Source organism: Ambystoma mexicanum, chromosome 1p (genome assembly GCF_040938575.1).
Source record: "Ambystoma mexicanum isolate Mex_15411 chromosome 1p, UKY_AmexF1_1, whole genome shotgun sequence".
Taxonomy (NCBI): Eukaryota; Metazoa; Chordata; class Amphibia; order Caudata; family Ambystomatidae; genus Ambystoma; species Ambystoma mexicanum.
In genome coordinates this window covers 802846202-802985338 of record NC_090921.1, presented here as the reverse complement: position 1 = coordinate 802985338, position 139137 = coordinate 802846202, and the positions used below count along the sequence as shown (strand labels likewise).

Sequence of the window (139137 nt, the reverse complement as noted above, 5' to 3'; positions counted from 1 at the left end):
GGGAGCAATCAGACATTGATCGGAGGGCGACTATTAGATGGGGCGTGTGTCCCTGAAGAAATATGAATGGGCGTGATGAGAAATGGGAAGGGTGCATAATGCAGCGTGCTGTGTGAAATAAGACTATGCTTTGAAACCTCAAGTGAGATTGTTTTGGCTCACATTACTTTGCCTGGCGCTATTGTGCAGGAGGGGACAATAAAGCTAGAGCCATACTCATTTTGCTCAACGTTTTTCTATGACAATTTATAAAGTGTAAGGTTAGTTTATTATGAAATGCTAGTTTATTATGTTGTATGTGTTTTTGTCAAGGCATTTCTAGAAACAAAGCCTCAATAAATATATGAAATACACCTGGGAAAATATTTGGTTAACTGCGTAAATTGTCCACATCCAGTTTTCACCCCTAACCAAAGTGTGTGATCTTGGGCAGATCATTTAATCTCGCTGTGTATAATCTGGAGTTCTCAACCATGGTTTAATGACTGTAGAGTTGCTTCATATAGAATAATAATAGTGCCATTTATGTATTGCACACCACAACATAATGTGCCACTCAACTCACTCATGGCAACTTATTGTAATGCCACTTCCCATGGTGCCTCCAAGTATCAAAGACTAGTGATGCTTTTTGCAGTGTCCCTTCTGTAAAGTCACTTATGCTGGTGTCAACGCATATGCACATTGAGATGTTTGCATATATTTTGCGCCACAAGGCCTGGACATAGCTCTAACAGATGAGTGGCCTGCATCTATAATGGTCCTACTTCTATTGTACGTGTGGTGTATGTGCTAAAATTCCATCCGTCAGCAATGTTACCAGAAAAGTGGATGGAGGTCCGCAAATGACACCATAATGAACAGCAGACTTCAGATGCGCTACCACGTCTATAGTGTCCTTTAAAACCATTTTGTAAAGTTGGCCACCACAAAGTTTTCATTGCTTGCACCCACACACTGTGTGCGTGCTCCCTGTAATCAGGTTCATATCTGACGTAACCAATTTTTGAGAAATAAGAGGAAAAAAACAGTATGAATTATTTGTGTAACAAATAATAATTCTTAAAGCGGGAGGAATTTGGTTCTGGTATGAAACGCAGTGCGATGTCATACACAAAGTACATTATTCCTCCCGGGAACGGTGTGCCGCCAATGATCTCTGCCTTAATGCCAGTAAGATTGAGATCCTATTTCCTTTCCTCACTCTCTCTGGCCGCCCACTCTGGGTCTTCTTCTTGCTCCTTCCTGTGAGTGCAAGAACCTTGGTGTCATCTTCGACTCCACTCTCTCCTTCTCTCATCACATCTCTGACGTCTCTAAAAAGTCAAACTATCAGCTGAACCTCCTCAGAGGTATTATTCCTTTACTCACTTTCCCCCAGAAGCTCACTGTCTCCAGAGCTCTGTTACTCTCTATGCTGGACTATTGCAACAGCCTCTTTCTAAATCTTCCTACCTCTACTCTTCGACTTTTACAATTTATCCAGAACAGGACTGCGAGACTTGTCCTTGGCCTCAAGCCCAGGGATCATATCTCTCCAGCTCTGAAATCTCTTCTTTGGCTCCCTGTGGTGGCAAGGATCAAGTTCAAAGCCCTCTGCATTGTCCACAAGGCTTTCTGGGATCTGGGAGCGCTCTCCCTCCAACTTTCTCTTCCAAAACATCTTTCTTCTCGAGCTCTTCGCTCATCCACCTTCAACTCTCTCAGGGTCAGACGCTTCTCCAAGCAGAGAGTTTGGGGCAGATCTATCTCCTTGGCTGGAGCCTCCCTCTGGAACGGTTCCATGTAATAATGTTGCCACAAAAATATCGCCATGCAAAAATATCGCCAAAAAACTGTTGTTTTTGTGGCGACATTATTGCATGGAACATGCGGGGGACACCCCCGCAACCCCCAATTATTATTTTTTTTAAAAAAAAAGGTTTTTTTTGCCCCTATCGCCACATATATGGTCACCCAAATAATATCGCCACGACATTTTCCCGGCGATATTATTTACGGCGACCATATATGTGGCGATATTAATACCTGATACCTCTGGAACAGCCTCCCTGCCTCTCTACAAACCTGAGCAGAACCATCTCCGGTTCTAGAAGCAACTCAAGACCTTCCTTTTTGCTTCTGCTTTCTCTCTTCCTCTCCCCTGCTGATGCACCTGACTGCCCCGCGCACTGGTTACCTGGTCACCCTCTGAACTCCGGCCCAGGCTCATGCATGTCCAGTTGCCCTCGCACTGCCTCCAGGCTCCCCAGCACTTAAGGGTATGTATATGTAGCCCTACAGTCCCTTCCCTCTGCACTTAATAGTCACCCACTGGCTGCACTTGTGAGTTAACTGCACTTCCCCATACCCCTCCCCCCTAGCACTTCTCCCCTTCCCTCTTCCCCACCCGCACTTGCCCGATCTGCATGACACAATGCTTGGTAAGACCATTATTTTGTCCTCCCTCATTTCCCCTTCCTTGTCTTGTTGCGCCTAGTAAAACTTGTGTACCGGCACACTATAAATGCCACATCATATCATATCAATCATTGCAGCCTCTTCAAGGAGTCTCTCTTCCTCAACACCTAGTCCACCACATTGGCCCCTGTGCCACCCGACCTGCTAGATGGCGTTCACCCTTCTACTCCCCGCCACCATATACAGCTGTACCCCTCCTCTGTGCTCCTCTGTATCCTACTCCCCCCCCAATGTATATCTGTTCTGTTGTTACCTCTGAAAAGTGCTCTGTTATGCATCTCTGCTGTTGTATACCTCTGTAAAGCGCTCCATTGCTTCTCGGAGCTAGGTCTGCGCTCAATAAATACAATAATAATAATAAGCATTGCAGCCCTTAAGTAAGAAGGGCCCAGCAGGAAGCCTATTTCTGCCACTGCTGAGAGTGGAGGTACACTCTTCTCCTAGATGGTGGCCCAACGGAGGCTGCAAGGCACACTGCTCCTTGTGTCGTGGAGACTCTTCCATCTCTTGGAAGTGCCACAGAAAGGGCTGGCGCTACAATACGGCAAATACAAGCAGATTCGGGGGTCACTGGGACATCATTTTGACTCCAGAAACATTGACACTTTTTTCCCCTGTAGTTGCCTTGCAACAAAAAAAAACATAATGTCATTGCGGAATTCAAATTTTTATATACATTTTTAAATCAGTGGAAAAGCAAATACAGTTTATAAAGATCATTCATAGTGCACAGGCAGTTTAATAACAACATAGTCACAGCTCATATATCAGTTCCTTTTTCATTACATAATTCAGGTCCCCAGGCTGAAAATGATCTGCTGGACTGTTCATAAATAAGAGATAATGAGGGCCAACTACATCAGCATGATACAAACAGGTATCAAGCGAAGGAAACCGCCTCTCAAACTCAACTAAACAAACCAGCGCAGCTAATGTTGCTATTGTGTGCAGCCCACCTGCTGAGGTCAGCCCCCATTCTGGCTAAAGAGGGAGCCTGTGGGTAGTTCCATTGTCATATGGTGGGGGTCAGAGGGGTGCTCAAGTCCGACCACCCCACCCCCACAGTATGCTATCAGTTCTGTGTAAGTCGCCAGAATAGACCCCGTGTCATCAGGAGGAACACCTCTCTATCCAATGCCCTACAGAGAGGGGTGTCACAGTATTGGTTCTATGGCGGTATAATAACCTTCTTGCCAAATGACGGTATAGCATGGTTATCGCGGTATAGCAGGTGGGGTTAACTAATCTTAACAAATATTTTCTTAAAGGTCATAAATTGTCAGCATTTTAAAACTTGCCTCTGCACATTTTTAGCTGATCCTCCAGGAATCTAAGGCGGCTGCAGATTTGGTCTTTCATGGCGCTTACTTGTTGATCACCTTGAATGAAAGAGTGACTAGTGGAAGTGTTAAAATGGACATTTTGAGCAATGAGCTTGCTGCTCAGTCACAGGTCATCAGTTTGAAAATCAGCCTCAACCTGCATTATTTTGGAAACACATGGCATGGGCATCATGACCCCTTGCTGCTATCAGTCCTAAAAGTTTGTTTTGATAACGCTTTATCCCATTTAAGGGAGAAAAGTCACTCATGTGAGGTCTGAAAGCCCATGTCATAGTGTTTCCTTTGTCAAAATGTCATAGCCAACCCAGACTCACCGAAAGGTTGCATATTGATCAAATCCCCCCTTTAAGCCTCTTGGCACGCCAGTCTATGCAAGGATTGCGTGATTCCAACCATGGCATACCGAGAATTATCTGAAATTGTGGGGCCTTGATTATATCAAACACTATGGTTTCACGATGTCCGTCTTGGCACAAAAGAGTCATCTCAGTCGTAGAGTGTGTTACCGGACCCGAAGCTATTTCAGTTCCGTCGACTGTGGTGACTAAGTCTGTTGTTGCCTTTTCGCAGAGGGAAAGAATCATCCTTGAAGCCAATTCTTGATCCATATAATTTCCAATGGCTCCACTGTCGATGTATGCTCTGACTGCATGCATTCGAGATGGTTGCTGGTGGTTTATAAGGACCATAGGCAAAACTAGGTTCTAGGTCTGGGAGTCCTTCTTTTTGCACGGCAAGCGAACCTCTACGCCTGCCGGGCGGAGAAGTTTTTCGGCTCAGACTCTGTTTCAACCTTACCAGCGACTCCTACTGCCTTTTTGGGTGGCTTCATTGGGCATTCTCTGAGGAAATGGCTGGCTGAACCACAATATAAACACAACTGTTGTTGTCTTCTCCTATCCCTTTCGGCCTTGGCTAACGGCCCTCATACTCCCCCGATTTGCATGGGTTCTGACACATCGGTGGTCCTGGAGGCATTTTCCTTGGGGCGCACAAATACTCTAGAGTCAATTCTAGCATGATCTGCCTTACGGTTCTGCAGTCTGTGATCTAGCTGGACTACCAAGTCTATGTACTCGGCACAGTCCCTGGGCGGGTTAACAACCTGAGCTAAAACGTCCTTTAACTCCCCTCTCAGACCACAGTAAAAAAGTGTTGTTCTCTTGTCATCCGACCAATCAATTTCCACAACCAGTCTGTTGAAGGTTGCGATGTATGTTTACAAATCCTGATTGCCCTGACGCAAAGACAAGAGCTCATTATCTAATGTCTGGCCTTGACAACGCCGGGCAAACAGCTTCTCCATATCCAATTGGAATCTTTGGAAGTCTCGCAAAATGGGATCATCCCGACTGACCAGCGGTACAGACCAGTCAGCAGCACTGCCACTAAGATATGAAAGTACATAAGCCACTGGTCGTTTGGAAAGGTTCCTGGCCTGCATAGAAAATGTAGACGCCACTGGTTCATAAACACTGCATACCTTTTCGGATCCCCAGCGAATCGTTCTGGAGGTGCCAAGGGTACAGCTCCTGGGAGGACCACCTGAACTGGATTGCTTGATGCGGGGGTACCGTTGACCCCACCCCAGGTAGCGGCATCTGCCCTGCCTGTGACTGGAGCAGCTTTCTGGCGAGATCGTCGGTGCGGTCCTTGGCTACAATCAGTTTTCTTCATAAGGCATTGGTTTCCTGTCTAGCCGAATGGACCTCGGCCCTGAGTTCCCCCAAAAGCTGAGCTAGCTGATCAGTTTCCGAGGTTTCCATGACGCCCAGGACGAGAATTTTGTGTAAGGCTTTGCGTTCTGTCACACTCACCTGGTCCCCACAGGGGCGTGCTCGTGTGCGTAGGGTGATGTCTGTCCTGATGCTGCTCTGCTTGGCTGGAGATGCTAGCTTGTGCCTCTCCTTAGTCTTTGCTTCAGGAGATGTTCGCCTGCAAGTCGAAACAAGATATTAGCTACCAAAGGGAGCTGGTCAGTGGTTTCACCTCCTTCCGATCTTTCCTTCTCTTCTTCTGGCTCACCTCGGTTTTTTAATGGGCGAGCTCTCCGTCCTGCACACTCTGGCAGGGGTGCGGTTCACAGTCTTTCCTGGATCGAGTTACGTCACTGATCCGAAGGAGGTTGCTGAAGTAGAAGGCCCGGGAGTAAGCAGGTAAATCTCTATTCCAATAACTCCTTGGAATGATTGACTTTAAGTCTTTCTGTTCAAGATAAATAATGTCCATTATTGTCTTACAGGTGCGGCGTTTAAGCGACATTCGGATGATGGATGACCCTCCTGACAATGATGCTCAGGATTCCTGCCGGTAAGTCTAGCGCTGTGCTGGGCGCGCAAATGTTCACCTCTTTAGCTTTTCTTTGCTACGAGTGACTAACCTGCTTGTCTTTTTCTGTTCAGCAGGTACGCGCGATTCCAGGAAGAAGAATCGAAGATACGTGTGGCGGTGTCGAGCTGTGGCGTGCTGCTAAGTGAAGAACTGCCCGATGAAGTTCTTGGAGCGGGCCGATCAGGTGAGTAGCTACCCAAGAGGGTACTTTTCGTTCTGTTATGCAGATGCGGCGGTCCGTGGAAAAGCAGGAGATGAGATCTGGATGTACTGCAGGTAAGGCCTTCGATCCTTAAATAACTCCTGTTATTCTCTGTTCGCAGGTGCCGATGGATGGAAGACTCTGGACGGGCGTGGCAGAAGGAAGCAAGAGCTGATCTGACACGGTGAGCGTTACGCTGCAGGAAGCGTGTTCGGATTGTTGGGTGCGGTTTAAATAGCTTTGCAAGTAGTTCCAAGAAAATAGTCCTCTTCTCCATATCCCGTCTCTCAGGTAAAGTAGTTCCAGGCCATACCCTGGACTGAATGGCTCAGCCTCTCAGAGCCAAGTTAATGGACCATGTAGCTAACACCTCCATGAGCCTGGCGCCAGGACTGATCCAGGTGAGCCTGGCTGGAGCCTGATAAGCCCCCAAGGAGGCCAAAGTCTGGGATGGCCCCACCAGTTTCAGGGTTTTGGGTGCTTGCACCATAACAAAATCCTCTTGTATCTTGTCCCAGATCCTTCCCAAATTGTCCCTAACCACTTCACCCAAAACTCCATACAATGAAATCCCAAGGTATTTGAGCCGAGCATCTACCCATTTCATCTGTCCCCCACTGATGCAATATTTATAGATTCTAGTATTCAGAGACAAGACCTTTGACTTGTCCCAATTTACTTTATAGCCTGAGAAAGCTGAGAAGTCTCATATGTGCTGGGATGGAAATGTCTGATGCGGCCAAAGTCACCATGATATCATCTGCATACAAGAATGCCTTTAGTTCCCCAACCGGCGTGCCAATGGCCTTAATCGCACTGTTCCTTCTTCTGGCCAAGGAGAGGGGTACCAGTGCTAGGATGAGGAGCAATGGGGAAAGGAGGCAGCACTGGCTAGTTCCCCTGCCAATGCCGAAAGTGTCAGATACATGGCCACCGCTGCTCACTCTGGCATGCAGGCTCTCCTAAAGAAGCCTATCTTAACCTAAGAATCCCTCGAATAATCTGAGTCTGTCCAAGGTGCGAAACATGGATCCCCACTCCACACAATGAAATGCTTTCTCAGCGTCTAACCAAAGCACAATCGCAAGATCCAGCCTATCCCTTTCCTGACAAATCACATGCAATAGCTGGCACATGTTATCCCTCGCAGATATTCCTGGAATGAAACCCACGTGCATATCATGCACTAACTTTATGATCACTTTACCTGGAGGTCAATACTTTGGCTAATATTTTATTGTCAGTATTAAAATCGGTCTATAACTATCGCACTTTTGGATGACCGTGATAATGGCTGCATTTAGCTCAGCTCGCAAAGCTTCCCTTTTCTGCTGCCTCGTTAAACATTTTAGAAAGAATTTCCACTTCCACCGTACCCCCAGCCTTGTAAAATTGAATCAGGAGGCCATCTCCACCTGGGGCTTCCCGCTATTCATGCTCGCTATGCTGTCTTGCACTTCCTGCACCGATATGGCTCTACTCAACATTTGCTGGTCCTCCCGATCCAACTTTGGCTCGGTAGATCCATCATAAAGGCTTCCTCAACTGAGATCTCTGCTGTGGGATCTGCTGTAAAGAGCTTTTCATCGAAGGTGCAGAATTCTTCGAAAATGTCAGCAGGGTCCGTAAAACACCTGCCCGAGGACTGGCATCTGATCACGGCGATCCCATTCTCTTCCTCCCTCTGCTTCAGCTGAGCGGCCAGAAGTCAACCTGCCTTTTCCCCTTGCTCATAATGAGCCATTTTCAGCCTAAATAAACCATACTCAACTTTTTCAGTGTATTAAGCATTAAGCTCAGATATCGCCCTCCGTAGCTCTAGTAGCGTGTCGTTAGTGGGCATTCGCTCATATTGCTGGGTCAGTGTGCTAACCCTCCTTTCTATAGACACCATTCTCCCCCTGTCCTTTTTCTTTTTGAGAGCACTCTTCTGAATCAATCTGCCGCTGATATATGCTTTCACCGCCAACCAAACCGTGGCTGTAGAGCTCACTGAGCCAGTATTAGTAGGGAGACAGTCATTAATCATGTCTAATAATTCCACTTTCTCACTTTGGTTCTTTAGGAGGCCTTTATTTATCCTCCATCTAGTAGCTCCTTGTCTCACCAATGCCAAATCAAGGACTATGGCGCAATGGTCGATATCCCTCCAGGCATAATATCGCAGTGGGCTACCTTAAAGAGCAACCGACGTGACACTACGAAGTAATCAATTTGGGTTTGTGTTCCATGGACGCAGGATGTCAATGCATATTCTTGTGCCATTGGGTTGGCAAGTCTCCAGGGATCTTCCAAGCCATAGTCTGCCTGGACCTGCTTAAGTATTACCCTGTCTCTTTTGTTCCTGTCTATATGCCTGTCCAATATATCGATGTAAGAGTTAATCAGAAGGTTCCAGCCCCTCCCCCAACACCACCATATGGCTGCTCATCTCTGCCATCACTCTGTGCATGTATGAGAGGAAGGCCTGCCCCACCGTGGTTGGGGCATAGCACAAGCCCACCACCAGCACGCTTTCCCCAAGATGTATCTACTACCACAAACCTCCCGTCACTATCCGACCAAATATTGGAGACTCAAACAGGGAGAAGCCTGCATGTCAGAATGGCCACCCCATTTCTTTTCCCTCCCTTCCTACAGCTATGATACACATTCCCCACCCATCCCTTCTTTACCTTGTCCGCTTCAGGTTTCTTAAGGTGAGTCTCCTGTATTAGGGCAATATCTGCCTTTTGCATTTTCAAAATTATGTAAAATCTTTTTCCGCTTGATATAGCTATTGAGGCCATTTACATTGGCCATATGAAATACCGGAACAAACAGAAGCCTGTACTTATAAGGTAGCCCAACCTGACAGGAAACAGAAGGTCCATCTATATCATGTAAATCTCTTAAAAGAGTGGAAGGAAAACCCGTCTGCCACCAATGCCACGATACTATCCTGTTTGGTGCCAGAAGAGGTAGACAACTTTGAATTAATTCCTTAAGAGCTATCTAATCAACAACAAGAAGATTTATGAGATTTAATTACATTGTTTCCCGATGTATTCTCGGAGAAACCAGAAAGAGTGTAAGGCACCTATCACTACATTGGAAGACCTAAGAGAAAAGTGGTTCATCTGAAACCATATATTCACCCGGAAGCCGGTAAACAGATAGTGGTTGAGTAAGTGAATAAAATGTGAAGAGCAAATATTTTCGAACCCTCTTCAAGCCCATGACCCTCCCCTATTGTATTGGTCACCAAACCTGACCATTCCTGGAGGTTTTGCATAGATTTGTTAATGCCTTTTCTGACTTCAATGCATGTCCCATGCCATGCATCGATGACCTAAGTGATAAACTTGGAAACACCAATTTGCTTCAAACCGTAGACTTAACAAAAGGTTACTGCAGGTCCCAATGTATTGGCCTGATAAGGAAAAGGCCGCTTTCTCGACGCCCCTAGGACTGTTTCAGTTCAAAGTCCTCCCTTTTGGCTTACACATGGCTCCAGCCACTTTGCAACGACTTATGGATAAAATATTAGAGCCCTACTCTGATTTCAGTGGAGTTTATATAGTCATTCATAGTGAAACTTGGGAAGACCACCTTTTCCATCTCTTTAATAGTATGAGAGCCCTCAGGGAAGCTGGCCTAACTGCCAATTCATCCAAATGCAGACTGGCCCAATCAGCCATTCCCTCAAAGAAGCCGAGGTATTTCAACCTCGGCTTCTTTGAGGGAATGGTAGTGTGCAAACTCAACGCAAGAAAGTGAAGGCCGTCCTAGATACCCCTACACCTAAAACTAAAAGAGATCTCAGATCATTCCTAGAGTTGATTGGTTATTACCGTAGGTTATCCCAAACTTCTTCGACAGACAGCTAGGCTGACAGACAAACTAAAAAACGCTGAATTCATTGGACTGACGAGGATGACATATGTTACAAGAACCTAAAACAAACCCTATGCCAGAACCCAATCCTAAAGGTAGTGGATTTCTCAAGGGAATTTCTATTGCAAACAGATGCCTCCCTTACAGGGCTAGGAGCAGTTTTATCACAAATTTGCAACGGATTTGAACAACCCATCTGGTTTACGAGTTGCAAACCTTTCCCACGTGAACACAATTTATCTGTGCTGGAATTTGAAGCCCTTGCCATCAAGCGGGCCATTATCCACCTTAGACACTACCTCCTACGAAGAAAGTTTACTCTTGTCATGGACCATTCTCCACTAGTTTGGATAAGCCAGCGTAAATCCTCCAACTCTCGAGTCATGTGATGGTTCCTAGACCTGCAGCCCTACTGTTTCACTCTGTAGTATGTGATACCTGAAGGTGTCTCACCCGCTATTCCCCAGGGATCTGTCATCCAGGTGGCCAGGACAAGACCATCGCTTTTGGATCCAGTACCTGGGGGTGGACCAGTGCGGGAGGATCACCTGGATGAGGGGTCTTTGGGGAGTGGAAGTGGGGCACCGGATGGTGAGATGCGGTATCTCCTTCCCTGTAACACCTTTTCCCCAGGTCAGATACCTAGGAACTCAACCCAGCCCCTTTCCCAACACAAACACTTACTCACAGACAGTTCACCATGAGCGACAACGGACTAACACCAGAGCCATATACTTGACATGTCCAAATACAATGGTCAGGCAAGGTCTGGTAATTACTGATCATTACACACATCTGACTTCCATCACACTTACCCACACGGATAAAAGGTGCAGCATGAAAGCACACTCTGAGCAAGGAAAAGCACAAGAGGAAACAGCAATTCCGAGATGGAAGTTTGACATAAGGAGAAAGACGGTGAGACCAGAGAGGGTTTCAAGGAGAGAAGGTGCCCTTGACCTTTAAAGACTGTTACTTTTGCGAACCTTGGAAAGTAAAAAGCCTAAGACCGGGAACTAAAGCTGAACAAACCTACACTGTGCATCGAAGGTGCCTTGGGCTCTCCCATGTCGATAACCAAGGCGAGGAGGAACGATTGCTACTGTGGTACTGTCGTTGGCTCCTACAACAAAGCAGCCCCAGTAAAGACAGCACAACCAATGAGTCAGAGAGATTGATATCGAACCAGCTTGTGTTTGAACCAGGGTTGCAAGCAGCAACATTGTATGAAGGAATCCAAAGAGGACAGTGTACGAAACACATGTAATGAGCAACGTGGATATAATTGAAAACCAAAGGAGTGAATGAACTTTGGGAGGCCAAGTGAGATACCATATACAGAGTGGTCTGGTGCCACGTGCGTGCTCATTGGAATGTCTCTGTTAGGTATCCAACTGAATGGTAACTGTATTGTAAAATGGAAGTTTGTATCAAAATGGTCCTGCAAAGGGTCAAGCTAAATCCTGTTGACATTCTAAAGTCTCTGATAAACCAAGGTGAACTACAATTGGTCAGAGCTCAGCTGAGGGAGACTAATTGAAAAGGGGAAGGATCTGAGCCCTCCTGAGGGGGGTCCAGGGTGAACCGTGAGTCATCCGAGAAAACAAATATTCTCTGAACTTTGTGAAAAGTAGGATCTGAGCCCAGCTGAGGGGGATCTGCAGTAACAATCATACAATAACAGGGATCTGAGCCCAGCTAAGGGGGACCCAGGGTAAAGCACCTCTTTTGAATACTTGTAAGAAGAAAAGAACTGTGTATCTTATTTCTGTACAACACGCCCTCTGAAGAAAGAGACTTTGATGAGAAAAGAGACTTGGGCACAGAAGGCCCTGTTGCTGGAAATAGAACTGTATCCTCTTGTCGAAGAAGTCAGAGTGTGTGCTTTGCTCAAGTGAACCACCTTGCCCCATGCTGAAAAACATGGGGAAGGGATGCCAACGGCCCGATCATCCTACCTATTAGTTTGTGAACACTTCTTTCTTTTTCATGAACTTTAGCCTGCACTATTTGTAAATTAGCAGTAAGGATTGGCAATAGTTTTTTTTTAGTATAGGCCCTTTTATTTTGACAAGACTCCACTAGGACTGCATTATTATTATTTGATGGTCATTGCGTGCTCCCATTTGTAGATTTAGGTTTAGTTAGGTGTTTATCACACCATTGTGAACGTTCAATAAACACCCTTGAACTGTGGTCACTTGTGTCTGTCTTACTGTTGATGCCATGCCTTCCTTACATAACACAAAAAATGCTGTTTGCTGTGCGTGGGCCTAACTTCTAAGATGACAGCCACTTGCTGAGATGGCGCTCACACCTACATCTACCATATAGCTTGTAATGCATGCACTATAATGATTGCGCACCCCCCTCTATGTGCACCTTCTTCTACCTGGACGTGCCCATAGTGTTTATTTCTCATTCGGTATCGCCTAGGGGGGTGGGAATACCCTCTCTCGTTGCCAACAACTGACAAAGGCACGCACCACCCCCCATATGCACTGGCTCATCTACATGAACTGCCTCCTTCATAGCATATTCTCTGATCTTTTGAACAGCCGCTTTTAAAGTATACAATTTCTTCTCTTCAGTGGGCCAATCAGTGGTAATATGATATTTCCTATTACACCCTTGTGCTGGTAGGTGCAACAGAGATACTTGAGAGGCCTGCCCATTTGCATCTGGCAGTGGCCCAGCTCACAACACCTCCTGAATATTAGTATCAGTGGACAAGGGCAAAAAGCGTGGGCAGCCAGTAGAATCAACTAATAAGCCTCCAGCTCTGCCATCATGCATACAAACCACCCAAGTCAGCAAGGGCTCTCCTGACTTCTGCCTCAATCGAGTAATAATTTCCCCCACTTCCTGTTGAGTGTAATGCTCCAGTGTGGTTAAATACACAACAACCCCTGCGGATGCAGGCCCCCCTATGCCTAGTAACTGGCTTAGCAGTAACAGTCTCATCTTGTTTCAGTGTAGATTCTGCTTCCACTTCAAGGCTAGAATCGGAACCAATGGAAGCGGAACACCAAACATCAGCACTTCATCGATCTGGATTTCAATTTGTATCAGCAGTGGCGATGACAGCAGCCAACTTGCGTTTGTCAACACGGTCTCTGCATTTCCTATATTTATATTTGGCCACCCTAATAGCTGCCGTCTCTGCAATTTCTTGATACCTAGAGGCCTTGTCACTTCAAATCTTTAATTGAAGCTGTTGAATTAAAGAAACCTGTCTTTCTGCTGCTAACGCCCTTTCCAAACGTCTGCCTCTAACTGTACATTTCTTGGGTTGAATCCTTTGGTAAGCATGGAGAATGATCCAGCCCCTCCTCCCTAGAGTTCCCTTTCCCTTTCAACACTTGGACTGTATGTAAAGAAGACACCACATCCGCAGGCCCTGCATTGAGCAATGAATCAATCCATGGCTCACAGAGACCTGACGAACATGCAAATTCCTCTGCTAATATGGAGCTGCAGTCCAACCAGGAATAACTACCTCACAAGATTCTCCACCAAAGGAAGAAATCTTATCTCTTTTTAAACAAGGAATGCATATAAATTGCTGTCTCTTCAAAAAGCTAACTCAAAGCAATTGCACACAAGGCGCTTTCAACACAGTGAAGCTTGCACTTGCAAAGAAAGAAAAAAAGAATGTAAAATGAAAACACATATAAATGAAATCCTGTGTTACAAAGTACAAGCACAGATGATGGGCTGCTTGGCATTTAAACAGCAATATAGCAAAAAATGGACCAATAGATAAAAGATGACAGAGTGTTCTTCCTTTTATATTTCACAGTGAATGATTTTAATTCATCATATATACAAATATCACAAAACCTGATAACTAAAGCAAAGGCTCATACTCTTTATCCCATCATTTAAACTCATACACATTCAGCCACACAGGCTTTCTAATATTATATACAAAAGAAATGGTGTCACAAAATTGCCATATCAAAATACACAGTACAATTGTAGACTTAAACCCCTTCTGATTAACAAGTGTATCCCTCTGTATCTGTTACAGGAGATCTAACAGTCGACACGTGTTTCGGTTGTTGGTCAGAAGGGTATCAAATATCTTGCCCTTTCATTTCTACCAACCTTCATCAGGATAAAAGACAACACCCAGCTGTGTGTTGCCTCGCAGGAGGATGGGTTTGAGCAGCGTAATCTATAAAACAATAATAAACTAATTACTCTCTTGGTAAATCTCTGTCATCTAAGGCTAACTACTAAACTCAATAAATGTAAGGAAAGTAACTTCTTGCGTTGTTACTCTTCTACTCACCTACTGTACCAAAATGGATAATGTTAACTTGTTCTTGTTTTCCGATGAACATTACAAAAAGTTATTAGAGACACCAGCCCTCCTCACAAATACTCAAACAACAGAAACAGGGGCGGCGGGGAGACAACATTGAAAAAATTCTGCAAAAAAAGAAAAAACAAACACAAACTGAATTTCATGTCAAGTTCATGTTGGAATACTTAAAACCGGGATTTTATCCCAGGTGGCCTCCAAGTGAGAAATATACCGTGTATCTTTGTAGATAACCCAAAATTCCTAAAAAACCTTAGTGGGGTCAGGAACAGATGTTCCGGTGATTGGATCATTCTCATTATTGAGACGGCCGAGGAGGAAACTAAGAAACAAGGGGAAGAACTAGAAGCCCTAGAAAAATAATTGAAAGATAACAAAAATATAAAAGATGTGAAATAACTACTTGAGAATGTAGAGGAAGAAATAAATAAATTCAGACAGCTCAACCTTGACGGCAAGTTATATAAATTGCAAAAGGATATAACAAATTACAAAGAGGAGAAAACCTATCCTTACCTTAAGGAGGGTTTCTTCACAGCCCTAGCGGCTGGTCAAAATTACAGGAGAGGGAATCGGATAGTTACTTTTTTGAACACCTCAGGATCATCTAGCGATTCAGATCCTTGCACAAGTGGGACAACAGGTCCACCACCAAGAGGGAGAGGCCAATATCAACAGCAAGGTTTTTTTTCAGGAAGCCAACGGGGACACCCATGACAGAGACCACCCCAATTTCAGGGCGTAAGGGCACGACAATGGTTTTCAAACCAGTAAGGAGCAACTGTATACCCATTATCAACTTGTCAATGTATATATTGAGTGCCATTGAATTACAATTGCTCTCAAAGGGCCTTTCATATGTGCCTGTTGCTAAAGCGAATCCGTTCAACACTGAACTGGAGCTACATCGCTTTTTTAGCAATATCCGCTTAAAGCATTTTTTTAAAATCCATTTGCCGAGCCTGGGTAGAGAAACAGGAAATGAATTATCGCAGAACACTGCGATAGAAAATACCACAGGATTGAAAGTTAAATCTAATTTCAATACTCCTCCACATGTCTGCCCTCTGGAAATTGCCACCATCGAGAATATTGTTACCAAACAAATACTCAAAGCTATAAAAAAGAAAAACTACTGGCCAGACAACCTGAGCAAGGTCGAGAGAATGTGTCTTAAAAACCTAAGTGAAATCGAGGAAATAACTATAAAGCCCGCAGACAAGGGTGGGGGTATAGTTATCATGGAAACATCGAAGTCTGACATGGAATGTCTAAGACTTTTGAATAATACTAACTCATACAAAAAACTGGATCAGGATCCTACCAAAAGTCTCCAGTAGAAAATTAAGAGTCTTACTGACCATGCTATAAATGAAAAATTGATCAGTGTAGAAGAAGGACGGTTCCTGAATAAATTACATCCCAAAAAGGCTGCCTTCTACATACTCCCTAAAACCCATAAGGACAAAGATAACCCACCCGGTCGACCTATTGTCTCTACCATTGAGTCATTGCTCGAACCATTATCTGTGTACAGTGAATTCTTTCTCAAGCCTTTTGTTCTTTCCATGCCTTCATAGAGCAAGGACACCACTGATACGATCAGGAATATACAAGCACTCAGTATTGAGGCTGATGATCTATTAGTGACAATGGATGTTGAGTCTCTGTATACCTCTATCCCACAGATGGAATGTCTGGGGGTACTAGGTGACTTCCTTGACCAGCGGAATCAGCCACATAAACCAACTACTGGATTCATACTTGAATGTTCCCGTCTAGCCATGACAGAAAACTTTTTTCTATTTAAGAAACAGCTATTAAACAACAAAAAGGAGTTAGCATGGGGGCAACTTTTGCCCCCAATGTGGCTAATATTTATATGGCTGATTTCGAGTCCAAGTACATTTCTGGATTTAACAACGCATTGGCACAAAACATCGAACATCCAGAATATATGTGACACCTGAGAATATGGAGGTGCTACATAGACGACGTGTTTGTCATCTGAAGGGGGTCAAGTACTTCTCTACTTGACTTTCACAATTGGTTCAACACACGCGATGTGAATATTAAATTCACTGTAGAATGGAGTACGAATCAGCTACGCTTTCTCGATTTCATGATGAAAAAAACAGGGAACAAGTTAGATACCACGCTGTACAGAAAGCCAACCGATAGAAACACCATGCTCCATTACTCCAGCTTCCACCCTGCAGGACTGAGGCAATATTTGTCTTACGGCCAATTCCTTAGAATCTTCCACAATTGTACGGAGAAGGAAGACTTTAACATACACGCAGGACAATTGAGAGAGAGACTGAAAGAATGTGGGTATCCCAAAAAATTGGTGAAGGATAACCTCAAAAGAGCAGCCAACACAAATAGGGAAATAACTCTGACCCCTCTCGGAAAACAGACAAATGACAGATTGGTATGTGTCACAACATGCAACCCCGTCAGCAATGACATTAAAAAAACCATCAACCGTAACTGGAACCTGGTTAAATATCCAGGGAGCCTGCAAAAAAATGATGTTTGCATTTAAATGCAACAGTAATTTTTGACAAAGACTGGTGCATACATACAGAGAAAAAGTAAAGGAACAAACAGTACTTAATCAATGGGGACTGCCACCCGTAATAGGGCACCACAAATCTGGGAACTGTGTGGTATGCCCCATGACTGAAACTAAATATGTGTTCAAACATGGCCACGTGAAATGGGATCTAAGGAGCTACACAAATTGCCTGACAAAAAATGTTATATACATCATCTCTTGTCCATGTAACCTGCTATATGTGGATAAAACCACCAGACAAATAAAACAGAGAATATGCAAGCACAGATTGTGCATTCATAACAAAGTGGCAGACAAGCCCCTGGTGGATCATTTTACAAAGAAGGACTGCAAAGATACAGAATTAAAATGGTTTGTGTTACAAACCATAAAACCAAAAAGCAGCAGAGGTGAAATGGCAACGGCACTCCACAAACTAGAACAGCAATGGATTTATTCCCTGGACACTGTGCGGCATGGTTTGAACATTTCCGTTGAATGGAATACTCTAATCAGCAGGTGATCGTTTTCTACTGATGCCTTATCTTATCCACTAATAAGTGGGTTGGGAGTTGCACCCACCTTTCCATATGCTCCTGAGGGCTACACTAATACCCATAGACAGAGACCTTTTGCCTGTCTTTTTCCACCTGGGCGTGTGAGCTGGGAATCTATGACTCCCTCATGTAAACTACATTTGCCATGAGTTCATGTAACACGATTTGTCTCAGTCTCCATCAGCCCAATATTTGTCGAAAAATGCCTCTTGACATTATAGGGGGCTTTACTATAACACGTTTACTATATAATGTGATGTTTATATGCAAGAGCCTCTTTTGTGGTTTTACCTATGTTAGCTTCAACTACTTCACTAAGAGGCAACATGTTTGTCCTCTTTCTATGATTAGCTTTTTCCTGCTACATCAGGTGCGGAAAAGACGAGCGTTCACCTTTCCGCCCTCATTGTTTTTGCAGCAATCAGAGCCGCGGATGCGACATGAGTGAAATCGGATTTCTATTCAACTTAAGGTTAGTTTAACATGCCCGCATGGTTGTTTAATGAGGACTAGTGTCATGCACGCCAGGAGTTGCATTTTCCATGCTCCCTGATCTCGCTACGATGTATGTGTTAACTAATAAGCATTGGCCGCAGCCCTGCCGAATGCTAACACTGGTCTGCTTTTTCATATAGCCCGAACTGTGAAAAGAATGTGCGAATCCAGCGCTGGGGCTATATATATTTATGTGCACATCAAAAGCACCGGCACCAGCCTCTTCACATGCCGGTCTGTTTTTACACAATTTCTTTACTGCGCAAGAATATACGATTTAAGCCTGGGCCAGCAATGATACAGAAATGCACTTTGAATGTGATGATCAGACTCCCGGTTCTGATATACAGGAGGTTAGCCGCCATTTAACATAATGGCCAGTCCACTCTGACATTATATGCTTTGTGGGGCGGTATGTTTAACTGTGCTATAACATGTACCCACTATCAGCAATTAACAGCAATGAGAAGTCTAGACAGATAGGAATTATAGACATAGATTTTACCATGTACCTTTCGTATTAGACATTGGAAACACAAGTCTTCTCTTTTGTTTCAGACACTGCAATATGTATGCAGACAGGATTTGAATATACTTACGAGTTCGTGGGCCACTTCTCAGACTAATAGGATCATCCACAATGTATACACTGATGCCAGGTAAGGTATAGATGAGAATTGCACCCACCCTACCTGCAGTAGCATCTGTCATGCAGATGCCACTTAGATACACTTGGGCACTACCTAATGGGGTACTCTGTGTCTCTTACTAGGAGATTTATCATCAAGACGCTGATTCTCCATTAAAAAAAACCAGGAGCCTTGTTGGTGATTTGTCCATACTTACCTGAAATGTGAGTACAAAAATCTGCTGCTGCTATTTATCTATGCGGTCAGGGTTAAGTTACCTGAATTGGTTCGACGGAGATTTACATATCGGATCTCTGTTCTATTCTTTTCCAGCTCTGTAGGAATGTCTAATTATGATGCATTTCCAGACAGGTATTAGATGGGATTCTTCCAGGTTCTTCCACACTCACCTCCAGCATTTCGGTAGAGTAGGTGAGTAGAAGAGTAACAACGCAAGAAGTTACTTTCCTTACATTTATTGAGTTTAGTAGTTAGTCTTAGATGACATAGACTTACCAAGAGAGTAATTAGCTTATTATTGTTTGATGGATCACGCCTCTCAAACTCATCCTCCTGCGAGGCAACACACAGCTGGGTGTTGTCTTTTGTCCTGATGAAGGTTGGCAGAAATTAAAGGGCAAGAGATTTGATGCTTGTTAATCAGAAGGGGTTGGAGTCTACAGTTGTACTATGTATTTTGATATGGCAATTTTGTGACACCATTTCTTTTGTACATAATATTAGAAAGCCTGTGTGAATTAAAGTGTCTGAGTTTGAATAATGGGATAAAGATTATGAGCCTTTGCTTTAGTTATCAAGTTTTGTGATGTTTTTATATATGATGAATTAAATTCGCTGTGAGTTATAAAAGCAAGAGCACTCAGTCATCTTTTATCTATTGGTCAATTTTTTGCTATATTGATATTTCTCACCTGGGGGACCATAGATTGATATCGGGTACCCTTTATTTTTTTTGAAATTGTTGGCATTTAAACAGGCACAGAGCAGCTGCTTTGTGACACCAATTTGTTTTACTCTCCCAAATATCAGTGCACGGAAGTCTATATATATTATTTTCCTCAACACACTGAATGGAAAGGCAATGTACTCAAAAATTCGCTCAGTCTCAGTGATTATAAAACTGGTGCTTACATGGCCGTTTATTAACTCAAATAGGCATTACAAAATAAAATGCAGTATTACAAAAAAGGTTACATCACGATTGGCATAGCTGTGCACCACTTCATCTCTGCCAAGAACTTCACTGGACAACTTCCCAGACCAGGGATATGTCTACCTTCTCCAGCCCAGCAGAATGTTTGTGTGTGTCTCTCTCCCTGCCATCCTAACCCGGTGCCCCCCGATTTGACAGTACTTTTCCAGAAGGTTCATTTGCTGACTGCACTCAACTAGCATCCAGCCGGAATGCATGCAGAATTCCATAATAAGTAAACACATTCTGTTTCACATGGGAGCTTTCTGCTCCTGTAACTTTACCAGATAGAAAATCAAAACAATCCTTGAACATGGCTTCTTTTTCTAGTGAATGCAGACAGTATTCGGAACTCCCGTTAAAATGAAGCCTTCACTGAGGCTTGGAGAAAATGACCAATGCTGTACCCAGAAACCATTTCAAACAGACTCCATGTTTTAATCACAGATATTAAATGTTTTAAATGCACTACAATTACATTCTCACTTCATAAGGACTGGGAGAAGGAAGATGGAGGAAGGGGAAATGGCCTAATTACCTACCAGTAATCTTCATTATACCTAGCCCATTTTCTTTGTCACAGTCCTATTTATCTCCCACCCTCCCTGGAGTTGAGGAGATGTCAATCATGAATGCAGCTTGCAGACTTCAAAAGATGATCGAGGGGCATGATGGTTTCTTATACCACCCCCCCCCCCTAAGTGTGAGGCAAAGTCTGACCTTGTACGCCTGATTTTTTAAATTTTATTATTAAAATGTTGTTTGGTTAATGGTTCAGAGTGTGAATCTTTTCTGGGATGCCCCTCACATGATGAGGACCGTTACCAGGATGATGGACTAGGAGTAAGTAGTCTGATCAATGCAGCTGGACATACACCATTAACTAAAACCTGACAACCACGTACCACATCGCAACCACAGCATTACCATTCTGGCAGGTATCATTAAAAATGTTCATTTTATCTTTAAATCCTATCATGTTTTTTGGGCAATGTCCCTGACCCAATGCACTTTCAACTGCACCATTTGTTGCTAATTTGACCCACATCCCACAAACATTCCCTAGGGAGAATGGCAAGTGGTCCCACTACAAGTACATTTTCCCCACCCACATAAAGTACCTGAAGAGTTCCCTGCCTTTTGATTAATTAGCCCCCTATCCCCAAAAGGGTCGGTCTAGCTGCACCCCTGAGGGTAAGGTATGCTCTTGTGTTTCATGAGATCGTTGGGGTTTTTCCACAGATACGCTCTTCTCTTGCTTCTTTTGCAAAGGTAATCATGTATCCTGAGGTGTGCCTAAGATTAAAGGACAATACCAAACACGAAATACAGGCCTTAATGGTACTCATGTTACTGACCTCTGAAGAAGAGAAGGCGGAGTCTGGCCTGCTGGGATTTGTAGTTGTACATTTGTAGCCCATGGCCCAAAAAGGGCTGACCAGATACGGTTAGATGTGTGCCCCGTAAGGAAAACCTAGAATTAAAGACAAAGACAAAAGGGTTTGTAAATACAATATTTTATGTGTTTTGCATTGTTGAGGGTATGTGGATTGAGCGATTGATCCCTCCAGCCCACCATGCCAGATGCAGCAAAGAGAGGGGGCAGGCCTGCATGTGCGCCACAGTAGCCGCGGTTGACACCGGCAGCATCCCCATGGAAATGGGGATGCCGCCTGAAGATAAGATGGCACTGTGGGGCGCTGTGGTGACATAGGGGGCCCACCAGGCTACAGAGCCACCCAGAAGAGTAAGAGTGGCGCCAGTTGTGGCTGTGATGCCGGGTGCCCCTCCAGGCCATGGGGGCTGCCAAAAGGCACTGTTTGTGCCATGGGGTGCGGCAATGACCACATGCCACACCCCAGGGCCTGGGGCTGCCATGATGAGAAAACCTTGCCACAGGGTTGAAGCAGTGAGTATGGTTTCCCTGGGGACTGCCCCTGGCCTGGGAAAGGGATGTGCACACCCTTGCCCAGGCCAGAGAGGGAAACAGGGGCTACACATTGTCCTCTGCAGCAGATACATTAGCCCGCTGTACTGTTTCATTTCTTTTATCACGGGCATGCCAAGCTTCATAGTCTATCCAATAAAGGTAATAACCTTCTCTCTCTGCTGTAAACAATCACGTTGTGGAATACCACACTAGCTGGGTCGTGCATGCGCACAAAGCCCTGGATTATGAGATCAAGACATGCACAGTTACATAACTTACCACTTTGTTGATGTCTGTCTCTTGTGATTGGCCAGCCTAGTCAAAGGAGGTGGAAAGGGGAAAGGAAAGTAAACACCACAGTCCTAGCAGGCATTGGTGGGAACACGCCTGTGGGAGGTGTCAGCCATGTTGTCAACATGAGCTCAGCCTACACGTGGTCTCTAGGGACTTATGAATCCCTGGCACCAACATATGAATGCTGCAGCTTGCCCCCTCTCCAGCACAGTCTCGCAAATGTTTTAGATTGTTATGTTTCTATCTGTTTCTTTAATTAGGTTTGTGCCCAGACTTCGGCTTTTGCAAGGTTGTAATCCCTGGATATGCCCATGTCTCAAATATCCACCAGTGTTAAAACCAGCTTCTCACAGTTTTATTTACAGCAGAAATGTTTTTATTTTATTTTTTGTAACCAAGACAAACAAGCTTGGTCTCAGGCAGCCCCTGATTTAGAAATGTTGTTTTCTTGGGTCTCTCCCACACTATGCTATTGTAGCAGGTAAATGCAGCAGAAATAAAGAGGTTATTATTTAGTTAGGAGGCTTTATATAACATGAACACAGACAAGGGGGTGTTAGAGCCCTATACAGAGCAATAGGTGAACTTGTAGAACCTAATACTGTTAATGGAGCATCGCCGAAGAAAGGAACAGTGGCACAATCACGTGTTCTAGGAGGCGTGAAGGAAATGAGGGAATCATTACAGGCCCTTACGATGGGGCATCAGCTTCCGGTGCAACTTCATATACAAATGCAGTTTAAAGAGCATCATAGAACACCGGAAAAGCAGCAAGGTAAAGTTAGTGTTTTTCAGGAGGAATCGGTGGAGGCACAAGAAGGATTTCAACTCGGTAAACCTTGGACTCGAGGCGCAAAAAATGGTACAATAGATGGGGATGAATTGTTTACCAACTGCCACCATCTGCTATTTTATTATCCTGACAACGGATTTGCATCTTGTGCCAGCACAACATGAACCTGGAAGGAGATTCAATTTGTCTCTGGTAGTAACAACTGCTGATGTTCAATCATGGCCTTAGTATCGCTGGAGATAATTTGCGACATGGCAGGGAGGAACTCACGATCATGGTGGGAGTTCGGACTATGGCATTGATCTGTTCTTAAGATTTCTACCCAAACTGGCTCAGCGTCAGCCTGCCCAGGTCCCATACCCATTCAACGCACTGTCCAATTGGCACTCAAAAGAGAGCTTTAGTCAGGCTCTCGCTGCCGATCAAACTTCCTTTACTGCCACACCACCTGTGCGAAATATTTCTGGCCTAGATAGCAACATCCCTGAATCTACCCGAGGAAACCGTTGTGTTTCCAGAATTGGCTCATATTTCTGATCTGATGCAGTATTGTTTCTCTATCTTATATTTAAGAAGATGAGCCCAGAAAATGCTGAGAACAGTCTGGTGGTACGGAAATAGGTCAGTAACCAAGTCAGCGGTAAGGGCTTGAGTAAGAGATGGCAATTATAGCGAGGCAATTGACATATCACAGGGTTTCCACCAGGTGGCACTGTTAGGCAGGTGCAGAATGGAAGAACAGGAAACTGATGTGGAAAAGGATTTCAATGCTGTTGGTGAATTGTTTTCTCATAACTATTTTGAGTTTTAGGAACAACACAGACGTAACAAAGGTATGCTCCAGCTTTAATGTCAGTATCTCTGCCATAATGCCAGTAAGACTGAGATTCTCCTCATCTGAAACTCATCCAGAACAGGACTGCAAGACTTGTCCTTGGCCTAAAGCCCAGGGATCGTATCTCTCCAGGATTGAAATCTCTGCAATGGCTCCCAGTGCCTGCGAAGATTAAGTTCAAAACCCTCTGCATTGTCCACAAGGCCTGCTGGGGCCTGGGGCCTCAATACCGTCAACTCTCTTCCTAAATATCTTCCTTCTCGAGCTCTTCGTTCATCCGTCTCCAACTCCCTCAGGGTCAGCCGTTTCTCCAAGCAATGAGTTGGTGGTAGATCTCTTTCTTCGGCTGGGACAAAGCAGAGGGTTTTGAACTTAATCATCGCAGCCATTGGGAGACAGTGCAGAGATTTCAGTCCTGGAGAGATACGATCCCTGGGCTTGAGGCCAAGGACAAGTCTTGCAGTCCTGTTCTGGATAAATTGCAGAGGGCAGAGAGTACAGGCAGGAAGATTTAGAAAGAGGTTGTTGCAGCAGTTCAGAGAGCTCTGGAGACAGTGAACTTCTGGGGGGAGTAGAGGAAAGGAAGAATACCTCTGAGGAGGTGCAGCTGGTAGTGTGACTTCTTAGAGACATCAGATATGTGAGGAGAGAAGGAGAGAGTGGAGCCAAAGATGACCCAAGGTTTTTAGCCTTACAGGTGCGAGAAGGAAGAGGGCCAAGAGAGGCCGGCCAGAGAGCTGCAGGGAAGGAGGGAGTGGGTGTGCCGATGAGGAGCATCTCAGTCTTACTGGCATTAAGGCAGAGATCTTTGCCAGCACACCACTCCTGGATAGCAGCCAGACAGTCAGAGATGAGAGAGGGAAAAGAGGTGGCGGAAGGGAGCCTGAAAATGAGCCGAGTGTTGTCTGCATAGCACTGAAAGTTGGGGCAGAGAGCGGCAATGCGGTGGACAAGAAGTGCCAGGTACTGGTTGAAAAACCAGAGAGAGAGATTAGACCCCTGGGGAACACCACAGGTAGAGTTAGAGATAGAGGAGAGGAAGGACCCAACTTGGACCTGGGAGGGTTGATCGGAGAGGAATGAGGTCAGCCAAGCCAGGGCCTGATCGGTGATACCCAGGTCATCATGGAGACGGTTGAGCAGGGTGGCATGGTTGACCATGGGCACCATATGTAATTGTATACTAAAATAAAATGTGTCAATTGGGCTAATAAACTGTAGTTAGATTTGGGCATTCACGCAATATGTCCTGAAACAAATGTATCCAGGGGTGACACAGGATAAATAAGGAATGGCTGTATACCCATAGGTTCAAGCTGGTTGTAGGGCTGAAAAGAAATGCACACAAGTTGTTGCCTGTGGGACATTGGGTTTATTTGGCTAGCATGCTGGCTACGGTGATCAAAAGGATGTTCCAAGTGCATTAGTTACCATGATTATGCAGGCAGCTGCATCAAAAGCAGAGTTACCTGCTTGATTGAGATGGGGTAAAGTTAAAAAGATTAAGGTAGATGGAGTGGATAGACACAGGTGCAGGAAACACCACTTATGGGGCCTCATTACGAGTTTGGAGGTAGCCATGCCGTTTTAGCAGCATGGCTACCCCCAAACTTGGGTCCGGGTTCCGAAAAATGGGAATTACCGGGCCATTCCGACCTTTGCGGGTGCCGTAATTCCCATTTGCGGGATCCAGACCCGGTACATCCCCATTCCCATTTGAGCCCCCAGAGGGCTCAATGGGAATGAGGAGGATGCTAACAACTGTCCCGTTAATTATGGGACCGTTGTTAGCATCCTGTTCTGCTAGCGGATGCCACACTGCACGTCTGGTCTGACCAGGCGTACAGGGCGGCCAAGTGAGCAGAACTCGTAATGAGGCGGTGAGGCAACAACGGCGCCGGTAGCACTACTAGCGCCGTTGTTGCCTTACCGCCAGGGTCGTAATGAGGCCCATGGTGTTATTTGAGTGGGGACGTGAATCAATCAGCATAATGGCTTGACGAAAAAAGAAGAATCTTATTATTGAGTGGGCACAAAGCAATCTGATAAATGCTGAGTACTCAAGGGCCTGGAGGGTGTCCGACTCCTGAAGCACAATGCATGGTGGGTGATGTGTGGAAATGAAACGTAGATACTTACCTTACGAATGGGAAATGTCAGCCTTCAAGAGCTGTAGAAGAGGAGACCAACATTCACACTTACTTAAGCCCAGTAGCCCACGTGACGTCAGTTCACGTCACTCATATATCCTGGCACTGCTCACTTTGTGACACTGGTCTAATGGCTCCAACGAGCTGGACAACATAACATGGCAAATGTCTCAATGTGGTGCAAACACGTGTTTAGTACAAATACAATACTAGACAAACCTTTGGGAACCATGCCAGCATATCTAAAAACATTCCAGAATGCCTACTGGCAGAATCAAGTCCTTCGGTATATATTGAATTTATTACTGATGGGGGAAATACGTCAGATTAGGTCAAGGCTACAAAATAAGGATGAGGGGGGATATGTGACATCTGTAAAGTGGAGGGCTTGATTTAAAAGAGAGCATATTTTAATGGACTGTATTTCGTTACAGACTTACAGAATTATTTTGCTGGAAAAATATGTTCATGATTGCCTTTTTTTAACTACTATTGAATTTTATAACAGACTTTCGAGTGGTGAAGAGACAGTTGATGTAGTGAAACTACTCTGTTATGGTGGTTTGGTGAAAATTGAGGACAACTCTTAGTTATGATCACGAGTATCAATTACACATGTTTTAGGTAGATCGACTCTAATTATAATCTTAATGTTTTATTTATTTTCCTTGATTGTTCATTGTTTTGTATATATTTGTTTCATATCTATTTAGACCGTTTAATATTGATGTATTGCGTTTTAACAATTCTGTGGATTTTATATATGTATTTTTGTGGATTCTGTGTAAGATTGTCTGAGTACAACCAGTAACACAATAAAATAAATCAAAAAAGCTGTCACTTCACAGCAGCAACGCAAAAGTAAAAGCAAAAGGAAAAAAAAACAGTATCCCCCGTCCAGTCAGATAAGTAACCATTAAAAATATACATACAAATGGGGCAAATGGAACAAGGGAAATGGAAATTTAAAATAGGTCAGTCGTGCAGAAGCCCCTGTTGCACCTCTCCTAAAAAAGTACTTTAATAATCTCTGCCTGGACTAGCTGGTTTTGGAGTTCCTGGAACTTCACTATTAGACTAGATTTAAGGTTTCTACTCGCTACGCCTTGGCAGACATACCATCAGATGGACGACAAAAAGAATTTTGAATTTGTGGGACTGGAAATGATCTCCTGTGGAGTTTGAGGCAGAGATCGAAAACTTAAATTACGCCTGCTTAAATCCAGGTATATTTGTACATTTTGGACAGTTTTGCACGGTCTGATTACTGAACATGAACATAATGTTTTATTGTGAAATACCTACTATACATAAAACTTGTAGGAACAATTGAATCATTAGTGCTTCCTACTTCTTTACAATATACAGACCACAATCTCTTTTTACATCATCAAATGGGTATCTGTAATAGCGATCAGATCGCTTGAAATTAAATAACATCAAATGTTTTTTTAATTAATTTACACATTACATACAGAATCGGAATTTGGACCTCTCTTTTCAGCGTGTCAACTGATATGTGTGCACAGGAACATTTCAGTCACTGACACAGGTGGCGTTCATCTCCACTATATATAATCATCATTGGTCCACTTTGCCATTATACAAGTGGCAAATGTGAATTCTATTTGTATGACTCATACGAATATGTACCGTAACCTATGGATTTTCTCATCCAATGGCAGAGGTTAATGCCTTCATATCGTGCTATTGACTAATTTTTCTTGTGATTGGTCTTTTCTGACCTAGTGTTTTATTTGCACCACTGAGTGCCATAAGATATCCATATGGATTAATTGATGCATGGACTCCAACGGTTCATTCTATTGGAACGTTCATTTTACATTAGTGAGTGCACTGATGTCACATGTGACCTCACACATGACGTTGATGAGCGTTTACCCATGATGCCAATTATTAGTTACTCATGCTCATTCCTACTTCATTGTCATGCATGATATCCGCCTAAATCAATATACATAAATTTGCATCCTCACCAGCAAATATTAGATTACCTAAGGGCTACTTTAGAGTTATTTCGCAGACCTTACCCTTTAACGTCAAACGTGGTGCATATGACGTTTGAACAGAAATAAAAGTTGATGGCTTCAAATCAGAACTTGATGTTTATAAGTGTAAGATGTAATATGAAATGTATAATGTAATTTGTTGAAATTTAGTTTTAGGCTTTTAAATTAAATGGATTTTAAACATTCAATTTTATACCTATTTTTAACAAAAGTTGTTGCTGTCATTTAAGTAATAGTGTTATATTTTTTTTTTTATTTGTTTGGCTGATTTAGTCAACCTTTCAAATTATTTAATACATAAAAGTAAAAGTAAAAAAACTTACATTCATTTAATTTTTCACATAACTACATTCAATACATATATAGATTTCTTATGACATCATATTTGTCTTTAACAGTTCATAAAATTAAGTTCATCAGATATCACCTAAGGGACTAGTCTATCGCACCATCAAACTAGGTATGGAACATTATATTTCACTCGTGGATATCTTTGCACACCAGTTACTTTCATCAAGAGGTTTAGCCTTCATTTTTGTTCATCTTGTTACAGAATTGGATATTTTGGAATTCCATATAATTTACCTGTGTTCTCGCTTATTGGCAAAAACAGGGGAGTCAAACCATTACACAGGTATTCTGTACACACTCTGACACTAGTAGTACTATAGAATATTGACGTGCAGTGATTCTACTTATGAGCTCCAGTTTCATGATCTTCATGACAGAACTTTAAGACTGATGAATTGTCCTAGTGCATCTTGAGCATGGTCGTTGTAGCTGAAATGTTTTGCCCTCAGCATTACGCTTTCTTCTAATCTATTGAGTTTGGTATAAGACTAACTCTTGATTTAATGCATTCCTTTTATTTGTTTGAACTTGGTTACGCTGCAGAATATTGTTATTTTATAATTCTGTCAACATCTGAAATTTCAAAATTGGAAGTTGCTTTACATAATACTATGATTCAGTTATTAATATGATTTTTAGACTGTGTTAAAAGATACTCTCCCAGGGGCCATCCACCCAAGAACAAGTCAATGGGCTGTGTTCGTGCTGGTAGAGAGTTTCCCAGACCCCCCTCTGTTTTGCATATCAAGTAACTTTGGGTCTCACCCTAAATTACCAGGGGAATCCAGATGTGGACCCCTTGCTCACTGCTCTTAGAGAGGCACAGCTTCACCTCGCTGATGATGCCCAACTAGACTGAAACACGTGTATGGGGTTGCTATGGTACTCTTGTTCAGAGGATAATTGCCTAGTATTTCGGTGCAGGACTCCCCTGGGCAGGACAAAGACTGATATGCAGGGACATTTCTTCTCTGTGAAAAGAACAGTGAGCTAATGGCTTGGTTGAGACTCTCCCAGGGGCCATCCACCCAAGAACAAGTCAATGGGCTGTGTTCGTGCTGGTAGAGGGTTTACCAGACCCCCCCTCTGTTTTAAAAGATACTCAAGCTGTATTTGGATCACTTGCATTATTGACTAAACATTTTTTTCATATATTCTCTTAATGTGTATCTTTTCTCCCTCCCCTTCCTTCTTGGTCTATGGTTTTACTTTCATGTGCATTTGATCTTATATAATGGTGTTAAATTTTATATTACTGGTTTGTCAGCATGCCTCATCCGCAATCTTGACACTGAAAGCCTGCGAGGGAACAAGGGCACGGGCTGTTACGCTCCCGCATTTGGCCCAGGAGAGCCACCATCCCTCACAGTGCTGGAGCACTTGGCCAAAACCCCGCCACCATATCCTGAGCTGCAGTCCCCACCAGGGCCGAAGCCTGCGAGGGAACAAGGGCGCAGGGTGTTCCGCTCCTGCAGGGGTGTTCCACAACAGAATGGGTGTGTGGCAAGGACAGCTTGGTGAGCAGAAAGCTTTGGACTGTACCTGAGGCCCACTAGGAGCAGCGCATGAGGTGAGAGGTGAACAGGATGGGTTGTGGCTTGTAGAGGGTGCCCGCTCACAGCTCTTTTTTCTTTCTGTGAGAACCACATTGAAAATCCACCATGGAAGCATTGGAACACTCTCCCTTCTATGTGCTGTCACACCTCCTGCACCCTCACTGCGCACAGCTGTCCCCTGAGCCAACTATGGATACTCTGGAATCCTGTGTGGAACCCAAACCAAAGTGTAAAATATTAACAGTAAGGCGCAAACAGGGGAAACCAGGGAGACAATTACCCCATAACACTGGAGAGTCTGACATTAACATTACACCATTGCTGACTCTGCAGACAAGGTTAGTGGCCCCAGGCAGCTCACAAGTGAGGCACACTCTGTGATACATTAAATTAAACAGTCTCTTGGCTCTAATCATAACGCTGGGGGGGGGGGCAGTCCAAAACTCAGGAGTCATATAAGGAGGAGAGCTAGGGGAAAGCCTGAAAGACCCAGATCGTGTCTGCACTGAAGTAAATTCTACATTCAATATTCAATCTGACGCTGATCTTAAGGATGGTCCGTTGATATTCCTGGGATCCCCTGCCTGCTTTGTCAGTGATGCGGCCAAAGTTAATGCCAGTGACTGGTCCACAAGTAGGACGGAGCACCGCACAGGACCAGTAGGAGAAAAAGTCAGATTAACATCCAGCCTGTTCCTCCATCTTTTGGCCATATCTATGCTTGGTTTAGCACAGCTAGCCCCTTGGCCCCATTGGCCCCACTGGCCCGAGCAGATGTGGTGCTTGCTGATGCGTCTGAATAAAGTCCTCCCTAACCTCTGCACCGAGCAGTGCCTGGAGGGAGAACATGTGCCCAGGGAACACCTCCTTCCTTCGTTTAAGCCCACTCAGGTTCACTAAGACACCTAGCTAGCCCACTCGACCTAACTCTGATTCAGCAGACAAGGAAGTCTGTTTTGCCCATGCATGCAGCTGTTAACATGTTCTGTCCGAACTACCGGTTATTAAAAACCTGCTATTTGCATTACTGGAGGGATGCAGGAGGGGAGGAGGGGTGCCACAGGGGAGTTCCGTACTGATCCCCCGGATACTAAGGGGTCCCATAACACCCCTCCGGAATGCCTTCAAAAGCTAGCCAGACCTGGTTTATGGACCTTCGAAAAGACGGTTGCTATCCAAAAAGCTAACATGTCCCAGAACCCCACACCAAGCAAGCTATTCAGCTACCTAGCCAACTGAACACACTCAGGGAAGACATTAAGGCTCCTGCTGTTAATTCATCGTACACCGAACGGGAGAACAGGGTTCCAAGCTTGGTGGGATTTCGAGGCTGCCCCAGGATGGATAAAAAAGAACATGTAGTTCCGGACAGAGAGTAAGCATGACCAACCACCCAGCTAAGGGGCGTAGGTTTTCTTCATGGGGTACCCAAATTGTCTCGTAACCAGCAGGAACCAAGAAACGCACTCTCTAATAAATGTCTGCACTGGCTTCGAACTGTAAAGGGATGGGCGTTTGTAACAATGGAAGCCATAGCTAGCTGCCAAAGAGTAACCAATGAGGGGGATACCCTTCGTGCTTCTGTGAAGATAGAATCTTGGGACCAAAGGATGGCCAGGAGCATCTTGCGTAGAGCCACGAATCTCGGTTGGCCTGTCAGCAGCAGGATTACAACCAGACACTATCTCCATCCTGGATCCATTGCCCCATTGGAAACCAATCCATGAGACTCTGTCCTATCGAGGGCGCAAACGTAATACCATTGGGTAAAAGGCCATCTGGCTACTATGGTGGCATCAGAACTAAGGAACCCTGATTTGTGTCTATAACTCAGCCCTATATGATACCGTGGCTAGTGGGTCCTGTGGGCCCCAATCTGGTGTTGTTTCGATTCACTTTTCCTATACATTTTTTTCTTGCTTTCTTCTTTGGTTAACATTTTTTATGCCAAAAATGATAAACTGTTTATTGTGTTAGGATGCACTTTGATGATCTTGTGGCCGAATAAAGTTATTTTGACTGGTATATTGGTAACTTCTGACCTACTTTGCATACATGCAGAATTAATGCTTTTTTTCTTAAAAAGTGAATGTCTATAGTTTAGCTGGGCCAATTTTCAAAATGAAGACATCATGCACCAGTTCACTCTTAGGGTCAGGTGTGTGAGATAAGCCCACAAAATAAAGCAGACCATTTTCAGGTGGTCAATTCGAAAGGGTCTTTTATGAGGTTCCAAGAAAAACCCAGTGCAATAAACACTTTTTTCAACTACACTTTTCTACATGAAAATGTACATAAAAACGACAAGATCTTTAATAGTGAGCCCAAAGGTTACAGAGCAAAACAATTTCTTTAGTCCCCTGACCCGCTCTCCCACAGAGCCTAGCTCGCAATTAACAGTGCTTTAATTAAGCAATGTAACCTGAGGAGGGGGGCATTACCAGTGAGGTAATTCCCCAGGGCAGCAGATAGAAGCATGAGTGAAGCGAGGGCTTTAACTTGAGTCCTGGGGCATTACCTCACTGTAATGCCCCACCTCCAAGAGTTATATTGCTATTAGTACCCTGGCACATTGTACTATTTTGTTTCATTTATTGGACATTTGTATGACGCCTATACAGAAGTGTTTCCAGGTGCCACAAGGCAATAAAAGGGGTTGGGGGGCACACAGGATGATAAATAAAACAACAGTAACGGTCGTACTAGGCCTTGTGACATTCTTACCATGCAAGTACAGAGACAAAGAAGTGCTGTGGGGAGGGGGGGTTAAAGTAGGGGGAAGTGCTGGGATGGAGAGGGGGTTAAGTGCAGGAGTGGGAGGTCAAGGGGCTAATCAAGTGCAGGGGGAGCCACAGAGGGCAAGTGTGGGAGGATAAGTGGGAGAGGGAAAACAAAGTGCATTGGACGTAGACCAGATTTAGGCTGGTCCGGGAAGGGTGCCCGGAGGCCAGTGCTGGTTAGGGATGCGGGGGTAGACTGGTCAAGGAGGGCCTGGCCCCTGAAGAGACATAAGGGACCAGGCAACAGTCTCGACTGCAGAGGGACATTAGCAAGGGAGGGGGAGAGGGAAGGAGGAGGAGAAAAGAGAAGTCTTGAGAAGTTTACGGGAACTTAAGCAGATCCGGTTCAAGTCTGAGGGGGCATGGAGGCCATTCCAGAGTGAGGCTCCTGCCGAGGAGAGGTATCTAGGGAGAGAAAGCTGGATGTAGCATACATGCCAACCCTCTCGATTTAGACTCCCGATTTTTAGGTGAAAAATATTGCTATTTTTCACGGTATCCCGTCTAGAAAAGCCGTAGCCCCAATGCATCCCTATGGGGAAATATGCATCTCCTGATTTTCCTGTGAAAAGCTCCCTCCCAGGTGCTTCTGCATGTTGGCATGTATGATGTAGAGATATCCCAGGCCCCATACAGCCCTCTGGATGATACAAAGGGTCTTGGATTTGATCCTTGCGGTCGCTGGGAGCCTGTGGAGAGATTTTAGGGCTGGAGAGATGTGGTCCCTGGGCTTGAGGCAAAAAACACTAATAGTGTTTTTATCACAAGCTGAGAAATGGCACGTTTGCTGTTTCTCAGGTTACGATAAAACTACAAAAAAATATTGCTGCCATGGTTCAGCGATAAGGGAACTACTCATAGTCCCTTCTCACTTTCCATGGCGGGCATTTAGGAGTCAGAGATGCACCGGGACAAAGCAGCACAAGGTAAGTGGGAAGGGCTTAAACATGTGGAAAAAGGGGATTGGGGGATGAGGGCCCGGGGTGCAGGGAGCGCACTTACCTGATTCCCGGCGAGGCAAGATGGCAGCCTCCGCTCAGAGGAGGCTCAGAGCGGGGTCTTTACCGGTGTGGTAAAGACCCCGTTCTGAGCCTCCTCATTGGCTGGGAGGCTGCCACCCCTTCCCCATCGCTGGGTACTAATTGCTGTTGTTACCAGAAATGCTAGCTGTTGTTCTCCCCTTTTTCACTTGAGCCTCATGAGTCCGCGGCTTCTACTTTTGAACAGAGGTGATGAGCCCTGCCCTTGGCTGCCTGTTATCAAGCCTCGTTCCTGTGCTCTGATGGAGTTACCACTATTAGAATTTCTTAGCTTTGCAATTCTGCCTAGTTGTTCCTGCTTCCGACTATCACTGTGCTGGGGACCAGCCTTGTTGTGCCGGATTTGGATTGTTTGACCGAAGTAAAAAATGATTCGGCCAAACAAACCAAATCTTACCTTACAACAACCGCCCCCCCTTCCCCTACTTACCTGTTTGCTCGCTGCTACTGCTTCTCCTGCACCCCTGCAGCGTAAGATTTGCACCTCTAACGCGGGTCAGAGCTGAGTCCCTTTTTCTTTTTTACATTTTTTTTTGGTTTTGGCAAGGAAGCAGGGGACACCCCTGCAACCCCTTCTCCACATGTTCGGTATTTTTAAAAATCGATCTAATGGTACTGGCCAAAATCGGTCAAATGTTCCATTCATTTTTTTGATCAAATTGGGTAATTCGGTCCTTCCCAGGTGATCGCTGAACAGAACTGCGTGTGTTGTGCTTTGCTGTATGTCAGCCTGCCTTACAACCATCCCCCATGTAGGCGCCCTGTAGTGTGGGCCGTGCCTGTACTTGATAATCTGCCTTGTGTCCTTGAACTGAGCTATCGCCAAAAGTGGACCACCTGGCCATGCAGCGGGAGATGTCAGTATAGCTTAAAGTGCCATGCTGCGTGATGCCTGAAGACTTTGGATGAAGTTGCCGAATCATATTAGTATGTGGTCCAGGCACAGCAGGTCACTGAAAGTGTCAGCTGGTGGAGAAAAGCAAATACCGGGAACTGTTTGCACACTGAAGTCTGTTTTGGGACTGCAGGGTTACGATGAATGGATCTGTGACAAGTCAGTGTGTGGTGACTCACATCTCTCACCTAACGCCTCCCCCCGCTTTCAGTGGTGGGCCCGTAACTTTGTATGGGGGCCCACCCCCATTACCCCTATTGCCCTGGTCCCTGCCACAACCCCTGAATCACGATTTACCAGACGCCTGTCCACAGGCTGCCTTTGCTGGCATGGTGAGCCAGCATACAGTGGCCCAACTGTAGGTCCGACTCAGTACATTTTCACCGTAATATCAAAACTTTTTTGAGGATGGCTCTGCATTGGTCACCTGTTATGAGTTTCATGAAGTTGTGTGGGAGGTCGAGAATGTGCATAACAGCGGATTGCTTTGTTTAGTCCAACGTACTGCTTTCTAACACCTGGCCAGGTACTTATGGGCCACATAGTACAACTCTAATGTTTCAATAACTGCACGCAGCCTGTAATCTCTTCTGTGCAGTGTTAGGGACGCATTTAATTTAAAAGCACCTTGCAAAGTTATTGTAAATAATGTGTTGATTTGGGACAGAATGTTTTTGTACTCATTTGCATGTTTATATTTTTGCTCTCCCAGCACTATTAGTTTTTTTTAGAAATGTCTTTACCTCCAAATGATATTATGTGCACAGTGTTAAGCTTCCTCTTCTGTAAAGAAAATGTTTCAAAGCTTAATTGTTAGGGGTTTACCGAATAGTAGATTTAGTATTTGGCCGAATACCAAATAGTTGGCCAAAGTATTCGGCCGAGCCATATACGGAGCCTAATAGTTCCTTCCCACCTATGGCATGAAGCATAGGCTGTCATTGCTTATGTATTGCTTGAAAGTTGAAACTTATGTAGTGTGTGCAATTACTATCCCTGGGGTGTGGGCCATCACTGTTAAAAGCAACCTTTCTACATGCTGGCCACACTAGTGCCGCTTTCTGACTGCATTTCTTTAAATTATTGTTCTGCTTTGTTTCATGACAGGGGCCTCTTCAGCTCACCTGTCATGAAACCAGTTTCACTTTATTTACAGCAATTTGCTGGTCTAATTACTGTGCGGGTGAATAGCCTGGAGGAATTAAGTTACAAGTCATTGCCCCTGTGGACAGACATTTTACAACATAATAGAAGGGTCTTCAAGAACGCCCCAGTAGTGGGGACCTTGTGTTCTTATTAAATCATAGCTCCTGCCCGCACATCTTTTGGTGTTGTACTGCAACCGCCATGGGGAAGAGGCCATTTAGAAGGCGCCGCACGGAGCCCACCATAGGCTGATGGCTTTCTTTCAGAGTTGAAGGGATTGTCTTTCAGGGAGGGGCAGCCGAGTGGCAGTGGAAGGAGGGAGTTGGCCGCTATGTGCCCTCCAAAGACAAGAACAGGTTAATGAATCTGACCAGAGGTGGGAGGGGGCAGCGGGAGCACCCCCTCCCCAAAGGAAGATAATTATTGACCATCAGTTCCTGAAAATGCAAAACCAACAGTTTGCCATAACTGTTTTCCCTCTCACCCAAAATAAAGGCTGTATTCAATTGTGGGCCCCCATCCACCCAAAGAAAACCCACATTCATTTCTTTCCAGTGCAAAGCTGGCCACGCCATACAAATATTTAGTGTTTTCGTTTTGTGCACTGAAACATAATATGCAGCGTTCAGTGATGGGAAATAAGAGGCAGCACGCATGCTGAGTTTGTGTGTTTTCAGAGGATCATTGTAAAGAAAATGCACCAGAAGAAGAAGTATTTGTGCCTTTCCTAAATGCATGCACCCTGCCTGGATGTAGACAGCGTGCCACACATACACACTTTATGCAAGCAGAGGTCTGGCAGGCACCGTGACACTGCTTCAGACCCAGAGGATCTACAGAGGCGACCTGTGTCTTATTGTGGGCCCCTGACAGGCTATCAGACAGGGTGGCCTACCATATGAGACAAAGACACAATTTGCTTGATGACACACAAACACACACACACACAGACATCAACCCTGCAGCACCCATGACATAACAAACTGCTCCTAGGTGTTGGCTCCTTCACCCCCAGTTAAAAACTCAGCTGCATTTTGTGTACACTGATTCTTGGTTAATCATCATGTGCATTGGTGCTAACTTATGTGCATTCAGGAGTAAAATACGGTAGCCACAATGTGCACTCACTCAACAGAAACTTTGTGAATCGGGCGCAGCCACTTAAAATCAATCACCACTCCTTACTTTCAAAGCAATGCACATTGTCACCTGCCTGGTGTGTCAGAGACCACTTAGCCTGGACAGGGCTGCCTTTGAAGCTTCTTAAAGCACATTGTGCCTACAACATTGGGTAAAAGTACCAGCTGCACAGTGCCGTGGCAGTAGCTTTGCACTCATCAGCAGGCTTTAAAATGCAGCATTTCCCACTCATTTTCCATTAGCACCCGGGTGGGGGGAGCCAGCCAATCAGGTGGCTATGAACGCAAGTATGAACCACCTGTGTAAGCCCACATTCCTAGCTGCCTGACGGCCAGCTCCTCCCCCATCCTATCCCCCTTTTTTATTTTTAATCCCCCCGCACCAACTTACCTTATCGCACCTTCCTCGCTGTGCAGAACTGCCACCATACGGAGCCCCTCTTTGCTTTCCATGGTGGCCATGTTGCTTAAAGGATTTTCATTCGTACAACGCTGCACGCGTCCCTTTGTAGGAAGGAAATTCCTTTTTTTTTCAGGACCCCGGGTTGCCGCTCTGGTTACCCGGGGTGCTAATGGCATTAACATCCGATCTGCCCACCGGATCAGGTGTTAACGCCACAATATATAAACTTCCAAGTATTACGAAAAAGCCTATCATGAAAAGTCACTCATTTGTAATATGGGCCTCTCAAAGATAAAGACAGTGACATGCCTGAATGATTCCAGGCATGCAGTCAAAGAGGAAACTAATCAGGAAACTAATCAGCTTCGAGTGATAATTATGTATTCGGACGAATGATGAATTGCTCCTTTTCAGCCAGAATTCGTCTGAATACTTACCTGAAGCCGAATTTCGGTACACCCCTACTAACTGTATTCCTCTTGCTCACAGCTACATCTTCATCTAACTCTATCTTACATCATCCCTGCACTGCTATTCTGAATATAGATCATGTCTCAATGTTACAGCGCGGGGTATGGTAACTAAGCATCAGTTATGAACCGTTTTCGGCTATAGCAGTGTCTCAGTGTTAGTGAAGTTAAGTTCCTCTCCCTCCAAAAGAGATTCCATCTTATTTTATGCAAATAAATAAATTACTCACCCCAGGTTTTGGAAGTTTCTGGATCAATGGGCGAGATGACATCACTAAGCACTAAGACCTAAGCACCAAGCCGGCTCCAAAGGCGATACAGACTCTCTGTCCACACTAAGAAGAGAGCCCACATCTAAGCCCGTGTCTCTGCGGCATCTAAAAACTTGGCTGAACTATTTTGATCAACCCTCCCAGGTCCAACTTGGGTCCTTACTTTCATCTATCTCCCTTTCTACTTGCGGTGTTCCCCAGCGGTCTAACCTCTCACCCTGGCTTTTCAACCAATACCTGACAACTCTCACCCACCACATTGCCATTTTCTGCTCCAATTGTCAGTGCTATGCTAACGACACTCAACTCATTTTCAGGCTTCCCTCGGCCACCTCTTCTCCTACTCTCATCTCTGATTGCCTATCTGCCATTCAGGATTGGTGTGCCGCCAACGATCTCTGCCTGAATGCCAGCAAGACGGAGATCCTCCTCATCGGCACACCTTCACCCTCTCCCTGTCACTCTTTGGCCACCCTCCCTTGGCCCTCCTCCTACCCCCACCTGTGAGGCTAAGAACCTCAGGGTCATCTTTGACTCAACACTTTCCTTCTCTGCCCACATCTCTGATGTCTCTAAAAAGTAAAACTTCCTACTGCACTTCCTCAGAGATATTCTGCCTTTCCTCTCCTTCCCCCAGAAGCTCACTGTCTCTCGAGCCCTAGTTCTCTCTAGGTTGGATTATTGCAACAGCCTCTTTCTAAATCTACCTGCTTCTACTCTCCGCCCTTTGCAACTTATCCAGAACAGGACTGCAAGACTTGTCCTTGGCCTCAAGCCCTGGGATTGTACCTCTCCAGCCCTGAAATCACTCCACTGGCTCTCAGTGGCTGCAAGGATTCAATTCAAGACCCTTTGCATTGTCCACAAGGCGTTCTGGGGCCTTGGTCCAAAATACCTTCAGCTGTCCCTCCGTAAATACCTTCCCTCCTGAGCTCTTCGCTCCTCCACCTCTAACTCCCTCAGGGTCAGTCGTTTATCAAAGGAACAAGCTGGGGGTAGATCTCTGTCTTGAGGCTGGGGCCTCCGTCTGGAACAGCCTTGCTGCCATTCTAAAACTTGAGGAGAACCATCTCCGGTTCCGGAAGCACCTCAAGACCTTCCTCTCTGCTTCTGCCTTCTCACCTCCTCTCCCCTGCTGATCTGTTCTGTCTCGGCATCGTGCACCTGGTCACCCTCTGACTTTTGGGCCCAGGTACCTGCTCACCCTGCCACCCACCCGCACTGCCTCCTGGCAATCCCTTGCACTGGGGTCTGTATCTGTAACCCTACAGTCCCTCCCTCCTGTTTTCAGCACTTATCAGACACACCCTGCCTGTTGCCTTTAACCTAGCACTTGTCACTTGCTGGCTGCACTACCACTCTTTGTTGCTCATTATGTATTTATTCATGTTTTATTTATTTTTATTCCTTTTGCTCAGCACTTTGCACCTCTTCCCCCGCTCTCCTCCCATGCACTTGTGTATTCTCAATGTCACTGGGCCTAGTAAGATCGTAGTTTTGTTCTCCCGTGTTCCCCTCCCTTGCCTCGTCGCGCTCTGAAACACTAGTGTACGAGCGCAATACAAATAAAATAACAATATCAAAAGAAATTCCCAGAGGATGACAGATTTAATTTAGACAGTCGTCCATTTATGGGGAGCACTAAAGTTCTGTGGCTCGAAATGTCACCGCTACAGTGGGATACATATTTTGATTCTATACCAAAGCTAACAAGAGATGAACCAAGTCCTAAGCCAGAGCTTTCAAGAGGCCCAATGGAAGTTGCATAAACAGCTGAACGAATTAGGAGGCTACAAAGCACACTTGGGTATCCCCAGAAATACAGAAATAAGAAAGGTTATGGTTGACTTTATCCAATACTCCAAGGGGTTTCCTCAGCTAAAGAATCTAGCAAAGACATTCTTGATTGTTACAATGAGGCCATACTGAACCCGGCACTTGATCAGCCACCATATCAGTCACAACTGCAATCATCTGAACCACCACATCAGCCAGATGGACAGGTTAAGTTATGCAGTTATGTAGTCCAGCTTCTTCCCAGAGTGAACTTCCAGCATACCACCAATCCATCCTTATACAATCACTGAGTTGGTCTGTATCACAATCACTTTTTCGCCCTTGACTCATTCTGTGAAAGATGGCCAATCGCTAATCTTTTTGGCACCTCCCCCATTGTTCCCTAATACCCCATCTCAAGAGAACCTTGCAGCATAGGCGAACCGGGAGCTTGGAATGCATTAGTGACTGTCCATGCTCTGTTGAGATCCAGTGAGATTTTTAACATTGTCCAAAGATTCCCTAAAATACAAGAAGTTCCTGACGTATTCCAAGAAGAACTCCAGGTAGTTACAGGCTCATATAACCTGATTTGTTCTGGTCTTAACCAGTTGCTTTGAGCTGCTATTCCCTAGACACATTTACTCTGCTTTGACAAAGGTGCATTTGGACACTAAAGAAGCCACTGGGGCAAAGCTGAAAGAGTTCACAGACAGTCTTCTCCCCACAATTGTAGAACTCTGCCCCGAGAAACTGAGTGGGTCAAGGTCAACACGTGTAAACAGTGTAGGAATCGAAACCCGGAAGATTACTTAGAACGGCATAAGTATTCTTTGAATCAACGTCTGGGGTTCCTCAATGCAGTTGAGACACAGCAAGCTTTCATTGCTGCATTTGTAATATGACTGCAGCGCTATGATTGCTCCCACCATGCCTTGCACGATGGACACATTCAGTAGCCCACAGTGGTAGGACGGGATGATTGCTCTTATTAATCATGATTGGTTTGCACCTTATTTCCCTACCATAGCTCACCAGTACCTGTCCTTTCTGTTTCATCATGTGGGCCAGGCAGTGAAGATGTTGCCTTCTGCACACCCTTTCCCCAAATGTCCTTTCTTGAATGTGCAAATTGATTTTATTGAGATCCCAAAATGTTTGAACTAGGAATTTCACCTAGTTGCTTATTTGTTTTCCAGGTTGGTTGAAGCCTACCCATGTAGAAAGGCTGGAACTATCACTGTGACCAAAACAGTTGTCAAGTGCCTGGGGCGCTCATCATGGCTTCATGCTGCCACATGCAGAAAGTTTCGGCCTCCATCTGAATCTCCAAAGCAGCCAATGCCATCTTCAGAGACCTCTATGTTGACCATCCCTTCTAGAGAGGCTGGTTCACCCGAGTCCTCACCGCAAACTTATAAAAGTTAGTTGATCTGAAGGGAACAGGGCTAACTCTTTTGCTGCACAGGGATCTCTCAGTTGGTCGTCTGCCTCCTGCAGTTCTCTGAAATAAAGATTTTGAAGAACTTCCCATCCCCTAAATCTATCTCGGCATTTGATATACCCGACAGCAGATTGTTGTACGCTGCCACCATTGACTTTCAATTGTTGAATCCATACAAACCTTTTCTCCAGATGTGATAGATGCTTTTTCATGGCATCAGCTGAGATCTCTGACTGCCCTTTTTAGTACCACTTTCACTTGAACTTAGAACGTCAATGATCTATTAAAGTCACAAGAACATCATCTGATTGTTAGTGGTGACACAACTGATAGAACTCTCTGCATGACTGGGTTGAGATTTGATGCCTGCTGTGGGCTTTATCAGTTAGTTATTTAAAATATTATGGTGATCTGCCTTGTTTTTGTTTTTCCCCTTGGTTGTGGACCTCCGGCTGAAGTGGGGTTTGGAGCCACAGGACTGTTTATGAACACATGCATAGAGGTACCTGGAGTTAATTAGAACTCCCATGCCACCTTATGGGTCTTTGCGCCAGTTTAATGTTATTGTGCAGGACATATTGCATTTAACTGACTATAGATATTCCTGGGATTCTTGGCCCAGCAACCCAGGAAACTCAGGGTGGGGAGGCACTGTGGTACAGTTTAATTGTTATGGGCAGATGTGCAATACTACTGTGATGCTGATGTTTGCGTGAACTTGAGCTGCTCATACTGTCTCCTTTTAATTGCTCAGTGTTTCCTTTATTGCACTGTTTTGCTTCTTCCAGCCTGTGTGGAGGTGGAGCAGTTCCTGCATGACTAGGTGACATTTGATGCATGTACCTGTCTTACCTCAATGCCTTTTGTGGACATGTGTGCACTCTGTGGTTTGTTTTGCGGTGTCCCCACTGGAGGTAAATTTAACGGTAAGGGGATTTCCTGTCCACTCCATTTGCTGCAGGCAAGGCACTCTGGATGTGAAGCCCAAAGGGCCCTTTATACAACAACTTGGATTGAAACCCCTACAATAGGCATCCTTTGTAAACATTCACTGTGAACATTTTCCTTTAAAAGATGAGGGTACTCCCTCACTCTTCGAATCATTTTTGAACCATCACAGGAAGAGGGAGGGTACACTGGACCTCTGTAAGGAGTTCTGTTCATTCAAAGGTCCTCCATCAGTGATGTGAGGACAGAACCCATCCAAAGCAGAGTACAACTCCGACCCCTAACCACCCTCAGGGAACAGTGGGGGTGAATTGCCATGGACCAAGGCCTTCCTCTATGCTGGGCTTCACTGGAACAAGGCTTCTGTTCACTGGAAGTGAAGGATTGCCTGTAGATGCCAGCCAAACTCTATGGAGTGGGACTGCAGAGCTGAAGGACTCACCGTGTGCCTGGAGATCCTGGACTGGACATCCTCAGCAACCCAGAAGTCAAGGAACAGGTTTTTGATCTAATACCACATTGAACTGAATCTGACATCGCCTGCTTGTCCCAAGCTTCTTCGTGCCACGTGCCATTGCTGTTTGTGAATCACACTGTGTATTGGACCTAGTCGCCCAGTTCCACAACCTGGCACTGAATCACCACCTCAGAAAGCACCTTGAAGCATGGATTATCCTGTTGAGTCGCAAGAACAAGACAAAAAGGTATTTGAAGATATCCTGTCCCGCTTCCCGCTGGTCCATTTCGAAGAGACATTTAAACCTGCCTTCTCCACTGTTTTCTTCAAGAACTTTACTTAAACATTGACATTGTTGCAAAACTATAACCTGAACACCCTGCTTGCCTACCCAGAGTGCCCTTTTACAAAGGTCTGCATTCTCTGTGTATATTTTACATGGGTTTAGTGTTTTCCGATTAGTTGTTAGCATTTTATTGTTCGATTAAAAGTCTATATTTTTATAGAAACTTGATTGGACATTTGTTTATTTTAGAGACATCCTACATGGTTGTTTGGGTTGCTACGGTTATCAGCTCCCACATGAAGAGTTTCTGGGGCTCTATTTAAAGCATGATTCCCAGTGATGGTGTGCTTTTTTCACCCTTAATGAGAAAGGTATGGGTGCACTCAGCATGTGCAGAGGACATCGCTGCAGATCATCAGTTGGCTTTGGATAATCAGATTCACAGCTTCAAACCACCAATCATCAACATAAACCGCTGGAGCATCGTGCCATTCGTTGACCAAATGTCTCAAACCAATTGGACCTTTAAACCGACACTGAGGAGGCATCCAAAATACATTGCTTGAATGCCACACTTGAACCGCACTGAGCACCCTCCTCGAACCGGCTCAATGCCAGCTCACTGCTCGAACCAGTAAGACACGCTGCACCCAAACCCGGTTCAACCCGCATCTTCCACACCTCAAAGCCGGGCTCGATACTGTCCAACCGACTAAAATTGAATCAGATGCTTTCAAGTGACCCTGGCCCCCATGTCCACCTTTTGGGGCCCAAGAGACTGGTTAAGTCACTGTGCACCTTTTTCCCAGACGGACATTTCCTTTTTTTATCAATATTGTTGCATTGCTTGCCCATTTCCTCCCCGACAAAGTATCCAGACCACTTATACATTTCTGTTCTGCATTTTCTGTCTTCTTTTTCCGAGGTGTGGCTTTTTGCTAGTGGTTTTAATAGTTATTTGTATGATTGATTTGTTTAAAGTATATATTCTTATAGAACTTTGATTGGACATTCTTTTGTTTTGGAATGTTTATACTATTACTGTTTGAGTGGCAACTGGCTCACTTTCACACCCGTCTGGGAGTGTAGGCTTCTGTCTGCCCATGTGACCGCAACAGGAGAAGGAGGCACATCTCTTAGCTTAGATGTGCCTGCCTTACATTTATGATTGGGATCACTATTGAATTGCAGAAGCGTGGGAACTGGGTAGGCAGCGCAGGCATGTTTATCCCTGGACTCCTGCAGACAGGGGCAGATCGGGGATTTGAAAAGGGTCCTGTGACATTTCAAGATTGAAGCTCAACCACCCAGGTGGGCGAGAGAACCCGGTGGATAAGATGAAGGGGGCAGATGTTTGAAAAACAAATTGATGCCGTGTGTTGCGGGGAACTGCGCCATCCGTCTGAAGGACGGAGTTTGAAAGCATACATTTGACAGTAGTGCCTTGAATTCAGCATATTTTTGAAAATGCACAAGTAACATGATGTTACCATTTTAAGGTAATGGTTAGAAAACACAGTGGGGTACGAACCAGCCAGAGCCAACTTATTCACTGTAGCTCGAATTTGAAGCCACTGCCTGGGCAAAACAAGAGCCGAGTATTGCCTTCTTGGATAAAAGTACTTTTTGTAGAGGTGGGCTCTGCAACCTCGTCGCATTAAGACCGCTGGTGCAATGGGCCCAAACTCTGCAAAAATGCAGCTAATAGCCATTCACCAAGATAAAAGCCACTAATAATTGGCAATTACACTGCATGCTCAGTAATTAGACTACAACCGTTATGTGATATGGGCATTTGTGTAGGAAAGCCTCACACATCTCCAGGTAACTACTCAAATCTGTGCATTCTCTCATGATAAATGGAGTTGTCTAAACAAACCCCCCATGTCTAAACTGCCATCTTCATGGTAATGATCTTTGCAAGTTTGATGCAGAAACGTTTTTGTGGAACTTCACACTGACTTTAAACAGGTGCCTTCATCACATAGTTTATTTCTCCCAACTCACCTACATTTATCACACACCCTAAACACTATCCCATCCATGGCAAGTCCCATACCCCTCCTCAGACTTATGTGGTCTCTCACCTGCTAAAAACAAAAACCTTGGATTGTATTTATTTATTTATTTAGCGCTATTTGGCTCTGGCAGAACCTTTCGCGCAAACAAAACAATTCCACATAGAATAAATACAATTCAATGAAAAAAGCATTGCATAAAATGTTGAAAGTTCGCATAAAATCCTACTCATACATTCCCAGTTCAGGACAGTCTTAAGCAAATGTATCACAGCAAAGCAAGGTGACAGGAGAGTTCACAATACAAATACACAAATAGTCAATATTAATACTCATTCCATCACAGTCATTATTAGGGAACAGGTTCCTTCCTCAAGAACCAAACTCGGGTATTCCCTTATTAGATGTTTTACATTTTCAATACTATTGCTTCTAAGCCTACATAGTCTTTCTGCTCTAAGTACCTGAGTTCTTGACCCCACCACTTCATTCGTAGGTTATGGATTAAATCCCCACCTTAAAAATTCTGATCTAAAACCACAAGATGGGTGTCTAAATAGATATGCAGGTAAAATGTTAACCACTCTAATATCATAAATAAAATGTTCGCAAATACGCAGACCTGACAGAGAGGCACGATTCTAACACCAATTCAATTCAAACAGCTTTTGCTTCACTTTCTCAGTATTGGTAAGCAGGTCTTCCTGATTCGCTTGTATCTTGTGTAATAGAATATTGCACTCTTGTATCCAATTGAATAGTACTGGGCCTTTAAGTGTCATAACGCAGTACTGAACTTCGGTATATATTGAAAAGTGAGAAGGCATCAACATTTTTGAGTAAAAGTTGAACTTTTGTCAAGCAACATGAGTGGCCAACAAAATCAATCCCAATTCATGTTGTATGGTGCAAATCGAGGTGCACTGGGGAAGGTTCAGAGTCTTCGTCCAAATTGAGGCTTCAAATCTATCCCAAACCACATTGCACTCCCTCACTGAGCACTGTAAATGAGTTTTGGGACCAGTTTTTGGTTATAGAATGTAAGCACTGGTCTAATCGAGAATCTCCCAAATCTTCTATCCACACCGCGCAGTTGACTAGCTGCACTGGCCACTTGCTTCTTTCAATGAGAGATGACTTTCTGCTTATTTTTAACCGCAGAGAACATAACCCCCAAATATTTGAACTCATCAACCTGCCCCAACTTCATACCATTTAATACAAATTTAAATTTTGCGCTTTGTCTAACTATCATAAGTTTGGTTTTCGCTGAATTAATTGTTAGCTTGAAAACCTTAAGAAATAAATTAACCGCTGCTACACTCCTCTGAAGACCTATGGCAGTCTGGTTAAAGATTCCAATATCATCAGCGTAAACACAGCATTGTATGGGAAATGGTCTGAGGCAAGGAGAGTACATAGTAAGATTCTTAAAGGCTGACTATATATCATGTATATAAAAGTTAAAAAGAAAAAGGGCTACTACGCATCCTTGCCGTGAACCACGGTTGGTTTCAGTCCATTACTGAATAAACCTTTATTATTAAGTCTGATTTGAAAACAAGTTCCCTTATGGATGGCAATTAAGATATTTGACAGATTATTTGTGCCATTTTTTTTAATCTCAACTTTGCTGAGAGCTTGGTTCTGTTCACACAGTCAAACAAACGCCTGGGACAAGTCTAAGAAAACTAGGAAAATGGATTTATTCTGGGCTCTAACCTGTAAAATTAATAATCGCAAGATAAAACCATTCACAGCTGTCCCCATTCCTTTTTAAAACCAGCTCGAAACTTGTCCATGGCACCCTCTTGAAGGGCCCACTGTTTTAGGTTTCCCAAAAGAATTTTGGAAAAATTCTTGCTTCCTGCGTCTATCAGGGAAATGTGTTAGCAGTTTCCCTGTCCCCTTTTTTAAAAATAAGCACTATGCGAGCATCTTTCCAGGAATCTGGTAAACGACGCAGGCACGCAATGTTATTAAATAACTTAAACATGAAGGCCGCCCAAATTGAGGGGTGAGATTTAAATGTACGGATAGATAAACGGTCTGGGCCAGCAGCCCTAGAGGGATTACACTTCACCATTATGCGTAGAATGTCAGCCACGTCAAATTTCAAACACCCGTCAGCAGCCACATCACCCTGCAGGATATCAGATACAGTGCCAGTTGGATTATGCCTGCTTAGGGGTCTCAATAGGTTGAGTTATAATCATTTGGGGGCTCCTTGAAAGTACAGTTACAAAACCCATAAAACAGTTTGAATCTCACATACATTTTCACTATGGCATTTGTAGTCTTCTTTTCTGGAAGAGGGACTTAAACTGCAATGTCTGCAAGGATTTATACACATGTCAAGTTGAGTTATTTTGTGATGTGTGCACTTGCAAGTCGTCGTACAGCAGAGTATTATTTTAGCCTGTGGAAGCCAAACGTGAAGACATAAATATAACAACTGGAGCTGGGAATATATGTTGTTAAGTGCCTAAACTGCAGAATGGACTCAAACCCTGGCTTCACCACGTTACTTAAGTGTGTGATCCTGGGCAAATCTTTGTGTGTAAAAAATGAGAGCTCCTAAAAGAAAAGCATTTCACTTTATAGTGTCTGCTATTCAAGTACAACCTTAATCATGGTTTTTAATGCTCCATGCTAGTGTTGCTCTTTATAAAATAATAATACTGACCCTTTATATATTTCATGATATTTATTTTTCTCTTGGTGCCCTCATTGTAACTTTTTGCAATGTAACATCTTATGATGGACTAAAAAAGACTGACTTTCTTCCCAGTGATGTTAGTTTATGTGATGACGCTTATAGTCGTGTCAGTGCATACGCACAGACCCGTTCATTGGGGCGGGCGAAAGTGGGGCGACGACCTGGGGAGCAGAGCTAAATAGCTCAGGGGAGGATGCAAGAAGCCAGCCACCCAAACAGCTGCCCCTGAGCTCGCCGTAGAAAAAGTTAAGCATTCCTTTGTTAAAAAAAAAAAAAAATACATATTCGAAGTCAGCTTCTGAGATGCTTTGGAGACACACACCCTGTGCCACTCTAACTCTTTGGGCCTCATTACGAGGTTGGAGGTAAGTAACTGTCGTTGCCGGCATGGAGCAATTACTGGGTCCGTGTAGTAAAGAGCCCGCTATTAGCGGGCCATTACGAGTTCGCGGGCACGAGCTTTGCGCCATGCCGGTAAGGACATTACCGCCATGCCGCTAAAGTCCCAAAAATGGCCCTTAGCGGCATCATGGAGTGCGCTGATAGCACTACCACCATCGATGGATCCGGCATTAGCGGTTTCCGCTAATACCGGTCACCGCTAATAGCGATCGCCGGTAATAGCGGTGACCGTAAATAAGCGGAAACAGAAGTAGCGTCATCGCACAGGAATGGGAAACAGCATGGCGGTCAGCTTTAAAAACACAATCCATTGCCATCCTCAGCACACAGGACCTGCATCAGCACAACAGCAGTCCTAACTTCACCTAACACACCTTCAGAATGCCCAAGGCCCTGAAGAAAGGTGCTGCCTGCCAGCACAAGGTGAGTTTCTCAGTGGAGGAGCTAAATATGCTCGCCGACACACTTGCTGCAAATGCAGAGGTCGTGTTTGTGCAAGACATGCGGCGTGCCGCCCAGATAAGAAAGAAGGAGATCTGGGAGGCAGTGGCACGCAAAGTCAGTGCGGTGGCTACCACCCCCCGCACTGTAAAGGATGTGCGCAAGCGGTGGGATGACCTGCGCCTCCGTGTCAGGAGCATACTTGCAGCCAATCGGAGCCAGGGCATGGGAACAGGTGGCGGAGGAGGCTGCCCAATCAAGATGACACACTGGGAGGAGACATGTGCCAGCACAATTGGCATAGAGACAATTGAGGGAGTGGGGGAAATGGAGCGTGGAGCACCGTCATTGGCTGATGGAGGTGAGTGTCCGCACAAACCACTGTAATGCAAAGCATGACGATGTCCCCCAAATGTGACAGTGAAATGAGCCAATGCATGGGGCATCATACACACATGTACACAACCCTGCCTATAGGCTGTCCACAGCACCATCACATCCCCATGCATGCAGCACCTCATACATGTGTCACCCAGACATATGCCTGCATGACCCACCTATATGGCAAGCAACCTGTATGTCACAACTCAAAGTCCAAATAGCCTCAAATGTAGAGAACTGCAACAATACCAATATATGCATGATGCACGTAGAACCATCACTGATGCTGTCCCTCCCTTGGTCACCCACAGGCTCACAATCTGACAGTGAGGACCAGGACTCCGCGGCGCAGGCCACAACACCAATGAAGAAGGCCAGGGGCATGGAAGGAGGCAACAGGCCCACCACATCAGGGGGCCCTGGCAAACCAGGACTGCTGCAGAAGCCCAATGCCAGTCAGGATGCTACGTCACCAAGGCGTGAAAGGGGCAGTGACACCACAATAGCACCCACACCAGCCGCTACCACCACACAGGAGCCAGTGGCAGAAGGCTCACTGTCTGCTGCCAACAGTTCGGTTGGAGAAGCAGCTGCCACGGCACCCCTGTCGGATGAAGAGGGACAATGCCAAACACCTGTAGAACAGGGCACACCCAGCCCGCAACTGTCACCCCGCCTCACCCCACCCCCCACGCCCAATGCCAGCAGCCATGAGTTGTCTGGTGGTGAGTCATTGCCAGGGAGATGGAGCCGCAGGGATAGCTCACCTGATGGCGGACCCATGCCGCACGCTGCGTCAACATCCACCGGTGTCAGGGACAGAGACCAGGGAATCCGCCTCATCCAACAGCGCCAGGAGGAGCTCACGGTGCTGGTTGGCCAGCACGTGAGTGAAGGAGCCCTGGCGAGGGAGGAGTGCCGTGAATACGCTACGGCCATTAAACTCGCAATAGAAGCAAGTACCACATGCATCTGTAATGAGTTGGCAGCTGTGAGGCAGGTCCTCAGCCGCATCGCAGATGCCATGGAGAGCCAGCGTCCCAAACAGGGACTGGAGCAACCGGGCACCTCCTTCTCTGCCAGCTCCAAGCAAACCAGCTCCCTGCGCAGATCCGTGCGGACCTTGCGGCGGCCAGACATACAGCCACCCAATGCTGGTAGAGGACATTGGAAGTACGGGCAGCCTGTTATTGGTGACTCTTGCGGGCTAATGCTGCACTGAAGTGCACACCAGGTGTGTGGGAATTTTGGGGGGAGGGGGAGTGGGGAGAGGGTGCTTGGGGGAGTTGTGGGGGAAGGGGGAGGGGTGAGAGGTTTTTTGGGGTGGATGATTTATGCACTTTATATTCACTTTATGGTTAATACAGCCGTTGTGTCAAGAACAATCACATGACTGGACATTGGTTATTGTGTATGTGTGCAGTGTCCATGTCCCCCCCAACACCCAGTGCCCTGAGTCCCACATCCATTGCACCCTCTGCATCCATGTGTATTAGAAATATTGGTCTATCAGATTCTGGCGCACAGCACGTCCCTCCTGTGCATCACCACTTGCCTGACGTACAACCCCATCTTCTTCCTCCTCCTCAGCCTCGTCAGGCGGTTGCAGTTCAATGTCAGGGGGCAGAGGCATGTTCCATCTGATGCATATGTTGTGCATCATGACACATGCCATAATGATCTTGGCCACCTTCTCATTCCCGTACAGGAGTGCCCCACCCGACCTGCTAAGGCAGCGAAACCGTGCCTTTAAAAGGCCAAAGGTCTGTTCGATCACCACACGGGTACCGGTATGTGCACGATTGTAGTCCTCTTTGTGCCTGTTCTGCGGGTTCCGGACAGGGGTAAGGAGCCACCTCTTCAAGGGATAGCCAGCATCACCTGCATGGGTGCAACATTGGTTATGTGTAAGGGATTTCATCAAATGGAACCTGTACCTATCACACAGAAGCGTGCAGTAGTCTGTTGCTCACATCCACATATCCCTGCATGAATGGGGATATTCAAAGTAACCGCAATGTGTCAAGTCACATGGTCCACTGATGTGGGTAGCATTGTCTAGTTGATGCAGGTTGTCCTATTCCTTGCTAGTGTTCATGCACTGTGTTTGACTACGGCAGTTGTTGCCATGATCTAAGTGCTGTGTAGTTAATCGTATGCTTTGATCATGTCACCGTTGGAACCAGACTCTGAATGATCTGCCATTCCACGCTTGATGTCCTCATGCTGGAATGCTGCACTTCTATGGTGGTGTGCCAGTGACATTCTGTATATTGGCTTTGTGTGATTCCTTTGTACGCACTCATGGACGCATGTCCGGTGTGATGCTGTTCAGCAGTCATTTGCATTGTGCATACTGACAGCATGTTGCTGCATTGTGTTGCAGAGGGTACGGTCTGATGATGTGCAGTGTACATGTCGATGGATATGGTATGGTTGCAGTACTGGCATGTTGTCATTGTTGTGCAGTTTATGTCTTGCATATTGGTTTCAGGTGTCAGGTGTCCGGTTCAGTCCGGGCTGCTTTGGGGCACAGTTTATTACAGTATGGGCATTATTCAGTCTCTCAACTAATACCACCCAGGTGAAGTATGCATCTCTCTCCCCCCCCCAATCTCACCCAGGTGAAGTATGCATCTCTCTCCCCCCCCACAATCTCACCCAGGTGAAGTATGCATCTCCCCCACCCCCCAATCTCACCCAGGTGAAGTATGCATCTCTCTCGCCCCCCCCCAATCTCACCCAGGTGAAGTATGCATTCCCCCCTCCCCAAACTCACCCAGGTGAAGTATGCATCTCCCTCCATCAAACTACCATGTGCTTGCCATGCAACTCATCAAGTAGCCAGGAACGTTGTCCGGCATGTCGCTCCATGTAGCGTGGAATCGTGGAGTTCCACAGGACCATTGAATCATAGGTTGATCCGGGAAATCGGGCACAACAATTTGTGATTATCTTGTTTGAGTCACATACCATTTGCACGTTGATGGAGTGTTATAGCTTACGGTTGCGGTACACTACCTCCATGGCATGTGGGACCACCAATTCCGCATGGGTGCAGTCGAGGGCACCGATGCAATTTGGAATGTCAGCCAGTGCATGGAAGCCAATTTTGGTGTTGGAGATCTCCTGGGCAGTCCGTGGTAGGGATATGTGGTCGCTTGTGTGCTTCAGGCGGGCATCGAGCAGTTGGTTCAGCATGCGTGTGAATAATGGTTGTGATATACCATGCATCTGCCCTACAGTGTGTTGGTAGGTGCCTGTGGCCAGAAAGTGGCGCACAGACACCACCTTCAGTAGAGGGGGGATGGCGGTACGGATGTCTATGAGGCTGGTGATGTCGTCGTGTATCATGTCCACAATGGTGGGGATGGTGTCCCGGTCCAGACGGTACAGGGTGTGGATCTGCTCAGGGGTTAGGTTAAATGGACGGGCTCTGATGCGAGGGATTGGGGGCTGCCTGTGTGGTACAACTGCCTGCACTGGTGGGGCATGCTGTGCCTGTCTCACCCTCCTTCTCCTCCTGCGTCTCCTCTGTGCTGCCTGTTGTTGTTGTTGTTGCTGGTGTAGCAATGCAAGTGTGTCCTCCAGCCCCAGTATTGCTACTAGTATTGGAATCATTTTGGTGTGGGAAGGGGTGTGGGAAGGGGTGTGGTTTGCACCTGTTGTGCTGTCCCAGTCTACATTGCCTCCACCGGTGCTGATTGTGTGCACCTGTGGCATTTTAGAACACTGCACATGGAAGTTTACGGGTGGTTAGCGATGCCGGTATTGCCGGCATGCCGGTATCCACTTTTAGCACCTTCTTCATGCCGGTATTTGCATGTCCGCCTGACTTGTGATGTCGTCCTGTTTACAGCATGCCGTTATTGCCGCCATGAAGGGTCATGTGCCTGTGCCCATGCCGTTATTAGAGGCACCGTTACGGTGCCGCTAATACCGGGTTGGCAGGTTGGAATAGCCCGGAGCGGTAAGGGGTGCTGGTAATCCTTTACCAGCATCGCTTTTCCTTTACCGGCATCGTTTTTCCCTTACCTCCAACCTCGTAATGAGGCCATTTGTGTTGAAAGCCTTTCAAGTGGGCCAATTTATAAGTGATGTCTCATTTAACAAGCCATTGTTTTTACCCAGTATGTGTTTAACATTTTCGTCTTAAGAACTGAACATGGGGCATTTTTATTCTGAAGGCCAGCATAAAGTATTAGTTAGCTGACCAAATCTAGGAATTCTTTCAAGAGAATTAACGTGCTACACAGAAAAAGTGTTAAACTATTTTTATTATCTTTTGATTTGACACAACACGTTTTTTGGGTATATCTTTAGTTACAGATGGTGCCTGCCTGGGAAAGTTAACTGTCATTTTCTTGCCTAAGTATTCTAGTGGCTGCTTTGGGACTTGGAATAAATGCATACGCTCAGCATCAAAGGTCTTTTCATTTTCTTAACAAGCCAACCACTGCCTAGCGCACAACAGATGGCACCTCAATGTGACTTAGCACCTTGATTAGGAAAGCAGGGGCATTGTGTGTGATTTGCAGTGATACGTGTGCGCGATGATTTGTGTGCTACAAGTCACCACCTTGTTGGTTAATGACGTCTATGTGGTGCTCCTTTATGTGACAGCACGTATGCCTGTTTTTGTCTGATGCGTCCCATGTCTATACAATAGCACACTGGAATGTTTTGTGTATGTGGCTCTGACCAGTATGCCATACTGTGCCCACACTTAATCACATAAAGCAATCAAAGAAGTTGCCTCAAATTGTACATCCACTAGGCCAAACGTCCTTTCTACGCTGCCACACCATGATTTTCACTAGCTGCAGGCCAGCACTAACAAGAGATGCTAATGCCAGCTCTGTTATATAAAGCATGGGCCTGCTTTTATTTTCAGAAATAACCCCCAAGAGCTGCGTAGTGGTGAGGAGGTAGTGGCTGAGGAACTGTGGACCCTTTACCATGCAGTATAAGGCAGTTTTGTTTAAAATACTTGTTTAGCTTATTACCGGTCAGGCTAAAGTTTGTAAGAGGTACAATCCTTTCTGTGTATCACTTTTGTGCATTGTTTATTGGGTGTCTCTTGTAGGGTATCCTTTCCTGTTTACAGATATAATGCCCTAATGATATTTCAGTATTGGGGGCAGGGCATGCTCACACTGAGACCCAGCCCCTCGTCATCTACATTTTCCAGAAACAAGTTGCAACTATTTTATACTCCAAAAATGAAAGCTGACCGAATGAGTATGTATAGTGCACGGTTACAAACGTTTGAATGTTAGGGTGAGTGTTGTGAACAGTGATGTGTGCACCAAGCCATGTCTCTTTTGTGTAGAGATTCACACATACAGCCCTTTTATCACAGACTTGTTTATCAAATATAGAGATCTCTGATCACTGTTATATTTCCGAAATGCTCTGTGATTTAATGCAAAGCGGACAGGAACACTCATTGGTGCTGCTTGTCCCCTTCCTACTCTCATAGAAAGCGTACCAGACTGTCAATCTTGGAATAATAGCCTTCTATCAGAAAAGAATTAATATGGTTAGTTTAGTGTTGCCCCTTGTGGAATACAAGTGAAGTGGTACGAACAGAACGCCTGCAACACAGGGCCAGTGCTCAGTGGACACTCAGACCCCGGTTGGCTGGTCACAGCACAGCGTGCCAGTATGGATAGTTTGAAACTGCATTCAGGCAAGGCCTTCCTAAGAGCAGGGGACAGAAGAACCATTTACTTGGGCAGCAACAGCTGTGTTTTCACATTAGAGTTCTTCTGTAAAGTACTTGAATTGCATTCTAACTAAACCAGCTTCATTGATATAGCAATGTGTGGTATTCTGATGTGTGAGCTGGATGTGAGTGTTGCCATTATGAGCTGTTGTGGCGCGTGAAGGTGCATTCCTATTTGGAATGTTATTGTACATAAGTGCGGGAGGGGGATTCTACTGAGTGACAGTTGGAGACTGAACGGTGGTCCGGGCAGACGTCCCGGTGTTGTACTACGTACCTTTGAACTTAAGAATAAACATATTACAAATATACTCACGTTATCTCTTTGGTGGTACGGCTGCTGCGGATCTTAACACAATGATTTACTGATATAGAGGAGGGGATTTGTCGCGCGACACGGCGGTGTAGTTTGAGAGTGACGTGTGCCAGTCGGGGGGAGGGAGAGGGGCACATTCTCGTGTTTCGCTCTGGGTACCAAGTTGGCTAGAAAATGCCCTGAGTATGCAAAGCATGTGGCATGCACATGACCTTGTGCAGAAATCCCAGCACCGGCCTTGGGTTCCACCTTTTTTTAATAAAACCAGAGGTGGGCAAGGCAGGATGGCAGGTATAGGTTTTGTGTTCTGGCTTATATGTATAGACATAAAGGTACAGTGTTGTGTTGGTCCTACACACTGGCAGTGATGGACAGTGATGGACGATAGGAGCAACAGGTGAGATAAAGGCGCACAGCGTCCTTTGATCACCAGATTTTTCAAAGCCTGCCTCTTCAACCTGCACTAATGTTCATCACATTTTTTTGTGGGGTGTGGGAAAGGACAGATAATGGTTTGGCGGGTTTGGGAATAGGTAAAATAGGTGGCGGAGGACAGGATTGGGGGGCGATCCGCCACCCTCAAAAAAAAAATATGTGATGAACATTTCCACAATGAAATGCCAGGCTTGATAAATTCTGGCGATGAAATGACATGGAACCGATAAAGGTGTGTTTATTTGCATGAACAACGATCTGAGGTATCCTGCCTCATTCTCTCTCTCTGCAACCATCCGACTCGTGACGCTGCTTTCCCACCACAGTTCTAGAACTCCATGATGGGAAAGTGGCACAACGAGACCGGTAGGACACAAGCTGCAACACCACTCCTTGCCTATATTTAAATCACAAATACGTCTATGAAGAGACATAACTAATAGTGCTCTACGAGAGATAACATCTTAGTAGCACTAACCACTAACTAACATCTAAACTGGAACTAACATCTTAACTATTGCTGATATTCACAGATGTACCCAGCCACTATCAGAATGTATGTTGCAGGATTATTTATCAATAACACTTGAAAACACAGTCATCATCCCCCACCCCCTCACGCCTCACACACTTTACCCCCTACATACCATAAAAAGAATAACTGTCAGATGCTGGGGGTGGAAAAGAATTTTCTTTTTTTTACTTAAACCTCACGTGAATTTTTGAAATAAATCTCCTTTTCTTCACTCTATGAGCAATGGCAGAAGTACGGACTGTACCCGATGTGGAGGTCGCAATGTTTTGATTGACATGACCGGTGTCTAACCTGACTGTGCATCACTGGTACAGTTGGCATTATCCACACCGGAAACCAGAAGTTGAGAGTGCTGAGTGGCAGGTGCGTAGCCACGATTGTTTAACAAGTGGGGCATGAAGCTAATGTAGTTGGCCCACTGCAGTGACATTACCATCTGTAAATGTGCACACAGCGCTGCTGAGTGGGCATCGACAGATTTTGAGAGGGCCTTTCTGTGTGAACTCTTTTGCTTTTTTCTTGGCCGTACATCTCTGCTCCCTCTTTGACATGAGCAACGCGTTCCACGTTCCATGTTCCACATGCGGTTGTCTGTTGTGCGCTCTGCTCCCACTAAAATTTGGACTACCTTAAGGGGTGCTCAGAACTTGGAGGTACCCTTTGGGACAGCAAATGGCAATTTAAGTTTAACCCAAGCTTCTACCTGAAATGTGGTTGGAGGTGTATTGTGGCAATGTCCACATTGGAATTTCATGTGGAGTTGTGCCATGTGTAGGTTGGCTTTTACCTGATTGATGTCTAGCTTGGCTGTCATGTCCTTTAATTGACCCTTAAATACCCACCAAGCTTTCGAGGGAAGAGGTGTCTTATGTCAAATGGAGACACTTATCATTGAATGGGGGTGGCCCTGTATGAGAACAATTTGCGTTGTACTGCTTCTGTTGGTTCAATGTCATTCTGTAATGCTAACTGCATGGTGGATGTCAGAACCCTGTTAAATCTATCTACATACAGGTACTTTGTGGACGACAGAGGAGGAGGTGATACGATGGGTGACCCCACATGAGTTTAGAAATGTCTTCAGATTGGTTGATGTGAACTGTACCCCATTGTCCGATATCTCAGGAAGAACCTTTCTTCCGATATCTCAGGAAGAACCTTTCTGCCAAAAATCTCTCACAATGTTGTTATTACTAAGTGGTCACCGAATTCTAGGAAAATCACTTCTGGTCCATCATGACAATGGCATATTTCTATGAAGAGGGCAGGGTGCTGTCTGGACTTATTATGTCTGTAGCCATAGTGAACCAGGAGGGTCCTTCAAGAACTCTTTGGCCACGATAGAGGCCGGTTTAGTGACCAGCGACTTGTCTGAAAGCGAGCATAATTGGCACTGGCTTGCAAATCCCCCGGTGTCAATTTCTATGGCTGGCCACCAGTAATCCTCAGTGATTGCTCTCATTGTGGACGTTAAACCTAGATGTCCTTGGTGGACTGCCCCAAGTAAAGATGCCCGGAAATTAGCTGGAGGTACTATCTCGTCTACTTTGTATAGAACGACCCGCACAAAGACGGTTCATCGTGAACCCTTCGATATGGACGAAGTTCCTCATCTAGTTGTTTGGGGAGGGACCACCGCTTTCACGCATGTTCTTTTACTTCCTGTAAAGTTCTCTCTTCATGTTCAGCTTTGGACCACGGCTGCTCCCTGATAAACTTGTCGGAATGGTTTAGTTCATCAATACTTGCAATGGCATCAAACAGTTCTGTGGTAGGAGAACCACTCACTGGCATGCTTGATAATCCGTCTGCTGCAATATTTGCTTTTACTGGCTTGTATTCGATGGAGTGGACTAGCTGTCTTCCTGAAGCAATGCCGAGCACCTTGCCAGTCTAGAGGCCACCTCAGATGTGCATGCTGCAGAAAGTACTTGCAGTAACGGCTTATGATCAGTTCTCAGAGGGAAAGGCGCTCCTGTAAGTATTGTCGGACGTGTTGTGCTGCCCATACACAAGCCAAGGCTTCTCTTTCAATAACTGAATGGTGCTCTAGATGCAAACACAATTATATGTTCTTTGCCTTCCTTGATTTGTGAAAGGAGGGACCCAGTGCTTTAAGTGGGCCGGGGTCGGGGCCAGCCGGGGCCGAGCCTGTGCAGTCTCCAAAAAGGAAGGATGAGCCGGGGCCCTCCTGGGTCCCCCCGTTCCACCACGCCACAGTGGGTCATTATCCCGCCACACTGCAGCCGCGACGGGAGATGAGCCCGACACCATGATTTAGTTAGGCCGCTGTGACTGGCAGAAGTGCCAGCTAGCCACAGCGTCGCACAAAATGTGGTGTCTCCACAAGGTGTCAGGAGATTAAGTTACAGTCCCTTTGTTGCCTGTGGGCAGAATTATGCCCACACCCCCTCCCCAGGACACTGAGGTGTATTTGACCCTCTGTGAACCTGGGGGCTGTGCGCTGCAGATTCAATCACTGAGCCCACAATTGAACAGACACAGTTCATTTATTTATTTATACATTGTTTTTTGGATACTTGTGTGCGACAAACATTGCATAAATAAATAAACTGGAGCATGGTCTGTTCCCGCTCTGCGCACGACGTGGTTAATTCATTTGTTCATGCATTGTTTGTTGGATACATGTATCCGACAAAAAATGCATGAATAAATAAATAAACCTGGTCTGTTCAAGGAGCGAAACCAAAGGTGCAAGAACAGAGAAAGGAACAAGGGCATAGCGGTGAAGTAAGGGGAGGTGGGAGGGCGGAAAGAAATAGAGTAACAAGGGAGACTAAAGAACAAAGTGAAAAGTAGGAGAGGACAAGAGAGTCAGAAAGAAATGTGGTGAAAAGAAGCGATGCAAAGAGGGGAACAACAGAGAGAGGAAGATAAAAGAGGAAAGGAAACTGGGAAGGAGAGAAAAGAGCAGATTGATGGTAAAGAGAGATAAATAGAGAAAAGCTGTGGTATGCAGAGAAAAAAGAGGAGCAGGAGGTAGGAAGGAGATCCAGAAAGGCATAAGAAAAACAGAGAAGATAGAGAGGAAGAAAGGCGAGCAAGGGGAATGAACGAATGAAAAAAAAGAAGGAACAAAGGGAGGGAAAAGAACGAGAGCAACTACGGGGTGAGAGAAAGTTGAAGCATGAAAAATACTTGAGAGAAAATGGCACAAGAATTACTAATAAAGTAGAATAGCAGATTAATGATGAAAGGTGAGAGCAAAAAGGGGATAAGCAAAGTAAGGAGAAAAGCGTGAGGCGATAGGATGTGGTATGGAGAGGAAAAAAGGAAATAGAGAAAAGGAAACGTGAGAAAGAGAAAATAAGGGGAGGCAAGATAGGGACACAACAGAGTCGAGGGGTGCATACATTCGGGAGAAAACTATGGAAAGAGAATAAAAAAAGAGGAAAGAAATACAAGAAAGTGACAGAAAACAATGATTTTACGGAAGAAAGAGTAGTTAAGAGAAAATGAGGAGAGGAAAGTCTATGTTTAGAATGGAGAAGAGGGGTGACGGAATGAGAGCAGAGGAGGAGAGGAAAGAAAAGATGGGTGCGACTAGAGAAGAAGGGGAAGAGAAGGATGAGAGAAGACATTGAAGGAAAGGAAAGATAAGGGTGAGAATGCCAAAGAGAGGGGAAGGAATGGAAGAGAAGGAGGACATATGGAAGAAGAGGAAATAAAGGGGTGAGACTGGTGAAGAGGGGCAAAGGATTGAAAAGAGGAGAGGAAAGGAAAGACAGGGGTAAGGATGACAGAAGGATGAGGAGCCATGGAAGGAGAAGAAAGACAAGGTGGAGTATGCTTAAGAGGGGTGAAGGAATGGAAGAGAAGGAGGAGAGATGGACGAAGAGGAAATGAAGGGGTGAGACTGGTGAAGAGGGGCAAAGGATTGAAAAGAGGAGAGGAAAGGAAAGACAGGATGAGAATGGAGCAGGGGAGTCAAGCAATGAGAGAAAGGAAAGAGATGAAAGGCAAGAAGAAAGGGATGACAGGGAGCCTGGAGAAGATTTAACTGACAAAACGCTCATTGTAAGGCACTTCTTGAAATGAAACAGCAGCCTGACCTCATACACGCATAGACAGACTCATTTCACAGGCACTCAACTACATGCCGGTTTCTTTTTGGTTTTCCTTGAATCCCGATTGTCACTGCAACCTTGTTAGTATTTTGATAGGCTGAAGTGTTTGGTCCCACGCATTTCCTCTACAGCCTCTTATCTCAAAAAGGTGCCTCATGTTCATGCCGCACAGCATTCATGACACAGAGCAACACCCATGCAGGGGGATTGCTAGCAACACATTGAAAGTTGTGTTACACAGCATAGCCATCCTCAGTCATCAAGCCCATGCTGCCACCCCCATGGCCTCCGGCTCCAGTTTACCTTCACTGTGGTCCTTTGAGACAGTAAGTGAGACCCACTTCCAAGGTTCTACATGGTTGCTCTTGCTGGGCTACCTGAACAACTACTTCAAAGAACTTTTGGAGGTGTTTGCAGGTGTATCCGACAAACAATGCATGATTAAATAAACCTGGTCGTGCGCTGAGCAGGAAAAGTTCGTGGGTCACAAGGCCTCACCTGCATACACGACCCGGTTTATTTATGTATGCATAGTGTGCCGGATGCACAGGCTGATTTGTCTATTTATTTATACCAAGCAGACTGTGTTGCAATGTGCACTTAGTTATATGGGCCAGACAATGTTTACATGTTCGTCTTTAGGCCAAATGCATTTTGTGGTTCGCTTGTTCAGTGGAACCATACTCCTTTCTTGGCTAGTTGCCGTAGTGCTTCCACCACAGATGCAACTTTCAGCGCAGACTTGGTGTAACACTGGAATTAGCCAAAAAGGACACTAGTTCTTCTTTGGTGGGTGGAGAAGGCGCACCCATGATAGTTTTAACCAGATTATGCTTGGGTCAATTTCCTTGTGCTGATAGCGTGTGGCCTAAGTAATCTACTTCAGGCAGTAATCAACATGTATTTTTCTTCAGTGTGATGGCATGTTTTGACTCCTGTCTTTGCCTGTGATGATGCTGCAAGCACTGCTGGGACTCACACCATCCATGTCCCAGCAAGTTCATCAATGAAGGCCATAACACCTACAGACTCAAGGATGCCTGCAAAGATGGCCGCATTGGAGTCTGATGCTGTTCACAGCCACCTAAATAGCCCAGGAGGGCCTGGCTCTGAGCTGCAACCTGATTGGTGCATGTAATCACCAAATGAGTTGCCCCCACCTAGCCGGTCGGTGAAGCCGGCCCATTTCAAAGACCCGGCTTCAAGGCTAGTCACTCCTGTCTTCGCCTGTCCTTGCATGGCCTGCACTGGCCCACCCTCTACCTTCCCTGGAGCTCTGCGCCCACCCGCCGCAAGTACTGGCCTGCCCTTCCAAGCGCAGACCTCCTGATCCAGCTCTCATCCGGCTGCCAGTGATGCGCCTGGCATACCAGCACCAGAAAGTAAGAAGAGATACCTCTCTTCGCCATCCGACTCGCTTATGATTGATGCTCTGCACTGTCAAGTTATTGCCTCGTTTCCCTATCACACCCCTGTGTTGCCCTACATCCTGCAGACCCATGCCTGACTTATATACAACCTCCTCAGCAACTGTCTCGCATTCGTTCATACCGGGGCTGCAATGCCTTGCCGCAATATGATCCTCCTACCAGCTCCCATCCCACCCTGCCCGCACTGACCCCCTTCCTACCTCCTCTTCACTCATACGCCACCCAAGGAGCCACAGCGCAGATGCCACATACGACATCTCATGTGTCCTTCGACTTTATCTCAGCATACGACCCCCAAGCACCTTCCACCAACTATCTGCCTTCAGGTTCACGCAGTCCTCGCAATTCAGCCACTCCAGCAAAGATGGCGACGTCTTGTTGCTCCCGTCTTCTCCCACTCCATTTCTCCCCGCACTTCACCCATTCAGCATCACAATGACCACCTACAACAGCATATCTGAATACTCACCCTTCGCTAGGCACGCCCGCTAACCAACATCAACCAGGACACTCCTATTGCTCACAACGCTATCCCGCCTATGCATAGTTGGCGTCATGGCAACACACCTGCAACCTATGCACACCAGCACCCCCACTCATGTGCCCAAGATCACTTCCACTCACACGCCCAAGCCCACCTGTGCTGCCACTCACGTGGCCTACCCCACCAGTGCTGCCACTCATGCGCCCAAGCCCACCAGTGCCTCCACTCATGCGCCCAAGCTCATCAATGCCACAACTCACACGGCCAAGCCCACCAGTGCTGTCTCAGACACTCGTGACTCCTCCCACCAATCCTCCTCACCTGGGACTTCGGTCCAGCTGTCCTGTGTGTCCGTCTTTTTCTTCCATCTGGTCTTCTTTGTCTCTTCTCCCTTTCCTTTTCGTGCTGCCAGGGTAAGGTACACCTACACCCCCAGGGAGCCAACCCCAATCAGGGAAAAAGCCTTGCAGCTGAAGAAACCCTGAAGATGCAGATCCAGAGGAGCAGTTGAATAGTGGTTCTTGGAAGCGAGTAGTCTGTTGCTGTATTCCAATAAGGAAGGACTCCTTTGTAACAGGTGCGTTGCGTTAGTTCTGAGTATAGAACCCTCAGAGAGAGAGGGAGGTGACAGTAGTCTTGGGATAAGAAGGAGCTGTGCACCGAACGTCTCCCAGGAAGGTGGAATGCAGCATAGGTACAGATCAGAGTGGAAGGGAGAAACAGGGTGAGCCGGGGCGAGACCCAGGAAAGCGGTAGCCACATGGCACAGGAGAATCCAGCAAGCACCCAGGGATGCTCTGGTGGGAAGCAAAGAGAGAGAGAGAGCGAGAGGAAAGGCAAACGGAACCGAACGCCAGTGAGAGAGTGAGGCTGGAGCGGGTAAACAGAACGGGAGCAAGGAAGCTCCTAAAGATACAACTAGCGTCTCACCATAGAGGTAGGTGCAACGCTCCGTGCTGCACTCTGCATCCAAGTAAATACTGGCAGTGGCCATCTTTGAAGAAACACTAGACTGCTATTGAGCAAATGGAGAAAATGTAGCGGAACATCCTAACGGTGTCTCCATCTGTGCCAGTGTTTCCAGGGGCGCTGCATGACAGTATAACCCCAGTTCCTCTGGGTACTTCCAGGTTTGCCAGGATGTTGTCTATTGTATCGTCAGATGAGACACAGGGCCTGAATGTGGCTTCTAATGCACTAAATATTGTAGGATGCCATGCCTGTATCTGGAGTCAGTGGGCCTCATTACAAGTTTGCCGGTCCAGTAACAACGATACCGGTAAGTTTTCCGGTACTGTTGTGACAGGACTGGCAAACTACGAATTCTGCTCGCGGGTTCCTTCCCGCCCGCCAGGTCTGACCAGATCTGACCGGCGTACCGGCACCCGCGAGCAGAGACTGCTGGTAGCACCAGCACCATTCTGAATGGTGCCGGTGCTACTGGCCTCCCCATTCCCATTGAGCCCTACAAATTTCCGGCCCCTGGCAATGGGGAAATACAGGGATTTTAGTATTTATTTATTTGTATAACGCGTCAAGACCCTGAGGCAACTGAGCGCTTTTCTTACATGTTATAAGGTACACAGGTTACTGACAGATATGTGCAAGAAGGCACATTTTTACAATAATGTACATAGAATGATACAAAAAGTGAAAGCATAGAATATACAGAATATACAAATGCAGAGATATGTACATTAATGACCTAACAAATGGTGGATATATATTTAGGTATGGTCCTGGTCACGAAGCCAAACTTTAACCTTGTTCCAGAATATCATGAACGAAGGTTCTGCTCTTATGGATAGAGGCAGTGCGTTCCATTTTTGAGCAGCAAGAACTGGGAAACTAACTCTGCCCGCTCGCTGTTGGTTGAAGCGCGGTATGATGATACAGTGGGTTTGAGCTGTTCTGCTGGGTCGTAGTGAGGTATAGCGTGTAAACGTGTCGCATAGGTATAATGGTGCCTGATTGTATAAGCTCTTGTGTGTTAGTGAAAGTGTTTTGAGTTCGATTCTTTGTTTGACATTAAGCCAGTTTAAGTTTTGTCTGACTGTAGATATATGTTGTTTCCTTGGGATGTTGCAGGAAGATCTAACTGCATTATTCTGCATGGCTTGCAATTTATATTCTGTCGGGATGTTCCTAAATAAAGAGCACTACAATAGTCTAACTTAGATTGGTATGGGCGGCAGGCTGTAATGAGTTTACATGTGTATGCTGCAGCCGATGCTAGGGCATTAGTTTGTCTCGTGAGTGATAGTGAGGAGTCAATGTAAATACCTAGTGTTTTCACGTTGTTTGCTACCTTAATTATGTTTCCATCAATAATGAAACTTTTAAAGGAGGCGTCCAATTTATTCAGTTTGGTTGGGGATCCAAGTAAGACAAGTTTGGTTTTGTCGTCATTAAGACATAAACCGTGTTTGGCCATGCATATTTGAATAATGCTGTAAATGTCATTCAGTGTTTTGCTATCTGCAGCGTAATCACCCGTGATAGGGATGAGTATCTGGGTGTCATCTGTGTAATTCGTGTAGGTGACACCCAGATAGTCAAGTATATCAAATAAAGATTTGGTGAAAACATTGTAGAGCATCGGTGACACGCATGATCCTTGTGGGACACCACAAGAGACTGGTGATGGTAGGGCTGAAGCAGATGGAGCAAAGACCCTCATTGATCTATTGCTAAGGAACGATTTGATCAATGAGTTAGCTCAATCGGAGAAATGTGCAGCAGATGAGAGGTGCTTGCATAAAACATCATGATTCACCAAGTCAAATGCCGCAGATAAGTCGAGTAGTAAAAGCAGGGCGGATTTACCTTTGTCTTTTAGAGCCTGTATCTGGTTCTTTAAGTCAATAAGTGCTGTCTCTGTCCCGTGTCTAGGCCTAAAACCTGACTGTCTTAGACCTAGTAGTTTGTTTGTTTCCAGGTATTGCTGAATTTGGAGATAGGCTGCCCAATCCAATATTTTCAGCAGGAAGGGGACAGTAGTGATTGGACGGTAGTTGGATGGGTTGTTAGGGTCCAACGTGTTTTTTCTTAGGAGGGGTAGTACCCAAGCATCTTTCAGGCTAGTGGGAACAGTGCTAGAGGCAAATGATGCATTAATGAATACAGTAATGAAAGGAGATAGTAGAGTTGCAGCTTCTTTGATTAGGGTAGTGGGGCAGATATTGCCTTGCAGTTGGATGGTTTGAGCTTGAGTATGATCAGCTCTACTTCTTTGATAGATAAAGGTTTAAAGTTGAATTGTGGTGATACGATGGGTCCGTCAGGGTTGCAATGGCCCTGTATTTCCCCATTGCCAGGGGCCGGAAAAATTTGGAAATTTTACAGCAACCTGCCGGTTTTACCGGCAAGGCTCCTGCCAAACTTGTAATAAGGCCCAATGAGTTTGGAGACTTCATACTCCCCTGGTTCCTGATGCTGAGGTACTTTGAGGCTAGGAATCTTCCACCCATATGGGTCAGGTAGGTATGCTTTGAGAAGAGAAGTATGAAATACTGGATGCATCCTCTTCAGTCATGGCGGTAACCGAAGACGGAAAGCTACTGGATTAATCTTAGAGGCTATTGGAAAAGGCCCAATATACCTAGGGGTGAACGTCCCTGCATGGACCCACCGGGGAAGGTATTTGGTGGCCAACCATACCAGAGTGCCTTCGTTCCAGAGAGGGTTTGGTCCTCTCTTCTTATCAGCCCATGCCTTGTAGCCCTTCCTGCTGTCTTTCGGAAACAGCAGAGCTTCCTTGTGGGCAAGTTTAACGTCTTCCAAACAGATGTTCTATTGTGGATATTTCAGATTGAACCATTCCAGAGAACAGAATGTGTCGTGGGTGGTAACCGCAAGTACAGATGAATGGACTCATATTGATGGCTGTGTGTTTGGTGTTGTAGGCGAATTCCGCCATTCAGAGATATTCGGTCCATTTATCTTGTTCCTGATTGCAGAAGCATAGTAGATATTGTTCCAACATTGAGTTTAGTCGTTCCGTCTGCCCATTGCTTTGTGGGTGGTAGCCGGAAGATAGAGCGGGTTGGATACCCAGTTGCCTGCATAGAGAAGCCCAGAAAATGGAGGTGAATTGAGAGCCACGATCAGATCCGATGGTACTAGGGATACTATGTAATGGGACTATGTCCCTTATAAACACTGTGGCAGTTTCAGGGGCTGAGGGAATAAAGCGCAAAGGAGACAAATGAGCCAGTTTGCTAAATAAGTCAATTGTGACCATGATGGCCGTTTGTGCCACTTTGAAGGAGGAAGATCCATGATAAAATCCGTAGAAAGATGTTCCCAAGGTTGAGACAGAAGTTCTTCTTGTTGCAGCAGGCCGATGGGTCTGGAGGTGAGTTATTTGTTGGACGCACAAGTTGGACATGTGGATACATAGGTCTTTACGTCCTTGTGCATCGTTGGCCACCAGAAATGACTTGTGACAAGATCTAAAGTGGCCTTCTGACCCTTGTGACCCGCTGTGGGGAGATCGTGACACCATGAGATTGCTCTTGTTTGTAGACCTTCGGACGGGAGATACAAGGCATGATCCCTGAAATAGAGGCCCCTCCTTTCCTTCAGCGGATACAGAGGAATGCTGGGTATGGTGTTCTTGGGTATGCTAGATCGGACCTCTTGTGGAAAAGTATTCACCACAGCTAGAAACTTCTTGCCCGCCAGCAGAAGCTCGTGTCCATGGTATTGACCAGTATCTTCCCCGAGGCTGCGGGACAAGACATCTGCTAAGACGTTCTCCTTCACTGGTAGATAGGTGATATCAAAATCAAATTGAGAAAAGAAGTAAGCCCAGCGAGCGTGACGAGAATTCCAGCACTCCATCTGTTGAAGTATCCGCAGATTGCTGTGATCAGTGTGCACCATGAAACGATGGGCAGCTCCTTGGAGCAGATGGCGCCATTCCTCGCAGGCCTGTCGTATGGCAAGCAGTTCCTTCTCTATGACGGAATAGTTACGTTCACTTGGTGTGAGAGTCCGGGAATAGTAGGCCACAGGATGTTCAAATGTTCAATCCCATCCTTACCTTCTTAGAAAAGAGCAGCTCCAAGTGCATCCCCTGAAGCATCTACTTCTATCACAAATGGTAAGGTTTAGTCAGGCTGTATTAGGACAGGGGCCATGGTGAAGGCTTGCTTGAGTGTGTGAAAGGCTCCATCTGCCTCTTGGCTCCATTTGCACTGAACACCCTTCTTGAGAAGCAAAGTAATAAGTAGAACCATGTCAGAGAACCCAGACATGAAGCGTCTATAGAAATTGGATAGGTCAAGAAAACGCTGTACTTCCTTGACGTTCCTGGGAACCTGCCATTGTAAAACCACCGTGATCTTTCCGGGATCCATCTGAATTCTGCCCTTAGAAAGAATAAACCCTAGATACGATATCGAAGGAACTTCAAAAAAACACTTTTCAGGCTTGGCATACAGATGGTTGTTGCATAAGCGGAGTAACACCTCGCAGACGTGTTTCCGATGTTCTGTCAGGTTTGCTGAAAACCCCAGAATGTCGTCCAGATAAACAACTATGGTGGAAAACAATGTATCAGTGAAGACTTTGTCAATGAACCACTGAAACACAGCGGGGGCATTCACCAGCCTGAACGGCATGACCTGGTACTCGAAATGCCCCAGAGGTGTCCAAAAAGCTGTCTTCCACTCATCAGCAGTTCTTATTCGTAGCAAATGGTAGGCTCAGTGGTCAAAGTGGGCGGGAGCGGTCGGGAGCGGTGCTCCTTTACTACTTTTAATTAAGTTTTACTGTTCCTATACTTTTATTGTAAAAAGAAACCTTTCCGGAATGGTTTCGTTTGAAAATAAAAGTGTAGAAAGAAGTTGAAACTTGCACTGCACTGAACATTCCCCTGAACAGCAGGCGCATGTGTCCTAAACAGCAGGCGCATGTGTTTAGGGGTTTGTATTGTGCGTGGAAGGGTGCGTGGCGATGGGTTTGTGGGGAGCGGTGCAGGTCAGTAGGGAACATAGTTCCACAACTTCTTTCTGTACACTTCAACCACTGGGTAGGCTCTAAATTGGTGAAGACTGAAGATCCCTTAACCGCCTCCAGGACTTCCTTAATCAGGGGAATGGGGTATCTGTCTTTGATGGTTGAGACCACGGTAGTCGATACACGGTCTGAGCTCGAGGGTTCCATTTTTTGGTATAAAGAACAGAGACGCCCCGGCAGAAGACCGGGACTCCCTAAGAAGGCCATGCTGGAGATTAATGTCCAAACCTCCTTTAGAGCTTTCTGCTCTGGTAAAGAAAGAGGTTACACTCTCCCAAATGGTATGGAAGCGTCAGGGATTAAATCAATAGCACAGTCCTCCTTCCGGTGAGGATGTAGGCTGTGTGATATGTTGTCCTCGAAAACATCTGCAAACTTCTTGTAGTGCAAGGGGATGGATTGAACTATTGATGAGGATAAGGAGATCATCATGCTTTCCTGAGGTGCAGGATCTTGTTGTAACAAGCAATTTTGTCTGCAATAAGAGAAATTGAAAGAAATAGTGTTGGCAGACCAGTCTATGCCAGGGTTGTGGCGGCGCAGCCAGGGTATAACCAGTATAACTGGGATGACAATGGCGACCCGTCCACTCCTTCTACGGGTATGGATTGTTGCTTTTCTTGTAGGGGTAGGCTGTTTCAATCCTAATCATGCATGGTTTATTTGGGTCCTCAGTTTGAGCCTGCCCATTGTTTGTACTCGGGAGAGCCATTCCTGCCCCAATAGTAACCATCATCATTGCGCTCTTCGGAATAGTGTTGGCACAACATCGAAGCATCATCAGCATGTGCAGAACAACACCAGCAGAAGCCCCACGATTGGAACCCGTATCTTCACAAGTGCTCTGAGCCAAGATGGCGCCCATGAAAACGTGTCGAACCAATCTTCGGCCTGAATACCTGCTTCACTTTCCATACCAGTCTTAAGCCTGTGCAGGGTCCCTATGATGTGTGTCAGGGACCCATTCTCTGCGTCATTTGTGGGTATGTGCGTACATCAAGATAACCTGATCTTCTTGCATATGCCCCCTCCATCGCCATTAGGAGATCCAGGGTGTCATCAACCGGATTGCCCTCGGCTCACTTTGATAGCATTTAGGCCTTGTTTAGTGTCATTCGCCAACTGGATCACTTCCCACAGAACAATCTGCAACCACTTTGTGTTTGCTGCAGGCTGGATCCCTGGTGTTAAGAGACACATGAAGAACACCTCTGTCTTGGTGTGTAGCCGATATTTGTCTGGAATTGCTTTCCGCAGCTTGGACGAATCTTCCGGCAGAAAATTTGATCTCCTCCTCAACTTCACTGATCGTTTCTTCTTCCTCATTTCTGGGGGTTGGATGGGGGCTGGGATGGAATACGTCACCCCATGCTTGGAGGCTTTTGTCAAGTGTGCTTCAGGCACCACAAGGATAGCAGAATGCAATATTGTTAATGCCGCACACATGCCTCACCAGGGAGACGGAAGATGCAGATATGCTTGTTGACAACATACCCAGTACAGGTCCATCAGTGCTGCTGTTCCTTTTGCAAGATCTGGAATGAACATTGTCTTATTGCACTTAATGTTAATGCTACAGAAACCATCCCATGCCCTTGAAAGAAAAACTGATATGCATCTGCTTGTTCAACTTTTTCTGGAGTGTCACGTGCTTCAATCCATGTTAGTTTAGGTATATATGCAGTCCATATAGTGAAACAGTCTTTATTAATGTTCCATATAACTTCTTCTCCAAACCCTGCCAACCCCCCTGCTGTAGAGCCCACCACTGCCTTCTGCCATCTGTTTGACATGAACAGCACTTCATCCAAATTTAACATGGGCTGTGGCTTACACAGTGTGGCACTGCCGTCTTTGGCACACTTCTTTCCAACTTTTTCCATTAGCACAACTTGTACCTTGTGCCCCTGAAATGGACTACAAACCAGACACAGCGCTAAATGCACCAAACACTGGGCCTCCAAGTACAATATTTCTTGGAGTACTAACATTTTGGGTGCCCCAGTCGTGTGGGGGATGAGGGAGCAGACATAACAACTCATGTTCTACCTCTGTTTCCCTACCAAGTTCATATGGCTCCCACTTGTTACTAAATTCTGGGTAGTGCACATCAGACATTGTATCAAACACTACACCTTTATACTGGTTATACTCATTGTCTAGCTTGCATCTTTACGTTCCATATTACAGTATCTTGTATTCTAATTCATTTAAAGTTCACTACCTTGGTTATATACTCCTCACTTGGTGTTGTGACATCAAAAAACGTGTCAAATAACTGATCATTTTTACATCTCCTTGTACAACACCCCCACATCCCTTTATATGACCTTATCATGTAACTCCACTAGACAAGAATAAAAATAAACCAAGAGAAAATCCACACAAAACATACTTTTTAAACAATATAACATTTGTTCCAACAAGAAATGCAAAAACTTGCCAATTCATAGCAGAAAAAATAATTGGAAAGTCACTAAACCTAAATATCAGTAAAACATTCAACCAGTGAAACGTAAATATTCTTGAAAAGAAAATGCAGCAAATATCATTTTTACCTAAAGAAAAATCACCTTGTTAAAAACACTCAGATAAAATGCTTGTGGTTGGTGGCAATGTTTGTGGTGCTTTCCTAACATCAGACAAATGCACCCAGTACCGTAGTTCCTTAACTTTGACCGCAAGCAGAGTAGCATACACCATGGTATAAGGTCCGTTGTATCAAGGCTCGCTCCACCTCTGGAAATAATTCTTCACATAAATTGTATCACCAGGAAACAATTGCCTTGGTGTAAGGCGCTTTATAAATCAATAAATACAAATACAAATACAATGGTGGCGAGCTCGCAGATTCTGGTACAGTGCTGTTTTCACCTTCTTCCATTCGACGTGGAGCAATCTGTTGAGAAAGGTATTTAATACACTTTGTTAACTGAGTCAAATACGAATTAAGCTCATCTACTAAAATGGATGCAGCCTGTGAGCATCAGAAGCACTATGCACAGGAGACAGCAGCATGTCCATATGTCTCCCTGCCACAATTTCATGTGGGGAGAGGTGATGGACTTTACAGGGCTGAGTCCTTAAACTGAACAGGGCCAGGGGAAGGCAGCACACCCTGTTCTTCTTCAGGCTGACACAGAGCTTAGACAACTTTGTTTTCAGTAGACTATTCATCCTTTCTACAAAGCTGTTGGCCTGGGGGTGCTAAAAGGAACGCATCTTGTGTTTAATTCACAAAAGAGCTAAACTACCTTAAACATCTCATTAAAGAAGTGGGTGCCATTATCATTTTTCAGCATTTCACCCACTCCCCATAGGGGAATACTTCACTCACCAAAAACTTGCCGGCCGACTTGGCATCAGGATGTGCGCATGGACCAACCTCAGTCCAGTGGGAGAAAGGACATACTACAACTATAAGGTAACAAAAGGAATTACATCTCCCGCGCATATCTGCAAAGTCAATATGGAGGTCACGGAATGGGCCAATTGGACGGGGCAGTGTGCCCCTCAAAGTTTTTAATATTTTCCCAGCGGTGTACGTCTGGAAAACTACACAATTTGACGTAAACATAGACAACATTTCCTGAATATTGGGCACATACCAATCTTCTTGTATGTCTGAGCCAATATGCTGTTTGGACATGTGGGTGGGGTAGTGGAGTTGATCGAATACCACTGAGGCCAAATCTTGGGACATTGCCACCTTCACGGCACAGGCCTGTCTCCACACTAAGACAGTTGGGGACTGTTCACACCTCCTTCTTTGCCATAACAACTTCTCACTGACGCCTGACCTTGTATCTCAATTATTTCAGTGACAGGAAGCGCAGTATATGGAACCTGTAACTGCAACTGCATTTTTACAAACGCTGGATGCTCAGGGATATCTGGTATTGGCAAATATGTGGCCTGTTTGGATGCCATTTCTGCTGCTTTGTTCCCGAGGGAGACTAAATCTACGCCACTAATTTGGGCGGCACACTTGAAGACTGCGGCAATAGTGGGCTGCGACGGGGCATGAATCTACCGATCCAACAGAGCCGCGTGGTGCACCAGGGACCCATCTGCTCTACGAAATCCTCTTCTGATCCATCTTGGCAACCCTGAATGAACAGTTGCCATGACATATGCTGAGCCAGAATAAATTGTAACACGGCACCCTTGCGCTGCCTCAATAAGAGATATCAATTCCGCTGCCTGTGCTGCATAATGACCCGTTAACCTCTAGCACAAACACCTTGTACTCCCCATCAACTAGCCGTACTATTGCTCCCCCAGTAGGTCACTGGCCTGTCTTCTGGTCAATAGTTGAGGACCCATCAATGAACAACACCTCTCCGTCATCTACAGCATGGTCATGTGCCTTAGGAATGTCATCCTCAGGACCATCATATGTAACAAAGTGATGCACCTCAACATCGTCAGTGATGGGTTCAGTCAAAAACATAGCCAAGTTCACTGTCTTACAACGAACAATGTGAATAGAGGGGCATGAAATAATCACTTCAAATGCAGAAGCCCTTTGTGTAGTTAATGTAGATTTGGATCTTTCCAGTATTGCAAATACAGTGTGTTCAACATAGAGCATCAATGAACACCCCATAACAATAGTAACAGACTTCCCAATGACAAAAACAGCAGCAGCCAATGTTTGTTCGCAAGGAAACTGTCCTTGCAGGACAGAATCCAACATGTGAATATGCTAGGGTTTCATGACCCATAGTACTATGTAGATAGACCTCTTTAGTGAAAACTAATGACCATCTCATCCATCCAAATAATAGTATTTTTCATCTGTTGTCCTTCTTTAAGTGCCTGTAACAATGGTAGAGTATATTATGTGTAATCGAAGATCCATACTCTGCAGTAATTACACAGACATTTCTGCATATCCTTAACTGTCACTGGCTGGGTGGGTAGCTCGTACTGCTGCTGCATGTTCTGGAGTCACTATTTTACCATTCACTGAAATCAACTGACATGAATACAGCATCTCCTGCTGGCAGTACTGCAACTTTGCTCTGCCCACTTTATACCCTTTGTCAGCCAATAAACGTAACAAGGCAATAGAGTCCTCCCTGCACTGTTGTTCAGTGGTGCTAGGAAGCTTTGTTTGTTGGAATCGGCTCCCAGCAAACGTAAATGCTCTGACATATTGTGAATCTGGATGTAAGGCTACTGATAAATATGCGTTCTTCAAATCCACCACAGTAAAATGGGTTGCCTCAAGAGGTATATTAAAAGGTATTGTAGCAAGGTTTTGGAACCACCGGAATCTCTGCCAGTACTATCATTGAGGGGGTGCAAATCCTGGATCATCCTCCAACTAGACCCCTTTGATGTTTTTCCCTGGTAAACGGCTGTGTTACACAGTGAATTGGATGGCACAATAATACCCTGATGCAAGAGGGCCATTATGGTGTCATAGATCCATTTCTCTGAATCTTCTAAAGCAAAGGAGGGAGCATTCCCTACCAATAACAACGAACAGGCCACATGCCTGTATTGTATCATAATCATGCAAGGGATACACACTTCCAATATTATTTCCCCATAATTTTCTTTATTCTCAAAAAGGTCCTCATCTGAAACATTTTTCATTGGTATCGTAGAGTCAATGCATAAAACTGTGTGCCACTCCCTTTATCAGAATGAACTGCTATCAACACAATCCTGTCCTCTGACACTAGAACCCCTTCTATATCAAGGACAATGATCATTCCTGCAACTACTTCCTGAGGTTGGGCAGGCCTGAACAAAAATTCAGAAGGTACTTACCAATATTTATTAGCCACTTGTGTACCTTATTAAACACTTGTGTATAGGCACGTTATAAATGCCTTATCATATCATATCATACCTGCGGCACTGCACTGAGCAGTATTGTGATACCATACAGAATCAAATCAAGGGCCACTGGTATTCCTCTTGCAGCAGATTCAATGCCCAATGCATGTAAGGTCAACATTACTCTCACGGTACACATACCAGGTGTCGAGCATACCACACCCCTTTCAGTGAACAAGATGGTCATGTTGAGTTTACTCAGAATGTCCCTTCCCAACAAATTAAACAGGGTCACAGTTTACATGGACGGGTACTCCTACCATTTTGACAACAACGGGAAAAGGAACTGGTGGCCGGCGTTGGGAATTCCTGGGTGAATGATGCCCCGGAACCCTCCGCTGGGTACAAAATCGGTCCCTGCAGTGGTCAGGTGGCAGAGTTGATGGCAGCTCATCAGGCCATCCTCATTGCCGTCCAACACCAACTCCACGAACTGGTCATAATCACTGATTCAGATTATGTCCGGAATGGGTTTTTGGTGCACCTGGTCAATTGGAAAGCCAGAGGCATGCTGTGTGCTAATAACAAACCACTTAAACATGGCAAGCTAATACATAATATTGATGATGTCTAGTCACCTCTAATGGGATGACCATTTATTGGAAGAAGATTAAGGGCCATTACAGAATAGAGGGGCTACATAAAACTGGAAACGACCAGGCTGATCAGCTGGCCAAATTCGGAGCCATCCTGGGGGATCTCCTTGAGATCGAGTCCCTGTTGGGGGAAATCCAGGTCACTGCTGTCACTAGGTCCCAAACAAATGCTCACAATGTACTCTCAATGTCCCAGTGGAGTAAGGAGAACCCAGATGCTGATTTAATCAGGGCACAAAAAGGGGTATCCGATTATTGGGAAATGTTATCAACACATTGAGGACCCTGACAACTTTCCTCTGACGGGTACCGATTACATAGGGAAAGATGACCTCAGGGTGTTGAATTGTCCCAAAATGTTCCGAATCCAAGACGGTTTGTTGGTAAGGAGATCCACCTCTGGTTGTGACCAGTGGGTGTTACCTACGTCATTCCAAAGCCTGATGCTAAGTCACACCCATGACGTGGCTACAGCCGGTTATCGGGGGTTTCGCACTACTCTAGAAATCTTGTGAGAGGTTACATACTGGCCACACATGGGGCAGGAACTTGACCAATATTTGAAGGAGTGTCTTGTATGTGCACAATTTCAGCCCAATTCACTCACACACCAAGATCCCCTCCAGAAGAGGGGAATGACACTGCTTTGGTCAGATTTACAAGTAGATTTTATCGGGCCGTGATTCGCTCCTCTAGGGGGAACAAGTACATTTTAACAGTAACATGCTTGTTTACCAAATGGGTGGCATGTCTCCCGGCCCCAAATTGAAGGCGTAAACAGCAGCTGCCCTGATGATCAACCACATCTCACATTTTGGCCTACCCCAAAGGATTGAGTCAGACCGAGGAAGCCACTTCACCAGCGAAGTGATGACAAAGATGTGGGAGATACTTGGGGTAAAAAGGAAACTCCATATTGCATACCAAATGTCCTCTAGTGGGTGAGTTGAGAGGTACGATAAAACAATGGTGAGCATTCTAAAAAAGTTTGTGGCAGATTCTGGCCCAAGTTGGGACATCTGATTACCGCTTGTCCTGATGGCCATCAGATCTACACCATCTTCTGCAACCAAAATGTCTCCATTTGAGCTAATGACTGGATGAAGGATGGTGCCACCTCAGCATCTGCTCTATAGAACACAAGAGCAGATACTGACAAACACCTCCACAACTAATGAATATGTTGAGAATCTAAGAAAACACCTTCAGCATGCTTTTGCATACGCTCAGCGGAATATGGAAAAATCAGCAGAGGGGGTGAAAACTCAATATGACTTAAAAACAACCAAAAAGGAATATGATATGATATGATATGATATGATATGATATGGTATTTGTAACGCGCCTATACACAAGTGTTTCAAGGCGCGACGAGGCAGGGAGGGGGGGACAAGGGGAGACAGACAACGATCTTACTAGGCCAGGTGTCATTCAGATCGCGCAAGTGCAGGGGTGGGGGAGGGGGAAAAGTGCAAGGGGAAGGGGAGGGGGGAAGTGCAGTACAAGGTAAGAGGCGTAACGTAATAAATAAATAAATAGGGCCAGCTGGTGGCAAGTGTGAGGTAAGTGCAGAACAAGTGCTGGGGGAGGGGGGGGCTGTAGGGATACAGAGACAGTCCCGCAGTGCAAAGGGGTTCCAGGGCATCAGTGCAAGTGGAGAGTGGCAGGGCCCAGGACCGAGGCCGTATAGAGTGGTCCAGTTGCAGGATCAGTGCAGTTTCAGTGAGGAATTAATTAGCTGTTCAGCAGGGGAGAGGGAGAGAGAAAGCAGAAGCAAAGAGGAAGGTTTTGAGGTGCTTCCGGAACCGGAGATGGTTCTCCTCAAGTTTCAGGGAGGCAGGAAGGCTGTTCCAGAGGGAGGCCCCTGCCGCGGAGAGAGATCTACCCCCAGCTCGTTGCTTCGAGAAGCGGCTAACCCTGAGGGAATTGGAGGCGGATGAGCAAAGGGCTCGGGAAGGAAGATATTTGGGAAGAGAGAGTTGAAGGTATTTACCAAGTAGGACACAGGGTCTACTTGTACAATTTTCAAAGGAACCAGACTAAGGAGAGAAAATATCTCCCCTCCTGTCGCGGTCATTTTGAAATTGTAGATAATATTTCACCTGTCGCCTACAGAATCTGCATTCCCAAGAGAGCTGTCAGAAGAGAAATGGGTCCACATTAATCAGTTAAAGAGTTGTCATCTTAGACACACTTTGCAGCTGATTGAGGAGCCAAGGGAAAGTCAAATAGAGGAGACATCTGGAGAATGAGAACCCGAAAAAGAAGAAGCAGAAGGGATCAGATAGGTCCATCCGTATATCTATCTAACAGGAAGTACTTTTCTTCATTATCAGTGCAAAAAGGTATCACAAAAACCATGGGGTAAAAATTCAATAGCTATTCTTGCCTTGTTAATTCATGTGTCTGCTGTTAATTTTAAATGTGTGTCTTGTTCCACTGATGTCAACCTTCCGGGAAGACAGTCAGTGGAAAAATGCTGTAACCTGTCTTTATCTATCCCCTGTTTATTACTAATCCCATTCCTTCGTAGGCTAATGAGGACCTCTGCAGGGACCCGGAAAAGGGAAGGAAGGAAATGGGGTGTCGATCCACACTCCAACGAAAGACAAAGGGAGGATCCTGGTGAACCACTCCCTGATGAAAGAAGGACTCCACCCGATGAACCCCACGTTACCCTGCTCTCCCTCAACAAGAAGTCTCGGGAAAGAAGGGGAGGGATCTGTGGGGTACATTTACCAGCCCAGCAGGACTCCCCTACATCACCAAACCGCATCTCAGCAGTCGCCAGCAGAATGGCTGCGCTGGCTCTGTTGAGCACGATTGCTTTGCATCAAAACTGCGTTTTGGAGTCACCAAAATAATGGCTGCGCTGTTTTTACTAAGCACATATGGGGCGAGATGAAACACAGAATACCCCAAGAATTGCTGCCCGTTTATTTCTTCATTTGCACCAGAGAAAAGAAGTCAAAGGCAGCGCTGCTATGCTGCCAGCTCAGAATTTCCCATTGAAAAAGAAAGCGTTCTGCATTTAAAAATGACTGAAAACTGATGCCCTGTCCATCCTTTCAACTGTACACAATTTGATTTCAGTGATGTTCATCCATATTCAGGTTGTGCTGCAGCAAATGGGGGCATTCCTCATTGAATGACAGGCTGTGTCAGGCAAGATCTGTGAAATAGCAAATTACTGCACTCCAAGCCGTGCGGCAAGCGGTTTACTATTTTGCAACAAAATATCACAGGCCAGCTCTTCCAAAAAGCTCTCTCTCTCTCTCTTAGCTCATGTCAGTTTAAAAGGACCTTTTATTTGAACAAATGCCTGTGCACTAGAAACATGACTAGGGCTTTGGAAAGGTTTAGAAACTGGATCTGAGGAAGGCCGCATTGTAAAGTGACAGCCCAGGAACACACCCAAGTGTAAAATTGTGCTTTTTACAAACAAGACAATGTTGGTTTAAAAGTGAAATGTTGAATTAAAGCCCTGTCCTTGCATAGAAATGTGAGGAGGGCTTGTTTTAAAACATATATAGGATATTAAATTCCAACAGACTTGCTTTCTGGTTCAGGAAAGAAAAATAGATAAATAAATACATTTGCTGTGAGGCCAGTAGAAAAGGTTTTTTGCAGGCCCTGGCTTCAAAGGACCTTGCTTCCTGGGAACCGGATCTACCTACCCCCAAGTGGACCAGCCCCCGGGGCATATGAATAGGCAAGGGTGGAAGATCTTGCTCCCTCGTCAGACAAAGCGGCAGTACTCCAGCCTGGGACAATGGATTTCCAGGACACATAATAGCCACTTTCTGGTGGCACCTCCCCTAATCTCAAACTGAAGAACATGACAACACTGGACTAAGGATGACTAGAGCCTGACATTTGGCTGTGGGTTGGACAGAATGTCCTTATTTGGAAGACAAAGCCAGCCCATCTAGGGCAAAAGACTTTTCTTATTTACTAACCTTTAAGACTTTTATTTCTGTAACCGGAAAACGCAGTAGTGCGAAATTTTAACAGTTGGAATGTAATTTTTGTGGCATTAAAATAAGACATTGTAGCTTTGCCTAGCATGTTGGGGATGCAAGCTGCAGAAATATGTCATTCATGGGAAAAGTATACATGGTATAACTTTGGAAATTAATGCAAACATGCTCTATGATAATATGTACACATATATAAAATTGTAGAATTTTAGGTGAAACGGTTCCCTCTAGAAATTGCAAAAGATTATTAGAAGGACTAAACAACATTGTACAAACTTGCGAATTGGAATGACAGGATCTGTGTAAAATATGGCCTTTGCCTATGTGATTTGTAAAAGTGCCACAACTGTCAAAATGTGCAATTTATGTCATAACTGATTTTGGCAAAAATAACTGTGGGAGGGCTATGTGCATTGAAAGCACACACCATAAAACTGATGTCATGTCCCTGAAGTCCAACCAGCTGACAGGAAGGCGTTGACAGCCACCCCTGACCAATCCAGTTGTTAGAGGCATGACCAGCCAAAGTCTGCCCCCATAGTATAATCCTGTGATGTCATCCTCCTTATAAAAGATGGAGGCTCAGAGAGACAAAGGACTGACTCTTCTGACTTCCAGCTTCTGCATATCCAGAGATCTAGACATTTCATACTCACCTTGCAGATTCCAGATTCCACTGCCAGGAAAGGGATAGCTGATCCAGACCCTCCTATCCAGGCAGAACCACCCTTCAGAATTAAACCCCACAACAATCCCACTAATTCAGGGATATCCAGCGCTACCTGCTTGGCCTGCTACCTGCTTTATCCAACTGATGCGCTGCTGTGCCGTGACCAGACCCTTACCCCTCTGTTTCAATACCTGGTTGGCGTATCCTGTTCCTTGATTTCCAAGCGTCAGCGTCATTTTTCCCCATCCTTATAGTACATTGCATAAATCCTTAGTAATATTTGGAATAAACTAATGAATTCCCCTATAAGGAGATGCACGGCATCAGGGGGGTCAAGACTGCAGCTTGACCTTTCCCATGGGCAGTGTTTCTCTTCTTGATAATCTAGTTGCAAAATATAGTTGTAATAGTACTTGTCATTTCCTTTCCAAACCGATTTTCCCTGTCAACTGCTTCCACTTTTAAACCGCATTTCCTTTCCTGTTGAGAATCTCAAACTGTCATTCATTTAGAGTTCCCCTTTCACTTACCCATTATTCCTGTGATGTGTATCTGTCCCTTTGCATAAAATCCACATTCCGATTTTTTCTGTTGAACCCGTTTTTCAAGCTGTTTTGACATTTAAACCCGTGAACATATGAAAAAGCAATTTCTCCACGCCTGATTTGGCTGCACTGTGTTTTTCCTTCCCAAGTCAATTTCCTGAACTGTATGCCTGTTGTTAGGACATTGCTTTGTAGTTTGCTAGTGTTCTTACATCTCTGATACTGTTATCCTCATTTCTACCTCATCCATTCAACCACGGATGCAAAATAACCATTTAGTAAATTCGCTGGCTGCTTGGCTCTGTTTGCAGGGGAGCTACATCCAGTCTTTTGCCTCCTATTCAGTGGGGCTCGGATTTTAATTCCGATTGTTGCATAGTGTACCTGACACCTTGCCACACCTCCCCATCCATGTTGATTACTAGGGGTTTCAGGGAGTGTTTCAGGGGAAATTATTAACTGTGATACCATTTAAAAATCCACTCAAAAGTCAATTCTGCTTTCTTTCAATTGTGTAGTGTTTATCTTACATGAAAAGGTCTAACTAACTGCATTCCATCAATTTACTGTGTAATTATCACCCCACTGGTGATTGCTGCCCAATATTAAATTTGTGATTTCATTTGGATTTTAAATTAAATAAATATTGCATTACCACCCACCGGCCTGGTTCATGGTCCATTTTGGCACGGGGAATTTGTAAAAGGGGAGGGTGAGACAGGTTGGTGCCAACTCAAATTGAATTCATAATAAATAAAATAAAAGTATTTTGATTTTGCGCTGCATCCCGGCCACTAGCAAGAACCCTGGTCTGCAGTGTGACGCTCCTTTAGAATCCTTAACATACCAGGACCAGTCATCTTTCTGAGAGGCTGAACAATTACGATTGTCTAAAGGCTCCACTGAGCGACCATCACATGGACCGCCCCGAATTTTAACTTTTAGTAAGTCACCAAAACCACCTCAATCCCAAACAACTCCTGAAGAATTAACAGTCTTTCCATGCTGACATTTTAAGTCCTCAAATAGGGTTATATCAAAGCCCATTTGACGAATAATGTCAATTTCAGCCAAACACATACTCATGACCAATCTAGATTTTGTTGACAACATACAATATCAGTATGCGCATCATCAGAAAGTAGACCTGATCAATATTCGCTGATGTTAATAATCGTAAGTGTGGGTTCTCATGTAATAGGCCAAGTATATTTTGACGATTTAGCACTATCCTATGTTCGGGACCAAGTAGGAATTCTAATAGTAAATGATGGGAACTATCAGAACCTCCACAATGGTTTTGCTCTTTAGGCATAATAGTTAACGGAGGGCCATGAGATTTGCAGATATCCAGTTGTGTTGTTTGCGTCAATAGCACTGATTGACCAATAGCTTTAAAGTCTGCAGTTTAAGTTTCCACAGATGTCATACTTGTGAACTGAGTAGATTTACTTTCCTTAGGCAAACAAATGGCCCTAGCCAAATGATTGTTCCTGTTAGATGTCAGAACAATTAATATTTGCTGTTCAGGGATGCAGTATGTTTGTTTAAACGTGCTTCCGTTTTGCAGCACGGTCTTAAGAGAAGATGACACTAGGTAATTTGAGGCTAGCAGAACGTTCTGTACACATGCTTCTGGAGGACAAAATACATTCATCTCAGAAACCGCTTGTACTGCTACTGATTTATTCTGCAACGGTTCTTTACTGGCAATAGTTGTGTGGTCCCCCTGATGATGATCAGAAAGAACAGCGCCATCTACACATGCCTATATTGGACTCTTGGGTGCAGTGCGACTGATAATTGCCCGTGCTCTAATTATTTTCTGTAATGTGTACATTCCTCAAGAATCTTTTTGAAGAGAGGTGACTATTTTTCACCTTTTTCCCGTGTTTAGATTACTTAGTACCTTTTTGTGGTTGAACATTGAAATGTGTACTAACTGCCTGACAGGCCTCTTATACTTTATCACTACCACCAAATCCTTCGGCACTAGCTGGGAGTACGAATTGTATGCTTATGCTCTTGGTAGCAAAGTCAATATGGAGGTCACGGAATGGGCCAATTGGACGGGGCAGTGTGCCCCTCAAAGTTTTTAATATTTTCCCAGCGGTGTACGTCTGGAAAACTACACAATTTGACGTAAACATAGACAACATTTCCTGAATATTGGGCACATACCAATCTTCTTGTATGTCTGAGCCAATATGCTGTTTGGACATGTGGGTGGGGTAGTGGAGTTGATCGAATACCACTGAGGCCAAATCTTGGGACATTGCCACCTTCACGGCACAGGCCTGTCTCCACACTAAGACAGTTGGGGACTGTTCACACCTCCTTCTTTGCCATAACAACTTCTCACTGACGCCTGACCTTGTATCTCAATTATTTCAGTGACAGGAAGCGCAGTATATGGAACCTGTAACTGCAACTGCATTTTTACAAACGCTGGATGCTCAGGGATATCTGGTATTGGCAAATATGTGGCCTGTTTGGATGCCATTTCTGCTGCTTTGTTCCCGAGGGAGACTAAATCTACGCCACTAATTTGGGCGGCACACTTGAAGACTGCGGCAATAGTGGGCTGCGACGGGGCATGAATCTACCGATCCAACAGAGCCGCGTGGTGCACCAGGGACCCATCTGCTCTACGAAATCCTCTTCTGATCCATCTTGGCAACCCTGAATGAACAGTTGCCATGACATATGCTGAGCCAGAATAAATTGTAACACGGCACCCTTGCGCTGCCTCAATAAGAGATATCAATTCCGCTGCCTGTGCTGCATAATGACCCGTTAACCTCTAGCACAAACACCTTGTACTCCCCATCAACTAGCCGTACTATTGCTCCCCCAGTAGGTCACTGGCCTGTCTTCTGGTCAATAGTTGAGGACCCATCAATGAACAATACCTCTCCGTCATCTACAGCATGGTCATGTGCCTTAGGAATGTCATCCTCAGGACCATCATATGTAACAAAGTGATGCACCTCAACATCGTCAGTGATGGGTTCAGTCAAAAACATAGCCAAGTTCACTGTCTTACAACGAACAATGTGAATAGAGGGGCATGAAATAATCACTTCAAATGCAGAAGCCCTTTGTGTAGTTAATGTAGATTTGGATCTTTCCAGTATTGCAAATACAGTGTGTTCAACATAGAGCATCAATGAACACCCCATAACAATAGTAACAGACTTCCCAATGACAAAAACAGCAGCAGCCAATGTTTGTTCGCAAGGAAACTGTCCTTGCAGGACAGAATCCAACATGTGAATATGCTAGGGTTTCATGACCCATAGTACTATGTAGATAGACCTCTTTAGTGAAAACTAATGACCATCTCATCCATCCAAATAATAGTATTTTTCATCTGTTGTCCTTCTTTAAGTGCCTGTAACAATGGTAGAGTATATTATGTGTAATCGAAGATCCATACTCTGCAGTAATTACACAGACATTTCTGCATATCCTTAACTGTCACTGGCTGGGTGGGTAGCTCGTACTGCTGCTGCATGTTCTGGAGTCACTATTTTACCATTCACTGAAATCAACTGACATGAATACAGCATCTCCTGTTGGCAGTACTGCAACTTTGCTCTGCCCACTTTATACCCTTTGTCAGCCAATAAACGTAACAAGGCAATAGAGTCCTCCCTGCACTGTTGTTCAGTGGTGCTACACACCAACAAATCATCCGCATATTGAATAATAGTACTGGCGACATCAATATTCCCTAAATCCTCATATAATACTCTATTAAAGATACTTGGGGACTCAAAGTACCCTTGAGGAAGCTTTGTTTGTTGGAATCGGCTCCCAGCAAACGTAAATGCTCTGACATATTGTGAATCTGGATGTAAGGCTACTGATAAATATGCGTTCTTCAAATCCACCACAGTAAAATGGGTTGCCTCAAGAGGTATATTAAAAGGTATTGTAGCAAGGTTTTGGAACCACCGGAATCTCTGCCAGTACTATCATTGAGGGGGTGCAAATCCTGGATCATCCTCCAACTAGACCCCTTTGATGTTTTTCCCTGGTAAACGGCTGTGTTACACAGTGAATTGGATGGCACAATAATACCCTGATGCAAGAGGGCCATTATGGTGTCATAGATCCATTTCTCTGAATCTTCTAAAGCAAAGGAGGGAGCATTCCCTACCAATAACAACGAACAGGCCACATGCCTGTATTGTATCATAATCATGCAAGGGATACACACTTCCAATATTATTTCCCCATAATTTTCTTTATTCTCAAAAAGGTCCTCATCTGAAACATTTTTCATTGGTATCGTAGAGTCAATGCATAAAACTGTGTGCCACTCCCTTTATCAGAATGAACTGCTATCAACACAATCCTGTCCTCTGACACTAGAACCCCTTCTATATCAAGGACAATGATCATTCCTGCAACTACTTCCTGAGGTTGGGCAGGCCTGAACAAAAATTCAGAAGGTACTTACCAATATTTATTAGCCACTTGTGTACCTTATTAAACACTTGTGTATAGGCACGTTATAAATGCCTTATCATATCATATCATACCTGTGGCACTGCACTGAGCAGTATTGTGATACCATACAGAATCAAATCAAGGGCCACTGGTATTCCTCTTGCAGCAGATTCAATGCCCAATGCATGTAAGGTCAACATTACTCTCACGGTACACATACCAGGTGTCGAGCATACCACACCCCTTTCAGTGAACAAGATGGTCATGTTGAGTTTACTCAGAATGTCCCTTCCCAACAAATTAAACAGGGTCACAGTTTACATGGACGGGTACTCCTACCATTTTGACAACAACGGGAAAAGGAACTGGTGGCCGGCGTTGGGAATTCCTGGGTGAATGATGCCCCGGAACCCTCCGCTGGGTACAAAATCGGTCCCTGCAGTGGTCAGGTGGCAGAGTTGATGGCAGCTCATCAGGCCATCCTCATTGCCGTCCAACACCAACTCCACGAACTGGTCATAATCACTGATTCAGATTATGTCCGGAATGGGTTTTTGGTGCACCTGGTCAATTGGAAAGCCAGAGGCATGCTGTGTGCTAATAACAAACCACTTAAACATGGCAAGCTAATACATAATATTGATGATGTCTAGTCACCTCTAATGGGATGACCATTTATTGGAAGAAGATTAAGGGCCATTACAGAATAGAGGGGCTACATAAAACTGGAAACGACCAGGCTGATCAGCTGGCCAAATTCGGAGCCATCCTGGGGGATCTCCTTGAGATCGAGTCCCTGTTGGGGGAAATCCAGGTCACTGCTGTCACTAGGTCCCAAACAAATGCTCACAATGTACTCTCAATGTCCCAGTGGAGTAAGGAGAACCCAGATGCTGATTTAATCAGGGCACAAAAAGGGGTATCCGATTATTGGGAAATGTTATCAACACATTGAGGACCCTGACAACTTTCCTCTGACGGGTACCGATTACATAGGGAAAGATGACCTCAGGGTGTTGAATTGTCCCAAAATGTTCCGAATCCAAGACGGTTTGTTGGTAAGGAGATCCACCTCTGGTTGTGACCAGTGGGTGTTACCTACGTCATTCCAAAGCCTGATGCTAAGTCACACCCATGACGTGGCTACAGCCGGTTATCGGGGGTTTCGCACTACTCTAGAAATCTTGTGAGAGGTTACATACTGGCCACACATGGGGCAGGAACTTGACCAATATTTGAAGGAGTGTCTTGTATGTGCACAATTTCAGCCCAATTCACTCACACACCAAGATCCCCTCCAGAAGAGGGGAATGACACTGCTTTGGTCAGATTTACAAGTAGATTTTATCGGGCCGTGATTCGCTCCTCTAGGGGGAACAAGTACATTTTAACAGTAACATGCTTGTTTACCAAATGGGTGGCATGTCTCCCGGCCCCAAATTGAAGGCGTAAACAGCAGCTGCCCTGATGATCAACCACATCTCACATTTTGGCCTACCCCAAAGGATTGAGTCAGACCGAGGAAGCCACTTCACCAGCGAAGTGATGACAAAGATGTGGGAGATACTTGGGGTAAAAAGGAAACTCCATATTGCATACCAAATGTCCTCTAGTGGGTGAGTTGAGAGGTACGATAAAACAATGGTGAGCATTCTAAAAAAGTTTGTGGCAGATTCTGGCCCAAGTTGGGACATCTGATTACCGCTTGTCCTGATGGCCATCAGATCTACACCATCTTCTGCAACCAAAATGTCTCCATTTGAGCTAATGACTGGATGAAGGATGGTGCCACCTAAGCATCTGCTCTATAGAACACAAGAGCAGATACTGACAAACACCTCCACAACTAATGAATATGTTGAGAATCTAAGAAAACACCTTCAGCATGCTTTTGCATACGCTCAGCGGAATATGGAAAAATCAGCAGAGGGGGTGAAAACTCAATATGACTTAAAAACAACCAAAAAGGAATATGATATGATATGATATGGTATTTGTAACGCGCCTATACACAAGTGTTTCAAGGCGCGACGAGGCAGGGAGGGGGGGACAAGGGGAGACAGACAACGATCTTACTAGGCCAGGTGTCATTCAGATCGCGCAAGTGCAGGGGTGGGGGAGGGGGAAAAGTGCAAGGGGAAGGGGAGGGGGGAAGTGCAGTACAAGGTAAGAGGCGTAACGTAATAAATAAATAAATAGGGCCAGCTGGTGGCAAGTGTGAGGTAAGTGCAGAACAAGTGCTGGGGGAGGGGGGGGCTGTAGGGATACAGAGACAGTCCCGCAGTGCAAAGGGGTTCCAGGGCATCAGTGCAAGTGGAGAGTGGCAGGGCCCAGGACCGAGGCCGTATAGAGTGGTCCAGTTGCAGGATCAGTGCAGTTTCAGTGAGGAATTAATTAGCTGTTCAGCAGGGGAGAGGGAGAGAGAAAGCAGAAGCAAAGAGGAAGGTTTTGAGGTGCTTCCGGAACCGGAGATGGTTCTCCTCAAGTTTCAGGGAGGCAGGAAGGCTGTTCCAGAGGGAGGCCCCTGCCGCGGAGAGAGATCTACCCCCAGCTCGTTGCTTCGAGAAGCGGCTAACCCTGAGGGAATTGGAGGCGGATGAGCGAAGGGCTCGGGAAGGAAGATATTTGGGAAGAGAGAGTTGAAGGTATTTACCAAGTAGGACACAGGGTCTACTTGTACAATTTTCAAAGGAACCAGACTAAGGAGAGAAAATATCTCCCCTCCTGTCGCGGTCATTTTGAAATTGTAGATAATATTTCACCTGTCGCCTACAGAATCTGCATTCCCAAGAGAGCTGTCAGAAGAGAAATGGGTCCACATTAATCAGTTAAAGAGTTGTCATCTTAGACACACTTTGCAGCTGATTGAGGAGACAAGGGAAAGTCAAATAGAGGAGACATCTGGAGAATGAGAACCCGAAAAAGAAGAAGCAGAAGGGATCAGATAGGTCCATCCGTATATCTATCTAACAGGAAGTACATTTCTTCATTATCAGTGCAAAAAGGTATCACAAAAACCATGGGGTAAAAATTCAATAGCTATTCTTGCCTTGTTAATTCATGTGTCTGCTGTTAATTTTAAATGTGTGTCTTGTTCCACTGATGTCAACCTTCCGGGAAGACAGTCAGTGGAAAAATGCTGTAACCTGTCTTTATCTATCCCCTGTTTATTACTAATCCCATTCCTTCGTAGGCTAATGAGGACCTCTGCAGGGACCCGGAAAAGGGAAGGAAGGAAATGGGGTGTCGATCCACACTCCAACGAAAGACAAAGGGAGGATCCTGGTGAACCACTCCCTGATGAAAGAAGGACTCCACCCGATGAACCCCACGTTACCCTGCTCTCCCTCAACAAGAAGTCTCGGGAAAGAAGGGGAGGGATCTGTGGGGTACATTTACCAGCCCAGCAGGACTCCCCTACATCACCAAACCGCATCTCAGCAGTCGCCAGCAGAATGGCTGCGCTGGCTCTGTTGAGCACGATTGCTTTGCATCAAAACTGCGTTTTGGAGTCACCAAAATAATGGCTGCGCTGTTTTTACTAAGCACATATGGGGCGAGATGAAACACAGAATACCCCAAGAATTGCTGCCCGTTTATTTCTTCATTTGCACCAGAGAAAAGAAGTCAAAGGCAGCGCTGCTATGCTGCCAGCTCAGAATTTCCCATTGAAAAAGAAAGCGTTCTGCATTTAAAAATGACTGAAAACTGATGCCCTGTCCATCCTTTCAACTGTACACAATTTGATTTCAGTGATGTTCATCCATATTCAGGTTGTGCTGCAGCAAATGGGGGCATTCCTCATTAAATGACAGGCTGTGTCAGGCAAGATCTGTGAAATAGCAAATTACTGCACTCCAAGCCGTGCGGCAAGCGGTTTACTATTTTGCAACAAAATATCACAGGCCAGCTCTTCCAAAAAGCTCTCTCTCTCTCTCTTAGCTCATGTCAGTTTAAAAGGACCTTTTATTTGAACAAATGCCTGTGCACTAGAAACATGACTAGGGCTTTGGAAAGGTTTAGAAACTGGATCTGAGGAAGGCCGCATTGTAAAGTGACAGCCCAGGAACACACCCAAGTGTAAAATTGTGCTTTTTACAAACAAGACAATGTTGGTTTAAAAGTGAAATGTTGAATTAAAGCCCTGTCCTTGCATAGAAATGTGAGGAGGGCTTGTTTTAAAACATATATAGGATATTAAATTCCAACAGACTTGCTTTCTGGTTCAGGAAAGAAAAATAGATAAATAAATACATTTGCTGTGAGGCCAGTAGAAAAGGTTTTTTGCAGGCCCTGGCTTCAAAGGACCTTGCTTCCTGGGAACCGGATCTACCTACCCCCAAGTGGACCAGCCCCCGGGGCATATGAATAGGCAAGGGTGGAAGATCTTGCTCCCTCGTCAGACAAAGCGGCAGTACTCCAGCCTGGGACAATGGATTTCCAGGACACATAATAGCCACTTTCTGGTGGCACCTCCCCTAATCTCAAACTGAAGAACATGACAACACTGGACTAAGGATGACTAGAGCCTGACATTTGGCTGTGGGTTGGACAGAATGTCCTTATTTGGAAGACAAAGCCAGCCCATCTAGGGCAAAAGACTTTTCTTATTTACTAACCTTTAAGACTTTTATTTCTGTAACCGGAAAACGCAGTAGTGCGAAATTTTAACAGTTGGAATGTAATTTTTGTGGCATTAAAATAAGACATTGCAGCTTTGCCTAGCATGTTGGGGATGCAAGCTGCAGAAATATGTCATTCATGGGAAAAGTATACATGGTACAACTTTGGAAATTAATGCAAACATGCTCTATGATAATATGTACACATATATAAAATTGTAGAATTTTAGGTGAAACGGTTCCCTCTAGAAATTGCAAAAGATTATTAGAAGGACTAAACAACATTGTACAAACTTGCGAATTGGAATGACAGGATCTGTGTAAAATATGGCCTTTGCCTATGTGATTTGTAAAAGTGCCACAACTGTCAAAATGTGCAATTTATGTCATAACTGATTTTGGCAAAAATAACTGTGGGAGGGCTATGTGCATTGAAAGCACACACCATAAAACTGATGTCATGTCCCTGAAGTCCAACCAGCTGACAGGAAGGCGTTGACAGCCACCCCTGACCAATCCAGTTGTTAGAGGCATGTCCAGCCAAAGTCTGCCCCCATAGTATAATCCTGTGATGTCATCCTCCTTATAAAAGATGGAGGCTCAGAGAGACAAAGGACTGACTCTTCTGACTTCCAGCTTCAGCATATCCAGAGATCTAGACATTTCATACTCACCTTGCAGATTCCAGATTCCAGATTCCAGTGCCAGGAAAGGGATAGCTGATCCAGACCCTCCTATCCAGGCAGAACCACCCTTCAGAATTAAACCCCACAACAATCCCACTAATTCAGGGATATCCAGCGCTACCTGCTTGGCCTGCTACCTGCTTTATCCAACTGATGCGCTGCTGTGCCGTGACCAGACCCTTACCCCTCTGTTTCAATACCTGGTTGGCGTATCCTGTTCCTTGATTTCCAAGCGTCAGTGTCATTTTTCCCCATCCTTATAGTACATTGCATAAATCCTTAGTAATATTTGGAATAAACTAATGAATTCCCCTATAAGGAGATGCACGGCATCAGGGGGGTCAAGACTGCAGCTTGACCTTTCCCATGGGCAGTGTTTCTCTTCTTGATAATCTAGTTGCAAAATATAGTTGTAATAGTACTTGTCATTTCCTTTCCAAACCGATTTTCCCTGTCAACTGCTTCCACTTTTAAACCGCATTTCCTTTCCTGTTGAGAATCTCAAACTGTCATTCATTTAGAGTTCCCCTTTCACTTACCCATTATTCCTGTGATGTGTATCTGTCCCTTTGCATAAAATCCACATTCCGATTTTTTCTGTTGAACCCGTTTTTCAAGCTGTTTTGACATTTAAACCCGTGAACATATGAAAAAGCAATTTCTCCACGCCTGATTTGGCTGCACTGTGTTTTTCCTTCCCAAGTCAATTTCCTGAACTGTATGCCTGTTGTTAGGACATTGCTTTGTAGTTTGCTAGTGTTCTTACATCTCTGATACTGTTATCCTCATTTCTACCTCATCCATTCAACCACGGATGCAAAATAACCATTTAGTAATTTCGCTGGCTGCTTGGCTCTGTTTGCAGGGGAGCTACATCCAGTCTTTTGCCTCCTATTCAGTGGGGGTCGGATTTTAATTCCGATTGTTGCATAGTGTACCTGACACCTTGCCACACCTCCCCATCCATGTTGATTACTAGGGGTTTCAGGGAGTGTTTCAGGGGAAATGATTAACTGTGATACCATTTAAAAATCCACTCAAAAGTCAATTTTGCTTTCTTTCAATTGTGTAGTGTTTATCTTACATGAAAAGGTCTAACTAACTGCATTCCATCAATTTACTGTGTAATTATCACCCCACTGGTGATTGCTGCCCAATATTAAATTTGTGATTTCATTTGGATTTTAAATTAAATAAATATTGCATTACCACCCACCGGCCTGGTTCATGGTCCATTTTGGCACGGGGAATTTGTAAAAGGGGAGGGTGAGACAGGTTGGTGCCAACTCAAATTGAATTCATAATAAATAAAATAAAAGTATTTTGATTTTGCGCTGCATCCCGGCCACTAGCAAGAACCCTGGTCTGCAGTGTGACGCTCCTTTAGAATCCTTAACATACGAGGACCAGTCATCTTTCTGAGAGGCTGAACAATTACGATTGTCTAAAGGCTCCACTGAGCGACCATCACATGGACCGCCCCGAATTTTAACTTTTAGTAAGTCACCAAAACCACCTCAATCCCAAACAACTCCTGAAGAATTAACAGTCTTTCCATGCTGACATTTTAAGTCCTCAAATAGGGTTATATCAAAGCCCATTTGACGAATAATGTCAATTTCAGCCAAACACATACTCATGACCAATCTAGATTTTGTTGACAACATACAATATCAGTATGCGCATCATCAGAAAGTAGACCTGATCAATATTCGCTGATGTTAATAATCGTAAGTGTGGGTTCTCATGTAATAGGCCAAGTATATTTTGACGATTTAGCACTATCCTATGTTCGGGACCAAGTAGGAATTCTAATAGTAAATGATGGGAACTATCAGAACCTCCACAATGGTTTTGCTCTTTAGGCATAATAGTTAACGGAGGGCCATGAGATTTGCAGATACCCAGTTGTGTTGTTTGCGTCAATAGCACTGATTGACCAATAGCTTTAAAGTCTGCAGTTTATGTTTCCACAGATGTCATACTTGTGAACTGAGTAGATTTACTTTCCTTAGGCAAACAAATGGCCCTAGCCAAATGATTGTTCCTGTTAGATGTCAGAACAATTAATATTTGCTGTTCAGGGATGCAGTATGTTTGTTTAAACGTGCTTCCGTTTTGCAGCACGGTCTTAAGAGAAGATGACACTAGGTAATTTGAGGCTAGCAGAACGTTCTGTACACATGCTTCTGGAGGACAAAATACATTCATCTCAGAAACCGCTTGTACTGCTACTGATTTATTCTGCAACGGTTCTTTACTGGCAATAGTTGTGTGGTCCCCCTGATGATGATCAGAAAGAACAGCGCCATCTACACATGCCTATATTGGACTCTTGGGTGCAGTGCGACTGATAATTGCCCGTGCTCTAATTATTTTCTGTAATGTGTACATTCCTCAAGAATCTTTTTGAAGAGAGGTGACTATTTTTCACCTTTTTCCCGTGTTTAGATTACTTAGTACCTTTTTGTGGTTGAACATTGAAATGTGTACTAACTGCCTGACAGGCCTCTTATACTTTATCACTACCACCAAATCCTTCGGCACTAGCTGGGAGTACGAATTGTATGCTTATGCTCTTGGTAGCACTTTGGTTCTTGTTTGACGCTACACGCAAGGGAATGGCGGCATCAATTATTTCCAGCTTGAGTTTTATTTCACTCAATGATATGATAAGTGACCGGACTTCAAGCTTCATGTTATCATAAAGAGCAATGAAAGAACTAAGAACCAAATTTAGTGCTGCATCTGTAGGAGGGGGACAATTTAATGGTGAACTAGGACTCGTAATGATAACGATTCGATATCTGCATCCGTGTTATGCCCCCCAAGAGTGTGATCCAAATTTGTTATTGCTGAGGCATCCAGCTGAACGTCACCATCAATCAAGCTTTGCTCAGGAGCTTCTGCCATAATACCAGGTACTGAAAGTGGATCGTTGTCGCTAATCATTTCTAGAAAACTGTGGTCATTGATATAATTGGTCTATTCCTGGCGTGAGCGAGTGTTCATATTGACTGATCATACCTCAGTACTACAGCCAGATTTCGGATAAAAGAATTCTGTGGTGACTCTACAGACGTGTCTATTTGCAGGTGTCTTTGTGTTGTTTGTCATAGTATGGGCCCCATCGTCCTCTTTGAGAGACGATTTATCAATATCGATGGCTGTGCAATGAGGGGCCCCGGTGGTGTTTGGCATGTCCGATAAATGCACTGGAAGGCTAGGTAACTGCTGTTCAAGCGTATCAGGGACATTAGAATACTCAGCCATTGCCCCAGTGTTGGCAGTCAAAGCTGGTTACCCACAAAAAACACTGTCCTCCAGCGTGGCTTGTATTTCACCACTAGAATCAGCCACAGACAAAATACAGTCACTCAGAGCCAACATGCTCATTAATTCATACATATTATAGCGAGGATATGTAGTCCTAGGATTGGACTTACCAAAACACCAGTGAAACATAAAATAAGCGACCTCCCATGCCTCCAACTCCTACTTACTGCCATCTCCTTCACTCTGCTCACTCTGCTGCGCTCTGTGTGGGAGAGCAGGTTTTGAAGAAGGAGTTGGTACCACACTCAAGATTTCCCCCCGCACAACATGACAAATTGGAGATAGGTTCCTCTTCACAGCCAGCTCTGATTCAATTGCTTCAGTCAGTTCTGCTCCACTCACACCACCAGGGCATATCTCCATGCTGAGATTCATGGCCACGTTATCCCAAGGTGACGAAATGAAGCTGTCAGTATCCACTGAAGTAGATGAAATACCGACGATCCTGGTGGGAAGGTCCTCTATGTCGGCAGTGGAGGTGGCTGTCAGACACTCTGTGGATAAATAATTGGGCTCTGCTTCAAAGAGGTCATGTGCTGGTTCCCATTTGACCAGGAGAGCGAATACCTGTGGGTCTTAGGCTGAGGAGACAGTGCTGGCAGGCTTCAGGAAATGTAAGAAAACTATGGAGGATGGATCTGACTGAGCCCCCACACTGTTAGACATGCAGAAACAGGTGGAATTCATGTTGGACCGGTATTATGATGGTATAAGAGATACTGCAATGGGGTGCACCATCTCTGGACGGTGGCACATGCAGCTTCAAGTCTGAAAATCTGAGGGGCCCTAGAAGTCCACAGCGATGAAGCTCCCCTTTCGAAAGAGCAACGTTTTTTGGGGATTCACTGGAGGATAAAATACCCAGAAAAGCCAAAGCAGATAAGCACGCAGATACATTATAGAAGAAATCTTCATTCAGAGTGAGATCGTCAGGATACAAAAGCCCCAAAAAGAACCTGCGATCAAAATCAGAACAGAGAAGACCAGGGTTTCAGCGGTCCATCAGGAAGCTGCATTCCCCTCCCAAAGGTCAGAAACCATGACAATTACAGGTGGCCTGTAGGAGGCACATGGTAAATTTGTTCAGGGTGTGGGGCCGGTTGGCCTCAGACAACTGGGACAGGAAGACGGTTTGTCTGGGGTACCAGATCAAGTTCTCGTCCATCCCCCAGGATTTGGGGACGATTTGGATACTGGTGCCCATGAACCGGACAAAGAGGGAGGCTATGGTATCAGCAGTCTAGGATCTCTTGGTAAAAAGGAACATTTTCAAGGTCCTAAAATCTCTGAAGGATCAATTCTTCTATTCAAGACTGTTTCTGCTTCCGAAGCACAACCACACATTCTGCCTAATCATAGATCTAAAGGCCCTGAACAAGTTTGTCAGAACGTGTCCATTCAAGATGGAGTCGCTTCAGAAAATCATCTCGGCTGTTCGGAAGGGGGGCTGGCTGGTGTCTATCAATCTCCAAGATGCATACTTCATGTTCCCATTTGGCAGGGCCCACCAGAGATTTCTGAGATTCAGTAGGACTGGACTATTTCCGGCTCAAGGTCCTTCCATTGGTGCTAAAGTCGGCCCCAAGAGTCTTTACCAAACTCCAGGCCCCTCTGGTGGCAGCCCTGCATCTAGCGGGAATTCAAGTCTTCACATATTTGGAAGAATGGATGGTTAAAGTGCCATCGAGGGGATTGGAAGTCAGACACCTGCACATGGTATGTCTAGCCATGATCAATTGGGGGTTTCTGATAAACAGAGACAAATCCCACCTGACCCCGTCCAGGAACCTACACTTCATAGGAGCCTAGTCCTGTACGGAGGAGATGAGAGATTGGCTTCCCGTTGACAGGTCGATTCAGTTGCAACACCTACTGAAATCAGTTTTGACAAAGGACAAAAGAAGGACCAGGGAATTACTAAGACTCTAGTGTCATACGGCCTCTGTGTCTTTGTGGTCCCATGGGTGAGACTACACCTAAAGCCGTTGTTGATTCACATTCTCAGACATTGGCACCTTTCCTCTCAATGCTTCAATCGGTCTATCTGATAACAGATTCCTTGAGGAGGACCCGAGGTGGTGGGGGTCTCTGTCTCACCTCAGGAAGGGAGTAAGCCTGAAACAGTCTTCAAAGATCATCCTTACTACTGAAGTCAGTGGCACAGGCTGGGTGACCAATTTAGACAGCATGGTTCACCAGGAAAAATGGTCCCTCCATTGATCCTCCAACTGGAATGAACTGGCTGCTATAAGCAAGGCCTTATAAGTCACCCATGGGGTGGTGAAGAACCAGGCAGTTGTAGTGAGAATGGACATTATCACTGCCCTCTTACATGTAAACCATCAGAGGGGAACAAAGGTCAGAGCCTGGCGTGTTCTGGCGATAAAGATTGGTCTGTGGGTAGGGAGGTTCTTGGTGTCTCTAGAGGCTGTCCACATAAGGGGGGGTGGAGAACGTAGCGGCGGACAGGCTCAGCAGGAAATTCCTGGAGAAAGGAGAGTTCTCCCTGTGGGGTCAGGTCTTTTCAGAAATCTGCCAGTAGTTCAAGACCCCTTGAATAGAACTTTTTGCCTCCTTCCAGAATACTCAAGACAACAAGTGAATCTCCAGATTCCAATCCCTACGGTCATGGGGGAGAGATGCAATGGTGTCAGAATGACCCCAGACATTGGTGTTTGCCTTTCCTCCTAGCATCCCCACCCATATATCTGGTATGTTGAGAAAGATCAGGAACAACAGAGAAAAAGTGATACTGGTGGTACCATTTTGGCTTAAACTGAGCTGGTGGTTCCCTTCCCAGCTGGAGTGGCAGATGGAACCCATTGGCTGATCCCCAATTCTTCCCCTATGAAATATCCTCAGGACCACATGTCCTGCCCCTCGATTCAATAGGCAGTGTGGAAGTTGGAAGGAAGGGCTCAGTGGTTGGCTATTAAAGCTTTCTGAGAGCACTGGTCCTCAACAGTAGAGCCTAGGTGAGGGGTAAGTGCTTGTGTCTAGAGTCCTTAAGAGCATTACCAGCTCTATACCCAGGACGGTATCTGGAGATTCCCAAGGTCCTTGATATGCTACAAAAAGCCCCATTTGAGCTTCTTGAAATGTTTGATCCGAGGATGCTGACCCTTACGGCTACCTTCCTCTTTGCCATAACATAAGCTAGAACATTGGGAGAGATTGGTGCCCTACTGTGCAGACCCCCCCCTTTCTGAGAATAAGACCAGATGCTATTGTTATAAGATGTGGCCCGGCATTTCTTCTCAAAGTAGTGTCCAAATTGAATAGTCACAGGACATGTTCGTACTGGCACACTGCGGTGCAACCAGCCTGCCAGTGCCTGAGGGCCCACTGATCACTGGCCCTGTGTTGCAGGTGCTCTGTCCGTACCACTGCACTTGTATTTCACAATGGGCAATACTAGACTAACCAGTATTACAGACAGAAAACACGGCATAAAAATAACAATTACCATTAAGGTTCAGCCTGGTGATTAAAAGTTTCCAACAAACACACAACCTTCTTCCATAATAGAGTAAAAAATATAATACAAGGCTCACGATCCCCCCCCATAAAAAGTTCCCAGAAAGCCTCATCAGGGCAACGATGGTTTATACCAGCGGCAAGCATGGTTACCGCCCATTGAGCCTTCGATGATTTGCATACAATCAGCAAATGCTGAACAGATTCTAAAGCGATTGAGCCACATAGCCTACAAAAACACAGAGGCCTAGGGATGTTTGCCCTGCTCCTGTTACCTCCAGAGTTTTCACAGAGTTAGTTTTTAATTTAATGTAATCCCATATCAGGCAGTTGTCTACAAATTGCTCTATGTACTTTGGGATACAACCCTGAGCAAGAAAATACTCCAGAAATAACCAACTGTTGTCTTGGTTGCCAAGTGCGGATATACTGCTCACGGAAGTGGGCATAAATCACCTCTTGCATGGCTGTTTTATACCGAAGATAAGACCATCGGAGAGAGACTCCAGCGGCCAATGCCAGCCAGTGCTGCGCCGACTGCACAATACAGTGGAATACACTGCCCTGTATTATAGACAATTTTACTCAGTGCAGCCCTAAAGACAATAGAGTTCAATGTGTCATCCTCTGCATTGGCCAAACGCCAAGAGATGTTCAGCAAAGACAGCTGTTGCCTTGCCTTGCAGCAGAAAATGCCAAGTTCTAGAAAGATGGTCTGAGTGTAGGCAGCCGCAACAATCTTTTGAGCAAAGATGACTCCAATGCTGTTAATCGCGATTCATTGCCAAAATGCCTGATTTTGGCCCCATACATTAGAACAGGGCTAATCTTTGCACAGTATAGCTGCGTCAAAATTCCAGCTGAATATCCCCCCTCCAATGCGAGCCAATTTTCCAACAGATCGAATGGATCTCTCTAATTTGATAAACATGTCAGTGATAAAAGGGTTGCATGTGTGAATCTCTAAATGCATAACAGACACATGGCTTGGTGCACACATTACTGTTCACAACACACACCCTAACATTAAAATGTTTGTAACCATGAACCATACATACTCATTCTGACAGTTTACGCGTTTAGATGAGAGCATAAAATGGCTGTAACATCAGCCACTCAAATAGGGTACAATGGCTCTTTTGCTTCTTGTTTCTGGAACATTTTAGATGACAAGAGGCCGGGTCTCAGTGTGAGCATGATGAGCCCCCAATACAACAAAAATCTTTAGGGAATTATATCTATAGACAGGAAAGGATATCCTACAAGAGAAACTCAATAAACAATGCACAGAAAGGATACACTGAAAGGATTGTACCCCTTACAAACTTTAGCTTGACCAGTAAATGAGCTGATGAAGTGTTTTAAACAAAACCGGCTTATAATGCATAGTATTGGGTCCACAGTTTCTCGGCAACTACCACCTCGCCATTACGCAGGCGTCATGGGTTATAGCAGCAAAAAGAGCAGGTCCATGCTTTATCTAACAGAGATGGCATTAGCATTTCTTATAAGTACTGACCTGCAGTTATGTGGGATGTTTCAACCCACTAGTCCAGGCCCTGCAACATTACTGTGCATTGCTTGCATCAGGAACATCAGAATGGCCGCCGGAAAGCATGCTGCTTGCTAAACATCACCCAAAAGTGTGCAGTAAAAATCTGAAAAATAGGCCGCCATCTACTTTTTCCTATCTCACTGGTAACACAGAAGACCACTGCCAAAACCCATAATTTGGCTGCCCACAGAGCAAGGCTGATTGCAAAAAAAACACAGAGCTGTGTGAAAATCCGTTTTTCTTGGTTGTCAAATTTGCTAAAATCATGGCTAACAAACCACCCAAAAGACCCAACCTCCTTGTTGGGTGTTAAACATCATTCTACTTCAAGAATCCACATAAATACAATGTCCACAGAAGTACACTTATCAGAAGAAAATACACATTGAAGATTGCTTGCTTGGGAAATTATGTTGAAAATGGGTGCAGTACCATTACTCGCCTCTGTCAGACGCTGGTAATCTCTAAATCTGACAGGTGAAAATTGTGTCTCAAAAGCTAAATATGCCAAAGAAAGACTTGCTATCAGAAGCCTAAGAGGTGGCTACAATTCAAAACTATATTTTAAAAAGGCTTGAATTAAGAAATTGGTTGATGTATTTGTTAAAAATGTAATTTATATTTTAGGACAAGACAATTTCAGACATTGGGCCTCATCACAATCGACCCGGTATGGAAACAACGGTGGCGGTAAACCCGCCGCCACCGTTGTTTCCATGCCGGGTGATCACAACTCCTGCAGGCGGAGGTGTCAAACCTGCCAGGTCTGACCTGGCGGGTCTAACACTGCCCGCCTGCAGGCGGACGAGGAAACACCGGCACCATCACGAGATGGTGCCAGTGTTTCCATGATCCCTGTTCCCATTGAGTCCTATGGGAATGGGGATTGACACCATTCCGCCTCCGTAATTCCTGGGTCACCGGGGTTGTAATGCCCCCGTAATTCCGGGAATCACGGAGGCGGAATGGTAATACGAGTCCGGCCGTAACCAGGTGGTTTTACAGACTTGGTTACCGCCGGACTCGTAATGAGGCCTATTGTGTTTAAAAGTTAAAATTAGCCACACTGAGCTTCAAACACATTCCACACCTTCTCCCAAACAAAGGAATCTTCCCCCTGCTCTCTGCTAAGAAACTGGCAGGCTGGTGTGAAAGGAACTGGGAGGGGCACTCTGGCATGTTGCTCTGAGTGTAGACAAAGGACTCCCTTGAGCTGAATGAAAATGCTAATTCGGGTGTGACTGACATCAACTGCCCTGGCAGGAAGAAGACCATGTGACTCTCTTACTCAGCCGAGCCTTGGAGGCGGGCAAGACTGAAAATGTGGATTTGAAACTAAAGTAACTGTATGTTTTAGAAAAAGACTTATAGCAAATTGTACAGAACTGACAAAAATATGAAATTTAGAGATTATTAAAATTAAAAATTTGCTCACAGTTTAAAACTAATCTGGAATCTGTGCGATGTTCTGAGACTGAACCACGACATTTTTAATATTGTGGCTATTGTGATTATGCTAGGAACATGAAAAATTACAGGAATATGCCCAGAGGGTATGTGCATGCATGTGTAAAGAATTGTACAGATCTGAAAATGTGTAACCAACCAAAAGTGTGAACTGTCATTTGTGAACCAAAACTCGTAGGAACATGAGACTTTGACAGAAACATACCTTAGTCCGTCTATCATGTAAATATGTATTATGAACAAGTTGTACATATTGTAAATATGTGTTTTATGAAAAATAAGATATACTGTACAGAGACAAAGGGGAGCTTTTCTCCCTAAGCCATAAACATGACACATCATGACACACTGCTCCTTTCTCAAATCAGGAGAGGGGGAATTCTTTGCCCTATCAGATCCTTAGAGGGTTGGGCATAGACAATCAGCCTCCCCACCCACTTTGGAAAATGGATAAATAGGGACTGTTGAGGACCCACACACACACACACATTCACTCATCCCTGATCCACTGGCGAAGCATCCTGCAGGAAGATCCAGACTCCAGAACCAGACTCCAGAACCCTGAAGCAGAGGCCTAATACAAAAAGCTGAACCTTTTCAGCAGGCCTTTAAAATCTAGCAACCTGATTTTAACCCCTAAACTTCCAGGGGGCACCACAAAATCAAACAGCCTGGCTGAGCTGTTTTGCTGCTTCTAGCTAAGAACCCCATGCTAGAACCAAGATCCAGACCCATAGAGCAGAGCTGCACCCAGAACCAACCAGTCAGATCCAGTCCAAACGGCCGTGCAGACCAGAGTGCCTTGCTGCGAGCAGTGTCCCGGTGCCCTGATCCTGTCCGGTGGCAAGTGAAGTCCACCCTTGACCAGATCTTTGACGGTGTCACGACCCTCAGCCCTGATCCCCACTGGCAAGCCCATTTTCCAGATGGAATCAGGGCTTGGATTACTAATAAGGCCTGGTATCCACTTCTCAGGCCCTCTTGGGGCCAGTCCTGGCGCCTTTGGCGCCAGGCTCATCAGTAAGGAAAGACATCTGCTTGAGGAACCACTTTATTTAGGCTTTCAGCCAACATGGAGGCATCCACATAGCTTGGTTCCTAGAACCAAGCTATGCAGTCTAGTGTTTTGGGTGTGGTGGCCTAGGGACTACTTTACATGGACTACTTTACAGTGGCTATTTAAACCACACCTGAACAAGACAACACGCTTCGCGTTACTTTGATTCTAGCAACATTATGCTCACCGTGTCCAGCTTTCTCACAAGCCTGGTGAATTCTGGACCTGCAGAAAAACCAAGAACATCGTTAGCAGCAGAATCTTACCTGCATTCATCATCCTTCACTGCTCGCAGCTTCTGGGCAGCTCTGTAGGTGGAGTTCACCGCCCGGATCGAAGGACCTGAGAAAAGGAGAAAGACATCATTAAAGGAGGTAGTGGAGACATTACAACCAAAAAGCGCTTAAAGACTTACCTGGTTGGTTGCTTTTCCGCCAGCATAGCTCTGGAACTCCATCTGCGCTGGGAACTCACCGTGACCTACGAAAAGAGAAAAGCACAGGTCAGTGAGGACAAGACATTGCTGTGCTACGCAAAGTGCCTCCTTACCGCATCATAGCGCAATAGTGCGCCATCATCTCCCGGTGAGAACCAGCATATCCAGTTCTGCAAGCGGACTCTCCGCGGTCCTAAGGAGATAAAAAAAGAGACATTTAGAAAAGAGAAAAGGCATGCAAGAAATACGATACCATCAATCAAAATAAGACCTACCTGAAAGACACTACAAGGGCAGCAGTCAGAGAAGTAACTGGACCGCCTGCGCCCACAAAAGACAACGCGTCCCTGCCCAGAAAGCAGGACGGAGAGCCCACTGATTCCAACAACCAGGTGAGAAGAGAACCTGAAGGGGCTGGAAACACAAGGGAGGTGGGGAAAACTTACCTTGGTCGCCCAGTCCTAATATAGTCTTCATTTCCAGGCGGAATCCCATCGACACCGAGACCACACCAGGGAATCATTGGGAAGGACACCAACGACCAACTGGCTGGGTGGTGTCCCTGTGGATACCAGGTGAGCGTAACAGAACGCGAAGCCTCACATAAATAATCCACCTGGGCGCCATGGAAACATCAGAAATCGACCAATGGCCCAACTGGTGGGGGACCTTCGTGCTGAGGTTCATTCAGCCCGACAAGAGACTAATGCACTCCGGAGAGACCTAATAGTGACCAAGGAGTGCACCGACAAAATCAGCAGACAAGTCTTGCAATTGCAGGCAGGGCAGACTCCTCTGCCTGGAGGAAATCCACCGATGCAAAATCCTATCTCACCATCTTATACCCCCACACCAGTACAGATCACGCTACCTGGAACAGTTCCCCTTGCACCACCAGAAAGGTTTTCGGGCGACCAATGGAAGTATGCAGCATTCATAAATCAGTGTCGCCTTCACTTCCTTTGTCGCCCTGGGGCATTTCCAAATAATCAAGCTCGGGTAGCTTTCATCCTATCATACTTGAGTGGAAGTGCAGCGGATTGGTCGGTGCCGTTGGTGACCCATAATGATCCGTTGTTACAGGACTATGGGGGGTTCCAGAGAGAAATGGAAAAACTGTTTGCTCGCCATTCCCAGGAACAAGCAGTGGATAAGGAACTTTTATCCCTCCAGCAGGGGAACCAAGACTTGTTAACATACATTGCAACTTTCAATAGACTGGTTGCTGAAGCCAGGTGGCCAGAAAACAAAAGAACCACTTTATTCCATCGAGGCTTACGAGGCGAATTAAAGGATGTCTTGGCCCAGGTAGTTGATCCCCCCAGAGACTGTACCGAATTCATAAATCTAGTCGTGCAGCTAGACCATCGGTTGCAGGAAAAAAAAGCAGACTGGTCCAAAGCAGACTCTCGACTAGTTTATGTTCGGCCTAAAAAACATTCCTTATTCATCTCTTCATTGAAGGCAGAAAAAAGACATACGCAAAACCATCACTAGATATAACATGTTAAATCAAACTCATTGTTCATCCCTCTAGGTTCCAATGAGTCAAGCCTGTCAATCCATTCAATTTCCTTTTGTCTCAAAAGTAACTTCAGATCACCTCCTCTTTTTGGAGTTTTAATGTGTTCCAGAATGATCAATTACATCTGAGCTATATTGTGGTTGTGGGTGTTAAAGTGTTGTGAAACTGGTGAATGGATAGACTTATTTCTTATGTTTGATTTATGTTCAGTCCACCTTATCATAACTTTCCTGGAAGTTAGACCTACGTAAAAGATGCCACAAGGGCATCTGATACCCTAGATCACATTCGATGTGTCATAAGAACTTGTATGATTCAAGGAAATTGGTTTGCCAGTATACGGATGATTAATGGTTGAGCCTCTGATTATATTATGGCAATGTTGACAATTGTTGCAAGGCAACGTTCCTTTATATTGTTTAACTCCTTTCTGAATTTCATATTCAGCTTTGACTAAAAAGTCTTTCATACATTTGCTCTTCCTGTAAGCAAAAGTTGGAGGGTCTTCAAACAATTGTGCCAAGACTGCGTCCATTTTCAATATCTCCCAGTTCCGCATAAGGATCTTTTTGATTTTATAACTTTGCTCAGAGTATGTAGTTACATATACAAGCGATTCATGATCTGATTTTTCTGCTGGTACTAGGCGTTGATCCCTAGGCAAAGATGAAGCCTTGATTCTTGAATTAACTAATAAGTCTTCTGAATAACCCCTTTCAGTAACTTTTTCATGAAGTTTAGCTGCTTGAATCTCATACTCTTCTGGTTCTGAAATAATCCTTTTGTAACGTAGAAATTGACTGTATGGTATGCTGTCTATGGTGGTTTTGGGATGAAAACTAGAGGCCAGTAATAAACTGTTTCTCTCCGTTGGTTTATTGTAAATAGTTGTATGCAATTGTCTGTTCTTACTGTAGATTTCCACATCTAAAAACTGTATACGACTATTGCTGGTGGAAGTTGTGAATTTGATTCTCAAGGCAAGTTGATTCATGTAAGCAAAAAACTCCAAAAGACTCTCTGGTGAGTCACTCCAAAATCCAAAAATATCATCAATGAAGCGATAATAACATCGCAAATGATCCTTAAATTGTGGTTTATTCAGTACTTCTGTTTGTTCGAGATATGCCATGTATGTGTTTGCATATCCCGGGGCCATTGCTGCACCCATGGATGTGCCTGATATCTGTATGAAAAACCTATCCTCAAATCGGAAAAAGTTGTTGTTGAGAACTATTTTCAATAAACTTAAAATGCATACGTTATTAGCACTGCAATTCTGGGATGACAGTAGTAACCATTCCATGGCTTCCAAGCCAGCTTCATGAGTAATATTCGTATATAAACTACAGACATCCATGGTAAACATGATGTCTGTAGGATCATCGAAATCCAGATTTTTTATTTTTAGCAGGAAATCAGTTGTATCTTTCAAGTAAGATGTTGATGTTTGTACTAACGGTTGGATAGCCTGGTCTATATATTGCACTAAAGGTTCCAAAAGACTGTCAGTTGCTGCTATAATTGGCCTTCCCGGAGGTTCAACCAAGCTCTTATGTACTTTGGGCAATATGTATAGTACTGGCATAATTGGATATTGTTTGGTAAGAAATGATTTTGTTTTGTCCGAGATCCAACCTTCAGATTCTGCTTCATCCAAGAAAGAATTAATCAATGATCGGACCCGTTCTGTGAGGTCAATTGGAACTTCCAAATAAGTGTCTTGATCCTGTAATTGTCGTTCAATTTCTTGTTTGTAAAGTAGTCGGTTCATGATGACCAATGCACCCCCCTTGTCTGCTGGTTTCAGAATTATATTCTCATTACTCCAAAGCTTTCTCAAGACTTCCTGTTCATTTTTAGTAAAGTTACCTTTCACTTTTTTTCTTTTGAAAGAAATCATGCGGTAATCTTTCAATGTCTGTTTTTGGAACACTTCCAATACATGATTTTGCACATGCGCAAGGGATGTACTCTTTGGAGAAATTTCCAGATATTCTGAGGTATCCTGTGATGGTGACATTTCTGTGGTAGCAAAAAACGAGACTTGCTATCAGAAGCCTAAGATGGTGGATACAATTCAACACTATATTTTAAAAAGGCTTGAATTAAGAAATTGGTTGATGTATTTGTTAAAAATGTAATTTAAATTTTAGGACAAGACAATTTCAGACATTGTGTTTAAAAGTTAAAGTAAGCCACACTGAGCTTCAAAGACATTCCACATCTTCTCCCAAACAAAGGAATCTTCCCCCTGCTCTCTGCTAAGAAACTGGCAGGCTGGTGTGAAAGGAACTGGGAGGGGCACTCTGGCATGTTGCTCTGAGTGTAGACAAAGGACTCCCTTGAGCTGAATGAAAATGCTAATTCGGGTGTGACTGACATCAACTGCCCTGGCAGAAAGAAGACCATGTGACTCTCTGACTCAGCCGAGCCTTTGAGGCGGGCCAGACTGAAAATGTGGATTTGAAACTAAAGTAACTGTATGTTTTAGAAAAAGACTTATAGCAAATTGTATGGAACTGACAAAAATATGAAACTTAGAGATTATTAAAATGAAAAATGTGCTCACAGTTTAAAACTAATCTGGAATCTGTGCGATGTTCGGAGACTGAACCACAAAATGTTTAATATTGTGGCTATTGTGATTATGCTAGGAACATGAAAAATTACAGGAATATGCCCAGAGGGTATGGGCATGCATGTGTAAAGAATTGTACAGATCTGAAAATGTGTAACCAACCAAAAGGGCAAAAAACAGTCATTTGTGAACCAAAACTCGTAGGAACATGAGACTTTGACAGAAATGTACCTTAATCAATCTATCATGTAAATATGTATTATGAACAAGTTGTTCATATTGTAAATATATTTTTTCTAAAAAATAAGATATACTGTACAGAGACAAAGGGGAGGTTTTCTCCTTAAGCCATAAACATGACACATCATGACACACGGTTCCTTTCTCAAATCAGGAGAGGGGGAATTATTTGACCTATCAGATCCTTAGAGGGTTGGGCATAGACAATCAGCCTCTCCACCCACTTTGAAAAATGGCTAAATAGGGACTGTTGAGGACCCACACACACACACATTCACTCATCCCTGATTCACTGGCGAAGCACCCTGCAGGAAGATCCAGACTCCAGAACCAGACTCCAGAACCCTGAAGCAGAGGCCTAACCCAAAAAGCTGAACCTTTTCAGCAGGCCTTTGAAATCAAGCAACCTGATTTTAACCCCTAAACTTCCAAGGGGCACCACAAAATCCAACAGCCTGGCTGAGCTGTTTTGCTGCTTCTAGCTAAGAACTCTGTGCTAGAACCAAGATCCAGACCCATAGAGCAGAGCTGTACCCAGAACCAACCTGTCAGATCCAGTCCAAGCGGCCATGCAGACCAGAGTGCCTTGCTGAGAGCAGAGTCCCAGTGCCCTGATCCTGTCCGGTGGCGAGTGAAGTCCAAACCCTTGACCAGATATTTGGCGGGCCCATTCCATTCCTAAGCCATAGTAGTGAGTATTTAGTATAGAACTGTCCATAGTCATCTCTTAGTTTAAAGTAATCCTATTCAATCCATTTCAACCCATCCAGAACTGCATTATAGAATCTTGTGTCCATCCTGAATCCTTCTCATTATATAGTCTGTGATAATTGTAGTGATAATCATCTGTGCACTGATATTTTTCTGAAGAAAGTCAAGTGTCCTGGCGCACAAAAGTCAGAGCGGAAGGCGCCCTGTTCTGGTGATTGTCCCGTTGGGTATCTTGCACTTTCATAGCCCCTTAGCATAAGTCCATCTTGGTTCCTAATCTTTAAAGCGCAATCCCATTTGTAAAATCTTGAACCTTTTGGAGAAAAATCGACCTTCACTAAAACCTCTGTAACCGTACGTCCTAGAAACGAAATGTAAATGTCATTTTGAAGCTAGCATCCTCAGCTTTCAAACAAAACCAAAATGACATTCCAATTCCTTATAGTTCTTCCGTAATCACGTTTATTGCACACGGAAAAGTTGCCGCAAATTTGCATTTCGCTCAATTTCATTCCATATAAAAACAGCTACATCTTGTTTTCAACTTCTGAATTTCGTTTTCCATCTGCTAACCATTCAACAATCATTGCTAGTGTGTCCCTGAAGCAATCCAAAGCAACTCTCACTAGTTCTGAACCCTATTTAGCGAAATAAAATCATTTTTAGCATTTTTTCCGTCACTTCATATTACATTCAAAAGCATTTGACCTGTTTAAAATCAGCTCTGTTTCTCTCGGCTTGCTGGGGCGGAAGTGGGAATGAACCTGCAATTTCTGATTGTTATTCTTGAAACCTGTGTGCCCACATTCCATCTCTTCATATTGCATATTGGGAGGAGTGAGTAATAACAGGGGGAAAGAGTGATTATATTGTCTTTGGTTAAATTCGTATCAAGTTTATTCTGTGTTGCATTCTTTCATATCACTGCATTTCCTTAACCCATACAAAGTATTCTCTGCTACATTATTCTTCCTATTCCTACTCCTAATTGATTAAAGAGATTGTTGATTATTGTAATACTACCCATTGCTAATCATTGTTCATATTCATAAGTGTGATATTCAGATATTATTCATATTCATAAAAGTGTAATCTATACATTGTTTAATTCTTCATGTAAATCTTTTAATTTGCAAAACAAACCTTCTTCATGGTTCAGTGACACTGGGGGGATTCAAAGAGAGGGGTGTTATATAAGGGTACATCATCCAGAATTAAAAGAACTTTTGACATAAAAATATATAAATAAGGGTTTCCATTATGGGCATCCCATACTAGGCATTGACTTAGTTGGAGTGCTGGATTGAAATCACTTTACAGATAGTAACATTCATGGAGAAGCAGTGTAGAAGGGGTGTTTGGCCTAGTGGATGTACCGCAACGTTTTCGATTGCTTTATGTGTTTAAGTGTGGGTACATTATGTCATACTCGTCAGAGCCACATACACAAAACATTCCAGTGTGCTATTAAATGGACATGGGACACATCATACACAAACAGGTATATGTGCTGTTACATAGAGAAGCACCACACAGACGCCATTAACCAACAGGGTTGTGACTTGTGCAGCACACAAATTATTGCTGCACACATATCACAGCATTGATTTGCCATGGACTATTGTCTGCATGGTGACACACAATGAACCCTGCTTTTCTAATCTCTGTGCCAAATCACACTGAGGTGCCATCTGATGTACGCTAGGCAGTGGTTGGCTTGTTAAGAAAATGAAAAGAGGTTTGTTACTGAGCAGATGCATTTAATCCATGTCAGAAAGCATCCACTAGAATAACTAAAAAGTAATATACAAAAAAAACAAATCCTTTTGGTGTGTCAAATAAAAAGACATGAAAATAAAGAACACAGTTTAAAACTTTTTCTCTGCGGCGCGTTAATTCTCCTCGAAGAATGCGTAGGTTTGGTCAGCTAACTGATGTATTGTGCTGGCCTTCAAAATAGAAATGTCCCATGTTCAGTAAACGTTAAGCACATACTGTGTAAAAACAATGGCCCATTAAATGAGCCATCACTTACAAATTACCCCCACTTTAAAGGCTCTTTCAAAACAAAGGGCAATGAGCACAGGGTGTGACTCCAGAGTATCTGAAGCTGCGTTCCGAATATGTATTCCTTAGTTTGTATCAAAGGAATGCTTAACTTTTCCCCCCTGCGGCTCAGAGCCAGCAGTTTAGGTGGGCTCCTTCCTGCGCACCCCTTCTTTAGCTATTTAGGTGTGCTCCCCGGGCAGTCGGCCCCTTCGCCCATCCTTTGGAAACGCATAGATTCTGAAGCAGCTGTGAGTGAGATTTAGTCAAGGAAAGCGGGAGAAATGAATTTTCCCATAGGCATGCATTGGGGTCAGAATAATTTTAGGCATGAGAAAAACAAAAATAGCCTATTCCTCAGCTGGGGACTCCAGCAAGTTGCGGAAGACTTGGCATGGCAAACGAGTCTGATGATGGGTAAGAGGCAAGCTTATACCTCCTGTGACAGAGTCACGTGAGTGCATACGCACAACGGCAAGGTTCACCGTTGCGCATGAGTGTTCACAAAGGGGGCGGCCCGCTGTGTGTCAGAGAGCACTGGGAACCCGTAACGAGCAGACCTGTGTCCGTGTATTTCTTCAGGTACGGGAGGCCTGGGCCTGGGTTTATAGTGACATTTTCGATTGTCACAATTTCAAATGCATTTTTCTGGGAAGAAAAATGCCGGAAAAGAAAATGTCGAATTTTTTATTTATTTTTTTAAAGGGGGGGTTCGCCCCCATACCCCCATTTATTTTTTATTGACCCTTTTGTTACTAACTAAACCCAAAAAAACATATAAAATAAAAAATATATATTCAACATTTTTTTGACATTTTTTTGGAAAAATGCATTCGAAATTGTTCATTCGAAATTTTAACTGGATACCCTGGGCCTGCTCACGGGGGGGCATTCTAATATTATAACACTGGTGACGAGGATGCCGCTGAGTAGGGGGGGCAACCGCCGATTCCACGATTGGTGTTTAAAGGGTTGTCCCAATGCCTACTAGTTGTGTCACCCGTGCGGTGCTGATTTAGCCGCCATTTTGTGTTGCAGGCAGTTGTGGCCCCTCACGGGGTGCTTGTGCGCCCTCCTGGCCAATTTCTGGAGCCTTCCATGGCTAAAGGAGGACAATAGCTGCTGGTGCCACCAGGAGGGGCTGGGGGGCACTCGATTTTTATTTTTTCCAACAACAACAAAAAAAAGGAAAACAAGATTTCTAATCAAGAGACTTCAGAAAACGTGGTGCACAACAAGGAAGAGACTACATTGTATTGGGGGATTTCTCTTTTTCCTCATTGTTGGTCCGGAAACTTTGCATTCCTCTCATCCTTTGCCACACCTGCTAAGGAAGAGTGACGCCATTCGCAGAGCCTGGAAGGACAGCTACACCAGGACATTCTGTGGCCTCAGGAGGTCATCGCTTCTGCGGACTTGCGGCCTCCATGAGTGTGAGAGGTGCCTGTGCATCCCGCAGTCATGAGTAACCCTGCAGCTGATCCCAAGGAGCGGTTGCACCCCCTCAGGTCAGAATAATGCCCAGACAACAAGGCACGCTGGCCCCTATGCCAGAATTTGATATGTCGGGCCCTCCGTCGATATTAGGCGCAAAGTGGCTGATTTTGGTCAAGAATATGGAAATGTATTTCAGGGCCACAGGGGAGACGGAAGATGATGCCTAGGTGGTGACACTGCTGTATGCTGCAGGTTCTGAAGTTCACTGCATCTTCGAGTGCTGAACACAACGACACAATACCAGGCCATGAAAGATGCCCTCAAAGAACATTTCCTACCCCTGGCCAACCCGGACTTCGAGCACTCTGTAATGTGTAGTGAGAAGCAGCATGAGGACAGTCGCTTCCCCCTTTGTGCGGAAGACTATGTCACCTGGCCAGCACGTGCCAATGGGAAAATGAAGAGGGGATGATCCGGAACCAGGTCATACAGGGCTGTAGCTCAGGGAAGTTACGGCGACAGGTACTGCGGAAACCGGGGCTCACGCTGACGCAGATCCTTGACATGGGCAGGTCCTATGAACTGGCCGACAGCAGCGCCACCAGGATGCACGCTGCAGTAAAATCGGTGAAGGTGGAAGAGGCATATGCCATGGGACGGGCAGCTTACACCGGCCCGTCACGCCCGAGGTGGTCCCAGGACAAGAGTGAAACACCACAGCCAGGCCCGAAGTGTGGGTACGACCTGCCACACTCCAGTGATTGCCCTGCGAAATGGAGGATGTGCAGGCGATGTGGGACTGCAGGCCATTTCGCCAGAATGTGCAAGGCTGCAAATCCAGTCGCCATCCCTAGAGGCCCAAGTAGAGCTGGCATCGTGGGGCATCGCAAACCGAGAAATGTAGCCGTGGAGGAGCAGGAGTTCCAGGAGCTGGAAATTGCAGAGGAAAAAGAGGAGGATGAAGAGGCGTTCTTCATATCCAACATTGACTCAAAAACCAAGAAGAGAAGGCAGCCTACATGCGTGGTGGACATTTGTGAGACTCTGACTCCAGTGTTAATTTACACAGGTGTATCAGTATGTGTGCTGGCGGCAAGACATTACGAGTCACTACCAGGACCACCAGCGCAGGCAGAGACCAAAGCAAAGATCCACTCGTTTGGATTTGACCATTCACATCCACTCCAAGGGGTGTTCGTAGCGCCAGTCCCTCATGCCAATAACACCATCAGGGCGAAATTCTTCGTGACTGATGTCAGCCCGCACTCGCTCCTGAGTTGCGCCACATCTGAGGCGCTGTACATTGTGCACTTTGCGCTCTCGGTGTACAAAGCGGACATCAAAGACATTATCAACAGCTTCGCAGAAATTGTTCAGGGAGTAGGGTAGCTAAAAGGGTAGCCAATCAAATTGCACATAGATGAGTCTGTGTGCCCAACAGCACTTAAGCACAGGCGCATACCTTTTCACCTACGAGTGCAAGTGGAGCGAGAACTGCAAAATCTAGTGTACTCTGACATTATTGAGAAAGTTGACAGCCCTTCCCTGTGGGTGTCCCCCATCATGGTGGCGGCCAAGCCCAAGCAGCCGTACACATTTTTTGTGGACATGAGGCTATCCAACCTCGCCATCAAAAGGGAACGCCACCTTACACCAACGCTGGACGATGTAGTAGGTGAGCTACAGGGTGCCAGGGTTTTCTCGAAGCTCGACTTGCGCTCTGGGTATCACCAACTTGAATTGCACCCGGACTCCCGGTATATAACTACGTTCACAACCCACAACGGCATGTACCAGTATAAGCGTAATCAACCTAAGTGACGACCTATTGGTGTAAGCGACATCCGAAACAGAACACGTGACCAGGCTGTAAAAGGCATTGGAAAGAATCTGTGATCTGGGTTTGACTCTACATCGCGAAAAATGTGAATTTCTGAAAGGAAGTATTGCATTTTTGGATTCATTTTCCACTCTGGCAGGATCTCACCTGACCCACAGAAGGTGAAAGACATTCAGGATGCAAGACTACTGGAAAATCCCTCTGAGGTGAGGAGTTTCCTAGGAATGGTGAACTATTGTGGAAGGTTCATCCAAAATCTGGCCTCCCTCTCGGAACCTCTCCGGGCTCTCACAAAGAAAGATACAGCCTGGACCTGGTTGACCATCGAGCAGGCAGCATTTGACACCATTAAAGCTGCCCGTATGGGAGACGAGACTATGGCTTTCTTCGACCCGGATAAAGAGTCTGAGCTGGTTGTGGTGCCAGCCCAGTGGGGTGGGAGCCGTGTTGCTACAACCAGATCTGCACGGACAAATGAAGTACTTTGCATACGCCAGCAAGGCGTTAAAAGACACTGAACAAAGATACTCCCAAATCGAAAGAGAAGTGCTGGCCATACTGTGGGGCTGTAGACATTTTCGCATTTACATTCTGGGCACCAGGCGGTCTCTGTCATCACTGACCACAAACCACTGATCCTCATTCTAATGGGGTACTCCTCCAAACCGCCACCGAGGATAGGAAGGTAGATGCTCGCCCTCATGGAATATGGGGTGAAGCTGCAATACAGCCCCGGTACACACAACCCGGCGGACTACCTATCCTGCCACCCCAGTGGCAGCGGCTCCCAGGACCAGAGGTCAGTGGGGGACTGTGAGGAGTATGTCGTAAAGTGATAGATGCGGCCATACCGATAGCCCTGACGCTAGGTGAACTGGCTGAGGCCTCACAGGCCGATGAATGCTTCCAACTGGTTCAGAATGCTGTTGACTGCGGAGACTGGAAATCTGCGCTCTCAGACATGTCCTGAAGGAATGGAGACACTCACCGCGATCTACAGTCATTGTGGCACGCCCGACACTAGTTGTCAAGATCGGATGAAGGCCTGCTACTTCGTGGGAGACAAATTGTCATACCTCAAAAGCTGATTGGGAGAGTGCTTGAACTAGCTCACAGTGGCCCCCAGGGCACCGCAAAGACCAAGGCAAGGCTGAGAACCAAGGTATGGTTTCCGGAACTAGAAGGAAGAGTCGATGAATGTTCGCCAATGCGTCTGGTGCCAAGCAGCCTCACCCATGAATAAGGAGCCGTGCATTGAATCAATGGAACGGAGCGGAAGCCCATGGAGCACAGTGCACGCCGATTTTGGATCCATGGGGAGGGGCATGTACTTTTTAGTACGAGTTGACCAGTGGTCACACTATTCAGAAGTGGAGCTAGTTCAATCAACATCAAGTGACCAGACCATACAAGCGATGGAAAAGATCTTCGCGACCCATGGACTTCCTCGGGTCATATGTTCGGACAACGGATCGCCATTTCATGGCAGGCAATTTGCGGAATTCATGGGCGACTGTGTCATCACACACAGGAAGGTGACCCCAGCCTGGCCAAGGGCATATGGAGAGGTGGAGCGCTTCATGCGGACCCTCAATAAGAAATTTTGTATCTCACAGAGTCAAAGGGGGGGAACTGAAGAGAAACCTATATCAGTTCCTTCGAGAATATCGATCAACGCCTCATCATTCTACAGGGGTAGCCCCAGCGGAGGCCCTGTTCAACAGATGCCCAAGGGGGCTGAAGCCTGAGACAGAAGGCCGATCACCAGGTGTTATTGATGACCAAAAGGCACTGGAAGACCGGCGAGTGCACAATGAGCGAGAGAACGCCAGGCGGCGTCTGAAACCCTCAGACATTGAAGTAGGAGATACTGTCCTAGTGAGGAACCAACCCCCAGAGGGGAAGCTATCCCTTAACTATGAGCCTACCCCCATGTCAAGGGGTCCATGGTGACGGCAGCAGACCAACAGGGAACGGTTACAAGAAACCATGTTTTTTCAAGAAGATTGACACCCGAGAACCCTGGCATGAGCCTGGGGGGTAGCCCTGACAAGTAACATGGTGAAGAGTGATATCCTCGCTGCAAGGGCCGGAGGTGTACGGCCATGTTCAAGGACTACATTTTGGACCGGAGTTAATGCGTACCTCTCAAGTCACATGCTTTTGGCGGGTGTCACCCGCCCTGCAAGCAGCTCTCTCACCCGCCAAGCCCCCTACCTGTCCATATAAATGAATGGGCTCTCACCCACCAAAAGCAAAATCGGGTGTTTTCACCCGCCATGGGGTGAGAAAACGTTGAGAGCTATGGTTAATGACGACCGGTAATGGATGGTAATTGCCCACGTTGGGCTGTGATACGGTCTATTGTATTATGCACCTGTTATCTATGTAACATTGACAGCAAGTTAATGTAATATGGGTATGCTGTTTTGTTATTGTTATGAAAAAGGAGGGATGTGACAGTGCGTAGGCGCGATGGCAAGGTTCTCGGTCATGTATGCGCGTTGATAAAGGGGGCGGCCCGCTGTGTGCCAGAGGGTGCCGGGAACCCATAACAAGCAGACTTGTGCCCGCGTATTTCTTCAGGTACGGGAGGTCCCAGGGGCGTATTAATATCATAACACCTCCTAAGCAGAGGCAGAAGAAAGGCTTGTAAAAGGGCGGTCCTGGCGAGGAAGCAAGCCTCATAGATACGTACTGCAACAAGGAAGAATAGAACTAGGAGTACTGAAGATTACCGGTAGGTGTCAATTCATAAAAACCCTGAGGCGTGGATGTAGCGGTGGCCCCGCTATGCCAATGTAAACCCTCCCAACCCTCATCGCAGCGCACAAAAGAAAATGCCGGGGTTAGATTTCTGCTTTTCCCATGGTACACCGCACGCCTCGGTTATTGACACTGCACGACGTGTATCCTATCCGCAGTGTGGTCTAATTAACTTTGCGTGTGTGTACCTCGTCTATGTCTACAACGCGTCGTCTCCAGTTCCAATGCGGCAGCAACTCAGGTTTACCACGTCCCAAGCCACGCGATCTACGTAATGCTGTGTAGAGTCCACATGCTTGGGCGGGGCTTCATTTGCCAGCTCTTCAGCCAATCCGCTCCCAGAGTCATCCCTATTGGTTAACTATCTATCCAGCAGACGCTATTGACGTCTGTGGTAGGGTGGGGACAGCCAACGCCTCCCTTGGTTTCAGCCAATGAGAAAATGAGCTTGGGAACGCAGGCGGAAAGGCACGTGCTGGTTGGCACGTGTAACAATGCGTGGATAGCTTTCAATGGTGTAAGGGGAGGGTGTGTGGGGCAGTCGGTGACAGTCGGAGCGCGAGCTGGCTGTGTTGAGCAGTCTCCATTTGCGGTGCGCGCAAGGACAGCCAGAAAAAGCCACAGAAGTGTAAAGGGACGCGAAGCATCCGATCATCGACACAAAGCCAACCTGATCTACCGAAGATCCCCCAGTTGTGAGGGGCGGCCAGGACAGCGAAGGACCGAGGCACCCGAAAAGCAAGAGTCACCAGAGGGTCGTCTGCCACTGGCGCGCGGGCCCTGAAGCGGGGTCAGGAGCCGCCATGACTCATTCCGTGGAGGTGAGGGGTGCTGGGCGTCTTCTGTGTGAGATTGGAGCTCTGGGAGTCACCCACCACTGCCGTAGATGCCCCTTGTGCCCTCAATGAGCCCTGTTGTAGACTCTTAGTGCTGGTTATATTCTCCCTGCAGACAGTCAGTCCTTGGGGCGCTATCCTCCCTGCTGTCTGTCGTTCCCGATTCACCCTCAGTATAGCCTACCGCTCATCTTGCAGTTTCTCCCTCCTGGGTTTACCCTTTGCACGTTCACCCAGAGCAAAATATCAGCGGTTGCACAGCTAGCCACCTTTCAAAGAGCGCTGGGTTTGCACACAAAGTCCAGGATATTTCGCCTTTGCCGACTCGGGTCCAATTGCTAGGTATATCTCGCTGGATGTTTCCAGTCCCTGGGGTCATCTTTCTGCAGCCTGTCACTGCTTCAAAATGTTTGAGGTTGCTGAAGAATAGTTTTAAAATGTGGGTTAGCCCTTTCATTTGATAAAGAGATTGGCAAACTAGCTGAAGGGGTGAAACACTGTAAACAATAGCCGTGTAGAATTACTGCTGATACAAAGGCAGCTGGTGAACTTTGTGGTAGACAGGGCTTACTTAACACGTGTGATTTTCTGCATTGAGTAAACAAGACTTAACCAACTTAACATCACCCACCCAGCACCCTCACGAGATAAAATATTAAATGTACAAGAGTATAATATTTGCATCCGCTGTGCTATCTACTACCGCACACACTACCAGAAACCCCATGGATGTGGTCCTTTGTGCAGCAAGCCATTGCTTCTTAGCTAGATTCCTGCTGTATAAATCCCATGCACCCCTCTAAATGCGAGTACTTACGCAAATTATAACAATATCTGCCAAAACGGTGCGGGCATATAGCAAAACCTTGCATGAAAGGAAAGTAACTGTATGTGATGCCAATACTTAGAAAATGGTAGGAGTAACAAGGCTTGCGATGGCAGTGGCTACTGAATGGCGTGAGTACTAGGGCATATAATGCCAACACCTGAAAATGGATGGCAATACCAGTCATATAATGCAAGTATATTGAAACATGTTCGGAATACCTAGACAATTGTGTGAGTTGCTGGAGTCTGATGGTAAAAGCTGGCAATTAGTGTGTGAACATATAAAGGATATAAGTTGCTATGCCTATATGATGGAAATAACTGTTGTATGAGTTATGTGAACATATTATGGCAAAACCTGGCAAGCAAAGGTAACCTGGGCATGCAATCACAACACAAGACAAATCGTGTTTGCACCTGGACATGTGATGTTAACAGCTACCAATATTGAATACACGTTCATTATTCATAAGGCAAAATTGCTAGCTTTGTTAATGCCTGTATTTTACCTGCACGCCCGAAAGTGTGTGATAGTATATAGCACATAAAAAGGAAATTGTGCCCAGACACCTAGGCCACCAAACAAATGCAGTTAACACGCTAAGCGAAAACCCACTTAGTCTTCCAACATTGCTCTGCTCTAAACCATTACCCTTCTATTTTTCTGACTCTCCCTTTTGCTTAAAACTTGAAAAGCAGCAACAAACATACTACCTACAAATATTGCTTTTCCCCCTACTTCTGCAAACAATTGTTTTTTTTCTGTGAAATCTCTGTTTTGGGAGCCTAATGTAAAAAGTGGGACCTTTGAATAGTTGGCAGAGGCTTGTCGGGACAAGGGGGACAATGAACGAGGACTGGCCCTCCCCGCAATAACTAGGTTGGGTATACCCCACTGTAGACTCTGTGGCGGTGGGTATCTCTTTCTTCTTACAGATATGCTGTGGAGTGTACCTGGCCAGTTGCGTCACATTTGGCCCACCAATGGCAGTGCCAAGTACTCTGGTCAACATTCCATTACGTATGTTTGTTGATTGGTGTGGGTCCGAACAAGCATGAATACGCTAGAATGTATATTGTTCCTTTCAAGCGCAGTTGTAGCTCTCAGGATTTCCTGAAGGGAACTAATGGTTTGGTGGCTCTTTGGAATTGTGTCAAATGGAACTGGAAATCAGTTTGGATTTGCCAGCAGCATCGATTTGTGTTTCCTTTCTACAGCTAAGATGCTCCGTTTGTAAGTGGGTTTAATGTCTTCAGGGATTTGTGTCTTGTATATTAAAAGCAATTGCAAATATGCTTTGAATCCTGATCTAGTGTTCATGTGGCTTACACTGTTATTCTCTCATGAATTCTGGTCCAGACTGTTTTTTCGATGGAAGATACTGAGTCCTCAGACTACCTGTCATCCTGTGATTCGGTCTATTCCTTGGACAGCCCTAGCAGTATCGATGGCGACTACGATGATGACTTTGACGTTTTCTTGTCTGACGGCTGTGAAGAGGAAGACAAAGCTGCAGCGGATCTGAAAGGAAGGCATGGAGATGATGTTGAGATGAAGGGGCTTGTGCTTTCACCGGGAGCACAACGCACCGCTTTTATGAAAGCCAATCAAAAATGCATGAGCCACAAGTACAGGACACAAAGAACTGGGCTACAACCGATAAGAGGTCTACAAATTACAAGCTCTTGCAACCGCTATCCTTTTCTGTTAGAAAATCGCACCATTCCTTCCAATCACTCCTGGGTGATCGACAAAAATGCCAATGTGTCGGACAGGAACAACATCCAAAAGCGAGAAGAAGGTGGGCTAAAGAGATCCGTGCATCATACTATGGGAAGAGATCGACCGCAGCATTCCATCATTTCTGAATCCCCAGGGACCAAGAGGCCAAAGGAGCGAGAAGAGGGCAGAGTATCTGGACTGAGCAGAAGTCACGAATCTACTAGCACAGAAGGGGACCGACTGTTTGCTGAAAAGGTTGGTTGAATTTTAATTCTGTAACTGTATCTATATTTCTCATTATAGCGCCACAGCATGTACTGCCTTTTAACGGTCACCCTTTGAGGGTTAGGAATGCATTTTTATGACCAGGACCGAAAAGTAGAGTCTAAAGTAATCTTACATTCTTGTGTTTTCCTCCACAGTGCAAAGAACTACAGGGTTTTATCCAACCACTGACGGCGCTACTCAATGGACTGAAGAGAGGTCGATTTGAGAGAGGTAACTTAATGATAATGGGTTCTACTCGTGAATGTAATTCCATACACCCGGGCATCTCTCCTTGCTCCCTATATTGTTCCCTGTCATGGAAACGGGCCTTTCTGTCGTCAGTAGCTGAAAACCACAGATGCCAAATGAGCTGCTTCTATAGTGTAGCTTCTACAGGGTGCCAAATTGACACCTTTACCTAATATCTGAATGCCCGCTGTTCTTGCCCACTGCACATTGAAAGCATGCTTACATTGCCAAAACGGGTCCAGCTGTTTAGTTTTGGTAAAATGAGCTTTGAGAACGTGCTTTGGAAGGCTGTTCCATTCCATTCTCTGCTTTACTGTGAAGGACAACACAAAATGAACCCTTCTTTGTTGGGCGTATTGTTAGAAGATATGCTTTCTCAGCTGGGTAATCATCTACTCCTTGTGTAAATACAGCTTATGCAAGGTGTGGGAATTATTGCTGATGGTTGCACGTTTGTCACTGCTGCCCTGCCCCACCCACCTCTTGTTATTAGCACAGCTGCATTCTGACACGAACATATGCTCGCACCAAAGCTTTGTTAGCCAAACCCAATCCTAACCTGTTTTAAGAATTAGATGATAATGTATCTGTAGATTTTTATGACCATACATTATGTATACAAACCGCTTGAACGCTCATTGTGTCCTATTACATTTGCGCAAGCGGCTTGCTTGCATGGCATGACTTCTTTGTGATCAAAAGTATAGCAACGGAGTCACAGAGATGACCCTTGGAACCTGATTTTTTGGCAAGTGGTAATAGCTTCCATGGCTTCCCATGCGATGGTATTGCTCCCACTTCTTTTCTTGCAGTTAAATGGTGTTGGAAATGTTGCTCTTCCTTTACATTGGCTGACTGTTGCTTTTCTGCAATGGTGGCAGCATTTCTTCACGCCAGGATTATAACACACTCCCGGTCTCGTCTTGATTTGCCCTGATTTATTTCTGGATCAGCTACCGGTGGGTCAGAAGGCGACTGCCGGACTCAACCACCATGTCCCCATTTTGCCTGTGCCTCCCCACTGCTCTGCTCACTAGAGCCTGCAGCTCTCTGGCCGGCCTCCCTTGGCCCCCTTCCTGCCCCTACCTGCAAGGCTAAAAACCTCGGGGTCATCTTCGACTCCACACTCTCCTTCTCTCCTCATATATCTGACGTCTCTAAGAAGTCACACTACCAGCTGCACCTCCTCAGAGGTATTCTTCCCTTCCTCTCCTTCCCCCAGAAGCTCACTGTCTCTCGAGCCCTGGTTCTCTCAAGGCTGGACTACTGTAACAGCCTCTATCTTAATCTGCCTGCCTCCACTCTCCGCCCTCTGCAACTTATCCAGAACAGAACTGCGAGACTTGTCCTTGGCCTCAAGCCCAGGGACCGTATCTCTCCAGGACTGAAATCTCTTCACTAGGTCCCAGTGGCCGCGAGGATCAAGTTCAAAACCCTCTGCATTGTCCACAAGGCCTTCTGGGGCCTGGGACCAAAATACCTCCAACTCTCTCTTCCTAAATATCTTCCTTCACGAGCCCTTCGCTCATCCGTCTCCAACTCCCTCATGGTCAGCCGTTTCTCGAAGCAACGAGCTGGGGGTAGATCTCTCTCCGCAGCAGGGGCCTCCCTCTGGAACAGCCTTCCTGCCTCCCTGAAACTTGAGGAGAACCATCTCCGGTTCCGGAAGCACCTCAAAACCTTCCTCTTCGCTTCTGCCTTCTCTCTCCCTCTCCCCTGCTAATCCTGCTTAACTCCCCACTGAACTCAGCTCAAACCTGCATCTGGGCCACTCTCAGCAACCTCGGTCCAGGGCCCAGCCACTCTCCACCTGCACTGCCTCCCCGGCTCCCCCTGCACTGTGGGACTGTCACTGTATCCCTACAGCCCCTTTCCCAGCACTTGCTCTGCACTTACCTCGCACTTGCCACCAGCTGGCCCTTTCTATTTATTATTTATTATTATTTTTTTTTTTTTTTACGCTACTTACCTTGTACTGCACTTCCCCCCCACCTCCTCCCCCCTGCACTTCCTCCTTTTCCCCTTACCTCTGCACTTGCGCGATCTGAATGACACCTGGCCTAGTAGGATCGTTTGTCTGTTTTCCCCTTGTTTCCCTCCCTCCCTGCCTCGTCGCGCCTTGAAACACTTGTGTATAGGCGCGTTACAAATACCATATCATATCATATATCATATCACTATAGTACTTGGCATGGCATACCAAGCCTGTATGAGCACCAGTTACACCTTTTATGTTTGGTCTCTTTCACTGAGCTCCAGAACGTTGCACGTGCTTACTTTTGCCAGGTTTTGCAAGGAGTGAAAAGGAACTCTGCAGCAGAACTTTCCCTCCCCTCACAGCCGCCCACTGAATTTAAAACCAGATTTATTTAATAAGAAACGTGGTTTTTATCTTCGTTCAGTAATCTACCCTTTTCTTCTCACTGATTGTTGTCCTAGTGTCGGGATACCCCTACTAAGCAACATTGGGCTCTATACATTTTTTTTAAATTGCATAATTCTTAGCATTTGACTCAGGAAGTTAAACTGGAAAATAGCACACCGATTTTACAAGCCTCTAACTGTATTTTAGGTGTCCTTTGTTATTCTACTCTTTTTTTTTTTTTTTGGCTCACCCTCCGCAAGTTCCATTCAAATACTTTTAGAGGATCCTGGCAACGTTCCACCACTTTCTGAATTTTCAGTTAATGGGGGCAGGGGTGAGGGATAAAAGGTGTGTCTGTGTTACAAAAGGGTTTTGCCGTATTAATGCCCCAGCTGAAATCATGTACTGTGTGATGGACGAATGACAAAAAAAGACCAGCGTTGCCCCTATTATGTGTGTAATTTCTCTTGCTCTGCAGTTTGTTCATTGATCATTTCCCTGTGCCGTGGCATGTAGTGGAAGCAAAGCAGTTCTCTTGTTACAAGTGGATGTAGGTGCACATAATAAGGAGACAAGAAGCTTTCCTCAAAGTGAAGAGCACAGATACTCTACGACCACACAATTGTTTGGTAGTCTTTGACCGACATCCGCTAGTTTCATTTTTTCACAGCTAGGATAAGGCTGACATAACATTGACACAGTTTGTCATGCTTCATACTAGTGGTGGTTGTGGTTTAACGTCCCTACTCCAGCATCCTGGTTTATATACCAGTATTGTCAATGGATAGTTGTCTGTAAATGAGGATGGATTCATGTTGCGATCAGTGAGAACATCTCTTATATCCTATTAATGGTTGATGCTAGTATGGGTATCTGTCAATCAGAATACATCTAAAAAATCTACATGAAGTGTCTGGCATTTTGTTGGGATACAATTTCATCTTAATTAGCATGCAGGTCCTCGATAAGAGAAGTTATATGGGCCATAAGAAGGGGTCACAATTCGAAACGGAAATAAAGCAGCTTTTCATAGTGCAAGGTCAATTCGTCCATCACTGTTCAATGCAGAAGTTGAATGAACCACGCTCTGCCTGCAGGACAAAGCATTCAGATGCACCATCTCAGAAGACCTTACTAGCAGGGGGTAATTTCGAAATTGGCCAATGGGAAAGAGTTTATGGATGGAGACATGTTTAAACCTGTGCAGGGATTGGGATAAGGATTTCATGAGTTATCTGGAGCTATCTTTAGGGAACGAAAAGTTAGTATATTCATTGCCACAAATGTAACTCCTATGTGAGATGCACACTTTAACCTTCTGTCCATTATATATTGCCCATTATGCTTTAAACGTATTCTGAATGCTCATGTATACTCCTTCCCAAACACACAGAGTTAATGTCGCATAAGTATGTTTTTATGCCAGCAATTGGCGTGATAAAAGTAGCTCCTGGTGCCAAGCCAACCAGGAACTAAGAACTCCACGCAGTTTTGAACCCTGCTATGTGTTTGGGTAGATTGTTTCGCAATATCCTCGACATTTGGCCATAGCAGGACTTATTCGTCAGATTGAGTTGTACGTTAAGCAATGGAGATGTGTTTACATGTATTGACTGCTGAGCTTTTATCAGCAATGTGATAGCACATCTGTTTTAGCATTCTAATCCGTGTCCCTTGAAACGTCACTTTTATAGAATAGTTTTCTTGTTGTCACTTCAGCGGGTGCCAGGTTGTCTGTGCTTGTTCTTCCCACACTGCCACCCTAACTGATTACTCAGCCCAATTGCCTGCTTGAAATTGCCTTTAGTATTTTCCGAGTCCTCCCGTTACCATGGAAGGGAATCCTCCACAATGCTAATTGTCAGAACTTTGCCACTGTGCTTGGGGAAAAAAATGAAGTAATTGAGAATCACTGCAGCTGTTTGAGGCTTACATCACAGACAGTTTGTAGGGTGGTTGTTTCAGCGGATGTGAGTCGTATGTTCTGTTTGGCTAATTTGTAGCATGCACTCTGCCAAATCCAAAGCTGCTTCAGCTGTTTACAAGAGTCGGGTCTGTCTTGTGGAGATATGCAGTGCTGCCAGGTCATCTGCACAAGGGAATTGTAGGCAGGACAGGTCACAAGAATATTTTCAAAAGGAAGAAGGCACATGTACTTAATATTGACATTACTCCATTTCCTGTGGTGGTGTTACAGGTAAGTAACCATTTTTACCATGTTTGCACATGGCAGTTTTGAAAAAGAGATTTTATGAGCAGCAGCTAAAAGAGGGTTCTGGTTATTAGATATCACCAAATGAAGCAGGAGTTACCTATACGGAATGAGGAGCCAGTACATCATATGCGGCAAATCTACGTGCGATATGAGATGCAAACTATAACTTTTTCTGTTATGCATGGCCCATTTATGCTTTACCCGTCTTCTAAATGGAGCCTAATGCTCGTTTCTAGACCTGTCCAAACATGCATATCACATAGGTATGCTTGTATGGCACCAGTTAGCTGCTGGTGGCAATTTAACCAGGCTCTTTTTAAGAGCAAACGTATAGCATGATTTGAAAACTGATTTTTAGTTCAGGTAGACAACCTAAATTCTCGTTTTGTAAACACGTGTATCATGCTTTCACACATCTCATGGTTTCCTTCTCTTTGATTTTACAGGGTTAAGTAGCTTTCAGCAGAGTGTGGCCATGGACCGGATTCAGAGGATTGTTGGAGTGCTACAAAAGCCAGAAATGGGGTAAGAATATATGATATGAGATAGCATTTATATCGCGCCTATACACAAGTGTTTCAATGCGCGACAAGGCAAGTGGGGGAAACAGAGTGCGACAAGGTAAGGGGGGAAACAGAGGGAGGACAAAAAACAACGATTTTACTAGGCCTAGTGACATTCAGATTGTGCAAGTCCTGGGGAACGGGGAGGAGAGAAGTGCTGGGGGGGGGTGATTGTCATTCATAATGTTAGAAGTACTGTTTTCTACAGGCCAGTCAATAACCATGAAGGACAGCGGCAGAGTGCTCTCTGGATAGTGCATACACAGCCTTTTTGTCAAAATGTCATCCACTACCCAGAGACCCTCTACTTGTTAAGCATTGTTGGTCAAATCTGAACTGGGAGGATTGCAGTATTGCAGCCTAAGCAACAACTGCTCTTTTTGATAACATCGCCAAGTAAATACATGGGGGTTAGCATTTAATTTAAGGCAAGTGTAGAACAGAGGTCTGCAACCTATGACTCCAGATGGTTTGACTACACCTCCCAGGATCCCTCACAATAGACTATACTGGATAGGACTGCAGGTTGCAGACCTCGTGCCTACAATAAGGGGAAGATCTGACGAATCATTTGAATGACTGAGGAAAATGTCCATAGGAATATTGACTAAGCTTGCTATTTAAGATTAAGAAAGGTGCATTTGTGTATTCACTTTCGCTTTTGTGCAAGACTATCATCCAACAGTGACTTTGATGTTGGGCTTGTTAAGCAGTGAGTGTGTTCTAAAGATTCGACATGATTCTTTTGTTTGAAAAGCTGATGTTGTTGGTTCTATACGTCCTTTTTGTGTTTGCAGTGAGAGGTACCTAGGAACCCTGCTAAAGGTGGAGATGATGTTGAAAGTCTGGTTCCCACATGTGGTAAAGAGCAGCTCTTCCTCTCCCGACTATGCCGACAATGAACCGCAATACAAACAGTCAATGGTATGTGGATTTTCTAGCTTTTTGTTGTTAGGTGTTTAACAAAAGTTTGATTTTGGGGCTTTCAGGGGGCTCCCGTTCCTTCACATGTTGCTCTTGCATTCCATCCCCTTTCCGACATGCTTATGGGGATGTCGTCCTCGGGAAACGATCTGTAGTACAATGTAAAGTTCAGTATTCTGACTGTTGTTCATGAATGGATAAAACCAAGATTATAAAGGAAAACAAGAAGCGGGATAAAGATATAGAGGGCGGCCTTGTTTAATGCCTGGCACTATTACAGTATCCTTTTACAGGACCCTGGAAGGGGTTACATGGCTGCCAGAACCGAATCCACCAAATCAATCAGGGGCTGCTGTGGCAACGATGTGGAAATTAAGGGGCACAAATGAGCGGACATTTCCCCTCACTGAATTATAGTCTTTATTCTTATCAACGAGTATTAACAAATGCTGTTCATAGTTCTATAACAAAACCTTTTCGTATAAATAATAAGCTGTTTGCTTTAATGAAATGATATACCTTATAACTTCAGTGTCCCCTTGTTTCTCTATACAAACGTGTTAAACGTGTTTTGACTGCGTGCTTGCGGCAATAAAAAAGGGCTGGTACTCGTGCCCTATCCTGTGTGTGAAGTCTTGTTCTAATCATTTTTCTTGCTCTGTTTTTAACCAGCATGAGAACAGAAACTACTCCGAGAGGAAGAGCACCTCCAAACCCCAGTCAAAGCGGTTTGCCCACCCCAAAAGCATGCATAGTCGGAGCCCCAGAAAATCGCCAGATGGGACACCCCCTCCCAAATGCGAAGCTACGAAGAGGGAGAGTACACCCTTGTGCGCCGATTTGCCGGTCATGAATTTAGCGTGGATGCAAACATCGCCAATCCCAAACCCCCCTCACAGTCAAGCAGAACTTGGGCGTTTGAACCCTCCTATTGGTCAAAACGTGTTTGTACCAAACCTGAACAATTGTGGTTTGATACTGTTCCTTCAAGATCATTCCATGACCCCACCAACTTACCCTCGTTGCGCCTCTTTGTCACCATTGAACAGTCCCATGTCCTGCCACCTGAAAGAACCCTCTGTCCAGACGGGAGATCCTCCGCGAAGTCTGAGTGCACCGAGTGCTGGATCTGAGGACAGTGACAAGTGCTTGGAACTTGATAGAGACCACTCCACAGCACAGTCTCCTTTGACAGCAAACACCAAGAGCCCTTGGACTTGGAATTTAGGGACTGAGTTGAAGCGCAAAGACCACTTGCTTTTTTCAACTTGAACTCCACAAGGCCACCTTGAAATGTAAATTCATTGTTTCTCTTGTGCACCTTTCTTCTTAATGAAAACATTGTATTGACTAAGAACCAAGCGCAGACCTAGCTCTTGTGTGGAATGGGCTTGTGCGGCCGGGATTGATTTCCTCCACTCTGACTAGTGGATACACTGGTGGATCTGCAGTGTGTTGTGGTGCTACTGGCTGTCTGTCGCGATGGCACTGGGATGTTTTCCATGATCACTATGTGAAATGCTGCTGCAGGCCCATCTTGTGTTGAGCAGGTGCTGCATGGTTATTCGTCTTGGGGCACAGAACTCACCCGAACAGTGCCCATGGGTACAGCATGCGACTTCATATGCTAATACATTTCCTCTCACTAAGGAAATGTCAACCGAGTTGGCAGCCCTTTGGCTCGATAATAAAGTATATGCTGTGAAATGTAATTGTGCTGGCTCGAATTTCTAACTGATAAGGATGTTGGACCCACAGGGTTTTGATTGGGACTTGTCACACAAGGCCCTTTTCTGCAACCTCAGAAGCCCACAAAATTGTGCTCGCATTTAAAAAAAAAACATAGTATAGATTTTAATGGCAATTTGCACCTCAAGAAAATGCTTATGTATTCATGATTGTATGGTGCTGTTATACCCGAGTGTCGTTGGAATATGTGTTGCAAATGAGATGGTCACAGCTATTCACAGACCTAAACATATTCTAAGAAATGGGGAGACACTTGGTGCAAGAGTAGGTTGTACACTTTGCCATTAGTACTTTTATGCACAGGTCAGTATTGGATACCTTGAGGTAACAATTTTACAAAAGGTGCTTGAACGAGCTGGCTTACCGCTTGCAGAGTAAGTGTGTGGAACTGGCCATACATGGGTACTTTGTTCTCCTGTTCAACCTATGCATAAAGCACTGCTTGAAAAGTGCAGCATTCAGTGTGTTCTCTAGCTGCCCCATCACGTGGAAGGCTGTGGAGTAGGGATAGTGCATTAATAGTGCACAGTTCATATCTACTGCCGCCCTTGGCACACTTTGCTCTAATCTCGTAGTACCTAAAAGTTGAAAGTAAGTTGTGATTTATGTCCCTGGGCATCTAACCTCCTCCCGCCTGAGCGCCCTTCCTTGTCTTCACCCAACCTCCCCACCTTAATCCTGTATTCTGCTGCTTTGAGGATGGGCTGCAGGGTGTAGAAACGTGTCTGTCCACGTGCGAAACGCTTAATTAAAATAGATGGGAGGGAATGGATGCCCTTCACGATGGCACGCGATTACTGCAACACCAAAGCTCCTAGCATAAAGGATGGCCATTGTATACGCGTAGCAATGCAATACTGCTTCCTTAACCCTGTCCTATGTCCTGTCCCCTTCCCGCGCGGTACGTTTGGAAGGTCTTCCCGGTAAGTGGACATCTCAAGCGTATGGCGAAAAGGGGACTATATAGATTAGTAGCACAGTATTCACTGCAGTGAGTGACTATGTCAACAGGCAGTTATTTCCCCAGTAAAAGAGGAATGCTAAGTGTAAAGTTTATATCTAAGAAACGTGTGGCAATAATGCTGAGTGAGGCATATAACATGTATAACTATCACCAACATGTTTAATAATAACCATATTGCCCAGAATGTGGCACGTCTCATTCCTTTGAGCCCACAGCGGTCTAACCTCGAAACTGGCCCGGCCCCTGCACCACAAAATTGCACTAAGTGTGATACGCTGCGGTTTTCAGGAACCATTTTAAAAACACGCGTAAAGGTTACATCGAAATACACCAAACATTATTTCGGTTTTATTTGTCCTTTTTCTATCTTCATAAAAAAGACAATGGAGAGGATGATACTATACGATCCTGATGTTTAACATTTTGTGTTGCTGAAGACCCTGAGTTGGATGCTTTTGGTGGTTTTTAGGCCCAGTTTCTCCTCGGGTTTTTAAATCGCCCTTTTTCTTTTGCTATTTTGCCATCACTAATTTGAGTGTTTTCTTCTACTTGACGTTTTGTGTTATTTGTTGGAGCTGGAGCTGTTTTTCCGATTGGGCACTTCTTTCACATCTTAAACATTCCAAGGAGGGTCTATCTCTTTATTGACGTAAATGCACACACACAATTGCAATCAACTTTAAATATAGGATTAATGATGTATTATTAGTTAATGCATAATCATAGCTTAAAATCTCAACAAAATGTTATTTCCCATGTAACATAAGCATACGTGGCTGCAAGAACAAGCCATCACTATATTACTGAAGGCTGATCCTAATGCGTAGCATATTCGGAACTGAGACAATACAGCAATGGTGAGCAGTGCTGAAGTGCTGGTCTAAGAAGGGTAAAGCTATTGTGCTTTTCTGTATAGGACAGGCAGACTGGATACACTGAACCCAGCTATCTACAATCAAGACCACAGATGTATTTTGTGGCACTTTTAAGAGCTTTAACAGGCATTGTTATTTTCCAATTTGATAATACACAATTTATCGACCTCAAGAGGAAGAAGGGCTGGGTCAGCATTGACAGGACCTGAACTTGGCAGTATAAAGGCTGGCACTTGTCATGGCATTTCTTATTAACGTTACACCTGTTATTAGAGCGCCTTAATAGCTTTAATGCAGCGTTTTTATTGATAAAGCACTGGAGGGGACAGGAAAGGGCAGTGGGAAGATGTCATAAGAAAACTTTCTGTTTGACATGACAGTGGATCAGAGGACATACTGTAATCTGGATAGGTAGGCCAGCAAGTTAAAAGCTTGGTTCTATGCGATATGTCTGCATATTGAATACGGAACACAAACAATACCGGTTTTTTTCGGTCGATTTTGTGCTGCCCTCAATATACCGAAATTTTACATGAAATGATCCCCAACCCACCACTCGTTCCTTCCCCCACCCCACTTCCCTCCCACACTGGCACCTTTTTTGTCATGATCCCCCTTTACCTCCCTCTTCCGCCCTTCGCTAAAAGGCATTCAAACACGCACACACAGTTACCTGCTCCCTGCCCAAAAATTACTCACATACACACACCCAGACACACACACACAGCACTCGCAAAAATCTAAACACTTACTTAGACCCCTCCGCCGTGCCTGTCCGTCGCAGGGGCTGGCAGTTCGATTTAGAAAGACTGCGTTTTTTCTGAATCGGTCTTTGAAGAAATCGGTTTTTATCAAATCAAGGCATTACCAAAAGCTGTGGCTGTGTGAGTGTGTATATGTATTTTTAAGGAGAAATGATTGCATTTTTGCATCAACAATTCCAAGCAAAGGGTCAGAACAATGGCATAGTATTAAATGGCCATTCCTTTAAGCGTTACTGCTGTGACTCGATTGTAGAGCTTTTCTTAGACGTCAAGTAGTCAGACAACTCACCGAGGTTGTCCTCCCATCAACCCATGAATTGTTTAAAGAAAGAAAATATCTACTCCTTACAAAGTGGTAGAGAGGTATCCGAGACATTAACAGTGCATGCTCCCAGCTTTCTGTGCATTACATATTCCTAGGCATCTATTCTGAACGGGTGCAGAGAAATGCGAGGCAAAGCCAGGCATTAAAAGGCACATCCAGTTTGTGACTGCAGTGTGTGCGTGGACATGTCCCCTCCCCACCCAGATTTGCCCGATTGTGCCTGGGTCAGTAAAAGGGCCTCGGATGCTCACATTCGACATCCTCTTTGTCAGTAGCCCCACCCTTTTCTACCCAAGTGAAATTGCACCAACATTTACCAACACTTGTACAATCAACCCAGTCCCCCTTCCACTAGACTACTGGGATATCCTGGCTTGCAGGAAAGGGGATCAGAAGCATTACATACCCTGTAAGAAGCACTATTTTAAAAGTATGCTTGGCCACCTGCGTGGTGCAGGTTCTGCACCCTCTTTGCCTTCCAGCTCCCTGTTCATCATTCTGCCGCTTGCTGGTTGTGTTTTTCACCACTATTTTTCTTCAGTGTTTGGCCTCTGTCATTGAATGACTGCTTCCAGCCTTTGTTCCTCTTTTCTGTCTAAGAAGTTTACACCCTAGTTTAATCGTTTCTGCTCGTTTCAGTCAATGTTCTCCGATGCTGACCTGAGTTGCCATTGCATTAAATATCTCCGACCTGAGCCTTCCATATCTCACTGGACTCTCCACAGTACCATTTTTATTGTTGTTGCTGTACAATAGGCAGATGGCTGTCATATGATATATGATATGATAGGTTATTTATAAGGTGCTTAATACCCAGAGGTTTCTAAGCGCGGACCCGGGGATCAAAACCATGTTTCTCCGTGCCGTCGAGCTCCCAAGGCGAGCATGTTGTCGCTGAGCTATCCTCCTGAGACCTGGCTTCTGGCTTTGTTGCTGCCCGGCATCTGCTTGTCATAGAAGCTCAGATGCAGAGTAGGCATGCAAAGCCTCACGTGTGTACCCCAATATCATTTAGTATCCGCTGAACAGATAATAATAATAATAATAATTTGGCATTTATATAGCGCTACAAACCCTCAGGTATCTGAGCGGTGCTTATTATTACCCACGATGTGTGGTGCTCATGTGCTATGATGTTATGTGCTTTCCAGCAACAATTAGGTTTGGGCGCTCGAAGCAGTTGCTTGGTCAATATCAGATCCACTCCTTAAACCGAGTAAACTGAGGTGCATGCTTTGCCTAAAATCAGCATGTTTCTCTTTCCCTCCCCGCCCGTGATACTGTGATATCATCAAGGTTTAATACCACTGATCGTCAGCCAAAGGAACTTTCAAACGTCTCTAGCCAATTGTCCTGTTAGGGCAAAGGCTACCAGGAAGGCCCCGGGACACTCCTAGAATCGAACAAAAGGGCCTGCACTGCTAATGCTCCAGAGTGGAATAAACCGGGGCTAAAAAAGCAAGCAAGCATCCCTCAGGCACTAAGTAGCATAAGCCATTCACAATCCACCACTTAACCACACACTCTATCCACCCCAAACACACCGTACTCTCCCACTGTTTAAAAACCACTAACTTGAATCTCTCATCCAAAGCATCACCATCTTGGCAGACACCACCTCCACCTTCTGCCCTTATAGGACCATGCCAGAAGCCCTAAATCAATCACTCAAAGTCAACAAACACAGACTACCAACATAGAAAACAAACGAGCCAAAATGATCTTATATGCAGAAACTGAACAAGTAAAGGTCCATATGCAGATATGAACAATTCTTATTCCAAACACATTCTAACTGGGACTTAAAAATCCCTTTAACAAATAAGGAAATCCCCCTCACCAAAACCAATCACTACCAAAACACTATCTCGAAATCAAAAGTTGAAAGATCACGTTTCAAAGAAGTGGAATCCTTTTTGATGCCACCCATTCACACACCATAAATGAATATGTTGCCACAAATACATTATAATTAACAAGATTAACAAACTTCAATATCACTTAAAATAAAAAGGTGTATTCTCTATTTCCTCCATGCAACATACCCAAGTTTACCTTTTTCAACGCCCAACACTTGCAGAAATCCTTTAATATCCTACTAGCCTTCAAATCAACTAGCTACAAAGGCAATAGTCCCCCATCCGGCCCAGCTTGTATTTAAGATATTTTCATTGATCTATGGTTGCATGAGTAGAGAAAAGTAATCAAGTGTCATGGCCCCACCAAATAAAATAAGGAAATGAAACGGCAAGTTTCATGATTGATCACACCGCCTCCAACTGTGAAACTTCAAATACTATCTCAATTCTTAATCCTGCTAGATCTCAAAGTTTAGAAATCCCAAACTAAAAATATAATCCGAGGTCCCAGAAATCTATGTTGGGGAGGATGAGAAGAAAAGTTCAAAACGTGCAAAAAAAATAAAAATTGGAGATATACAAATCATTATCTTAAAATGTCAACATAAATAAATATGAAGCTCCCGTTCAAACTCCAAGCCCCACCCCTTCTCCTGAGGGACCTTACCAGGCAGACATCTGCAGCCTATCAAAGGACCATCTCCTACCAGATCCGACCAATTTGCCCATTGACTCTCACAGGATATAGGTCATCACCCCACCACCCTCAATACCATGCAGACTCGAGAAAGGACAGTGTAGCCAATCCCTGCATGAAGGTGATTCTCTGGCCTGCCTATGAAGGAAGCCTTCACCCCTGCCCCTCCAATTCTCTTTTTGCTTCTAAATAGAACCATCTTCTTTACAGATGGGCTTACATCCATAAACAAGATGTGCTCCGCTCCATAACCTCACCTGTTTTGCATTTAAACAGTGCCTTCATGGTAGTGTTTATCATGGTGCTCGTAATGTGTTTCAGAGAGGGCATTTCACCCGCAATCCAGGGCAAAGCGACCTCTATGCAATACATGGAGAGCAAAGGGGGGCAGGGCATGCCGGGCCAGCACAGAAGGAGATGCTTTGAGAAGTAGTGTTGAGTGCGGAAGGGGCTAGGGGGGTGGAGGGCTTGGGGGAAAGGTACAACGGTGTCCCCCAGAGCGAGGACTGGAGATGGGCGGGGGATCTGGCGCTTCCATTTATCCATTCTCCAACTCCCATTGTGCAAAAGACCCGGGCACTGAGGGGTGCAAATTGGATTCATTTTGCAACCTTAACATGGGATGGTTTCTCATAGTCTGAGACTGCAATATAATCATCATAGTGCCCCCTTTCTTCTTATTAGTCTCTAACCTATATATGCATTGGATGATGGGGGTGTCGGCTTCCCTTCCCGGGACCACCAAGTCTGGCAGAAAGGTTTCGACTTCAGGCCATAGGGCCTCCACCAAGTCTGCACCCGGAAGGAACAGGAGTCACAGGTACACCCCCCACCTGATGTTGTCATGGGAGGCAACATGGCATTCAAGCACAACAAACTCATCAACATGGTCCTTAGATTCATCCTGTGCACACATAGGACCCTCAGCGGTATAAAGACACAGTTCCACAGTGGTAAGGCACAGTTTCACTCAAGTGATTAACTGCTCCATATTTGCTACACTGGCATCCATTTCCTTGATCTTATTTTCCACGGAGCGTATGGCTTTCTCCAGATTGCCAAACTTCTGTGTCAAATAGGGTCAAAAAGGCAGTGAGGGACTTAATGAGGGCCTGCTCGCTTTAGTGCATTCACCCTCTCCGGGGGTGTACACTTCCATTTGATTTGCACTCCTCTTAGTTTTAGAAAATTCCATTGTTCTCATATTCCCTCTCTGCCACGACAGCTGAGCTCTACAAAAATGCTTTTGTAATGTAGAAAAAGAGATCTGTAAAGATCCCAACCACGTTCAATCCGCATTATAATCACTGGGGAGTCAAAAAATCTAACAGGTGCCCAGATTTGTGTTGGTCACAATTCACTGGTGTGGCCACAAAGATGGTGGTGCATACATACCTTCAGCAGACTTATATTGCAGGGCGCTGCCGCTGGGTTGTAAACACAGCCTCTCAGATAGCCCGCAGCCGGCAACACCTCATCTTTTCATACACAAAGATGCCGGTGGTCCTGGTTAAACCACGCAGCTCAACCAGAATGCTCCCATGTGGAGCGACGTCCCCCCACCTTCAAGCACTCTACCCTGCCACCTTGGTCTATAGCTCCTGCAGATGTTACGAGGGTGCATCTCAACGAGACTCAATTTCTCAACCACAAGACCGCCTCTAATAGGATCCATAAGCCGATGTGCTCTTTCAGGGTTCCTTCTCTGTCTCCTCTTCTCTGGCATGGACTGATGGGCTTGGGCTGTGATAGCATAGTTCTGGAGATCACAAAGATTGCGGCCATCTTGGAGCCTGGTTGTCTCAGCCCTTCCATAGACTCTCGTTTTAATTCATGAAGATCATAATGGGATCTGTAGTTCAGTGGACTAATGCATCCACTACTAGGCCCTGTGTTAGACCTCATGGTCACAGGTTTGAATCCCGGAAGGTCCACTCAGCCAGTCATCCTTCTGAGGTCGATAAAATGAGTACCAATACGCTGGGTAACAATAAACATCTGTTATCTGTCCATAGCGCCAGGATACACCTCCATGAGTGAACATGCACTCTACAAATGCAACCGTTCTAATATGTTATGTCAAGACACATAAAAAGCCATTATCCCCTCATCCCATTCCCAACAAATGAGGTGGTTCCCCTCTGTGACAGGTTTTATAGCAAGCAAAACTAGAAAATGGCATGAAACCACTTACCACATCTAATGGGAGGAAAACTCCTCCCCCTCCCTGCCGGTCGGATAAGCATCCTGTTTTGGTTCCTATCTCCAGATACAGGTGTTGTATGTTGTAGGCGCCCGCTGTCTAATCCCACAAGGCAGACCCTCGCCTTGCCGGAAGGACACACCATAAAATGCCCCTGTTGCTGGACCAGCACTTGTCCTTCGCCAGTTCCCTAAAGTCCCTGTGAGTGATCCCGGAAGCTGTAGGAAGACACGGAGAACCCGGAAGACTCAAGTCTGATAGTTTCTAGCTTGTCTGGGCTTTCTCCAGAGAGGGGGAACGCCTGCCAGGCATCTGTAACTGCCTGTTCCCCCACCGACACTCGACTCCATGCTGATGGAGGGCCTGGAAAAACTGATTATGGCCACAGTGGAGGAGGCCTTTGACAGGAGATTTCCTCCTGCTCCTCAGAGGTCACTCTCTTCTCCTCCACTGCCTGAAGCAACACTGGATTCAGTACCCCCCAGAGATTACCTGCCCCAATGTAGCTGATTTGGCAGAGCACGAAGGGTAGTATACCCTAGTAAAATTCCTCAAAAGGAGAAAGAAATGAGGAGGTGGCAGCACATTTACTGACGAATCTGATGGATATTAAGGCTCCCTCTTCTCCCCTACCAGAGACGCCTACAGCCACTCCTTAACCACCAAGGCCCTTCCGAACCCTGTGCTGCCTGAGATTTGGAGTTTCGATAAGAGGCTTGTTTGCATCCCATTGATCTCACCTCCTTCCCACATAGTGCTTGTGGGGCAGGCCCCTCGAATTTGTGGGCAGGAGGCTCTGTTGATCCAGTGGCCTTCGGGTTTCTGTTTGCTTTCTCTCTCTTTCCTCTCTTACCCAGATTCCTCCTATGGGAGAATGCATCTGCAGCTCTGGTAGCACCAGCCTTGCAGAGCAGAGTGTGGTTCCCTTTGAACCTAGAGTTGGCCTCAGAGTCTCCCTTGTCGTTTCCCACATACCCCTGCCATCTGAAGCTTCCACTTCCTCCCCAGTTTTCTCTTCTCTCACTTCATCTAAGTTGTGGCGGTTGAATAAGAGGGTCCCAGTTATGTCCCAGGCCTTAGCGATGGGCATTCAAGGAAAACGTATTATAAACATTGGAAGTCGTTTTCAGCCTTGTGCGCTGTGAAGAGGCCTTGCCCACCCCTGCTCATTTTGGAGTTCCTAATAGAAGGCTTCGACCCTAGGTTGGCGGTGTCTTCTCTTTCTCAGAGCCCAGGTGGTGGGTATTGGAACCTACAGAGATCCTTGGCGTGACATTGGAGAGGTTAAGGTTTTTTGCTGCCCGACCTCTGAAATCCTTGCACGGTCTACACCGGCTATTTGGCCTCCTTACACCTCATGGGATCTCCCCTTAGTCCTCTCCCACTTGGCATTATCACTCTTTGAGCCCATGGAGTCAGTGGACTTGAAATTCCTTCAAGACAACCTTTTTATTGGCCATTACTTCTGCTATTTGCTTGGGGAATTGGGAGCCCTGCTGTGTGTTCCTCCTTACCTTCGTTTCCTTCCTGAGGGTCTGGCCCTTCTTTCCTCCCCTGATTCTCATCCTAAAGTCCTCTCCTCCTTTCATCTAAACAAAGATCTGGTGCTGTCGACTGTTCAGGTGAAGGGGTAGCTGGAAGAAGATCCGACCCTTACCTTCCTGAATGTGGGTCAGACGGTCCAGATTTACCTGTACAGGACAGCCTCCTTCATGAAAGGTAACTGTCTTCTCGGTTTCCACAATCAGTCGCTGGGTCAGACTGACCAGTGTAAGATTCAGTCACATCTCCCCAGGTGGGGAGCCTGTCCCTGTGAGGCTAGGGAGGTGAGCTGCTGTGCAATACCCTCCCTAGGGGTAGAGGCAAGCAGGAATTCACCAGGAGAGACTCCCCCCTGTAAGTGATTTCAATCCGGCACTTCACCTAAGTCAATGCCTAGAGTGTAATGCACAACTGAAACCCTTATTTATTTATGTCTAAAAGTTATTTTATTCTGAATGATGTACCACTTATATCACGCCCCTCGCCTGGAACCCCCCCGCACCCCTCCCCCCCGTTCACACTGAACCAGGAATCATGCTGGTTTGCAAAGTTAAAATATTTATTTAGGTAGTTACAATATAATCACACTATGTTTAATGGGTATACAATAATCACCAATGTTGTGAGGTAACACTAAGCAATCTCTTTAATCATAAGGAGTAATAGTGAGCAAAATAATTCAGCACAGAAATAATATTTTTGTGTATGTTCAGAACAAATAGCAGTATGGTTACTATTTCTCCCTGCATACCCCTCAGCCCCCCAATATGCAATGTAAAGAGATATGAAGAGAGAGAGCAGGTATTCAGGAATGCAGAATTCAAGCAAGATGTCAATCCCAATTTCCCCCCAGCAACACGAGAAAAACAGAGTTGATTGGCAAACTGTCAAAATTGTTTTTTAAGTTATCTGGAGAATGGATTGGGTAAAACACTAAATGTGGCTTAAATCACTGAAATTGTTTAAATTCTAATGGGAGCCGCTTTAGATAGTTACAGACAAACACTAGCAATGATTTGATACTAATAAGCAATGTGAAAACTTAAAATTGAGGTCGGATGAAATCAAAAGCTGTTTTACACGTGATAGAAATTTCCTAAAACAAAATTTGCAACAAACTTTTCCGTGCGTGGTAATCGCGATTGTGGGAAAACTAGATGGATTTGAGATACGGTTTTTGGTTCTATGGAAAGTGGATGTGAGCTACAAGCAGAAGTTGAAATTTCGTTTCTAGCATGAACATTGAGAAAGTTAAGGACGTTTCTGAAATAGGCGCAAGAAAGGGAAAACAGGGAAACTCTTTCAAAAGACAAACTGGATTTCTTTACACTAGGGAATGACTGTGAAGAAGCAAATACCACACGGGAGCACAGCCACTGGATCAGGGCGACTGCCTGCCGAGGAGCTTGCCTTCTTCAGATGAAATATATTAGTGCAAAGATATTTTTAACAATACTAGTACAGAAGGAAGATAGTAGGGATAAGATATAGAATTCAGGCAATTCAAAAAGATTTCTAACAATATCATGTTCTAAATACAAGAGAGGATGGGTTTAGATAGGGATTGACTATGGATAGTACATATGCTAGTGACACAGTCCTATTCTATGGATACTCACTATATATGTTTGAACAGATCCGTCAGGAATTCTGGCCCGTCAGGATCAGGGATTCTGCTCAGAAATTCTGCTGGGCACACCGGACGGGACAGGCAGCAAGGCGCTCTGGTCTGCACGACACAGCACGACTGGACTGGGTCTGCAATGGCTCTCTGGTCACAGAACAGCACGGCACAACTGGATTGGGTCTTTTGATTCTGGTAATAATTCTTTAGCAGGACAGCAGTTACAGCACAGTCCAGCTGTTTCTTTTGTTCCCCTTAGGTTTCTGGGGTGAATTCTGGTTTCTGGAATTTTGAGGCCTAGCTGAAAATGGTTCAGCTATAGAATGGGCCTTTCTGCTTGCCAAGTTTCTGGAGTCTGGACTAAGGAATATGTCAAGTTCTCTCGCAGGGTGCTCCGCCAGAAATCAGTTAATGGGTGAATCTCTGTGTGTCCTAAATCCTCAGCTGTCTCTATTTATGCGTATAATAAGGGGGTGTGTATGCTGGCCTACCCTAAGCGCGCCCCCTAGGCAGGCTATTGGCTAGAGTCTCCTCTCTCCCTTGATTGGAGGAGAAAACAGGGTGTCACCATGATGGAGTTGGTTTTATGAGTCAGAGAATCCTCCCCTTGGTCCCTTGAACATAAAATCTACTTTTAGTACAATAGATATTTACAAATGTGCAACCTTTCTAACAATAACATACATAGATCACATATTTCGTGGAGCAGATACTCTTCGAAGCCCCGTAGCTGTAGGATCTTGGGTCTGCTTTTGTCAGAATTCTGCCCTTTTTGTCCAGAACACATGGTCCAATTTCGGAGCAAATTTCCACAAATGTGTGCATTGTATATGGGCATAAGCGTGTGAAGTTTCATGCTTTTGACATAAATACATTTGCTGCAAAACCATAATTTCCACTATTACTCCCCCGAACATAGCACAGAGTTCTGGTGCCTCTTAAAATATGAAGCCAAAAATTAGATTCACAAGTCCGGGGTTTACATATTGTTCACAATTTTACACAGTAAATTATCAGTCTTTTAAAAAATGTGCTTTTTGTCCTTGGTTGTCTGTCCCCACCTCCTTCCTCTTCTTGCAGCTCAGGAGCAATCTCCTCCCAGTTCCTTCAAGCAGAGGCCATTTACGATCCTTCGTAATTAGCATCTCCTTGAGCTGGAGGAAGTCCATTGTCCCCTTCCCACAGCAGCCCAAGTTCTCCTCCCACCTCTTAATCATCAAATAGGTGTGAAATCCTGGTGGAGAGAGCAGAAGGGAGGTGCCTGGCCCCTGTGGGGGAAGTTGTTATACTAGTTTGGTGGCTTTGTGTCCAGCTTAAATTCAATGTCATTTTGTTACATTTTTTCTTGGTTTAAAACAAACTTGCAATTCCCAAACAAGCAGCTAGAACACTGATTCCCAATGCTAAACCGTGGGATTTAAATAGTTACAACCTAGGTTACTCTCAATAACAGGCCACTTAGATTTCAGATATTAGATTTCAGTGGCACAAGTTCACAGTTTTAATGCAGGCTTTTGAAAACAGTCATTCAGGCGGCTGAGAGTACTGCGCCCAGATTTTGACAGATCCCCCTGGCATGCAAACCTTTGCTGTGGGTGTTTTGATGCCAACTTCAGTTTTCCAGGATATTGCAATTTCACAATGATTTCTTGAATTCAGTAAATTGTGACACCCAGCAAGAATATTAGATGTTTGTGGTTGTTTTGTACCGGCATTCTGTAGTTTCAGCAACCAATAAAAAGATTTAAATGCAAGATTTTTGGATTTCTTTCAGCAAGCACTGCTTTTCCCTCTGTGCTCCATTTTTACTTGCTGTGCAGACCAGTGACATGTTTCCGGAGTGAGATCAGAAGCCACCCTGACCAAGAGAGATGAGTTTCCCGTCTTGCAGACAAGCCCGGTGATGCTAACCCCAAGGCAACAAGGTAACGGGGACAGTGGGAGACCCGGGAGGGACAATGAACATAACGAGTATATGAATCATACTCGTCCCAGTAATCATGATGATAAGAAATTAAGTGCCAATCATTACTGGCACAATCGTACTCATCCCAGTAATCATGAAGAGAAGGAGGTAAGCATGAATCATTACTGGTGCAATCATACTCATCCTAGTAACTGTGAAGAGAGGAAGTCAAGGGCAAACCATTACTGGCATAGCCTTACTCATCCCAGTGATAACGAAGAGTGGAAATTAAGTGAGAATCATTCTTTGTACAATCATACTCGTCCCAGTTGTATTGAAGAGTGGAAACCAAGTGAGGATAATTCCTAGAAGCTTAATAAGGGATAGTGTAAATAATGTGAGAAACCTGTTGAAAGTGTGGCTAACCGTCTCCGCCAGCAAAGAGAGTGGACATTGTATCAAGAAAGAACAATAAAGAGATTAAGTCGAGAGAAAGAACGGCAGAATGGAAAAACAAGGTGTCCAGGAAACATTAGAAAAAAGGTGAAGAATCCTATTTCTGAACTAAATGAAATATCAAAGTAATTGCTAAGAACTATTTAAGATTCAACTACTGAAGTGACTTTGCTGAGAAGCAACACACTGGAGAAGGGAGTAATTCTCCTGTACCTTGGTTCTTTTGTGAATACTGGTAGGGACAGACTAGACTAGATTTGGAAGGAGGACAGTTTTCCTTTGAAAACTCAATGACGACTGATGAGTTGTCTAGGTAGGGAAACCCCA

General features: G+C 45.2%; 1 protein-coding gene and 1 long non-coding RNA gene across 4 annotated transcripts; both read left to right on the top strand.

Moving 5' to 3' along the window:
• Positions 1 to 18032: 18032 nt before the first annotated feature.
• On the top strand, positions 18033 to 80293 carry LOC138581077 (uncharacterized). Of its 3 annotated transcripts, XR_011304422.1 has the most exons (6): positions 18033 to 18131; positions 18713 to 18813; positions 18927 to 19007; positions 19117 to 19215; positions 41056 to 41802; positions 76975 to 80293. It is a non-coding gene; the product is annotated as an uncharacterized lncRNA (long non-coding RNA). The 3 variants fall into 3 exon arrangements; XR_011304423.1 differs by lacking the exon at positions 41056 to 41802; XR_011304421.1 differs by lacking the exon at positions 76975 to 80293 and having other exon boundaries at positions 41056 to 43214.
• Positions 80294 to 114354: 34061 nt separating this feature from the next.
• CIART (circadian associated repressor of transcription) lies at positions 114355 to 125558 on the top strand. The gene is made up of 6 exons (XM_069652129.1): positions 114355 to 114697; positions 116901 to 117518; positions 117686 to 117761; positions 122806 to 122884; positions 123720 to 123846; positions 124519 to 125558. Exons 1-6 carry the CDS (start codon positions 114680 to 114682, stop codon positions 125116 to 125118), a joined length of 1518 nt encoding a protein of 505 aa, XP_069508230.1. The 5' UTR covers positions 114355 to 114679; the 3' UTR covers positions 125119 to 125558.
• The last annotated feature ends 13579 nt before the right edge of the window (positions 125559 to 139137 follow it).

Excerpts from the sequence above, each read along its gene's own strand:
- CIART (XM_069652129.1), top strand. Across the intron at positions 122,885-123,719 it reads CTACAAAAGCCAGAAATGGG|TGAGAGGTACCTAGGAACCC; the intron begins GTAAGAATATAT and ends TTGTGTTTGCAG. Across the intron at positions 123,847-124,518 it reads CGCAATACAAACAGTCAATG|CATGAGAACAGAAACTACTC; the intron begins GTATGTGGATTT and ends GTTTTTAACCAG.